Source organism: Pinus tabuliformis, chromosome 6, assembly GCF_031772625.1.
Source record: "Pinus tabuliformis cultivar Carrire ecotype Pingquan chromosome 6, CPIR1, whole genome shotgun sequence".
In the NCBI taxonomy this organism is placed as follows: domain Eukaryota; kingdom Viridiplantae; phylum Streptophyta; class Pinopsida; order Pinales; family Pinaceae; genus Pinus; species Pinus tabuliformis.
The window spans coordinates 2,046,127,012-2,046,271,190 of NC_142292.1; positions in this window are offsets into that span (position 1 = coordinate 2,046,127,012).

The window sequence follows — 144,179 nt, forward strand, 5'->3', positions numbered from 1 at the left end:
AGCAAACTTAAAGGCAGAGCATAGCAATCATGAATTCTACCTTAACACTTCATTTGCCTAATTTGCAGAAGGAAAAGTAAGAAGATGATTCACATAACAAACTTACAAGTATAAAGAGAAACACACCATCAATACATGTAACCACAGGAATCCCAAAAAGGACTGCAAAACCCTGGTCTTCCTTTGCCAAAAATTGCAGAGATACAATGAGTAATACAATAGAAGCTTTCTCCCTCAAGAGTCCAACCATGAAAATGACCAAGAAAGTACATAATATAGGAAATCTAACATCTTTCCTTGCCTCTAGGGGTCGAGCTCACTATCCTAGGAACTGTTTCAACCAATTCCAAACTGAGCACTAAAATCTAGGCAGTCAAAACAACTTGCCTCTATAAGCTAGGAAACCAATTCATTCATTAAATTTTTGCCTATTTCATGAATGAATCTTCTATAAGAGATAAATAAGTGTCAAAGTATCATAAAATTACATCATTTACATCAAGGAGGATCAAAACCCACTCCAAAAAGTCAAACCTAGTCAAAACTGCGTTTTGCTGAGCTGTAGGTGCATTTCTGGAAAAATAGCCTGATGCGTAGCGCCCTGATTCTCAACGCATAGCGCGCCTTTGGGCCTACGTTTGAGGCACTTCCCGGAGTCCAAATGAGGTAAAAGTGGGCTTGTTGGAAAGGTCGGGAGGTCTACATTCCAACCCAAGTCGATTTTCTGAATTTGGGGACCATTTGCCCCTCCAAAATTGCAACCTCCCAAGATTGCTTCCTGTGTGTCAAAAAAGTGGCAGAAAGTCATTTTTTGCTTGTTTTTTGACCTTCTGGAGGCTCAAAACTTGATGGAATCTCTTGGAAATTTCTGAGAAAGTGTATTTTTGCATGAAAAATCCAAAAATTCTGAGTTTTAATGAAAAGGAGTTGCCCATCTTCAGGGTAGCGCGCGGCGCGCTACGCGTTACGGAAGAAAGCCTGTTTTTTTGCCCAAAAAATTCACAAATGACCACAAATGCTCAAATTTTTTTGAAAATTGTGCAGAAGGTAAGTCATTTAGCACCATGCTCCTTCAAGGAAGCCTCAGCCAAGATGTGGAGGGGATCGGGCCTTTTTCTTCGTTTTAGTGCCTTGGCCAACCGTCCTTTGAGCACCTTCATTTTTGCCATACATACGTGCATCCGAGGCCAATAATGGTTTTTCATGTTACAGAGAATGTCCTTATCTTTGTTAGCCTTGGACAGCAACCTCTCCAAATTAGCATTGACCCGGAGAAGCATAGCCTCTCGCTCAATGGGTACCAAATCACCGGGTCTCTTACGAGCCAAGTTGCAGTCTTCATGGATCCTCCGCAACTCATTGAGAGTGTGCTCATCCTCTAATTGATTGTTGCGCTGCTCTAAATATGTGATTTTCCATTGTGCCATCTCTAATTTTTCTTGCAACAAGCGATTTTCATCCTCGCGTTGCTGAATGATCGCCTTAAGCTCTGAGCTAGGAAAACGGGTGTCAAGATCAATGATGTCAATATTTGGTTCACCTGACAATCCCTCCTCAATCATCGGCTGCTTGCCCCTCTCTGATACCTGTGTTGCTGTCAGAAACGAGGCCCCTTCCACCTGGTGTGGAGATAACACTCGCGGTGCTTATGAAGAAAGCGAGACCCCTTCCACCTGATGTGGAGAAAATACTCGCCGAGCTGATGCAAATAAGGCCCTGTGGCCTCTCTGATATGTGACCAATGGAGGGGAGCTGACATGTCTGGGCTTAGGGATGTTATACTGCTATGAAGGTCCTCCCTCCTCATGAACAACCTCAGGGGGTGGTGGCGCTGTGAAGAAATCTCGAGAGATGAAATCCTCCCATGGAATACCCTGCTGGGCAAATTGATGCATGACCACAATCTTGATCAAAGCATAATGGTAGATGCTCCTGTGTTGCTGTGCTGGGCTCTTTCTCTGCACTAAGGGCACTATCCTCTCAATATTCCGGCACATGAAAAATGGTATGTTCATCATCCGTACCCGTGTGAAATGCATCAACAAGCGGATATGGTACGAATACAAACGTGAAAATCTGCCCTCACAGGTGAAATAGCGAATGATGAGCCTCATCAAGGGTGCATACTCATCCCTCAAGAATCTGAAAGGAAATACACCAGTTAGGTGCCTCATATATACAGGTTTAATGTAGGGCTCATACTGGAATCTGTCCAACAGCTGGCGCTTGTTCCACTCTTCTCCAACATTGCGTATCCCTGTTGCTTGAGCAACAACCTCAGGTGACAATGTAAAATCCACCCCTGCAATATTCACATGCCCGTTGTGCAAATGAAAAACAAACAAGCGGACCAATTCCCTGTGGTGTTGAATTTGGGAAATTCTCTCGCAATATCCATAGCATGATTGATGACGGAAACATGTGATTGCAAGTGGACAAGCTTGCAAGTAGGCCAAAGAGGTGGGCTCCTCTCTCACATATTGACCACCCTTACCACCCCTATGAGGCCTCCTTGGCACCTCAACCTCCGGTGTTGACTCACGGTCATCACTTTGCTCATAATCTGTTTCGGTTTCTGACATGGTTTCAAGAGCAAAATGGCTGAAATGTACTGCTGCTTCTGCACAAATGACCTGTTGTTTTGACTGTTTGAATGCTGCTCCAAGGGGACAAAAAACACAAGGGAGATGTTAGGGAGGGGGAATTTTGAGGGTATTTAGAGAAAATATATAAAAAAGGGAATTTCGGGAAGGAATTACGACACATACATCATCACATAATCATAATTTGTAGGGGTTTGATAGGAGGTAGGATTTAGGGAGATTTTATTGAATTTTAGGGATAGGGGTAGGGTTTTAGGGCTTTTGATATCTATATCTATATATATATATATATATATATATATATATATATATATATATATATATATATATATATATATATATATATATATATTTGTTAGGGAGATTAGGTGAAAATGACAAGGGAGGGGATAATGGGATTGTGGGGAAATGAGGGAGTGAAAAAGGATGACCTTGGGTAGCAAATGTAAAACCCTAGCTCACATGCATTCGAATATTTTTTTTAAAACATAATACATATGAATTTTACATTTCAACTTGATGGCATTTGACACATTTTCACGCTCATGTTATCTTTACAAAGCAAGAACTTCAATGATTTGAGGCCTACCTGAAGAAATTGAGGAGGAAGAAGTCGATTTGTGGCTCACTGGCAAATTTCTGAAGGTGGAAACCCAACGCGTAGCGCGCGGGCTCTGGAGCGTAGCGCGCACCCAACACATAGCGCCCGACCAATTTTTGCACTGCAGAGACTGCCCTAACGCGTAGCGCACGCCCAACGCGTAGCGCGCAGGCCCTAATGCGTAGTGCGCAGGTGCAGTCACCAAATTCGCCCAGTTTCACACTAAATCACCTTTCACACTTGCTCTTGGAGTCTTGGAGGCAAAAGAATTACAAAATGAGGAGGGAGGGGCTTTTATAAGCTTTATTTAAATTTATTTCCCCTCAAACCCACTTTATAATGTTTATGCAATGACACTTTTTAAAACTAATTGCTGCTGACTTGTGGTTTCCTTTTGTCATGAAATTGGTTGAAATGATGTTTTTTTCTTGAAAATTTTTGCAGGAATAGCTTCTGAGGAGTCTTGGAAAAGGAGACCAAGGCCGCATGCTGACTTCTGAAGAATTTGAATTTCTTACAAATTTTTACAAAAATGAGAAAATGACCTTGCCTTCAAAAACAGGGTTTTTGAACTGAAGGTAAAAATTAGCTATACAATATGAAATTCTTTGAAATGATGCTTTGATGAACATCCCTCTGGCCTGCTGGGCATTTATTGACCTCAAAAGACATGACCTCAAAAGACAAAATTGGACTAAACCCTAGACCTAGGACCTTGATTTCAAGACAAGACCAATGACCCTGTAAGGAATTTATTGACTGAAATAAACTTGATCCAGTAATGCCAAGAGGGGAATAAATGACACAAGCTCCTCCATCAGGGTTATGGCATGCCTAATGGAATGCAATAAGATGATACTGATGAGACACCTACTTATGAAAATGCAAAGAGCTTTGATCGCTGATGGAGGGCTACTAGACCGACTCTAACAGGTTCGCCCACCTAATATAGGGTCCAAATATTTTTTCCCACTACTGGGGCTAGTCGTGGAAAGAGTATAACACAACCCAACATTCTCCCACATGTTGTTTTTTTTTCCACAGGGGGCCACATGAGAGCTTAGTTGATTATCCAGCTCTGCAATGCCCATTTTTTCTCTACAACAAGAGAACTTCTCAGAGTTCACAAATATTGTCAATGCATCTACAGTATTCTTCAAAGTGTCCACCTTTCCCAACAACACCTTTTTGTCTTCTATCATATCCCTCACAAAGTGATACTGAACATCAATGTGATTTTTCTTTGAAAGGTATGAAGGGTTCTTTGCCAAGAAAATTGCACTTTGGCTGGCACAGTCTATCCTTATATCTCCCTCTACTAACCCCATACTTGAACACAAACTCTGCAACCAAATTGCTTCCTTGCTTGCATGAGTGGCTGCCATGTATTCTGCCTCTGTAGTTGATAGTGCCACTAAACATTGTTTCTTACTCATCTAACTGACTGCACCTCCAAATAGGTTAAACACATACCCATTTGTAGATCTTCTCTTATCCAGATCTCCATCTTAGTTTGCATTAAAAAAGCCACGGATGTCCAAAAATCTGTTTAATATTGGTCTTCCTTGGTAGCACAAACCATAATAACTAGTGCCATGAAAATACCTGAAAACCCACTTCACTACCGTCCAATGCTCCTTCCCTGGTTTTGACATAAACCTACTCAATACTCCCACTGCATGTGGAATGTCTAGTCTAGTACAACCCATCACATACATCAGGCTACCAATTTCACTTGCATATGGAACACAGGACATGCCGTCTTCCTCTTCTTGTATTTTGGGACATTGTTCAGTAGATAACTTTACACCTACAGGAATAGGAACCTTCACCGGTTTACTATCCTGCATATTAAACCTCTACAATATTGTCTCGACATATTTTCTCTAGTTTAACCAGAGCTTCCTCTTTTACCTGATATCTTTAATTTCCATGCCCAAAATATAGTTTGCAGCACCAAGATCTTTTATGTTGAATTTGGAGGACAATTAGGTCTTCAAATCCTAGATAATTTCTTTGTCATTTCTAACCAGAAACATATCATCCACATACAAGACCAGATAAATAACACTGTCACCAATTAATTTAAAATACACACAACGATCTTCTTTGCTTTTGGTGAAGCCAATTCCCCATATAAACATATCAAATTTCTGATACCACATCCTTGGTGATTGTTTTAACCCATACATATACTTTTTTAACTTGCATACTAGTTCTTTCTTACCCTTCACCGTAAAGCCTTTAGGTTGCTTCAGTAGATCTCCTCTTCCAGATCCCCATGAAGAAATGTTATCTTCACATCCATCTGTTCTACCTCAAAATCAAAAGCAACAAAAACAGATAAAAGTAATCTAATAGAAGCTACCTTGGAAAAAAGAGAAAAAATATCACCAAAATCAATTCCCGGCACCTGGGAATAGCCTTTTGCTACCAACCGAGCTTTATATTTCTCCACCTTTCCTTCTGCATTCATCTTATTCTTGAGCACCCATTTGCTGCCAATGGGTTTCCTTCCAGTTGACAACTCCACCAGATCCCAAGCCTCAATTTTGTGCAAAGATGCCATTTTATCAACCATGGCCTCCTTCAAGAGTTTTCCATCCTCTGAATCTACTACTTCCTTCACAGTTCTGGGATCATAATCAATAATAGATAAAGAAAAATTTGAACAGAAATTAGATGGACTATACCTTTCTGGCTGCCTTCTTTCTCGAACTGATCTTCTCACAACCGGAGTTTGTGGCTCTTCATCTTCTGATTTCTCTTCTACTCTAGAGTTTGATTCTTCCTCCTTAAGATCAAAATCCATCTTCTCAGGTTCCTTTGGTTGGACTTCATGTTTAATAACATCTTTCACCTCTCTGAATACTACATCTCGACTATACACAACCTTGTTACTCGGTTCGAATGCTTGTAATCGTTTAAACCATCCTTATACCCAATAAATATGCACTTTTCAGATTTACTATCCAACTTTTTTCTTTTCTCCTTTGGAAAATGTACATATGCATCACATCCAAATACTCTCAGATGTGAAAGAGAAGGTTTCTTACTAGTCCATACTATGGTGAAGTAAAATTATAAGTGCAGACACAAACAAATTCTTGTAGCCCGATAATGGGTCTAGCCACAGCTGATACATTCTATGGAATATTTCCTTAAGTTAGAACCAATTAAGAGGGCCTACCTTTTAGTACACTTATATTGCTTGATGATGTCCTTGCTTGCTTGCTCTAGCTATCTCTCGCTTCCTTCTTCAAACACCTAAAACAAGTAAACAACAAAAAACAACAATCGTGATAATAGACAAATTGTAATTCAACCTACTTAACAAGTCAAGAAACATTAAGCCATGAATATGTAAGATGAAAAATCATGTAGGAAATCAATCAATAGTTGCATATATATTGAATCAAGAAGAGATTACAACCATTGTGTTGACATTTTCGTTTTCCTCTGACAGGATCAGGTTCCCACACACTTCTGCTAGCATTCCATGATGGTCTCAACAACAATAGTCTTAAGGCTCTTCCCTTTAGGCTTCACTCCAAACCAAATCACACTTCTCCCTCACACAACTAGAGAGATATAACTATGAATAGCTTGTTGTTTACTCCAAACATAATTAGCACTAGCACACCAATATTAATGCTTCAACACTAACCCTAGCTTGTGCTTGGGAAAAAAGAGAGGTTTATATAGGATAAATGGATGGGAGATTGATCCTCTTCTCATGCGAGAAGGTATTATCCCTTGACGTAGTTCCATCATTATAGGGTAAAGGATCCCAAACTTACATCCTCGACCCCATCCAACCAAACCATTACCAGACTTCCATTACGAAGCTCCTAGAGCTGGAAACTTCGGCTCTTTATTTAAAAAACTTTCCATAAGAGGACTGATGCAAATGGAACAAAGCTCAGTCACTCCGGTCGGTGCTAGGGATAATGCTAATCCCTACATATCAACACGAGGAAGACAAGGGCCATTACTGCTGGTCTTGTAAATTAGGCAAAACAAAATTTTCAGGGGAAATGGTGCAAAAGGGAATTGATCTGCTCATGAAGAGGGACACAATGGGGGTTTATTCATGAAGGGAAAGCATGTAGGGTTCACTGTAGAGGTCCTCCAGGATCAAGGAATGGGGATTATAGGGATAGTGACAAAGTGTTGTGTAACATATGCCCCCTAAAGCGTGAAGGCCGAACTAGAGTGAGGGATGAAACACTTTATAAATCAGTGCAGGGAACCATACTCTGCCGTCGAAAAACTTGCAATCAAGTACATATACATATACATAACTGAGAACTCTATCAAATGATACATGAATCATGCCATGGACACAACCATCCAAAGAATGATCATGTAAATGGATCCAGGTATGGGTGTAGCCATTCGCCAAAGAGAATCATAATGAAACCAAGGTATGGTCGCAACCATCAAAAAATGAGAAAGATCACATATGATAACTCATGGTATGGTTGCAACCATCCATCTGAAAGAGACATGTAGATCAAAATAACCATGTCACATCACTTTGCAACTTGAAATTTGGTGATCTGAGCCCAGGGTCTTGCGCTCCAACAAGACCTGATCAAAGTACAAATCCTAACATGTGAATAGATGTGTTGACGTTTGTTATCACTTAGGAATTCTAATGCCAAAATTTCTCATACTAGCTTGATGACAAAGGTTAGTGTTAGTCTAAGTTTGATTTCGTTTTTCCTTAGAGTCTGAGTCTTAGGAGGTCTTGAGTCAAGTATGCATTCTCATCCATCATCGGTCACCCTCATTCATCACCAATCTCATAGCCATGTGTCAGTTTGATTTAAAAAAAAATCATTATGTACCACACAGCCTTTTTTAGGTGATTGCGTAGCGCATGTAACCATTTTGAAGTATTTTCGCAGCGCATAAATCCTTTTAGCAGTTTCGAAGCACAAAGGTCCATTAGGTGATTACGCAGCGTGATAGGTTTTAGGTGATTTTGCAACGCATTATTCAAAATTTACACTGACCGCGCTGCGAAATCAGAGATCCATGCATTCCACAGCGAATCTTTCCCCAACTGTCAAATCTGTCAAATTAACCTATGACTATGTCATTCATTATCTGTTTATGCACTCCATACATCATCTCCAACTGCTTATCACCATCATTGCAACCACTAGGTACGTTGGTACATATGGAATACAAGTTCCAAGGAAAGCCAGATATGCACAGTTGTAATGATGATTGTAAGCCTTGCGTGAGAAACAAATCTGCAAGATTTCAATTTGAAAAAACATTGTCATCAAGCGAGGCAGCTATTAGGTGAGGCAAAAATTCAAGCAAGTATAGGAGATACCACCAAGGGCAGAAGAAACAGGTTGAAGACTTAAAGATACAATTGAACCAGCAAAAAAGGATCTCCATAAAGAAATCTCACTTCAAGTAAGGATATATTTCAAAGTTTTGGTAGTTTTGCTTGGTATAATATTTTCAAACATTCCCATTCAGTTTTGGAAGGTCTTGAAATAGTTGAAAGAATGTTTTAATAGCAAAGTGCTCAAATAGCAAAGTTTTGGGTTGAAACTGTGATTTTTGAAACAACTCAGCAGTTTCGTAGTGCGCTACGAAAGTGCTGAAGGTGACAGTTTTGTTTTTTGAGGATCTACCTTGAAAGAAAAAGAAGATTATTTTGAAAGGGATGTTGCTGCAGAGGTTTAATAAGATCACTTGAGAAGTTTTGAGCCCTAATCAAAAGGAAAATTCAAGAAATGAAGATACATACACATGCTAAACCTTGCACTACGAAATCACTGAAGCAACCTTTTTCAGGAGAAAAACTGTTTTAGGTAGTCAACTACCAAGAGGTCTCTAGAGCAACTGAAAGCATAGTTTTAGAAATTGAAAGAGGTTTTTATTCCTAACATACTGAAATAGAAAAACCGCTTTCAGTTTCTTCAAATTAATTATGAGCTTGGAGAAATTGGTGACTAAACTTGCACTACGAAAATGCTGTAGGTGCAAGTTTTTCACAGGCATATTTCTCTGTTAGACACCTCTTTTTCAAAGACATATTTTGGGAGGTAGGAAAGGTGTTTCAAAAAAAAAAGAGAGGTTTCTGTTAAGAATGGATTGGTTCACAAAAGCCTCCTTCAGGTTTTACAAATACATTTTTTATGAGAAGTTATGAGCTCTGTCCCAAGACCTATTTTTCAGCCAGAACAGAGCAAGGGACAGCTTCCTAGTTTCTAGGAACAACAAAAGGATGAGTCATCAAGGGCCAGCTGGAAGGTTATGGGCTTCATCAAATTGGACTTCACAGATTTTTATGTGTCAAAAGGAGTGTTTAATTCCTAGATAAGGTTGTTTTGATCATAATAAGGAGTTACGCTCCTAATTGTTTTAGGTCTCTAGGACTCCTAGTTAGCTATCTTTTGTATTAAATAATTAGTTTAAGTGTCAATAGGTATCAAATAAGAAGAAATTCGAATTCCCCTCATGCTTGAGGAGGAATCTCAGTTAGGAAGAAGAACTCTATATATAGGAGAAAGGGAAATGTAATATGGGTTGGAAGTTTATGTAAAAAAGCCTGTTGTGAAGCTTATGTAAAGACTCTGTTCTTTTGGTAATACAGTAATGGTTTTTGCTGCTCAAGAATCATAGTGACTTCAGTATATGCATTCCTCTTGTTGTCTTCCATGTTATTTATAGTTTTATGAGTACTTGATTACTTAGAAATCACATGTTTTGTTCTAATTTCCTTCATGTACTCATATGCTGCCTCTGTTTTGTCTGTTATACCTTATATATATTGAAGTCTAAATGCCTTGATTTCATTGCAAAACCAATTCACTGTTGATGCTAAATGATATATGACTCCATGAGCCCAATGGATGCTTGCTAATTTAGATTTTACCAGCCTCATTTCTATTTGTTTTATAAAAGAGTTAGCCATCTCAATCACAATCACAAATCTTAAACCCTTTGATAGAGCCCTCTCAGGCTAAGGAGGCTAAGCCTTAGCTAAAAGATTGGTCTGAAACAGTTACTTGAAGTCTTCCTGGTCTGCAGCCTTCCAGGGCCTGATTTTGAGATAACAACGTCGAACATGCTAGAAAGTCGCTTGATTACCAGTCAATGATGTAAATTTTTAACAAGCACAAGAGAAACCACCAAAAATGACAATGGTCTTCAAGGTACTATCAGTACAATCCATAGAATGTGAATAGAGGAACTGAAGTCGAACACCTATGAAATCACTCAATCAAAATCCAATGATGTAGACTTGTTGAGTGCAAAGAACTTTCCATTAGGGCATGAAATCTCTAAGGTATTGGAAGGGAGTCTCTCGGTCAACTTCCTGAATAATGAGTTGAAGTCGATGGAAAGTGACCGTGTCGAAGGAGGGCCATAATGTTTCCCACATCATCGACACGAGACGAAAGGATGAAAAATGATTTTGGATGATATATAGAATCAGAGGTCAGTGTAATTGCAGAAGGACAAATCTTGAACATATCAGCGACATAACTGGAAGTTTGGCAGCTTTTGGATCCATAAGATCAGTGTTCATGATGATGTGGTAGATATCACATGGAAGGCAAAAATGAACGGCCCAACCTAGGAAGGTCAACGATACAAAGGAGGATATCCCAACCTGACAAAAGGTAGAAAGTGTCATGTTCAAGATTTAGCTGCCGACACAACTGATCAGATTTCCAAATTTCCCCCCACCATTTCTGGCAGGTACCCCAATTATTTTTTAATCGCAAGCTTGAAGGGGATAGCATATGCTTGCACTATAAGTTCATCCTTCAGACGAATATGACCTAGTAAGTTTAGCAAGCCCTAGGAAGGAGAAGCTCATGTTTGTCATGATGACGAATTCGATGTCGTTTAAGATTTTAACGAGTCCGACAAAGGTGTAACTCGGTATGTTTTTCATGTTTAGAGAGTTTGAAAAAGACACGTAAAAAAAACTCCACATGGTCCCTTTTCGTACATTTGTGTCTCTCGAGCCCGAAAAGGGGGTAAACTTATACGGGGTGCACGATGTTTCACATCCATTAAGGAGTTCGAAACGACAAGGACTTGACCATCTTTTCTCTTTTAAAGGGTCAGAAAAGAGCTTGAAAGCGGATCCCCCATTTTAGTCTCTTTTACAAGTCAAAAGGGAAAAATACTCGGCAATATTTTCATATGAGCTTAATGAGTCGAGAAAAGAGATAAAATGTGACTCGTCATCATCATCGAACATCCATCACCTATCGCTACACAAAAAAGGTAAAGTGTATTATCCAGTTCTTGAGGCAAAATAGGTTAACATATTTACAAAAACCTAATATTTTCATGAAAAAATGAATAAAAAGGAGAAAAGTAAATATATTTTTACCATTTACCATTTTACCTTGTTGTGAATACTTTTTACTCAATTTTTCCCTAATTATTTCGGAGCAGATTGTGGGAGATCCGAGAGGTCATTTGCCAAGCTGCCAGTTACAAGTAAGAGCCAAAGCCCTGAGCTCCATTTTCATGTCTTTTATTCCTGGTTTTAACCATTTTTAGGTTTTTTGAGGGAGATTTTGTAAAAAAAAATTCGCCCTCGGTCGATGCAACTTCTGGGCATCAAATCGCGCATGTCGAGGGTGATTAACAAATCCTGTCATGTCATTAGTGCAACTGTTTTTAAAATAGGCATGCCAGTGCCATGAGTAGGAAAAACCCCTATTTCCTCACAAAATCACCGTTAAAACTTGAATTTTATGGGCCAGGCATGATTGTTGACTCAAATTAATGGCTTTTGCAGGAAAGAATCGCTGAAAATGGTGGACTCAAAAGAATGGGAACATAAGGATGTGGACACCTGGCATTGAATGACCCAAATTTCCTAGAATATTTGAGGGCTTGTGGGCTCCTCAAATTCTTTATCATGCCAAGGATGAAGGCCCAACCCGAGTTGCTTCTGTACCTAATTAGTCTTTGGGACATAAATCGGGAAATATTTGTCATTGGTGACCAGGAGCTAGAGTTGGAAGCTTCAGATATATATTTCATCACTGGACTGTCTCGAAGAGGGGAACCAAACAACTTGTACGGGTCATGATTGATTGGGGCAAGCATATCCTCAATGCTTGTTGAACACTGCCCTGAGACCTTGAAATCCAAGAGTGGGAAGATTGAGATTTCCACTGTTTAGGATCTGACACTAAGAGTGCTTCTAAACCATAAACAGAGTGGCGGGGTTCGAGGCAGAACATAAGACCAACAAGTCAAATTTCCTGTATGCTATCGACTGTACAACACCTACAATATTCAACTAGGTAGAGGCCATGAAGATAAACATAAAGTGCCAGCTGAGTAAAGCTAAGGCAAGGGAATCTGAAGCAATTTTGCTTCGGATCTGTGCTCATGACCTTCTTCTTGGAATGAGTGCCACTGTTCTAGTATCAGCTGAATGAGGTGGATCCTCCTCTACCACGTGATCCACAAATGGCCTGCTAGAGTTGTTTGATGCACATGATCACTGGGGGTTAGAACATGTCTTACAGACCTACATCCTTTTCATGGCTATGACGACAAAAAAAGTTTGTGGAGGACTGGCCATACAGTGGCACCGACTTCCGTGGAGATCCAGACATGCCCTTACCAAATGGAGAGGATTTTGATGATGAAGGTAAAAAATCAATTTTGAGATTTTTTAATTGTTTTCTGTATATATGTGCTTATAACATTTCTCTTGCTAATGCAGATGTTGGACCAGAGCGGCCTGTTGGGATGTCCCCAATTACTGGGTGAGTCCCCTGCCCAATTGATGTTGTTGCTCCTTATCAGGAGGGGAGTGAAAATAAGGAGGATATTGCAAGGAACCTTCAGGGGCTGACTCGTGGTATCCCAGAGTATGCTCGGGTAGGAGACATTCCTCACCAGTACCAAAGACACATGGTGGAAGTCTCGGATTGGATCCGCCAATTGCTGACTCGTGTTGCATGAGTTGTATCATGCTACCACGATCACCATGCTGATTAGTTCCTAGGTCCAACACTTACATTTTTTGAGGCTTACGTGCCATGGATATATGAGGCCTACGAGTCACCAATGTTATTTTGGACACACATATTATTTTTTGGGGTTTTGATCTATCAAACATTATCACCATATATATATATATGCTGTATTTCCTTGCTTACCATGGTACAAATGGTTTGTTTTATCTTTTCACATGTTTCGTAAATGTCTATCCAACACATATTTAGCTAATGCATCTGTCAATGTATTCATGCACCTAGGAATATGATGATATGTAATGTAATCAAAATGTCTTTCCCGTAGATGAATACAAAGATACATTCTCAATATATGATGGTTTCTGACAGAATATTGCTAGTTGAGTTGAAGGACGACAAGCTGTGAATATAGGTTGACAACCAACTCTCTAATGTCAAGAGCAATGGATTCTGACAATAGTTCAATGACTGCACTATATTCAGCAATGTTGTTAGTTGAATGACCTAAACATATACCTTGAAGGTCAATCAATTCATCGTTAGGGTCATAAATAACCCATGCCGCGGATGATAGGTTCTGGGTACTACGACAAGCACCATCAGTGAAACCAATGTGAGGAGTCACAGACATCTGCAAAGCAAGAAAAGCATAGTAAACAGGAAACTTGTTTGGAAACTAACATACCAAACCACACTACACAAAAATGAATGAAACACTAATCTACACAAGCAACCATGCAAGATGACCTAAGCATAGTACTTCATGAGAGAGTACATACTGGGACTCGGGTAATTGATCAACACAGAAGGACATCGGAGTTTTACCATTGACAAAATGAGTGAGCATTGACTTAGCAAAATAATGGAGTAGAACTCATATAAGGCTTTCCCCCATGTTCCCTGGGCGAGGGAGGGTTACGTGTCAGATGGAAACCCCATTGTAAGAATGGGCAATCGGTGAAAAATCGGGGAGGGTGAAAAAGCCTAAAACCATGGAGGGATAAAGGTTCCCTTGGTTGAAAGTTCATGATCATGTCAGGATAAGCTGACACATCAATATACAACGGAGAAGAGAACTCTTCGAGTTTGGTAGACATGACCGTCAGACGAGGCAGGAACGAGGAGCAATGATGAGTATCGGTCCAAGATGGTTCCTCGAGAGACATGACTTTCTTGATACCTTCATCAGCAAGGAAGGTCTTGGCTAAGGGATTAGGTGATTCCAAAGTGCCAAGCCATGGGGTTTGAGAGTACATATCGGGAGAGGTCTTTGAAACAAAAAATTAGAGGATGTACAACTTGAAGCTGAAACAATTTCCACATAATTGACTTCAGTGGGACTAAGTGGCATGACATCGCCCCATTTATCAAAAAGATTTGGTGAAGGTAGGACCTAAGGATTAGACCTAACTGAGACCATGTTGATAGAGGCAACATGAGGAGGTGGGAGCAGAAAAATTCTCATTAAGGCAGAATCATTGAAAAGACCTGCCCCCACACTCTCATAGGGAGCACCAAAGTGCTTAACATATGGAACATTGCCATCCGAGGAGGAAGAGGCAAAGAAAGAAAACTAGATAATGAAAATCTTCCCTTGATGTGGAAAATGAATCATGCAAAATAGGGAGGAGGCTACAACATGCATAGCATGGGTCCAGCTTTGGCCAAGTAGAAGATTGTAATTAAGATTGGCGTCAATAATATCTACTTCGACTTGCACTGTCTTGCCTTCCAAGGTAACGACAAGGTTAGGTAAGACACCAAAGGGTCACAAATCACACCCATCGAAAGCTTTCAAAGTGTTTGGAGATTGGTTCAAAGCAGGAGAACCAATAGCCTTCCAGCATGCAGTTGACATGATGCAGGTGGAAGAACCTTCATCGATGACAGTCTTGTGGATGGTCTTCTCATTGATGAATACCTGAATGAGAAAGGCAATCTGATGAAGGAGGCACTGAACATGGTTGTCTAAATCAAAACATATCAAATTGGAATCGATGGGATCAATACCCCCAATAGCTGACAGAAATGATTTCCGCTATGATGGGAAACTTTGGAGCACCTCGAGAGCTGACATATCTGATGGAGCCTGAGCCAAATACTCAACAATATTATAGTGCTAAGTGGCTTGAGCGTTAGGATTGTATGAGGGTTTTTGCAGCACACCTTGAGAGGGTGGCCATATAGCAGAATCAGGGTTAGGGCGCTCGATATGAAGAGTGCCAGAACTTGGGGAAGAAGAAGAAGGGGTGGCTTCTTTCTCTTTCCCAACTGCCAAAGAAGGAGTTTGATAATATTTCGATCCAGTAGCCACATTAATAAGCATACTCATCATGCAAACTTGAGATCCTGAGGAAGCAAACGATTGGGGTTGGTCTACCATTTCGGTCTACTGAAATGGAAATGGCTCTTTGAGGATAGTGGGGGCCCCCTTGAGCAAGCGACTAACTTCGGATCATCAGGGACAATCCTTAGTGTAGTGATCTTCCTTGCAAATGAGGCAGGGATACTTAGGTTTCCATTGCAAAGAATCACTAGCAGACAATTTGGGAGGACCCTGTTTTGGGGCATCGACTTTACCCTTGCCTTTGCCTTTCTTCTTACCTTTTGAGGATTTGTTCGCTGTGGTAGACTGGACAGCGTGGACCTCTGAGGTTTTACCAGGGCTAGGTGGAATCTGGGAATAACTATTAGGAACATCATTTGAGACTGACTTCTGTTTGGAAGAAGATTTAGCAGGGGTCTGGGATATTGAACCAATAACTCCATTGACAGGAGGTATAACTTGTGACTTTGATGCCATAGGATCAGATGATGGCTGCGGAGCATCGGGTAATAACTCATACAAAGTGCCAGACCAAGAGTAAACTAGATATAAGTTGCAAGAGCAATGGCTTGCTCTTCAGTAATGCATCTACCCATATCTATATCACGAGAAATTGGGGCCATGAATGATTTAGTGAACCATTCAGTGAGAAACTGATCAACAATCTCAAATTTGATTAGGTGACGTCTACATCTCCATTCATGGATGTGATCGGAGATGTGTGTCACAGTATGTTGCTTAAGCGATGTGAGAAAATAGGTTCCAGTTTCATAGCGAACTGACAACTGAAAATGTGTGAGAAAAGCCATGGCTAAAGAGTTAAAGTCATGGTAAGTACTTCGAGGAAGCTCGATGTAATACTTGGCTGCGGCGCCTCTGAGGGTTCGTTGGAAAAGATGGAGACGAATGGAATCGTCAACATACGAGTTCGACGAGCACCGGAGGTGATATGTCATCACATGGGCTTGAGGATATTCTTTTTCTTTCCCATTTAACTTTGGGCAATCACTTGGTATCTTGGACGACACTGGAGGCCAGTATGGCGAATCAAGGATTGGATCATTCGTAAGGCGAGATACATTTGGCAACTCGAGTGTGGCCAAGAATGGTAATTGGGTATTAAAAGGCATAGGGGGTTAGTAAGCGGGTCTGAATGGAGGAGCCCATCCCTGCTGGTAAATATTTTGGCCCCATAGTGGGGGATTTTGGCCATGTGGCATCTGATGCTGCCCCCATTGTGGGTTACCTTGACCATAGGGAGGATTTTGACCTTAAATGCCTTGGAACTATTCGGCCATAGGTTGCTGATAAGCAATGTATGGGTTAAAAGGCTGTTGAGCCTATTGACCTTAGACATATGGATATTGGGTCTGTTGTCCTTGAACATATGGGAGATGAACCTGTTGTCCTTGAACAAGTGGATTTTGGACCTGATGTCCTTGGGCATAAGGTTGATACACTTGTTGCCCTTGGACATAGGGATTCTGAACTCAGTGCCCTTGACCAAATGGATTTTGAACCTTTTGACATAGGGCATTAGGGTTTTGTACCTGATGCCCTTGGCCAGAAGTGTTCTGAACCTGTTGACCTAGGACATTAGGATTTTGGGCCTACTTCTGCAGGACTTGACCTTGGCCTTGCCCTTGCAAGGGTTGACCATGCTGATATGTATACAAGGGTTGTTGCTGCCCGGTTTGGTTTTGTTGTTGCAAGGGTTGACCTTGCATCAATAAAATTTGTTCCTGGGGCTGTAGAGGTTGGCCCTGCAGGGACATGGGTTGGGAGGTGTGCGAAGCATATTGCATCTACTACTACACGGTTTACTGCAACTGTTGCAAGGGGTGACCTTGCGATGGTTGCAGCTAACCTTGCTGCGAGATCATTTGCCCTTACTATTATGCAGATAGCCCTTGCTACAATAGAGGTTTCCCTTGCGGTAACAAAGGTTGCCCTTGTTGTTGTAGAGGTTGTCCTTGCTATTGCAAGGGTACTTTAACAGTGCTTGGAAAATTTCTGAACTAAATCTGGCCATAGCTACCTTGGAAGGTGGATGAGCTAGGTTGAATGTATTGCCCAGACTGAAGGGTGTAAGGTTTATTAACCATTCCTTGAGAACCATATGGAACGTAAGGAGTTTGGTATTAGACCTGAGCCTCATAGGGTTGCTGATATTGGACATTGGTCGATCTAAGCAGACCAACGAGATTCTGAACTTGTTGGTACTGGACATTGCTTGATCCAGTAGGATCAGTAGGGTTATGAATAACACCAGAAGAAGGTTGGTTCATACCAAGCATGTGAGCTTGTGATCTAATCACATTGGTGGCACCTAACATCATAAAAACATTCAGGCTTTCCCCCCGGGCAGTGACACAGCTTGGCCACTGACTAGAGGGATGGAAGAACTGACAGAGACATTCTTTGAAACTGTTGGTTGGGTTTGATGGGTGACAGGGACTAATGATCATGGTAAATTTTAGGGGCAAATTATAGCCCAAAGGCGAAATTTGAGGGTTTTTACATTTTAAGAGGGTGAATTTTTTTATTAAAAACACTTTTCATATAGTCAACCCCAATTTTATTTAAAAAATAATTAATTTTTTGATTTTAGCCCAAAATAAAAATGGGTGGATAAACTAACCAAACCTTCATTTTGCCTGATTCGCTAGTTTTGGGAAATCGTGTTCCCTTAAAATCGCTGAATTTTGATATTTTCCCATAGTTTGGGAGATTAGAATCACCATATTTCTGATTTACAGTTTGGTTTTTCTGGTTTGGGAGTGGTTTGTGAGGGTCGATTTGGTCTTGGGAGGTTAGATTTGTTTTGAAATGGAGGGCGAAGGTTAATTTGTTTTCAAATGGAGGGCGACTCCCTGTTTTCACGGATTCAACCCCCTATTTTCACGAATTCTGGATTCATCGTGTATATGGCTCCCTATTTTCATGGATTTAGGGTTTAGGGTTTAAAACATTTTTTTATATTTACTCCATAAGTCACCTTATATTTACGAACACGCAAGGATGTAAATAAATAAAAATACAAATAAAGTGGAGGTATGGTAAATAAATAAAAAAATAAATAAACTAGAAGTATGGTAAATAAAAAAAACCTCTTTTTATATTTAATCCATAACCCTCTTTTTATTTAAGAAGGGTAAAAAAAGAGGCTTTATTTAAGTGAATCCTATGGGACAAATACCATATTTATAACATATGTATGGTAAATTAATAAAAATATAAATAAATGAGATGTATGGTAAATAAATAAAACAATTTTTTATATTTACTCCATAAGTCACGTTATATTTACGAACACTCAAAAAATGCGTTATATTTAGGTGAAGCCAATGGGCCAAATACCATGGGCTAAATTATTATTAATACTATGCAAAAAACATTAATAACCCTAATATTAGTATTAATAAAAATAAATATGGCACATGGAATTGACCCATGGTATTCACGTGTAATGTAGCCTATTTAAAGGGGGGGATTAAATGAGCATAGATCCATTACTCTGTATCTGCTAAGCTCCGAGAGGGATCAAATATCATGATATGCAAACTAGTATAGAGTGAACAAATATTTGATCCCTCTCGGGGCTTGGTATATCAAGAGTAAAAATGGATCTTGTAATTTAATGTGTTTTTTTTTTATCTCGCAATCGGAGTCTATGGAATAAGAAAGAAATTTTTTAGCTTGACAAAAGTGGTAGAGAAAAGATTAATCTCTCCTACCTTGACAGAACTGGTGGTCAAGATCAACACCTACAAGAACTTTGTTGTGGAATATTATCAAAACTAATAGAAGGATACGAAAGAGTGTACATTAAGAACCTTGACAAACACTGCCACTGAAACTTGCAACATTGTTTGTAGGAAAAGAAAATTATGTTTCTTTTTTCCAAACATGTATGTTAGTATATTACAGTTTAATGAATATTTTTTCCCATTATCATATATGGTTTCATACTTTAACAAAACATTCACTAAGACTTCACAATGTTTTATTATTTTGTGAAATATTTTTCAAGATCTTAAAATATTTTATAATTCAGTGAAAGATTCGCCATGAATTTACAAGATAATATAATCTGGTGAGAGATTCGCCAAAAAAATTATATATACATATTATATTATTGATAAAATCGCCTCCCATTTTTCCTATGTATCATGGTGATTCGCCCATTTATTATACATATAAATTCAGGGTGGTTCTTAAACATTTTCCCTGCTGATGATACAAGAGTGTTCGGAACTGTGGGTTGCACTGGGACTGAGGTAACAGCCTGTTGGGAAGTCATGTTCACAATGAATAGACCTGAAGTAGGCATGGTGCTTGATGCCCAAATAAGGTTATGGTAAAGTGATGAGGCACTAGGTGGACCTGAATCCAACTGTGCTAAAGACACATAGTTAGGTGGAAAACTAGTAGGGATACCCCCTGTATAGGGGAAACCCTCAGGAGGAAAATGTTGTTCTTCCTCCTCGACAGTGTGTAGAGTAGAAACTTCTGACTCTTCCAGAGAGGTGATTGGAGCATCGCCTTCGGGTTCCATATCTGAGAACAAACGACGACGAATGACCGAAGAAGTATGAGGGGATAGTTCCAAAGGAACACCTAGCTGGTTGTACGGACTATAAAGACACTACGGTGATATCACAATAGGGTCAAACAGAGGATTTAGAGGGTAGATAACCAGTCCAAGCTAACTGTTAGTGGTCAGCGAGTTCTCAGGAGTTTGAACAAGATTGTGCGGAGATTCCGGGCCAAGATCAGCGGATGACCCAGTATCGAAAGTAGGCGGAGGACAGGATAAAAAAGGTTGAATGCTCAGAAAAATTCCAAGTTCAACACCTTGGTCCTCGAGTGACTCTGGTAACTTAGGAAATTACGGCTCAGACAATCTTTCAGACGGAGGAGAGGAAGAGGAACTGGGTGAGCCAGATGGTTTAGCCACGATGACCTGGTCTTAATCGACAGAAAAATAAATTTCAAGGCTTTAAAATGTTCTTTTAAGGGAAACTCACGATTTGGTCTTTGAAAGACTAACGGGGTGTTATTGGATCGTGGGCAATCAATTATTAAGATGCATAAAATACTGGTGCTCTTTTATTTTTTAAGAGTCGAGAAATAAACAAAGATGACTCTATCGCTTTCGATTAGAAACGAGCTCGAAAGGACAAGTGCTTGAATAATATTTTAAGTTTATTGAGTCAAAAAGATCAAATGATTGCTCTGGATGATTTAGGTAAATAGGATTACCAGGCAACCGTGAACTGCAGAATACCTCCCGGCAAACTGAGAAGTATGAGCAGGCAATCTCCCCGAGTGTTGTGTTCGGTGTACCACATTTGCAAGGCGGCCGACTTGACTTACTAAGGATAAAGGATTACAGCCTAGAGGGGTCTCCCGTTATATACTCAATGGTACGGGGAGCACAAATCTATACTAGCGTTGTCTAATGCTAAAGCTAATGACAACTGATAGGTTTAAATATGCCAGAACATGTCTCTAGCTTAGACTGTTTAGATATGGTCGTGGGCAATCAAATATTAAGATGCATAAAATACTGGTGCTCTTTCATTTTTTAAGAGTCAAGAAATAAACAAAGATGACTCTATCGCTTTCGATTGGAAACGAGCTCGAAAGGACAAGTTCTTGAATGATATTTTAAATTTATTGAGTCAAAAAGATCAAATGACTACTCTAGATGATTTAGGTAAATAGGATTACCAGGCAACTATGAACTGCAGAATACCTCCCGGCGAACTGAAAAGTATGAGCAGGAATTCTCCCTGAATGTTGTGTTCGGTGTACCATGTTTGCAAGGTGGCCAACTCGGCTTCCTTATGATAAATGATTGTAGCCTAGAGGCGTTTGTCGTTATATACTCGATGGTACGGGGAGCACAAATCCATACTAGCGCTGTCTAATGATGAAACTAACAACAACTGCTAGGTTTAAAGATGCTGGAACACGTCTCTAGCCTAGACCTTTTAGTTATGATCGTTAAATGTCAAATGTGCCTTAGGTTAATTGAATTCATTTTAAAGTTTATCTTGAGTTATGTTTCAGTTTTCAGGTCTTAGCGATGCAACTCGAAAAACCTTAAATGTAACTAAATGAGACAAGACCCTTTCAATTCAATGAATTTCCTACACTAAAGAGGGTAGAAACTACACAATCAAATGAAAACAACCAAGCAACTGAAAGCAAAATGGTATTTCACAACTTCACTTTTCAAAAAAATAAACTAATGAAAAATACATTCCAATTCCTAATTTCCTGACAAGCACATTTCTAATAGTCCTTTCCAAAGCAAAAGAGTTCTTTTTCGTTTTCAAATGCCAATGCAATCCTAGTCTTTAATGATGCAGGCTATCATAGCACAATGATGCAACAAACTAGAATTTCATACTTTTCATGAAACAATGAAATACACTTTTCGCATACAAAACTTCAATGAAAGAGTTTTCAAGACAATCAACTCTCCAAGCAAATGAAAACATAAAAAGAGAGGCTCATTCAGACTAATGAAGCACCGACTTTACCAACAACAAGACAAGCAACGTAATCCATGCCAGAAAAGAAACGTTTATACAAGCAAACGAAAACTTTTAAAACTTGTGTAATAGAGGTCAAAGTCATAAAATAACCGCAAACGAAATGTAAGGAATATGTACACCTACAACTCGACTCACTGAGTTCACAAAGAACTAAATGGATGACAATCTAGATGCTCTAGTGTCACTGACCAATCAATGACTCAAGAAATCAAGAAGAAAGATGATAACCCAACAAGTAAACAAAACCAAATGAAAAGTAGCTTTCTAGTGAGGAAGAAAATGGTATAAAAGGCTCATGGGGTCAAAACCATTAGAGAAAAACACACTGGCCAAGATTGGGGACAAACCCTAATCTTCACTTACAGGCATCGACGCGACTGCTTAACCGAAAACAAGTGCTAGAGGCTGGTCGATGTGATTGTTTCTCAGCATATCACGCTGATCAACATGACAGTCAACGGTTTAAGTGCGTTGAACGAGGAAGCCAAGAAAAGAATAATTTTTTTTTGAAATAGTGACCAGATCTGCTACTATGAATTTCAACTCAGGCCAGTAAGTAGGAGAAAAGAAACAAAACCAAAGGGAAAAAGTGGAACTAGAAAAGTTCACACGAAATCATGAAATCTAAGACAAACAAAAGGATTGGTTCCCCAATATGGTTGCCAATTTATGGCGCGAGGGGGACAAGAGCCATTAGCGCCAGTCTTATAAACTGGGCAAAACAAAAGTTTCAGGGGAAATGGTGCAAAAGGGAGTTGATATGCTCATGAAGAGGGACATAATGGGGGTTTCTTCATGAAGGGAAAGCATGTAGGGTTCACTATAGAGGTCCTCCAAGATCAAGGAACGGGGACAAAATGTTGTGTAACACAAAATGTTGTGTAACACATACCTCTTGTGGATTTTTATCCTCCATTGCTAATGAAGGTGATCTGTTGACCAGGTAACATGCAGTATCCACCGCCTCTGCCCAGAATTCCTGTCCTAACCCAATGTTGGGAACGGGATCCCCCAAGGATAGTTTTGGGGCTAAAAGCCCATGTTTTGGGTCAATTTTGTAATAAAGTTGTAAAGTCTTCGCATTTTGTGGTCACGAAGCACGAAGGTGTCAAGAGTAATAAAGGGTTGTCCACCCTTATTTTGTAAACTATAAATTCGGCTGGAAAGATCCACCCATGGTTCATGGACCATGGGATTGTATAAAAAGGAGCTAAGTAAGTAAGCTCTAAGTATTTTTTAGTCTTAAGTCTTTAATTAAGAATGAAGTGAAGAGTCTTGAAGTCTAAGTGTTTGGGTCTTAGCGTAGGTAGAGGCTCTACAGCTGAGTGCGCAGAGGCCTAGGGTGGAAGTCCACAACTAAGTGCGCAGACCCCTGTAGCTGTGTGCGCAGGGCGGATAGAGTCTGTAATAGTATGAAGATATCAATAAAGAGAAGTATTCTGCAATTCCAATGTATTTATTTCCTGTTAATGCATCTAGTGATATTGCGTTTTGGTTTTAATTTACAATGTTTATGTGATGCACACATGTATGTGATAATATTGGTTAACTGAATGCAAGTAAGAATATCAGATTACGCGGTGCTAACTATGATTGTTTAGTAAGATAAGTAAAATACTTAAGATAACTTGGGAATCTATACAATATGGTGTCATAGCAGTGCAAAATTACCTAGATCTTGGGTTAAGGCTGCGCGAAGGTCAATCGTAGACCTTCGCAGAAGTACTGAAGGTTGGAATAAAGGGGTAGACTAATAGAGCCCTAAAGCTTAGTGACCTGCACAAAAGTAGGAACATAGGGTATAAACCAACATCACAACCATCTCAGGGTGTGGAAACTTGGTTCCAACATCCACCCATACTGCTTCAGGTGAGACTTCGGTCTGCGCTCTGTGAGTTGATGCTGAAAGGGCTAGTAGTGTAGGGATTTGTTTGGCTAACCATCGCTGAACCTGGGTCAGGCCCCAAATAGCCCAAAAATGGTTCTGTTGCCAGGACCGGAATTTGCATGAGAGATTTGTGATGTCTTATCATTGGAATTTAACTAAGAAAGAGGTCAAATATTGGTTGGATAGGAAAATCCACGAGTTCGCGGGGCAGGAGAATAGAAATCCACGACTGACAAAGGAATAGTGGCTAGATAGGTACTTATATATAGAAATCCACGAGATAGTTTTCTGTTCCTTTTTAGTTGAGTTATATGAGTGGATCGCGATGCTAGCGGATAACCAAGGAAGGTGGAGACTTGACGGTCCTATTTTCTGGACCCCGAAGTTAGTATAGAGACTGGAAGCCTCTGAGGATAATATTGCCCATGTCGTTGATCATTGGCTCGATCGCATCATAGGAGGATTTGTGACTGAATTCACTATCGATACCTCAATTAGCTACAATGAGGCAGAGCGATGTTTTTTCAATGGTCCACGAGGTAAGTACTTGAAGTCTTTAAATACCTGGATTAAGATGTTATTGTGCAAAAAACAGGTTATGAAACTACCTTGATGTTCGGAGCTATGTGAAGTGGAAATAATTATAGAAATGAAGGAAGAAAGGGTCCTGAATATAGCCCACTGATTTCACCTCCATTGGGTGATGAAGAGGGAGTAGCGCAGGCTTCTCTGCGAAGTGTAGTTTAGTTAATAAAACAGGGATTCCCGCGATTGCCACCTCCACCTACACCACCTCTAACTTCACCACCATCAACTGCGACTTCATCCACACCACCTCCACCTCCACCATAGTTCAACATGGAAAATTCAGTAAAATTTCCTTTGTTTAAAGGCCTAGGAAATGAGAAGCCAGACTAGTTTTGGTTTGTTGTGAAAGCTGTATGGGAAGCTCAGGGCATCACAGATGATCACATGAAGAAGACAAATTTGGTTAGTGCTTTGAAGGATCGCGTGCTAACTTGGTACATCAATTAAGCCTAACAGGCCTAAATCCGAGGCATAGTCAATTGTGGGGTTCAAGGAAATCATGATGAAACCAGGCGAGACACCTTGGGAATTGGATCAGAGATTGAAGTGTAAAATCTGTGAAGCCAATATGAACTTAACAGATGGGCAACACTATGAGTGGTTCGTGGCTTCGCTCCTGCCTCACCTAAGGGTTTCACTGCCACAACAGAAGATTAAGACTCGAGCAGAGGCCTTGGAGATTTCAATGAGACTGCATGAAACATTGATGCAAGATCTGAATCTCGAGGTTCAACAGATCCATGTGCAGCTACAAAAACTTTTGCCTTGAAATGAAAAGTTTGAAGCAAGATAGAACAATTCGACCAAAGGTGCATGAAGAGTTATGGTGCCTAAAATGTAAAGGTCAGGGGCATGAGAAAGACCATTACCCAATATTTGTGAACTATATTGTAGGAGGAGGGCTGATGCCTTTGAGGCCAGAAACCCAAGTAGGATCGAGCATGAGGCCTGCCTTGTGGTGCACTATATGTCAGGTAGTAGGAAAACATACAACGAATGACTGCCATTTGCTGCAAAAGTTTTTACAAACACCGCAACAAATGTTATACAACTTCTATAGGTTGATAGGGCATGATGAGCACAATTGCAGAAGTTATGAATTAATGTTGGACAAAACTCTCGCCTATAGGGTTTAGGAAGAAACACACCCCCTTGACCAGAATGCTGGGATAACGCGAACATGCGTTCAAGGGCATAGACGACACTGAGGTGGAGGAGGACTTGGCAGAGGTCGGGGACAATTAATCAGCTACAACTGTGGAGGACCAGGACACTATACCCATGAATGCACTAACCCAACGTGATCGTTGTGCAAATATTGTACTCAGTTTGATCATGAGCCAGAAGACTATCCTACGCTGATAGCGAGGAAATGCGACAAAGGGCCGCTACCACCTTAGCTGACTTAGAACTTGTAGATGATGAGGTCTAAGCCTCGAGAAGAGGATCAAAATGTGAATATAGTGCTTCGAAGTGGAATTGCAATGGGCGATGATAAGGGGAAACAACATAGAGACAATGCATGGGTTCGCAAAGCTCTGGTGAAGGAGGATGAATTTGATTTGGAACGCGTAAATGAAACATTAATGGAAGAAAAGAAGAGCTTCACTGAGGCCTCTACCTCAGGAAGAAAGGATAAGCCTAATCAGGAAATGGACCCTTCCCTACTTACAACCTTTCTAGGGACCTGTATGAAGCTGTTGCGTGATAGCAAGGCTATGAAGGGGTTACATGAGCTTATAAATAGATGCATTGGAAATACTCCGGGTGAACTGTTCATGGTATGGAAGATTGGTAAGCATAAATCAAGGACATGAAATGAGATGAGACTGACCGCGCAGATAGGAGAATATGAGGATTAGGCTATTTTGGATTTGGGGTCAGACACGAACGTTTTACCAAATCAGACTTGGGATTGGATGGGGAGACCCGCGCTGCAGTGGTCTCTGATCCAATTAAGTATGGAAAATCAGCAGAATATCATCCCCATGGGATGGTTACAAAGAGTGATTGTGGATATTGAAGGCGGAGCACGTTGGTTGACTTTGAAGTAATAGAAATTGTGGATGACAAAAACCCCTACCCTACGCTCCTTGGCATTTATTGGGCTACTGACATGAACGGGGTGATCAACCTAAAGAAGTGAAAGATGATATTTGAAAAGAAGTCACTTCGTGTAATAGTACCCCTAGATCTTGCTGAAGGATCATGCTATACTGAACCAGTCCACGATTATGAGAGCGATGATGATTTGGATTGCATATATAAGATAACAACGTGAGACCAAGATTGGGTGAATCCATTAGTGGATGGAAAAATTACATGGGATTGCGAGAGTTCTTGCACCTCAAAGTCTGATGAAGAATTAAAGCATTGGAAGAATCAGCTACATGCAGTAACCACGCTAAGTTGTAACATGATGACCTAGTCACTGCGTTGTGTCTCATTAGAGGTAAGACGTCTGCCCAGTTATGATGGTTTGAATGATGTAGATGTATTTTTTGATTCATTTGAGAGGGAGGTACTAGAAAAGCAACGCTTCCAGGCTTTGGACTGGGCATTGCGCGCTACTCCCACAAGATGGTGGCGTACACACAAAGGTAGATTTGATGATTGGCGCAAATTAAGGAGGATGATGAGAACACGCTTTGGGAAGTCGAAGGTACGAATGACAGACAAGTATGACGGGAAGGACGATTCGTGCTCACACTTGGCCAAATGGGCTAAGGCTTATGGAGCGAAGCCCCAACCTGAATGGGTGCACTTGTTCTTTCATACCTTGGATGTCATCCCGATAAACTAGTACTTGGAGACAGAACTTTGCCATGGTGATGGGCCTCTAAATTAGACATAAATTAAGGCCCATGCCTCTAATTTAAAACATAAATTAAGGCCCATGACCATCCTTCAGAACATTAAACCTCTCTTTTTGCATTAGATAATTTACTTTTAACTTTAATATATTCATTAGGAAGGTTTATGAATAATTGAATATTGTGCCTAATATTATTTATTTTTTGTGGAATATTATGAGAATATTGGGCAGATTATGAAGAGTTGGAGGAGGAGATAATTTAGGGACTTGTTCCCTACTACTAGAGGATCAATAATAAATAATAAGTCAACAAGATATTATGGAATTATGGCACAAATTGTGGAACTCCAATGATTGAGAAAATCTAGGAATGTGTTCCACTAATCAAGGGAGCAGATCCACTAATCAAGGGATTTCGATGGGGAAAGCTTCCTCCATCCATGGGGAATGATTCTTAATCATTTTTTATAAGTACCAAGTCAAATTTTCCTCTAGGGAATGATTGATAAAATCTAGGAATGTGTTCCCTGCCATTTAATGCAAATTCCTAGTATTAGGGACTAGATCCACTAATCAAGGGATTTTGGTGGGGAAAGCTTCCTCCATTCATGGGGAATGATTCCTAATCATTTTTTATAAGTACCAAGTCGAATTTTCCTCTAGGGGGAGATTTTCATTAGTGTTATTGTGGAGAGAGCTTGTATTTTTGCAGCTCCATTGTATTTTCTTGCAGGGATGTAATTCTATTGATGAAAATAATGAAGATTGGTGTCATGTTCAACTTATAAATCTTGTTCTCCTCCATATGTATCTGATTTTCCTTGGGCTTGGCCATCCCAGGTGTTGTCCCTTAAGAAAACAATTTCTAGGCTGTGGAGAAATTGTGCTTAAGACACTAAATTTTGTTATGCGTGTCACTTATTTGTATAATGTATCTTCATTTGAGAGGTCTGAAGGACCTAATCTTAAACCCTTAATATTTAGCTGATATGAAAGTCTCAAGATGCCATGTGATGTTGAATATAAATGTTGTGTGAAGAATATTTTGAGAAATTAAAGACAATATGCTGTGTTTGACAAAACATATTAATGCTATTTTAAGGAAATTTAACTTTATTCACATAAGCAAAAAAAGATCTGCAGCTTCATTACCATATTTAAAGAGAGGAAGAGACATAATGACACATAATAGAGAAATTACAAAATCATACCCAACACTGTATGGAAAACTCCTGATTCTTTCATTAATCATCAATTTATCAAGTACAAAATAGTATAGTGTTCAGATTCTTCAAAATTCAGACCATTCTTCTATAATTTTCCCTCTTTTTATACATCATGAGACAATTGGTAACTACCAAAATTGTCAAACTACTTAACTACTTTCTAACTATCTAAAGTAAAAAGTCATTTCAGAACATTACATTGGAGGGTAAAAGACACCTCATTTTCCTTAGGAAATAAGATAACATAAAGTAAAAAGGAATTAAACTATGATTGGTGATTGTTGATCACTGTTCAAATCTATGGCTTGAGTAGGTGGTCCTACTGGTGTATCTTTTGTCTGCTCTATCATCTATTCTTTGCATTTTCTCCAAAATGGTACATTTGAATTTCATGCTTCTTCCAATTTGTCGAGTGCTATTCTACATGCTGTAATCCTACTATAAGTAGGCTTATCTATAAACAAAGTCTTCACCATCCACAAAAGCTTAAAATCTTTATTAAGGTAATTCACAATAGTGGCTCCCTTCAATACTATTGTCTTTTCATGAGTGTTGTCAACTTTTCTTTTTGCCTCAACTAGAAAAATCTCATATGTTTTCCATGGCAGCAAGTTTCCTTGTAGATCCCAGCAAGAGGGAAGCCTAGCTTCAACCATTTTATCAAACAAGATGTTAAACTTTGAAAATGCTCTTTTATCTCCTTTATCTTCTTCTCAGCAGTATTTCTGTAAATATTTCTGACAATCATCTTGTTAAAATCTATTGCACATAGCGTTTTGTCTGGAATGTCATGCTCCTTTAGTTCTGAAGCAGACTTAGAATTAATAAAATATATCATTCTCTTTGCAAACTTTGATCCATCTAAATATTTATTCTTACCTTACATAACCACACTTTCCATGTCTCAGACAATTGCTTTCTCATCAGAGATAATAACAAGGAACTACCAAATGCTCCTAATAATTTCATCCCATAGAATAACCCTGGCTTGAATTAAGGACATATTTCCCTTCATTTTCTCCTTTATTATTTTAATTTCCTCTTCAGCCCTTCGAAGATCTTCTCTGTACTTATTTGTGTTTTCCTTTTCCATTCTTGCTTCTTGTTCACTCATATTCAATATCTTACAGGTTGTTTCCAATTCCTTTTGTGCTTTCTTCACATCATGATCAATCATTTTTATCTCTATTCCCAACTCTAATACCTATTTTGCTGAATCCTCTGTATTGGCTGGCATTGCTATTGTACATACTTGAGTATCTACCTATTGTTGTAGCTTATCCAAATATTCTTTAAGTAAAGAAACTTCTTTAGTTTTCTGCAATACATCCTGTAACAACTTCTCCTTTTCATTTTCAACTTCAGCTATCCCTGTAGCAATGGGATGCTCACCTATAGGCAGATTCAATTTCTTCTTTAAAACCCCAATCTCTAACTTAGAAGATTGCAACAATTTTTGTATTGCAGGTTGATCATTAGGGTTGACACCTATTTTTACAATAATCTTCTTTAATTCATTTGCCTGGGCATTTAGAGCCCCGGAGTTGGCTTTCTCCAACTTTAATTTCTGAAATACTTTATTTAACATTTTCCTTGCTTTAATAACAACTGCATTTGTTTTATGTAAATCATTGACAATCAATTGCCCAATTTGCATGTGCAAATTGGGCTTGTCAAGCATTGGAAGCTTATGAGTATCAACAATCAAATTAATAGTTTTGAAATTACTAGTGGACCCAACTGACATTTCAGTAGGATGAGAGAAAGAAATTTTAAGTTGACTTTTCTCCAAATCCAGAGCAGATAAAAATTTGGTTCTCTTAGGAAAAACTTGAGACTCAGCTTGAGCATCCATATTTAACATCACTTTTTGGTGTCTCTCAGCTATTTGAGCAAACATACTTTGAATCAAAGGAAATTGATCATGAACAGGTTCTCTAGAGGATGGAGAAGCTGGTGCACACTCTCTTTCTCCCAATTGGATTACTAAACCAGATTGTGCTAAAGACATTGCATCCAAAAGTTTAGACCTTTTTGCTGCTTCTAAATCCTCTTCATCCAAATCAATAACATCTTCTCTAGCCCTCTTGACACCTTTTTCTGAAATACTAGGGGTTTTAATTTCTGTCCCCTGGGTGTTCTGTAAACCTCCATTTGGTATTTTCTCTATTTCTAGTCTACTCTCATGCACAAAGGCTGAATATCCATTCTATAACCTCCTCTTTGAAATAATTTGATGAGGCTCATAAGCCCACTCAACCACCTATAAAAGGCACATGTCATTCAATAATTTCTCAACCTCTTGAGCAGCCTGTATAGTGTTCAAAATGAAGGGTCCTACTGCTCTGGGAAATTTAAAGAAATAGACTTTCTTCATGGGAACAAAATGAACCTGATCCACATTCAAGCTCTATCTAAGAAATTCAAGAGTAAAGACCCTCATTGGCACACATTTCGGTAACCTATATGGTTTGATAGAGGCTCCATAAAGCCTGATCTATGCATGTTCTTCAAATATGAACCAGTCTCCACACCTCACATCTTTACTCAATTGAAGGAATTCTTGAGCTTTAGGAAGAAATGTTTGGGGCAAACTTCCATTCAAGATCTTGTAGGCCACTGGAAGGAATAAAGAAGTGAATTCAAACAAGCCACCATCTCTTGGATCACCCCTTATCAGGTTTGTCCAAAATACCATTGACTGCTTCTTTTTATTTATGTCAACAATATTTAGTTCCAAACCTATAAAATGTTCAACATTCTGGTATAGAAATAAATAAGTATTAACTTAAGGAAACTTAAAGGACCTAGTAAGAGGTAGAGTCATGAATTGAGTATTGATAGTGTCTACCCAAAATGTTGGAATATCTAGTACTACTTTTGGTTTCATCATTAAAGAGAAAAATCCCAGCACTACTTTATCAACCTTCCTGGAGTCTTTCTTCCCCAAAATCTTAGAAATTACTTGCAAGACTGGTCTTATATCTACTACAAAGATGTATAAAGAGAACATATTTCCATCTAGAGAGAATTTTCCAGATTTAGGAGCTAGGAATGAGGTAGCATAAGAAAAATCCTGGGATGAAAAGTTATCATAACATGAGACCAAAGACTCTTTAGTAAAGGTGGTGTAAGTTCCAGATACAGGGTAATTCAAAGCTTAGTGAATTAATTAGGAGGTTACTAAGAAAACAATCTCCCCAGACTAATTCATTACAAAACACTTCTTGGGGTACATTGCTGAGGTTAACCACTAAATGACTTTAGGGAACAAGTGAGTCTTTGGGACAAACGTTGCTAAAACACCTGACCTAACCATTGCCATGAATATAGGGGACTTTTTATGGTTCAGAGTGACTTCTTGATATAGTGAAAGGTGCTTAATTGTGCAGAGGGTATCAGAAATATCACGTTCAACGTCCATTAACGGGTATGGATGACTGAGGAAGAACTTACTTGTTTGGCCATGGTGTCTGTGGATGACAGTTGCTGACTTGGAATGTTGAACTGGAGGTGAGGCTGCTCGGTACCGAAATCAAATGACTAATGCAATGGGGTTTTTTACTTTTCTTTTATATATGGTAAGAAAAATGGAGGGAAACCTGTAATTAATGTAATGAATTAATGGAGTGGCAAATGAGGTGACGGGGTATGGTGGGTGAGGTGGACAGTAATGAGTGGGAGTGACAGATGGCATGGAGGAGGTGAGGTGGAGTGAAACGATGTGGGTGGCCCACTGTGGGGGTAGGGAGTGTACGAGATGTTCATTGGGCTTGAACCCCCACAGCGATCACAGGCTATAGATCTTGGTCAACTGTGTTGACGTAATGGTCAACTATGGGGGTTGAGCCTGAATTATAATTCGTGCTCATTGTTCCCCTACAGAGCACTTTGCTTGCCTCCTCAGCTGTCATTTGATCACACTTCATAAAACCACTTGAGTTTTAGTAGATGGGTCAGACCCACTTTATATTGCCTTGAATGCCGCTGATAGCATAAATCAAATCACTACTTTGGACTTTCAAATTCTCTTTTGATTTTTCAAAACTTTAGACATAATATTTGATTTTTATTTTTATTTTTATTTTTGTGATAATATTAAAAAATTCAAATGACAATGGATGCTACAACATCTGGCTCCACCTAGGGATAGTACTTTTACCATAGAAGCACTAAGAACCATAGATTAGTGCCTTCACCTCGGGCATGGAGTCATATATTGCTTTGCCAAATTTAATTCTATGGAAACTATACAATGAATTCACTTCGGTATCTACAATGACAAGGTATTTGTGATTCAGAATTGGAAATAATGTTTGAGGTACTGCCCATTGACAGGCAGCTGTAAAGTTTCACCATCAAGATTCTCTAGGAAGAATGTATTATTTTCCCTTACTTCTGTAATCTTGAATGGGCCATACCAGAGAGGATCAAACTTCCCATGTTTGCCCTTGTCCTCTCTCCTGGTATCCCACCTTAACACCAGGTCTCCAGATTTAAAATCAATTTCTTTAGCTTTTCTGTTAAAAATACCCTTGATTTTTTATTGATACATAATCAAAATATCTCTTACCTTATGTCTACTTTCATTCAACTCCACTACCTTATGCATCCTTCTTATTAGAGCATTGGGTTCTTCTTTTGCCTCCTGAATCATTGCAATCACAAGCTTCACAAGCTAACTAGGAAACAAAGCTTGAGTTCCATACACTAACTCGAAAGGTGATTTGCCTGTAGACCTTTTTTTAGTCACTCGGACAACCCAAAGAGCAAACTTTAATTTTGAATCCTAGTCTTTTTGATTCTCTACAATGGTTTTTTAAGAATTTTCACCAATGTTTTGTTTGTGGATTCAACCAATCGATTCCACTGAGGATGATAAGTCATTGAATGAGATAAAATGACATTATATTTATGACAAAAAGCAACAAACTTAATTGAATTGAACATTTGAGCATTATCAATTATGATTTTGACAAGGCACCCAAATCTTCTGAAAATGTTTTCCTCTAAAAAATTCATCACCATTTGGTCATTTGCCTTTTTAGTAGGTATAGCTTCTACCCACTTGGTGAAATAATCAATGGTTGTAAGAACCCATTTGTGTTGTCCACTCGAAGGTGGATTAATTTCTCCAACAAAGTCTAACCCCCATTGTCTGAATGGTTCTTCTATGAAGACTGGGATGAATGGCAATGGAGCTAACCTCTTTTTCTCAGCAAAAAGCTGACACTTCTGACAGCTCCTGAAAAACTTATATATATCATCAAGTAAGGTGAGCTAATAAAAACCTACCTGGAGAATTTTGTGTGCAGTAACCTTCCAACTGTAATGCCCACCACTGTTGTGGAGGTAAATCCCCTCTGCGGACAGAGGTGATCCCTACTAGCCCAAATGGGGTCTAGCAACAATCAAACAACGCTAACACGTAGGTTCCTAATTTCAAATCAAAGACCGATGATGAGGGCCTACCTGGATTACAACGCTAGTACTTGTAGAAGAGTCGTCACTCCCGTTCCTTTGCTCCGGCTGGTCACAATCCCCACAATCCTCACGAACGGACACCTGCACATGCAAAGAACGACACAAACACAAACATAAAATCCAATAGATGCAAATATATATCAGTCAGAAAGGATATAGCTCAATCATCATTACAAAAGACAATAAGAGTGGAGCCATAATGATAGTCGTCTATTATTGATAAACAAAGAAGAATACAACCATAGTTCTGATGTCAAATCCTCCTTTGGTTGGGTGATCAACAGCACATGCCTTGCAAAGCTTGTTGGGAATGGGGAACAAGCCTCTCTCTCCATGGTTACTTGGACAAGAATCTCCTCACTTTAGATTTAGCCTCATGGGAATGAATAAGGTTCCTTGTAGCATGAAATTGGCAATTCTCAGACTTTGGGACTTAGAATTTGGAACTTGGAGACTAACTTGTCAAAGGCAAAAGGACAAGCTTTTATAGATAGAGGAGAAGGAGTTAGGGCCATCCACAAAATTCATGGGATTGACTTTATCACTAAGAAGCTTCCATGAGAGATGGAGAACTACTTCCCTTCTATGGAGATTCAAAGCCCAACTGAACTAACTCAAGATGGAATCAGTTCATGAATAGGTTAGGAAGAACCTTCGTAAGTTTTTTTGTTAAAAAATTTACCCAACTGAGCTAGCGCGAGTGAAACTCTGAGACAGAGCGCCAGCTGGCACGCACTCTTTGGAGGATTTCCCCCATTGGCGTGAGTGATACACAGTGAAACCGCGCCAATGGAAAAAGGGCTATTTTTATGGGTATTTTGCAGAAGGTGTCTTCAGGGCTTATGAAGTACATACTCAAGGGGATAAAATGCAAGTTTTTTCAGGTTATGTCACTTCTCACAAGTCCTGGAATAAGTCCTCCAATGTCCAGGAAAAGGGGTAACAGGGACGGTGACAAATTACTGTGTAACAACCACATAACATTTCATGATAATATTTAATTTCTCTGTAGATTCATCTTCTGTCAAACATAGCAATAAAATTCCCACAGGATCTTTCCAATACAATCTTGCCTCCACAACCACATATGGTTGTGCCTTCATTTTTAATGCTCTATATCTTGTTCTATCCAATGACTGGGTGAAGGAGAATCACACAGCCATAAAACCATATGCACAACAAATTAACTCATAGAACAATAAACTGGCGGAAAAGGCAGAGAGCCATCATGTGGTCTCTCATACTCATGTAATTCACTCTTATTCAAATAATTTAATAATACATTTAAATACATGAGAAAGTGGTCTTAAGATAGTGCGTCTATCTTAGACTCACTTGGTTGAGACAATTTCTCAACTTACACACTAATTTAGGAGAGCTAGTTGGAGAGAATATCTCATCCAAACTAGAATCCTTGGTTTGAGGAGATCTCATGATTTTATTTATTTAATTTAATAATTGGATTTATTATTGATTTTTAAGAGAGTAAGGCTAACATTCCCCCCCTCAATGATAAATCCAAAATGAACAAGGAACCACATTCCAAGTTCTCAATTTGATCCTCAAAAAACATTTGCTTGAAAAAACCACCAAAGCTGGATGTTGAAAAAACTCAAATCTTAAGAGAACATGAATCAACTGCATGTCTGATTCATCTTCGAATTTTTCTTGACAACTCCATCGTGTGCCAATCCACAAAAGGATCCAACTTTCCTTTACTTGAAAACAGCATCCGGTGTCCACTGACACAATTTGATGAATGCCCACTGGCATATCTGCTGATGATGATCGCCCACTGGCTGATGACTTTGAAAAAAAACTCACTATTTCTTTTGCTGTTTTTGAAAAATTTCTCACTGCAGCTTTTGTTGTTGATGCCCACTGGTTGATTTGAAGATGCCCATTGGCTACTTTGCTGATGTTTTCGAGACTTTTAGTCTGACAACCACTTGTCAATTTCATTGACATTTACCCCCCTTCGTTAGCTAAAAGGAGAGACAATCATCTACATTTGATATCTGAACTCCCCCCCTTCAGGTGTAGGATAGTTTCACTGTTGTACTCCCCTGTTCAACTGCACGAGAGTACCATCACCATTTGACTGTTGGCTTCAATATGTGTGAGTGAATCCGATTGTAAAACTTATACAATCTTCTGGTTTTGGAAGAATATTCCCAGGGATCAATCCATGAATAATTTATCTTCAATTGGGCTAATTTCCGTTGGTTGCAACATTTCTTTGATGTATAATTGGACTTGCCACAATGGCTACAAGGATGGAGATCAAAACACTGATCTTCCAGATGACCAGTTCTTTGATAATGAGAACATTTTGGTTTGTCTGCAACTTGAATTTGCATGCATTTATGTTTGTTTACACTTTCAATTTGTGGGCATTGATGTCTGTTTTGAACTTGCGGAGGACTTGCTGAGGTGATATGTTCAAGTAATCTGACACTGACAAACTGAATGGGCTTTGAATAATTAGGGATATGTAAGTTTTCGTCATCTTCGACATATCCTAAGCTGCGTCAATTCAATTACTTTGGATTTCTTCCGATGGCTTGATGATGGGTTTGGAAGAAATTTGAACTAGAACAACTTCAACACTTGAAGCTGGCTGGATGAATGAAGTCGAATGATCAGCTGTCTCTCGATTGGTCAAAGACTTGGAAGCAAAACACTTCTCTTACAACTCATTTCTCTGCAGTTGTGACTCCAGTTAAAGAAACTCAATCATTTCATGTGCATGTTGAGTATGCACTTGAATGTCATCAAGAGTGGTTCTGTTGATTTGCACCATGTCTTCAACAGTTGAGAGGATCAAATTGTTAAGAATCTTTATCAACTGAATGCTTTTCACCATGTGAACTTGTTGGAACTCACGCTCGCTTGTTTTTAATACGTGTTGGATTTGTAGAACTTGCTCGCTTGATGTTTGATTGATTGTTGCACACTCGCTTGAACTTGTTTTAACAATTGATTGTTTGAACTCACACTTTCTTGCTTTCACACTCGCTTGATTGATTGTACTTGCTTGAAATAATTGTTGTCTTCAAGTCTTGTGTGATTACTGCACTTAGTGATGCACTGAATGTGCTAAAAAAATGATGGGTGTCAAACACTGTTGAAAATGCACCCAAATGATAATTGTTCAGGTGACAATTGACCTGACTTAATGTATGCACTGTAACAAATCAAATGAGGGTGTCGGTTACAACAGAAAATGCACCCATACAATTCAGAAAAAGTTTATCTGCAAGTGATACAAAAGGTTTTGATGATGTTGATGTCGTTAGGCTTGAAGTGCTTGATTTGTAGCGTCCTTAACTTGATGGTGTGAATTAGCTGTTGTGAAATGTTGTTGCAGAATATTACTTTTATCAAGTTGATGATGTGACAGTTTGTGCTTATGAACTTAATTGATTATGGGAGCTTTGATTTCAGGAGCTTGATCGATGACTTGTATATGTAAACTCTCTTATGTGCATGCAGTTGTTTTGTTTAAGCATAATAAAGAAATAATTTGAACACAAGTCATGCACATGCATACATTACACACGATGTACCTAAGATCCCCTTATTCAGTTTCAGGTGGATCTAGGACAAAATCACCACAACAAGATATGTTTTTATTTAAATATGAGAGTACATCAACAATCAAATTCACCCTTATAATTCCATTGTTGACACGATTTAAGTAATGATAATACAAAGCTCTATCTTCAAAGTTAACTTCATTTTCCACTCCACTTAACTTTCACGTCAACCCTCACTTTTCTCACTTGACACTGTAACTTATCAATTACAATTTTAACTTTGACTTAACTTCGAAGAAAACTTAAATTATCTCAAAGTAAAACATTACTTTGGATTAAAATAATGAATTTCAGTAAAAAAATCCACTTCTCACTCCAAATACAAAAGAATCATTTCGCCTTATTACTCCAAAATAAAAAAAAATATAGCCTTTTATGTTTGAAATAGGAGTTTCCAACATAAACAATGCATAGGAAAGCACTATGAGACAAACATGGACAGTTCAGAAGAGTGATTTTGTGGCCCTTGTGGGCAACCAATTTCACTGCACAGGAGTTGCTACTCCTAAACAACACACACAACTAGCAATCTTGGCTCTAAACAACTCACACTAACAAAAAGACTTTGCCTCTGGCTCTTATGTATCGATATGACATAGGAAATTCATTTGCAGCAGCAAGCAGGGTAGACTGCATGAATTTGACTATGTTAAATTTGAAATGGTCGCATCAGGATGAAAAATCTCACCCTACTGCTGAACATTGACCGAAAACGTTTTGCTTGAACTTGTTGAACTTTCCACCATAAATGGTTCAATCACGAATATGTGTCATTCAAAATTTCTTCCCACCTGTCGACGTTCCCTGATGGGCATCACTCTCCCACGTAATTGGCAAATAGGTCAGAATACCCTCCAAACCGTAGAACCTATAGACTACGCCATTTGTTTCCAAGTACAGGATATATGGATGTATTTTACCATGTGCATGGTTTCCCTGACTCACAATGGCTATGGTGCAATTCTCCTAGTTCATGAACCATCATCATGTTTTTTTTTCTTGTATCCCTCGCCGCCACTTACTATGCTACTTGTGGGAGATATGGAGATTCTAGCGGTGATTAAATGGTTGGTCTGAATTTAGGGTGAGGAAACAATGCACAGGCCAAGTTCAATTTTGCTCTACAGATTCAATGATAAGAGATTATACACAGTGGCTCTTTCTTGCCAAAGCAGCGGGCCTAAACAGAACAGGCAGGAGCTATGGGCTTAGGTGGATCAACTACCTCCGACCTGATCTCAAGCACAGCAATATCACTCCTCAAGAAGAACATTTGATCATTAAAATCCATCGTCATTGGGGGAATAGGTGGGCTTGTATTGCGCAAAATTTACGCAACCAATTGAACTTCCTAACCTAGCGATGGAGAATAGAACGACTGCAATATGTTGTTGCAGTTTTCTCTGAAAATCCTCACAAACAAGATCTTCAAAGGAATAAAGCATGGATGAAAGCATGGATTCCTTAAGCTTTATTACAACTAAGGAATAGAATTGTTGAAGTTTCCGGGGAACTCTGGTTGCTGAACGATGTTGTGGAATGGAAAATGAACCTTCGGCTCTCGCAGGATTGGCCAAAGCAAAACCACTGCATTCTGATCTATCGAGCAACAAATGTGTCCTGACGAGTTTAGAGGTCGATTTGGAGACGCTAAAACTACAATGCCATCAAATATTGGGTATTATCTACTTCGAGTAAGGACTGAGATGCATCTGCAAAGATTTTCCAAACCTTATGTTCCTCTGGGCAGAATCAATATGTTTTTGTGCCAGAACTGTCCAAAATATTGGACTCAAGATTAATCATATGAAGATTAATCACCATACCACATGAAGAAATCAAACAGAAGTTGGATCATGTTTTATTGAATGTTTCAATGTAGGTCCACACAATAAAATATTGCAGCAACCACACCATACTGCAACCATAACAATTACTCTCGATATATGGACCACATGACAAATATATACACACACCACTCCACGTGCTCAAAATAAAGGGTGCTACATATGCTTCATATGTAGGCCATTTACGCTTGCTCATATGTTGGTCGTTGGCTACATAGATCTCCTGCGTCGATCCTCACCTTAAAACACCAGGCAATAAGGTGACAATCTCTTCCATTCACTACCTTTCCAACATGGAGGCTCTGGTACCACATGAAGGAGAATCACACAGCCATAAAACCATATGCACAACAAATTAACTCACAGAACAATAAACTGGCGTAAAAGGAAGAGAGCCATCATGTGGTTTCCCATACTAATGTAATTCACTCTTATTCAAATAATTTAATAATACATTTAAATACATGAGAAAGTTGTCTTAAGATAGTGGGTCTATCTTAGACTCACTTGGTTGAGACAATTTCTCAACTTACACACTAATTTATGAGAGCTAGTTGGAAAGAATCTCTCATCCAAACTAGAATCCTTCGTTTGAAGAGATCTCATGATTTTATTTATTTAATTTAATAATTGGATTTATTATTGATTTTTAAGAGAGTGAGGCTAACACCAGGGAGAAGAAAGAAAACATAAATAATGAACTATGTTCTTATACCATTCTGAGCATAAAAATTTATATCGAATCTTCATACCTGGATTTGATTTTTCTTCGCCCTCTTTAATTATTTGTTCATTTATAGGTGTTAATAAGTTGATTACCAATGCCTGAACGTTTGACTCTTGTCCACATCTTCACCAATTGTTGCACAAAAATTGTCACCTTGACATTCTGCAATTTGTGTGAGTCCATTACCACTCAGTTCCTCATATCAAGCTTTGAAAATAAGAGAAAGCCCTCAAAAGTCTCTAAAACTATGGTTCTGCCCTTTCTCTTTGCATTACCTATGGTCCCAGACCTAATGGTCATGTCTCATGTGCATCTGACCTCTCTGTCTCTATGTTATGGGTGCAGACCCCTGTAAAATTTAAAAAGGTGCGAGTATATTCTAAAAACTCACTTTCAGTCATTTCTAGAAGCTTCTGGAAGGAATCTTGAGGTGGCAAGTTCAATCCCTTAAGTTTCATGCATCCCATACCTTAAAGAGCTAACCCATTGATGTGAGGAGCTTATCCCTTTGAAGGAGGATTCTATCCCTTCATAAGTGGACCTATAACCTTCTCCTCTGCACTATAAAATGAAGCATTGGGTTGGTTACTGAGAGGTTGAAAGCTGAATATTTTTGAGGTGAAATGTTGCTGGAACTTAGTCTTCTTAGTTGAGTTTTTATGAGGAGAGATTACATACCTCTAAGATCTCATTTGGAGAAGTGCAAGGCTTGTTAAAGTAAAGGAAATTCCTTTTTCGGACCCCAGGAAGAGCTTGTTCAACATCAAGGATGAAAAGGTTGTAAGGTTCTTCTACTTCAAAGTTAATACAAATAAGTTTGTTTTTCTCCATAAGTTGTTAATGTATGGTTTATTTTATGGATTCCTTGATCACCATGATAGACATGATTTATGATATTTGCTATGCAGGTGCTATTTGATGTTTGCTTGTTTGTGATTACACGTTTTCAAAAGGAAACTATTTTCAACGGTTGAAGGATGGCTGCTACAAACTAGCGTTGGACTTAAGGTAGGGTCTTAAAACCTCTATAGTTTCTATTTATGAATCACATATGTTTAGAGAAAGATAGATTTGTTTGTCTGTTTGTTGCTAGACTATCTTCTGATACTAGGGAGATGGGCCTTGTTCGCAAGATCGATTTATCTGGCCAACAAATTGGTGACTCTGCTGGGGAACTGAATTTGGTTTTTGGTTTTCCTTTGTCTTTGTCTTGAGAAACTTGTTTTGATTTCTGGTTTTTGATTGATGTATGTTGGTTTGGGTAGTTTTTAGAATCTGGATTATTTTTTGTTTTTTGTTTTTTTTTTTTTTTTAGGGGACAACACTTTCTCTTTATAGATAGTGTGGGCATCCCCGCACTCTTCCTTTAGGAAACAGAGCGGTACCACACCTGGTTCTTCTGGAAGCCTGCGGACCCTATAAATTAAAAAAAAAAAACTTAAAATGTTTTCTTCCAGTTAATTTTAGGTTTCATTTACGAATTTTAGTGTCTACCCAGATCTACACGTGTTCTCTCAAAAATCTCTTGTGAGTGAGTTCCAATGGTATTTTGGTTTTAGATGATTTTCTAGAAGTTTTGCATGCCTGGAGTGGTTTTTGCATGGTCTCTGTAGTGACTCAAAAATCAGATGCTTGAGAAACCTTAGATTACCCTGGTGTCTTTTGTTTTCTTGATTAGTCTAACTGGGTTTTGAAATCCGTCCTTTGTGAGAAATAGATTTATTTTTCTCTTTGCAAATCTTTGAACGAACTTGGTTATAAGTTTTGAATTTCATTTTTCCAAAAGAAAACATATCTGGATGTTTTTTGATTGATTTTTTTATTCTGAATGAATGAATCCTTAGTTTACTGAAAAACTAAGTAAAACATCCTAAAAAAGAATTGAAGCTTTTATTAAATTAGTTTTTTAGAAGTTTTTAGATCTCAATATTAGTTTTGTAGTTTTGAGTGTTTTCTAGAACTTGTAGATATCTTTTGAAGCAAATTGTTTTTGTAGTTTCAAGTTTTGAAAAAATAAAAGGGATTTACTGTGAGCATAATTAACAGTCTCGTTTTGAGTTCTTATTGAAAAAGACAAAAAGATTTTATTTTCATTTACATGTTTAAAGAAGAATTTGTTTCTTAAAGAATTGCATTCTCGAACTCTTTCTTTTAGCTAGAAATACATTGAAAGAAAAAACGATTTGCTTATCATTTTAGGTGCATTTTTTAGTGTTTTTGGAGTCGAGTCTTCACACCATCAAAGTTTCATTTCCATATCTATTGACTTAAAGAACAACCCATAAAAGTAGCTTAATTAAAATTGATCTATCAATCTTTTTTATTTCTAGGGCTCTTATCACCAATATAGCTTAGGCTAGTATCTTGGAGTAGGGAATAATTAACACTCCAAGATAGTTAAAACAAATAAGTAGCTATATCTTGTGGTAGGAAATAAATCCAATTGTAATTGATACATTCTGGGAATCTTCTCTTAAAGGATTCAATCACGAGACCGTGTCTGAACCTTTGAGACAATCAAGTCTGTTTCATTGGGAAAGATAGAAGATTTGCGCATATTATAAATGGTAAACCTTGGATAAACCATTGTCGAGGAGCTTGGGGTCACTTGTTGGTAAAATTTGGATTGATCATGTTGAGGAGCCTTCAAGGGGATTGAGCTTTGTTACTCTACCCTTGCACGTAGATCAGATCGTAGACTGTTCCCCCAGTTGTATTTGTTTCTGTTGGTAACCTTAGTGTACATAAACTTAAGATTATTTCCTAAGGTGATGGTGAAGGATGGGTCTCACTGTACCTGGAGCAGACGTCGACTAGACTCACTTGGACTCTCTGGGGGGTTCTCTTCAATCGTGATGGTATTGTGAAGAAACTTGTGCCAATCTATTTCATTAAGCAGGTTGTCTGGGTAACTGTTCCAACCGCCCTTTCTGTATTAATATTCTATGATGTTGGATTTCATCACCAACTAGTGTTTTTAGTACGGGAAGTTACTATTTGTGTGTGGTTTGAACTCTTAGATTTTTTAGGCGTGTGATTCAGTTGTTTGTTTCTTTAGAGATTTTAGGTGGTTTTATTGAAATTTTCTTTGTTTGCGTGTGGGTAATTAAGTATTTAATCGTGGCTGAATTACCGAGACAATATCGTAGACTTCGGGGGCAACCTCCTGAGTATACACCAAGCCAGCTTGAAGGGCTACGAGCTCTTGTATCACCTAGTGACAGTAGAGTTGGATCACCAGAAGCCGGAGAGTCATCTTTAATTGTTCATCCTGATTATCAAATACAAACATCAGAGTATATTTCTGAGCCAATTTCATTTTCCAAAGTTACTGGTAGTATTTCTCCTACCAGTGAATTAGCTGAAGAACCTAAAATTTTTTGAGCCTGAAACTGAACCTGCTACTACTCCATCTTCAAGATTTGCTTCTCCAACTTCTAGTGGTCCTGTTTCACCCAAGGTAGGAAATATCATTACCCAAAATCTTCCTTCTGGCCTCATTTTTATTGAAGAACTTGTTAGTCCAGACGAATATGTAACTCTTCCCGAAAATCAACCAACTTTAAATTTTAGGGAGCGTGAATCAATTTTCTATAGTCTTTTTAGGAGTGACGCTTGGTATGTATCATTGAATTTTTTTTTAGAAAACCTGGGTCTTAGTTTTTCACCACCTTGAATTCCTTTTCATCCAACACCCAGAGGTTATTATCCTCCATTGAATATGTTGAGATAGTCATCTATGTTTTCCTAATCACCAGAAACATTTTTATATGGCGGTCCTTCTGTTCCTTCAGGGTACCCGTCCCTCACTAGTACTTTTTCAAGAGCATCTCCTCAACCAATCGAATATGAGCTATCAATTGGTAATAATGGAACTCAAGTGTTGAGCGCAAAAGAAATCCTTATGATGTCTGGAAGTATTCCAAATCCACAACGTCAAGGTAGTCAATTATCGCCTCGGGGGGAAACCCCAACGTAGTGAGTTACCGCCTGGAGGGCAACCTCAAGGTAGTCAGTCACCGCCTGGGGGGCAGCCTCAAGGTAGTCAATTACTGCCTGGGGGGCAACCTCAAGGTAGTCAGTTACCACCTGGGGGGCAACCACAAGGACAGTACATACCATCAAGACAATACATACCTCAAGGTCAACCCCAGTCTCAGTACATACCTCAAGGTCAACCCCAGTTTCAATACATACCTCAAGGTCAACCCTAGTTTTAGTACATGCCTCAGGGTTATCAACGTCAAGGTCAGTACCTAACCCAAGGTTTCCAACCACCTTTTGGTCAACCATTTGTATAAGAAGTTGGAAATGTACTGCTTAATTATCAGCCCTACGTTCAACCTGGTTATGGTCCTCCTTATGCACAACCTTTTATGGGTCCATACCCTGTAATGAATATGGTGTGGGATCCATCTCAAACTTAATAGGCTATGCAACCTAATGTGTAGTTATCAAGTCAACTTGGACAACCTTTGGTTTCTGGTCCAACCCAACAACCTGTCCAACCTACTGTTCAAACCTCTGCATCTGGTTTAGTTCAGCAGCCTGGGCCTAGTTCACCTCGAACTTTGCCTCAAACTACTGCTGCAACTACTGCAGCTTTTGTTCAACCTACCACACCTGTTTCTGGAGTATCAATAGCTCTGGTTTCTACTGTTCCTACATTAGTGCAAACTCCTCAAGCCTCTTGTGATGCAGGAAAGTGTTCCCTTTGTGGACAGAGGCAACCCCTCTAGCCCTAGAGTGGGTCTAGTCACAAACAAGGACAGATCAAAAATAGCTTTCCTTAAACAATCATAATTGGAGGCCTACCTCAACTGGTGGTCGATGGAGTTCTGTTGCGCTGCTCCAGCTTCCACTTCCTTCTCCTAATGAGTAATCAACCTGAAACAATGCAAAGGAAATACAACAAAGCACGTAACCAGAACAACAATGATCTATTTACTCACAAAGTCAAGAAGTCATGAGCTATCAAGTAAATTACATACAAGACATAGGAAAACATCATTGATTGCATTAATTATGAAATAAGAGTAAGCTTACAACCAAAGTCTTGACGTCACAAGCCTTCTCAGAGGGATCTAGCCAACATGTTCCTCAAGCATTCACTCTTGAAGATGAATCTCCCAACACACAAGTCTCTCTCACTCACAATTTGTACACAAGATTAAGGGCACTTCACAACCATCCTCAAGCTATCAACAATCCCACACTTTTCACACTCACACCAACAATCTAGCAAACTCACAAATACTAACAGAACTATCAGCAACTATTCCAAGAACTGAGAATTCCAAACTAGCAGCACATAGCAATGGTGAGAGTTTAAATAGGAGAAGGAGTCTCCATGAAAGGTGGGAAGATGAGATTATCTCCAAGGAAGGTAGCACAAAAGATGGAATAGCCATGCTACAGAAAGGAGGGCGACATAAACTAGGCCAAAAACTAGGTCTGGAGTCATCTGGAAGGCCGACTATTGGAACAAATTTGCCCAATCTGGATCATTGCGGGCCACATAATTGGCCTTCCGTGCTGACATCCTATTTAATAACGTAGCTAGTCAGACCATCGTGGAATATTACAAGCGATAGTTGCGCTGCAAATAAAATCTGGACATTGCGGGAATCACATGTACTTCCGCAATGGCAGCGCTTCTGGACTGTTTTGGAGCGCCCATCAGCACGTTTATTTAGCCAACAGACACAACGAGGCAGAAAACCTTTGGAAAAGTGGGTCATTTGGTAGCATCAGAGAGAATTTTTTTAACATGAGCATGTACAACTTGGACAAATGACACAGTAGGGAGACTGGAGTGAAGATAGTGAAAAATTACTGTGTAACAGATGCCCCCTAAAGTGGGAAGCCCGAGAGAGAGGGAGGGGTGAAATGATTTACGAAACTGACTGAAATGGAACACCATCTGGAAGAACCTGCACACAAGTACAACTGATATCTATGATAATGAAGTACATGTAGTCTAGGCTTGGACGCAGCCATCCAAAAGACATATGAAATAGGTTCGTGGTATTGACGCAGCCATCCAGCTAATGAGACCATGATGATGATAAAGGTATGGTTGTAGCCATCCATGAAGACTCAAGTATGGTCGTAGCCATCCATCAATGAGTCATGTAATCATAAACCATTTCACGCAGCCCGAACAGGCGTGATCTGAGTTCGGGGTCTTGAACCCATCCAATCATAGTACAAATTCTAACATGTGAATAGACATGCTGAGGTCGAGCATGATAGAACATCACTTTATTACCGGTCAATGATGAAAACCGTTAACAAGCGCGAGAGAAACCACCAATAATGCAAATGGCTCTCAAGGTACTGTCTAGCACAATCCACGAAGTGTGAAAAAGGAGCTAAAGTCGAACACTCATGGAATCACCCAATCGACAGCCAATGATGAAAGTCGACCATCAGGTGCAAAGAACTTTCCATTGAGGCATGCAAGCTCTAAGGTACCAAAGGGGATCTCTAGATAAATCTCCTAGATAATGAGTTGATGTCGACAAGAGACGACCCATGACAGGAGGGCCATAATATTTCCCCCATCAACGACACGAGATAAGGAACAAGTGGCAGATGGCGAAATAGAGCATTAGAGGACAAGGCAAGGGTGTAAGCTTCAGAAGGGTTATACTCTTGACCATGTCGGCGACACGACTCCGGAGGGTGGCAACATTCAGGTACTAAGGGATTAGAGGCTCGATGGAAACAACATGAATCGAATGGAATGAGGCTAGAATGATAAGCCAAACCCGCGGAAGGCCAAATGACGATGTATGGATGTCTCAACCCGACAAGAAGCAAAAGTGTCGATGTTCAAGAGTGACTAGCTATCATAGACAATCAATGATAAACCTATTGTTGAGTCCAACCTAGTAATAGTTTAACGAGCCCTAGGAAGGAGAAGCTCGAGTCTCGTCATGGTGATGAGTCCAATGTCGTTAGGGTTTAACGAGTCCGAAATAGGTAAAACTTGGAGTCTTTTTCATATTTAGAGAGTTTGAAAAAGACACAGAAAAGAAAACTCCAGGGGGGTCCTTTTTCGTAGAGTTGTGACTCTTGAGCCCGAAAAAGTATAAAACGATGCTCAAAATAACTGCCTGACCATTACGATCGAGGAGTACATTTCGTAGGCAGTGACTTCAACCCAAAAAAGTAGAAAAGCAATCAGAAGCACGTCGTTTCACAACCAATAATGAGCCTGAAATGTCAAAAGCCCGACAATCTTTTTGTGTTTTAAACGGTTAGAAAAAGAGCTTAAAGGCGACTGCCTCTCATTTTTTTTTAACGAGCCAAGAGGAAAAATCAGCTATCTTTTCATTTTTCAAGTTGGAAAAGAGCTTAAAGATGACTGTTCGGGATCAAGTTCTCATAAAACTGTTATAATTCCACTGCCTGAAGCTCTACACAAAAACACGTCACACGTAAACCCGTTCGAGATAATATGAACAATACACATAAAAACATAGGTAAAAACCATATTTTGACTATCCATATGGCAAAACAATGAGAAAAACCCACATTTATAAAATGTAATTTTTTAATTTGCAAAAATCACTATAAAAAAGGATTAACCCATTCATTTTTACCATAGCACTGTTCAATTTACCATGGAGCAACTTGGAGCACTGAAGTTGGCGAGCGAAATTCAGCCCCGTCCGTGCATCATTCGTCCCAAAACTTGTTCCAGGTAGACACACGTTGCCCTGCACTTCAATTTAATACTTTTTTCATGTGTTTTGAACATTCCATGTGTTAGTTTAGGCAGATTTTCAAACCGGGCTCCGCCGCTCGGTCATCGCGGGTTTACCCTATCGGGTCCGCGATGGCCGATTTTTTTTTACACAAGGTGTGCCCCAATCATCGCAGAAAAGTGGTGCACTTCCACGATGATCGCGAAAAATCTGAACTAGCGACCTCACGCCATTGCTTCTGTTTTTAAAACAAACGCGATGACGCCACAAACTTATGTTTTAATGCAAATTCCGTGTTGAAATTTCCAAATGAAGTGCTAATCCAACTTTTCTCGTCCTGCAGGCTATAATGGCATTCGTTTGGCAAGAACGTACACATGATAACAACGATATAGAAGCTTTTGCCGATGTGGGGTGCTGAAATGCACTACGGGCATGTGGATTGCTCAAATTCTTCCTAACTCCACACCTACGGTCACAACCTGACTTGCTGGAGCTACTGATTAGGGTCTGGAATCCCACAGATCGAAAATTCATCATCTGAGGCCGGGATATCCAGATTGACTCTACAAAAATATATTTTTTGACCAGGCTATCCCGTCGAGGTGAGAGGCCCATTCTGGAGGGGTAGTGACCTGGGGGTGATTCCTTAGATATGCTGATAGCTCAAGTGTGCCCACAGGCACGCAAGAAAAGGAGTGGGAAGGTGGCAATCCCAACAGTGGACGATGTAGTCCTTCGTGCTATGCTTTTCATGGTGACATGGGCAGCGGGCTCCTAAGCCCAACATGAGGCTTTGAAGACCCAGCTCTGGCTGGCTCTCGAGTGTCTCAATCCCACCATGTTTAACTGGGCAGAGATGGTGACGACGAACATAAAGAGGCAACTCACCAACTACCGTCGAGGAGAGACGAAGTAGTTTGGTTATGGATCCATCTTAGTCCCACTCATGCTGGAGCAGGTGCTGGCACTGCAGTTACAGGACATGGATTTGGACTTACCCAGGCCACGTGAGACGAGGGCCATGTGATGGGCTCACATCATGCCATGAGGAGGCGACGGACGACCAGTGGCATGGGGGACATTTTTCTGAGAGTGGCTGGAGCGCCAGACGATCTTCGTGGAGGATTGGCCATATGCCGGCATGGACTTCCGCGGAGATCCTGACATGCAGCTGCCCACTGGAGAGCAGTGGGATGACAGTGGTAAGACACTTCATCACATTTTTTGCATTTTATTTTCATGATGTTTTTATTTTTTATTTTTTCATGTACATGTCCTAATGATGAATGCTATGGTATGCATATGTAGGACCAGTGAGACCCATCGGGCTGGCTCCAGAGGCGCAGAGGGATGCGCAGGGTATTGCAGCACTAGCCCTGGCTCCTCCAGAAGATGATACGATGGAGACAATGATCCAGAACCTTGAGGGCCTTCTAGCGGTGATTCCAGATTACATGGGGATGGAGGAGGTCCCTAGAGCGTCCCAGATCCACACAGTAGGAGTGGAACCCAGGATGCACTTCCTGTTGAGGCAGGTGGCATGAGCGATGGTGTAATATAGGGTGCACAACCCACCGCAGTAGACACCTAGGTTTTTATTTCCTGCTGGTGATTTTGAGAGACATGTGTCTCAGATGTACGGAGAACACAGACTCTAGTTGGACATGTACACCTATTTTTTGAGTGCCTTGGTGTACCACACGATATATATATATATATATATATATATACATATTCCTATGGTATACTATTGTGCTTTACATGCTTTCTTGTATGATGTTTTGATTACATGTTACGCAAATGTTTGTCCAATACATGATTGGACAATGCACCAGATAATGTGTTTAGTCATCGTGGAATATGCTAATATGTAATGAAATCAAAATTCCTCTCTAACAATTTGACATGTAAATACAACCTTAAAATCCATTGGTCTCTGACAGAATATCGCCCACTGAGCTGGTGGACGAAAAGCTGAGAGTCCAGGTTCTCAACCAATGCATGGATACCAAGATTAATCACCTCGACTAGTAACTCAATCACAACACTATATTCAGTGACATTGTTTGTGGTACAACCTAAACACACACCTTGAAGGTCTATCAACTCACCATGAGGATTGTAGATCACCCACGCCGCAGAGGACAAGTTGCGGGTACTCCGGCAGGGATCATTGGTGAAACCAACATAAGGTGCACCAGACACCTGCACAAGAAGCAAAAGACATAATAAGCGGCAATCACGCCTTCATACCAAGCCAAAAACATGAAAACACACACCTGCTAAAAACACACGTATGTACAAACCAAAGTGCATGGAATTCACGCATAGTACTTTTTCAAGTAAAACCCATTTCGGGGCTTATCCCGTTGTGCCACTGTGAGATCGTCCTAGATAATGTAGGCCTCGTCTTGGCCCATTTTGTAAAATAATCAATAACACCGATGATAAACCCATGCCCCCTGGCCGAGAGAGGGTTACAAGTTGTATAATCAATGCCCCATTTAGCAAAAGGGCCGACTGTATCAACAGGGTGCAATGGGGAACCAAAAGCAAAGCGCTCAAGACAAGGAAGAATTTCCCAGTGGGTAGAGAGAAACGAGGAACGATGGTGATGATTAGACCAAGGGGGTTCCTCAAGAGACATGGTATCGATAATGGCTTCATCATAAGGAAATGCTTCCTGTAAAGGATCCGAAGAAGTGTCATCTCCAAGCCTAGGGGAATGAGCGTACGAGTCGAGAGCCCTGCTCGAAGGAGCAGATTCAGAAGATGGAGATGATGCAGAAACAATTTCGACATAGTTGAGCTCAGCGGGACTCAACGGCATCTCATCGCCCCAAGATTCTACCTGATCAGTGGGGGGAAAAACCCACGGATCAGAGCGAATAGAAATCATATTGATAGGAGCGGAATTAGGAGGTGGGAGTGAAAAAACACCCATCAGGGCAGGATCTTTAAAAAGTCTAGCTCCCACACTCTCATATGGGATGGAGGTATGCTCCAAAAAAGGCACATTGCCTTCGGAAGAGGAAGTGAAGAAGGACAGCTGGTCTACGGTGACGATCTTCCCCTGATGAGGGAAACGAATGACACGAAATAGAGATGAAGCCACAGCTCGCATGGCGTATGTCCAGCTACATCCCAGAAGGAGGTTGTAGGTAAGATTAGCATCAACAACTTCAACTTCCACTTCGACCATCTTCCCTTCCAAAGTAATGGGAAAACGTTGGAGTATACCATAAGGGTGAGACTCTCTCCCATCAAAGGCTTCCAAGGTCGTAGGAGACTGGCTCAGAGTCGGAGAACCAATAGCCTTCCAACTGGCAATAGACATGATGCAACTTGAAGTGCCTTCATCAATGATTGTACGATGAATCGTTTTGGGATTGATGATGACCTGTATGAGGAAGGCAATTTGGTGAGGCAGTCTTAGTATATGGCTTTCTAGGTCAAAAGTAATCAGATCCGAGTCAGCCGGGTCTATGCTACCGATGGCTGATAGCAAGGACTTCCTCTGAGAAGGGAAGCTCTGGAGTACTTCTAAGGCAGACATAGCCGACGGAGCCTGGGCTAAGTCCTCAACGATGCTGTAGTGCTGGGCAACACGAGCATTAGGATTGTAAGAAGATTTTCAGAGTACACCTTTCGGAGGGGGTCAGACGAGCGTCTCAGTGCTAGGTCTCTCGATATGGAGCGGACTAGAACTGGACGGAGGAGTGCTAGAGGGGACCTCAGGCTCTTTCCCGGTAGGCAGCGGATACTCTTTTTCACGAGTAATGATGTGGACGGGAATCGTCCCAGCCATAAATACTTGAGAACCAAAGGGAGAAGAGGATTGAGATGGATCAGCCACCATTTGTGTCTGCTGTGAGGGAAAAGGCTCTTTGAGCACAACTAGAGCCCCAGGAGCACCTTTCAACAAAAGATTAACTTCGAACTACCTTGGGCAGTCTTTGGTATAGTGATCCTCGTCATTAATAAGACAAGGGTACTTGGACTTGCGTTTGGCGCCTTCCTCGAGTGGAGTTTTAGGGGAATCCTGCTTAGGTTGATCCGCTTTATTCTTTCCCTTTCCCTTCTTCTTTCCTTTTGAGGCTTTCTCTGCCATGGTGGACTAGACGACGTTAACCTCGGAAGTACTACCAGAATTGGATACAGCCTGAGAAGTATTTTCATTCGGAGCATTCGAATTTTGCTTCCCATGGTTTGTGGAAGTTTTCTTTGAGGGCGGATTAACAGAACCAATGATACCATCAACAGATGGCGTTGGCGGGGCTTTCGAAGTTCCGGGTCTTGGGGCATCAGGCAAATAATCATATAGCGTACTATACTGGGAGTAAACCAAGTCAAGGTACTGAGTGCATGCAATAGCCTTCTCTTCAGTTACACATGCTCCCATAGCAATGTCCCGTGCTATCGGACCGACGAATGAGGTCGTGAACCAGTCAGTAAGACACTGATCGGGAATCCAAAACTTAATCAAATGATGACGCCGTCTCCATTCATGGATATGATCAGAGATATGCGTAGCCGTTGTCTGTTTTAAGGATGTCAGGAGGTGTGTACCCATTTCATATCGAATCAGTAATTGAAAATGAGTTAAAAGTGCCATAGCCAACGAGTTAAAATCCTGAAAAGATCCGTGAGATAACTCAATATACCATTTAGCAGCAGAGCCAGTGAGAGTCCTTTGAAAAAGGCGGAGTCAGATTGAATCATCAAGCCACGAACTCGATGAACACCATAGATGATAAGTCATGATGTGAGATTGGGGATCTTCTTCTGCTTTACCATCGAATTTGGGACAATCACCGGGAATCTTAGTTGGAACCGGGGGCCAATACGAATTATGAAGAATAGGATCATTTGTAAGTTTTGACACATCCGGTAATTCCAACATTGCTAAAAAGGGTAATTGAGGGTTAAAGGACATCTAAGGCTGCGGGTAGGAAGTAGTACCAGAGTTCTAGCCAGCTGCCAGTTGCCCCCATTGATTTTGCCCATACGGATTTGGCCCCGGAGGGTTTTGTCCATAGGGATTTTGTCCATAGGAGTTATAGGATGGCTGACCCTAGATTTGCGCCCCAGAATTCCATTGATTACCAACTTGACCTACAGGAGCAACATAAGGTTGCTGGTAATTCTGATAAGGACTCACTTGCAGTTGTTGATAATTTTCATAGGGAGAAAATTGAATTTGCCCTTGGGATTGCTGGAAACCATAAGGTGGCTGGACTCCAAACTGAGCCTAAAAGGCAGGTTGCATTTGATAGGCTGGTTGGGATCGAGATCCAACCTGCATTTGAAGACCGGATTGGGACTGGAGCCCAGCCTGGGGCTGAAAACTTGGTTGAGCTTGAGAAGCAACAATCATTTGAGTGCTTGGTTGAGCAGGCCCAGAAGGTTGAGCTTGCTGGGTGTTGGGCTATCCTTGCACAACTGAGGGTTGTCCTGATAGACTGGATGGCTGAGCGGACTAGACAGTTGGTTGACTTGATTGGATTTGTGGCTGACCAACTTGTCCAGATGTTTGACCATACTGGACAGTGGTTTGGCCCTGTTGACCATAAGGTTGACTGACTTGCCCAGAAGGGTAGCCTTGCTGGACACCAGGTTGGCCTTGTTGCATATAGGGTTGTCTCGGATTACCAGAAGGTTGCATAAAATAGGTAAAAGATGGACCACCAGAGGCCGAAGGTTGTCCCTGGAAGGGTTGTCCTTGTGGGCCTACGGGTTGCCCTGGATAAGATTGCCTGTAATACTGCTTCCCATAAGAGGTTTGCATGTAATATGGTTGGCCTTGATGAGGTGGTCCTTGAAGATGTGCAGGCGATACTTGGCCATCGCCACAACCAGTGGTGATCCAAGCAATGGATAATGGGACCGTGACTTCAACCACAGGCTGAGGTGATAGAGGTCCGTTGCAATACATGTGAGCCCCTCTAGAATCATAATTATAAAATGGATTTTGAGGATCCGCATTTTCAAGAGCATGCAAATATTGATCGTATGCCCCCCTACTGGAATGGTACTAGAAGAATGCGGGGCACCTAGTGCAGGGTCAACAACTCTGGGTACGGATGCCGATGGGCCACTATTAGCTGACCGTGAAGAAGGTCCAGTAGTAGCGGTCGCAATTGAGGATGCAGTAACGACACCGACAATGGGGGTTGAAGAAGCCAGATAGACAGTTGGAATAGTCAGGACGGAAGTGACAGGCACATTGTGAATTTGAGGAATAAAAGATTCCGAGGTCAGAGTGAAGGTGTGTGACCACATAGAACTAGTAGGGGGAGTCCTAGAAGACATAACATCTCTCAATGCCTTGTGGCATAAAGGTAACGTAACACCAAGAGGGGTGATACGAAAAGGTGGAGTTTCCATTGAGGTGGGAATTTCACCACTCGTTGCAACGGATTCTTCACTTGTGATAGGGTATGTGTCCTCCATATCAGACGAAGACATTGGGATCGAAACACTCGAGGAGTATCGGGAATATCTTCTTCGGAAGGTTCTCAAACAGGGTTCCAGTGAATCTCGTAAGTCTCGTCCTCTGGAGCGTGAGAGTTAATCGGTTGGATACTCGGAATAACAGGGAGAGTATCACTCACAACTGATACTTCAGGGGTAGCAGAAGAAGGAGACCCTTAGTCAATCGGAACGAGAGACAGGATCAGTGATTCCACCAGGATGATGGCTTCAAAATATCCTAGGAAAACTAACGAGAAAGGACCCTACTCAAGCTAACGCAAACAAGATCTAACAAGGTAAATGTGAATCGTGGCCGAATAAATTTTAAGTCACAGGAACAAAACTTGACCTTTTCATCTTTAAAGATTTAAGAAAAGGACAAAAGATGACTCTAGTCACCTTCGAATATTTAATGAGCCTGAAGTGACAAGTGCTCAGATGGACCTTTTCTTTTAAGGAATCCAAAAAGGAACGAAAGTGACTACTTTGGATAACTAGGAAAAATGTTTACCAGACAAATCCGTAAAACTGCATATACACCTTGGCAGTCATATGAAAATGAAGGACTTTCCGTACGACAGTCAATCTTCTCGAATGCTATGTTCGGTGTGTTACGGCTTGTAAGGCGGCAGACACGACTTCCTATGGATAAAGGATGATAACCTAGTGGGGTCTCCCAGCATATACTCGACGGTACATGAGAGCACAAATTCGTGCTAGACCACTATTGAGTCACCGAAGGAGGAATCACCCAAACTTGAGTGAAAACAAAAGTGACTAGGTTTAACGACGTCGGAGCACGTCTCTAGCCTAGACCTCTAAATATGTGTGTTATGTTCCAATGCGTTGTTAGATTTATTCAGTTTATTTTAAATTTGATCTTGGATTATGTTTCAGTTTTTAGGCCTTACCGTATGTATATAATAGAACCTAGAATGCAGCTAGAATGAATGAAATATCCTTTTTTTTCGATGAACACCTACCTATGGGAGGGTAGAGAGATCATTCCCAAACCAAGAAAACCAAGGCAACACAACAGTCACTTAATGCAAATAGACACCAATTCCTAAAGTGCACGGATACTACCAATGAGAGATATAACCATTCGATTTTCAATATGCAACTTGAAATGCAAATTCACTTTCACTTTCGCATACTAAATGAAATGCAATCTTTTTGATTTTGATGTCTCTAATCTAAAAGAAACCAATAAGAAAAAAACAAATGTGGAAAAACGTTTGATCCAAACAATTGTAATCTATGTCCGGGTAGTGAAGAGAAATTGAATCAATGCCGAGATTGGTCCAATAACAATCACTAAACAATCAACCAAAAGTAAGCAAATGGGAAGGCTCAATCAAACCAAGAACAAGCAGCAAACGAATCTTGCAAACATGCAACCAAGCGAAATTGATCCAAAAGACTTGAAACAATGAAACTAGGTCACAAAGCAAGAAAAATAAGATTCATTTAACAAAGCTCACAAGAGAGTGCCTAAACCTCTAAAAAATGAAAAACAAGTCATCAAACAAGTGAGAACAGCAAAGGACTAGCAAGACTGACAGATTCAGGAGGCAGAATTGAAAAATTCAATTCTACAGCAATCAGCGCGGGTGATACACAAGCAACAAGCACTGATAGGAAGCACACTGCAGCAACAAAGCGATGTCAGCGGGCAAGATTACAAGCGACAGTTGCGTTGGCACATAAAATCCAGACATCATGGGAATCACGTGTACTTCCGCGATGGAAGCACTTCTGGACTGTTTCAGAGTGCCCATCAACGCATTTGTTTAGCCAATAGATGTGATGAGGCAGAAAACCTTTGGAAAAGTGGGTCATTTGGCAGCATCAGAGAGCATTTGTCTAACATGAGCATGTACAACTTGGTCACATGACACAGTAGGGAGACTGGAATGAATACAGTGACAAATTATTGTGTAACACCTCTTTACCACAGTCAGGACCTACAGTTCAGACTTCGGTCCAGATGCCTGTAGGACAAGCTGGTCCAAGTATAGTTGTCACAAGTCAACCGCAATTCACTTATTAACCATACCAGGGACAGTATCAATTCGGTCCTACTGTACAAAACCCAGTTTATCAGTATCAACCATACCCTGGCTATACTTATCAACAGCCTCAACAACCACAGTTTGGTCTGGTTAATCCTGGTTTTGCGGGAGGTTATAACATTCCTAATGCAAATCCAATTCCAGGTTATCCTGGATATCCTCCTCCTGGAGCTATTCTTGTTACCCAAGGTTTTCGCAACCGTAACCGTCAGTTACCATTTATTGAAACTTTGGAGTTACTTGATTTGTCGCACCTTATGAATGATCCGATTTACTATCTTCCGTATTGGCCGCCAATGCCTAATAAGTTTCCCAATGATATCCCAAAGTTTGAGGGTAAGTTAGGAAAGGATCCGTCAAATCATGTGATGACTTATCACCTCTGGCATGCATATAATTCCATCATTGATGATTCATTTCGATTACGTCTTTTCCAACGAACTCTGATTGGTCTTGCTACCGAATGGTACATTGAGTTACCACGAGGCTCTTTTTATAATTTCAGTTAGTTAGCCACTTCTTAACTCATTTTCAGTTGCCTATCAGATACGACAATGGAACATAATTGTTAACTTCACTAAAACAATCCACGTCCACATATATTTCTGATCATATTCATGAATGGCGACGTAGACGACGTTTGGTGAAAGTTTTCATTCTGGATCAAATTTTAGCAGAATGGTTCGTTAAATCATTGTTACCTAAAATAAATGAAGATGTAGCTAATGTAGGAGTTGTTACTGAAGAGAAAGTCATTGCTCAGGCTCAGTACCTTGACCTTGTCTATATGTAGTCAAGTACTTTACATGAAAAATCCCCGATCTTCCAAAACACGGTCAAATAACTGCAGCTCCTTCAGGGTATCATGCCACTAATGGTATGATTGGTCCAGTTAGTACTAAAAGCAAGAAGAAATCTTCAAATAATTCTTCTCCTATTATAACTTTACCAAATTCCCCGACAGGAGACTCTTCCGCTGAAATTCCTGCCGATATCCATGTCGTAGAATCATCTACGGCCAAATCAAAATCCAGTGGTAAAAATAAGGGGAAGAAGAAAAACAAACAAAACTCAAAAGAGAAAACAGATAAAAATGAATCTATTGATGAAAAACGTAAACCTCGCTATCCTTGTTTCATTTGTGACAAGGATCATTTTACCAAAGACTGCCCACATCGAGCAAAGGTTTTGAAAATCGTCAAAGGTTCTCAAATGCCTGCTATCTTGAAGGATTCTTTTCCTAATCAGGATAATAAGATGATCGGTTCTTCCTCGAATGCCTCAGAAGAACCCATTATGACGATGTCTCATGTCAGGATTGTGACGTGATCGAAAGATTATGGTAGTAAAAATCCTATTGGTGGTAAAGAAGCAGAATCTTCTAATTCAAACCCATCAACTATAGCTCCTCCTGGTTCTAATCCGCTATAGATCGAGAAACCTAACCCTGACTTAGTAATAAAACTGCCTGCTAAAGGTATACTTCGAAATCAGCTTTCAATCCACATGCGAGAGCTGCTCAGAATTATAACATTGTTGAAGACTTAGCTATTTCCCCTTCAGCAATGTCAGCTTTGGAAGTGCTGCAATCATGCCCAACACAGCGTAAATTACTATTGTCTGCTATAGGAGCTGTTGATATTCAGGATTCGAACCTAATAATCTTCAATTTAGAGAATAGTACACCCCGCCTACCTCATCAAATGGCTTTCCAGATTCCAGTGTTAGTCAAAAAAATGCCTTGCTTTCGGACTGTGATTGATGAGGGAGCTTCTACATGTACTATGTCAATCTAGTGTTGGAGATCGCTTGGTTCTCCCAGACTCAATCAGTCTCTGACAATTGTAAAGGATTTTGATGGCCAAGGGTTCCATCCTTTTGGTATTTTGCAGGATTTACCTATAGGGGTTGAAGGCAAAACCGAAAATCTAGATGTGGAAGTGGTGGATGCCCCTCTAGATTACAACCTTCTCTTGGGTCACAGTTGGTCTTACGCTATGACTGCTATTGTTTCATCGGTCTTTCGGCTTATCAAGTTTCTTTATAACGGAAATATTTTTACGATAGACTAGATGTCTTATTTCTCATCCGAACCAGCCTCTTCAGATAGTGTTCAGCATGTTGGTAAAACAACTATCCCTTACAAGAATGTTGGTGTAGGTTTGATTAAAGATTATGGTTTACTAGGAATTTTTTCCTTCCCTCCTCCTAATGTATCACCTTCTATTGCAACCATTCATATGATTTCATCAAGCACTATTGTTTTTGATGATCCTTGGATCATACCTTCCGATTCTAAGGTGGATTCATTTGGTGGCGCAATGCCTTTGAGTCCCTTTAAAATTGCATATTAGGAACTACAATGGTTTTTTACTCTTGTTCAACCGAAACTGATCCAATGAATGTGGTTTATGGGGAATCACTTTCGATATCAACCTCAACTTCAACAACATTTTCTGATCCTATTCATACTGATGAGCAGATTCGTGAAATTTTGTCTGTTGATGATTTACCATGGGAAGATCTTCATCATCGATCTTCGTTTTTACCTGAGCTTGATCATTTTGAAAATGATTTTTCATCTATTTTTACCACTGACTATGTCAAAGAACCACATAATCCATTGCAACATCCTGATTCTGAGTTAAATTTGGGAAATATCTCTCGAAGGGTTCCTATTGACATTTCAGTTAAGCCCAGAATTATTGAAAACATTCATATAGGTGCTTCATGTACGGACAATGAAATCCAAACTTATAAAGCCTATTTCAAGAATTTTGTGATGTGTTTGCCTGGTCATATGAAGAAATGCCAGGAATCAATCCATCAATTGTTGTCCATGAAATTAAAACTTACCCAAATGCTAAACCTGTTCGACAACATTTGCGTCAGATACATCCGAGAAAAGTCGCTGCTATTAAAGCCGAAGTTGAGAAATTACTTCGAGTAGGTTTCATTTATCCAATACCTTTAACAGATTGGGTATAGAATATTGTTCTTGTTAACAAAAAGTAAGGAATGATAAGAATATGTATCAATTGTAGGGATATTAATCGAGCTTGTCCTAAAGACAATTATCCAACCCCCTATATTGATCAAATTATTGATGATTGTGTCGGCAGTGAAATGTTCTCCTTTATGGATGGCTTTTCCGGTTACAATCAAACCAACATACTCCCTACTGATCAACCTAAAACAAATTTCATTCGTCCATGGGGGACATTTTCTTATTTCAAATTACCTTTTGGATTGAATAACGCTGGAGCAACTTTTCAAAGGGCTATGTCTAACACATTTCATGACATCAAGCACATTGTGCAGCCTTATCTCGATGATTTACCTGCCCATTCATTACGTAGAGCTGATCATCTCACTCATTTACAACCTATCTTTATGAGATGTAGGCATTACCGAATTAGGATAAATCCACACAAAGGTGTATTCTGTGTAGAAATAGGTCATTTACTGGGATTTTTCGTTTCAAAAGTTGGCATTCTTGTTGATCCCTCGAAGGTTAAAGCTATCATCAAATTACCTCCACCTTCGACTCTTCGCCAACTCCAAAATTTGCAAGGGAAAGCAAAATTTTTACATCATTTCATTCCTAACTACGCCAAGATAACGAAAAGTTTTACTAGGTTGTTGAAATAGAATACTCCATTCTTTTGAGATGAGATAGCTTACAAATCTTTTAATGCACTTAACACGCGTTGACCCATGCACTGTTACTGCATCCTCCCAATTACAACCAGGATTACTTTTTGTACCTCTCTACTTCTCATTCCACCATTGGGATGGTTTTAGTTCAGGAAGATAAATTCAAAAATGAACATTTGATTTACTATCTTAGTCGAACTCTGCATCTGATTGAGATTAAATATTCACATGTGGAGAAATTGGCATAGGCAGCTGTTCAAGCTGTCCAAAGATTTTGTCACTACATCTTATTATGCCAAACCACGGTAATTTTTGACTGTAACCCTATGATATATATCTTGACCAAACAATTGCTAGGGGGCAAGAATTCCAAATGGATAGTTATCCTACAGGAATTTGACTTGGAATTTGAAAAATCCAAGGCAAAGAAATCTTTTGTTTTTGCAGAACTGATGTGTGATTTCCTGCGTATTAATACTGAAACTGTGGCGGAAGAGCCCATTGCGGATGAATCCTTGTTTCTTATCAGTACTCTTGATCCATGTTATGGAGATATTATTGTTTATCTCCAAACCCAATATTTTCGGCCTGAAATATCATGATCTCAGCGACAGAAAATATGTTTCCAATCCCAATACAATATTATTCGTGATACACTCTATCGTCGTGGGGAAAATTCTATTTTCTGACGATGTCTAACTCATGAAGAAGCTGAAGAGGTTCTCAATGACTGTCACTTTGGAGCATGTGGCAGTCATATGTCTGGGTATGCCATAGCTCAAAAGATATTGCGTGCTGGTTATTTTTGGCCATCCTTATTCAAAGATTGTATTTATGCAGTTCAGAAATGCCACAATTGTCAAATTTTTGATCATAATATGTGTGCTCCACCCGCTCCTCTCCACCCTATAATTGTTGTTGATCCTTTTTCAAAGTGGGGTATTGAATTTATTACATGTAACCCTCACTCAGCCAGGGGGCATGCATATATCATCCTAGCGGTAGATTATTTTACTAAGTGGGTCGAGGCGATGCCTACATTTTTGGCAGACGACAAAGCTGTTGCAACTTTCGTATTCAATCATATAATTGCTAGATTTGGTGTTCCCCAAGCTATTATTACTGATCATGGAAGTCACTTTCGAAACATCATGATGAATAAACTGATAGATCAACTTGGCCCGCATCACGATAGTTCTACTCCATATTACCTACATGCTAATGGTCTGGTTGAAGCTATCAATAAAGTTTTAGTCACTATGATCCAACAAATCATTGGTATTCATAAGTCGAATTGGCATAACATGTTATTTTCAACAATTTGGCCATATCGAACCTCAGTGAAAACATCGAGTAGTTTCACTCCTTTTCAACTCATTTATGGTTTGGAAGCAGTGTTACCTATTGAATGCGAAATTCTGCCATTACAATTAGCCATAGAACTACTCCCAGCCACTTCTGAAGAGGAGAAACGTTTTTTGTACTTAGCTCAACTAGATGAGAATTGGCGCACTATTGTAATAGCAATCGAGACTCATGCGAAACGAATAAAAGCTCAGTACGACTAAAATGTTACACCTCATGATTTTTCGGAAGGAGACCTAGTTTTACTATATGATCAAGTAAACGATAAGCTAGGGGCTGGAATATTTGTACTTATGTGTCATGATCCTTATATTGTTGAGTGAAAGTTGGCAAAAGGGGCCTATGAATTGGTAGATTTTGATGGTGTCTCTTTAGGTAAACCCAGAAATGGGCTTTATCTAAAGAGATATTATGCTTAAATTTTAGTGTGGAGATTTTTGTTAGATTATTTTCTTTATAGTTGGTGTGTTTTAGATTAGAAAAGTGTGCATAGTTTAGAGAGTGCTTTTATCATTATTCTTGCTTATCTTGATTCTACTCTTGATATTGTAGATGTCGACATCTCTTCAAACATACATTGGCTTTTCTAATGGTGCTTGTCGTAATACATGGAACATTTCTTCTGCAACATGGGTTATCTATTCACCCTCTGATGAGTTAGTATCTATGCATGGGGTAAGCATCGTTCAAACAACAAATAACATTGCAGAGTATAGTGCAGTGATTGAGTTATTATCTGAATCCATCTCATTTGGGATTCAGAGTTTGATTGTTAGGTTAGATTTTGAACTCGTTGTATTACAGCTTAACAAGGTTTATGCCATTAGAAATCCAGTGTTATTAAGATTATTTTTGAGAGTTCGTCTCTTGGAACGTGAATTTGATTACATTGAATATCAACATATTCCAAGACATTTAAATACATTAGCAGATGCAGTTGCTTCTCATATGATAAATAGACATTTTCAATAATCAAAACAATAAATTTAAAAACATTCAATAACATGTTACACAAGATAGCCGGTAATAATGATATATCATAGCATAGAAGAAGTGTGTCAAAATATACATCGTCTTCGATCATAGGTTGAAAAACACCTTATGATCGGTAAAAATGATAGTACAAAAGACAAAATGTTGTGTGAGTCTACAAAAGTGATCATCATATCCCTGGTGATGATCATGATAAGAAACCACTGCTTGGGCCACCCTACAAAGGAACCTCCTAAAAGGTCCTAGGACCCCAATCGCATATCATTGTAGCCTAAGTGGAATATCATCTATGACAGTCTCTGGAATATTTGTTGTCAAACGCTCTAGATGATTCTCCAAATCCGTCAGGATCTCTGTAGATTGGTGCTGTGGGGCTGGTACTGTTGTAGTTGGGTGTCTCCTCTCGTAAGGTTGGAGAGCGGTTGGTCAACGTGGATCCACATCTGCATTTAAAAAAATTTTATTGTCAGCTTTGGACGATTTAAGAAACAAAAAAAAATAGTTGAAACTTAGAAAGTGTTGAAAATGATTTTACCTGAATCATCCCACTGCTCTCCTGGTGGAAGAATCATGTCTGGGTTACCACGATAATCCATCCCGGCATATGGAAAATCCTGAATCACAAAAAGTTGGTTGCTCAACCAATGAAAATACTCAGGTGGAAATTGAACAACCTCTGAACCCTCCTCAGGGTGACGGGCCATCAAAGCAACCCAACACATTATCCTAGGCTCTCGAGGAAGACCAGCCTCAACAGAAAGCTGCTGTGGGACTAGCATAGGGACCCTCTCTAGACCAAAGCTCACAACGATGAAACCGTATCCAAAGTTTTTCAGTTGTCCGTTCTTTGCTCTGGTTAGTTGGCCTTTTACATTTTCCAACACATCCTTGCACTAGTTGAATATGGTACCTCGATAATAGTCTACAACCATCTGCATTTGGGATCCAGTAGCCACATGTAATGCTACACTCCCGCATAACCTGGTGACAGTGAATTCAATAACCTTAAGTTCAGGACGGTTGATAGTTTTAATATCGATTCATTTGTCCTTTCTTTGATCATTTCAAAACTCCAATCGGAGACTAGTGACAGACTGGCCACTTGGCCTAGTCCCAAAAAGAGATAATCGTTCACCTCTCTTGGGAAAACCAGTCAAAAATATATTTCCTCTATCTCAATTTCGAGCCGGTGGCCACCAATCATGAAACAATGGTCTTGTATGTTCCACCTGTCTACCAGCCATTGCAAGAAGTCTACTTGGGCCCTCATGCCTGGTATGGCCCAGAAATTAAACAGTCCGCATACTCATAATGCTTGCAATGTAGACAAATGATTTATTGTGGCAAGGTCCACATCCTCATGCTCGTGTGCTCACTAAATAAGCATTCTGAGTGTCCTGTCATGCAAAAAGACATATTAGAACAATTTAGTTCAAAAATTTTTAGGAGAGATTGGAGAAATTTAGGTTTTTCAAATCCATTTTGCGGGGTCTGCACCTACTGCTTACAGACAGTGCGTAGGTCCACACGCGTGGCAAGTAGCAGGTGCGGAACCACGACTTTTTTCTTTGTAGGAAAAAGTTGGGGTCTGCAAGGGCCGCGTGTTGCACCTGCGGACCCCCGCGAGCGATTTTCTAAACTAATTTCTCCCCCAAAAATCAAAATGAAAGCCTAAAAATAAAATGTAAACGATTGAAATGCAAGATAAAGAGGATGTGGATTACCTGGAGCTGACAGTTTTCGATTCCAACAGACAGATTTTCTAGAATCTTCACAGGAAGTTTTTAACCCAAAAGCTCTCACTTCTTACTCTGAAATCAAATGGTAAAAATGAACCTTGAAAAGCCCTTTTTATAAGATTTTTTGAATAAATGAATTTTTAATTTATTTATTTTTCACTTTAAGAAGGTAACTTTTTAAATACATTTTTAGTTATCTTAAATAGATATGAGTAATGTTTTGAGTTTTTGTGCAGAATATTGAATTTTTCAGGGAAACTTTATCATTTTTCAACAAAGAGTACTTTTATCACTATTTCAGACTCTTTCAAAAATTTATGAAAAAGAAAAACATTGGAGTCCTCTTTAAGCTCTTTTCTGACTCGTAAAATATGAAAAGATTGCCGAGTTTTCCCCTTTTTAACTCGTTAAACGAAATTAAAAGGGCGGTCCACTTACATCTCTTTTCTGACTATATAAACATGAAAAGATTGCTAGACTTTTGTCATTTCAAGTTCGATATTGGTTATAAAACGATGTGTCTTTGATCGCTTTTTTACTTTTTCGGATCGGAGCCACTAATTATGAAAATTACTCCTTGATCGTAATGGTCAAGCAGTTCTCCAAAGTATTATTTTATACTTTTTCGGGCTTGAGGGACACAAATTTACGAAAAAGGACCCCCATGGAGTTTTCTTAAGTTTTTCTTTTGACTCCCTAAAATTGAAAAAAACTGCGTTTTTCCTATACTGGACTCGTTAAAATTTAATAGTAAAGGACCTGTTCATTTTAAATAGGAGTGAACCACTCCTTATTAGGGTTAAAATTTTAAACTAAGTTGGACTCATCCGAAGGATGAGCTTATAAACAAGCAAATGTTATCTTCCTCAAGCTTGTCAAAAATAAAGAGGTACTTTCCAGAAATGGTGGGGGAAAAGAGAGAAAAATGAACTTGTTTGTTACACTTTGTGTTTTAAAAAAGCAGTTAACCACTCTTGAACACGACACTTTTGGTTCACCTGGGTTGGGAAATCCTTTGCCTAACAATTAATCAAACCATATTGAAATTCTTCAGTCGGTTTCTGGGTATTAGCTTTGGGTCAATTGTCACCAAACCATCTGCAGTGTCGTTATGTGTTCAAGAGGTCAGTTCAAACAAACCATTCATCTGGAAGATATCTGTCATCGATTTTGACCATCCCTGAGTTAGTCCTTGACAATATATTTCTTCAAAACTTGATCTATAATTTCATGTTGTGGGCTTGCCTATGACGGATCACTTTCTATCGACTTCAGCTCATTATCTAGGAAGTTGATCTAGAAATCGTCAGTACCTTGAAATCTGCATGCCCTAATGGCAGGTTTCTCGCCTTCGATGATAGGTTGCATCATTGACCTTCGATCAAAGGATTCTATGACATGTTCAACATCGGCTCATTTATTCACATATCATGGATTGTACTAAGTAACAGTTCACATTATTGACTAGTAATCAAGTGGTTTCTACCATGTTCGACTTTGACACATTCATTCACATGGACAGAATCGTACTAGTTTGGGAAGCAAAAATCAAGACCCTGGATCTAGTTTCTACCATCCAGGCTGCAAGGAATTTTTTTATTAATTATACAGTGGATTATTCATAAACATATGGCTATATCCATACTGTGTCTACACATGTCTATACTCTTGATGTATTACAAAATAATTCTTGTATTAGAACAGTTTAGTCAGTGTTCTAGTCAGTTTTGATCTGAGTATGGGAATGCCTACCTTAGCGATGATATGTCTACATATATATATATTTTGCATTGAATGTTTTTACAAGTTTCGACTGAAGTGTCCACAGGATGATCCTTGAAATGATAAAGTACTTCACTCTTCATATATGACAAACTCTATCTTCATCTATTACAGACTTCGCACTTTAGGGGGAAATCTGTTGCACAAAAAACTGTCACCTTGACATTCTACAATTTGTGTGATTCCATTACCACTCATACTTTCCTCCTTTGCAAGTCTTAAGCCTCAATTCCTCATATCAAGCCTTGAAAATAAGAGAAAGCCCTCAACAGTCTCTAAAACTCTGGTTCTGCCCTTTCTCTTTTCATTACCTACGGTCCCGCACCTAGTGGTCATGTCTCCTACGCACCTGATTGCTCTGTCTCTGTGTTATGGGTGCGGACCCATGTAAAAGTTAAAAAGGCATGAGTATGTTCTAAAAACTCACTTTCAGTCATTTCTAGAAGCTTCTGGAAGGAATCTTGAGGTGGCAAGTTCATTCCCTTAAGGTTTATGCATCCCATACCTTAAGGAGCCAACCCCTTGATGTGAGGAGCTTATCCCTTTGAAGGAGGACTCTATCCCTTCATAGGTGGACCTGTAACGTCCTCCTCTGCGCTAGAAAATGAAGCATTGGGTTGGTTACTGAGAGGTTGAAAGCTGAATATTTTTGAGGTGAAATGTTTCTGGAACTTAGTCTTCTTAGTTGATTTTTTATGAGGAGAGATTACATACCTCTAATATCTCATTTGGAGAAGTGCAAGGCTTGTCAAAGTAAAGGAAATTCCTGTTTCGGACCATAGGAAAAGCTTGTTCAACATCAAGGCTGAAAAGGTTGTAAGGTTATTCTACTTCAAAGTCAATACAAATAAGTTTGTTTTTCTCAATAAGCTATTGATGTATGGTTTATTTTATGGATTCCTTGATCACCATGATAGACATGATTTATGATATTTGCTATGCAGGTGCTATTTGATGTTTGCTTGTTTATGATTGCAGGTTCTCAAAAGGAAACTCTTTCAAACGGTTGAAGGATGGATGCTACAAACTAGTGTTGGACTTAAGGTAGGGTCTTAACACCTCTATAGTTTTTATTTATAAATCGCATATGTTTAGAGAAAGATAGATTTGTTTTTCTGTTTGTTGCTAGACTATCTTCTGATACTAGGGAGGTCGGCCTTGTCCGCAAGATCAATTTATCTGGCCAACACCAATCCTTGCCCTTTCACTAGTTTGGTTGGCTTTATGTCTAGGTCATATTCTTGGATCTTAGCTAACCATTTTCCTCTTTTACCTTCCACATCACCCTGGACTAAGACATCCTTCACTGCAACATTTGGCACATAAGTAATGATCTGTGATTGTAACACATACGTCCTGAATGCTTTTAGGGTCTTTACCAAGGAATATACGTGCTTTTCAAGAATATTGTATTTGAGTTCAACATCTCTAAGAACCTTAATAAAGAAATAAATTGGCTTCTCGTAATTTTTTTTTTAACAAAACAACAACTATTGAACTTGGTGATGCAAATGAAAATATTTGAAAGGGCTTTTGATAATCAGGACTAATCAAAACTGGAGCTGCTTGTAATGGTTCTTTGGTCTTGGAAAATGACTCCCTGGCCTCCTTGGTCCAATGTACTTCATTTTCCTTCTTCAACATATTAGTAATTTCTTTCACAATTTCAGCATAATTGGACACAAATCTCCTTAAAAAAATTATTTTTCCCAGAAATTTTTGAATGTCTTTCTTACTTCTAGGTAGGGGTATGTTTTGTACAGATTGCACCCTTGCTAGATCTATATTTTCTCCATCTCTTGAACAATGTGCCCCAACAGTTTGCCTTCTTCTAGAGAAAAAATATACTTCTTAGGATTCAAAGAAAGCCCATATTTTCTGCACTTCTCGAAAGTCTTTTTAAGATGTTCCAAATGCTCCTCATCTGACTTAGAGAAAACAATGATATCATCCAAGTATATTACTACAAACTTATCACCCACAAATGTAATGTCCATAGCCCTTTGGAATGTTGCACCTGCATTCATTAGCCCAAAGGGCATTCGAGCATACATGAAGGTTCCCCAAGGAGTTGTGAATGCAGTCTTCTTTTGATCTTCTTTATCAACAACCACCTGATTATATCCGGAGAACCCATCAAGCATTGACATTCTGAATGATCCAGTTACCTTCTACAACACATGATCCATTTTAGGTAATGGATAGTTATCTTTTAAGGAGGCTCTGTTCAAATTTCTAAAATCCACACATAACCTTATTTCTCCATTTTTCTTCCTTACAGGTACTAAATTGGCCACCCAATTAGAGTATCAGAGTGGAACTATTATCTTGGCATCAAGAAGCTTCTTAACTTCTTTTTCAATTGATGGCAAAAGCAAAGGGTTCATCTGCCTGAGTTTCTGCTTAAATTGTTTAATCCCGTATTTCAAGGGAATCTTGTACTAAATGGTGTTCACACCATATGTCTTGAGATCCTCATAGGACCAAGCAAAAACATCAATGTACTTCTCGAAAAGCTCAATATACCTTTTTTTATAATTAAATGGAACTCCCTTAAACAATTTGGCTAACTTGGGCTCCTTCTGGGTTCCAATGTTGTAATCTTGGATCTATTCATCTTGTGAAAATTTCTCTGAACTAACAACTACATCATTAGAATTAAAAAGTATTTCAAGAGGGACAAGTCCTCTTGGCAGAATATTATCTTTCAATTGAATGATTTTCTGATTAGCTATAGAATTTTTAAAATCACTTACTTCTGCACCTTCTGTTACTTCATCCCCATCTTGATCAATTTCGGTGCCTTGAAAGTCTTCAATCATTGTCAAGAATTCCTTAATTTGCTAATCATACTCAAAACCCTACCAGTGCTTTATGTTATCTGGAATAGATGGTCTGTGCTTCATTTCAACCTCATATCTCAGTCTTGGATTTATAGGAGGCTTAAAGGTACTGGCTTCCACAGCCAAGGAGTCTGCTAACCTGTTCCCATCTCTTGGAATGAACTGTATGTTGAAAGCCTCAAAGAAATTCTCGACTAAATCCCAAACTTCATTTCTATATGCCCTAAGCCTAGGGTGTTTTGTTTGACAATGATTTTTATCTGCTTTATAATCAATTATGAATCTCCAAAAACAGAAATAGACTGAAACCCCCATTTGTTTTATTGTTTGAAGAGAAATGTTTAAGGATTCATATTCTACCACATTGTTAGTTGCTTCAAACTCTAATTTAAAAGAAAATGGGCATGTTACCTCCAGGTGGAATTAATAGAGAACTAGCACTTGTTCCTTCCTTAGAGTAGGCACCATCAAAGAAGCACTTCTATACCCCTTCTATTTTCAGCTCTATATTTACGCATGCTGAAGTGAGCTGCCTCTGATTATCTTTAACCAATTCTACATTTTCATGCAGCATGAAACAACAAAAGTCATCTTTTTCTTGGCTGTACACAGGTGAATTATTTACTTCGTTCTTTGTAATTGTTTTAACAAACCTTGTTTCTCTGTACAACCTTCTCTCCTCTCCACCAAAAATTGGTATGATAGCATAAGTAAAATCCAACTTCAGGACACCCACCATGACCTATATAGCAACATTCTGAACCTAGCAGGGATATCTACTACTACTACATCCATTACTAAGCTTCTGGCTAGGATCTGGGCTAATGACACCGCCATATCCTTAATGACACCGGGACACTTGACTTTATTTGAATCAAAAGAATACAGGTCTCTGTAAGGCTTAGTAACTTGTAGATTCAACTATTTCATTACTGATAGTGGCATAAGGTTGTGTGAAGCTCCAGAATCAAGCATACAATTATGCAAGATGAAGTCATGAATCAATAAAGAAATGTAGAAAGGGGGTGTTAAAGAATCTACCTCCTCCACATGTGGGCCAAAAACAACTACTGGTTTATCTTCTTGTAGATTCACAATGTCATTTACATTCACATTCTGGGACAAGTTGATAAAATCAACAATCTCCCTTTTATAAACTGGTGTCTTGACCAACTCTGTGAGAGGTACTTGAATTTTATTTTTTCCAATTCTTTAGCAAGACTAAATGCATGGACCTTTTTGGTATTTTTTCTATTTCTTCTTCTCTTTTCCTCATAACTGGAATTTCTTTTGGAATGGAAACAATTTTTTCTAAAGGAATTTTATCAGTTTTATCTTGGGAAGACTCACCTTGATGCATCTGAGTTTTGCTATTTGTACTCTACTGTTGCTTTCCTTTATTCAACTGTTTTGCAGGTTGTGCTTCCTATGGAGTCGCCTTTTGTAAGGGAGCAAGAACTTGCTGGTCACCTTCATTTTCTTGAACTCTAGATCTTTTTCTTGATCTCAAGTCATATTTCTTATGCAATTTTGCCTGCATAAAATCAGTAAATTGCTTCTAGTACTCATCAATTTCATTTTCATCATAAGTGGCATCTATTTCAGTATATTCTTCTCCTTCAACACCTAGTTCATCTTCATCTCCTGCATACAATGTGGAAATATGATCATCATGATCTTTAGAATACTCTTTTGATACTTCACCAGGATCTGCCTCTAAGTAAAGTGGTGCTTGAACTTGATCTTGGTCTTTTCTTTCCTTCTACAAAATCTGCAAAGGTTGTCTTCTATATTGGGGATTAAAGTTTCTATTTTGTTGTACTTTCCTTTGAGAATTTTTACTCTCCAACTCCAATTTATTCAATTTGCTAGACAAATTTTTAATCACCTTGTTCATATCGTCTAATGTTTGAATTTGAGAGGGTTCCTCTTTGGCCTTTCCCTTATCTTGGGTAGGCTGTGCCTTTGTTGCTTTCCTTGCAGCCACAAGATTTGCTTCTATTTCTAGAACATCAGTTTGAATATGGTCAAGGGCTGTGGATATTCTCTCCCTTAATGTAAATCCAGATTTGATTCAAATGCCCCTGCAAAAGTCACTTATGCACCAGTAGGAGGGGGCTTGATCTCCATTGGAAAACTGTTGTAAAGCTTATTAAACCTTCCAATGAACTCAACAATGCTTTCATCGGATTTTCTTTTAATAGAATTGATTTCTGTAAGTGAGTACCCATGATCTCGCTTCTCTCCCCATCTCTGGGTGAAATGGCACTCCATATCTTCCCATGTAGGGATAGAGTTATTAGCAAGCCCTTTAAACCACTTTCTTGATTCACCATCTAAGGATTGCACAAAAAGTCTTAAAACAACATCCAGGTGTTCAACATTGAGATTTTCTACAAAATTACAGAACATTGCTATATGCTTCTCTGTTGTTTGTTCATCTTCCCCTGAGAAACGAGGGAGAATTTTTAGGTATTCTTGAGGCATTGGATTTAATTGTTGAGGCAAATGAATAGGTGCATACCTATTCAACAAGAATGTAGGTGCTGCCATGTTTGCATTTGAACTTATTGAACCTTGAGTACCAACAGATGTAGAACCTATCTGAGGGGTAAATGGAGTATGAAAAGGGGGTAATGTAGATATAGGTTTAGGTTGAACAACTATAGCAGATATATTTTTAGATATTGAAAAAGAGACAGACTCTAAAGACTATTCTTGGCAGTTGGGTTCTTGAAATAAAGTGGATGTAAAAGGTAATTCTTGATCAATAAAAGGTGAATGTTTGGATGAAAGATGTGCAGAACTGCTGCCAGGTGCAAACAGTGTAGGGCTTGAAATAAATGGAGTTTTTTGCTTTCCAGCCATCTTAGAAACTAATCTCTCAGGGTCTGAAAGGACTTGAGCTTTCTGCTGCGAGGTATCTGACCTCGTATGAGGCCTTTTTGAAGCTAGAGTTGTTATTCTTGTTCAATACAGCCAAATATTTCCTCCTCACTGATCAACCAGAGGAAAATATTAAAAACCCAGGGAAAAAACTTTCTTGCCTTCGTTCCCCGGAAACGATGCTAATTAATGTTGTCCCTTAAGAAACTAATTTCTAGGCTGTGGAGAAATTGTGCTTAAGACATTAAATTTTGTTATGCATGTCACTTATTTGTATAATGTATCTTCATTTGAGAGGTCTGAAGGACCTGATCTTAAACCCTTAATATTTAGCTGATATGAAAGTCTCAAGATGCCATGTGATGCTGAATATAAATGTTGTGTGAAGAATATTTTGAGAAATTAAAGACAATATGCTATGTTTGACAGAAACTATTATCTGTAACTTAGAAGAAATATAGGGAAAGGAGTTTTAAATATGGGAGTGCCATTTTAAGGAAATTTAACTTTATTCACATAAGAAAACAAAGACTTGTAGCTTCATTACCATATTTAAAGAGAGGAAGAGACATAATTGTAGTAATTTACAGGGTAAGTTCCTCAGAAAGAATACCAAAAGGACACCGCTCACAACCAGATCTCAAATCAATACACCAGTATTTTTGACGTGGTTAAAACCCTCAGAGTGCAAGGAGGGAAACAGTCCACGGCCTGTCCCAACGTGGGTACAGACAATTTATTAATCAAAGAATGAAAATTTACATAAGCTTCTCTCATGCACGGATTACCCGAACAATGACCCTCCATGCGCTTTAAATAGAACTCATGGACCAATCGGGTGTCAAGCCACGGATCAAGTGTCGATAATACCGAGGTGAGAGTGAACCGTCAGATCACTACATATCGTGACCGTCGGATTGTAAGTTACAATATGTACAACGGTAAAGAAAGACACTTTACCTAACTCTATACCTAACTCTAAACTAGACCAAGTTGATCTTAACTATATCCTATGTGTCGGAATATCCTAACATCCCCCCTTAAGAACAACTTGGGATAGGATTGAAGGATTTACAAATATGACACAATAGGAGAAGGAAGGAGGCACTAGAGCCTATCCCCCCTTAGTGACAACTTCCTGAACTCTAAGCATATATCGAAGTTTAGTGAACTTCGCCTCTGTGAGAGCCTTTGTGAAGATGTCTGCAATCTGATCATCTGTTGGACAATATTGTACTTCAAGAGCATGGTCATGAATGAGTTTTCTGATGAAGTGCATGTGTAGTTCGATGTGTTTGCTGCGCTGATGCTGGACTGGATCTTTGCATAGCTGAATGGCACTTTGATTATCACACCAAAGGGAGGTTGGATGCTGCTGCTCAAAGCCAAACTCTGATAGGATCTGACGAAGCCATAAGGCTTCCTTACTAGCTTCCACGGCACCACGATACTCTGCTTCTGCTGACGAAAGAGAAATGGCAGCCTGTTTCTTACAAGCCCATGTAATAGGTCCTGAACCAAGAGTGAAGACATAACCGGCAGTAGACTTCCGATCATCAGGGTCACCAGCCCAATCAGAATCAGTGAAACCAACTAACAGAGGAGCTGCTTTGGCACTGTAATGAATCCCAAACTGTACTGTACCTCGAACATAACGAAGTATTCTTTTGGCTGCTTTCCAGTGACTTTCACGGGGGTTTTGCATAAAACGAGCAACAAGGCCAACAGCAAAGGAAAGATCAGGACGAGTATGGGTTAAGTACAAGAGTTTTCCTACAAGTTGACGGTATAAGGTAGCATCAACTTCAGGAGAAGAACAAGAGACTGAAAGTTTGACTCCAGACTGAAAGGGAGAAGGGGCTGGCTTACAGTCTTCCATGTGAAAATGACGAAGAATATCACAAGCATACTTGGACTGGGAAAGGGAAATACCCTCCTTGGATTGCAAGACTTGAAGACCGAGAAAATAGTGTAAGTGTCCTAAGTCTGTCATTTCAAATTTCTTTTTAAGGATAGACTTCACATGGTTTATAAGGTTGGGATCACTACCAGTAAGGATAAGATCATCAACATAAAGAACAAGGATGATAAGAGAGTCACCCACTTTCTTGGTGTAGACAGTATTGTCAGAATGACACCTAGAAAAGCCAGATTCTAAAAGAAAGCTATCCATTTTGGCATACCAAGCCCGAGGAGCCTGCTTGAGACCATAAAGGGATTTCTTAAGTCGACACACAAGGCTTGAGTCTGTTTGTATGAAGCCAATGGGTTGTTCCATATAGATTTCTTCCTGCAAGTCCCCATGCAAGAAGGCAGATTTAACATCCATTTGATGGACTTCCCATTTTAAAGAGGCAGCAAGGGAAAGAACAAGGCGGATAGAGTTCATTTTGGCAACAGGGGCGAAGGTTTCAGTGTAGTCAATTCCTTCAACCTGTGAAAAGCCCTTAGCAACAAGACGAGCTTTATGTTTATCAATTTTGCCATCTGGTCCATACTTGGTTCTGTAAACCCATTTACATCTTACAAGTTTTCGTCCCGTTGGTAGAGGAACAAGATCCCATGTATCATTTGTCATCAATGAATGATATTCTTCATTCATAGCTGCTTCCCAATGTGGATGGCCTGAAGCTTCTGCAAAAGTGTCAGGATCATGATTTACTGGAGCTTGAGCCAGTAAAGAAGAGGCTCTTTCAAACTGAGAACGTGTACGTCGCTGATCTGTAGGATCACCGGCAAGATCACCTGCTGCATCTCGAGTAGCACGGACCCATCTTGGAAGTTGAGGATCCTGAGAAGGTGGGGGAGGATTGTCATCCTCACTTTCATCATCTGAAGAAGAAATGTTTTCAAAAGTAGAAGAGATAGGAAGAGGTGGCACATCCGCCGGACTAGGCTCGCAGGCCGATTTATTTTCATCAAATTTTACATCTCTTCTAATGATAACATTTTTGGACTTAAATGGAATAAGTCTATAACCTTTTACATCTTCAGAATATCCAACAAAAGTACATTTCTCACTCTTAGGTTCTAAAGCTTTATGCTTTTCATCTGGAATATGGGCCCATGCTTCACTTCCAAACACACGAAAGTGACTTACATCTGGTTTAATGGAACTCCAAGCTTCTTCTGGAGTGATATTCTCTAGAACCTTAGTAGGAGTGCGATTGATTATATAATTTGCACAATTAATTGCTTCGGCCCAAAAACTAAGACTGAGTCCTTTAGATTGCAGCATACAATTAGCCATTTCCTTTAAGGTGCGATTTTTCCTTTCAGCTACACCATTTTGTTGTGGAGTGTATGGAACAGTATGTTGCATTTGAATTCCATTTTCAGTGCAAAAGTTGATGAATGTGTTTTTAACATATTCTCCACCATTATCAGTTCTTAGCTTAAGAATTTGATGTCCAGATTGTTTTTCAACAAAGGCTTTGAAGGCCAAAAAAGTGTTAAATACTTCGCTCTTGAGTTTTAAGAAGTATACCCAAGTGCGTCTGGAGAAATCATCAATGAAAGTTAAGAAGTACTTGCAACCAGAGAATGAAGCAACAGGAAGAGGACCACATAAATCACTGTGCACAAGCTGTAAAGGGGCTGAGGCGTGCCAAGAGGCACGTTTGTCAAAACTGTCCCGATGATGTTTTCCGAGTACACATCCGGAACAAACACCATCTCTGCAAGATACCATAGGAAGACCTGTCACCATATTTTCTTTACATAGATGCTGAAGGGAGCGATAGTTTAAGTGACCAAATCGCTCATGCCAAAGTTTGCTCACTTCATCATTATGAGCAACAAATACTGAGGGAAGATTTGATGACCCAAAGTTGTGAAACTTATACAACCTTGTGGAATCATCAGCAAGACCAGTAGCTAGAATCTGTTTAGGATCTTTTAGATCCTTGATTACAACATCATGAGGTGAAAATTCAACAATTTTACCTTCACCTGAATGAGTTATCTGATAGACAGATAGAAGGTTGCAGGATAAGGTTGGAACACATAATACATCATTAAACTGACCATTGTCTAGATGAACAGTTCCAGTCCCTACAACATTAAGAGATCTATCATCACCAACATATATATATTTGGTGTTACAATCATTTAAAGAAGAAAACATGGCTTGGTTTTTGGCCATGTGATAAGAGGCTCCAGAATCAATGAGCCACTCATGAGAATGAGAAGAAGAAGAAGATACATTTAATGCATAACCAGACTGAGATGATTGACAACGACATGCAGAAAGTGCCATTCCGAAAGTTGAAGTTGAAGTAGGCTCCACATGGATGTTATGTTTCTTCATTGCGGCTTCCAAGGCTTCCATCTTCTTAAAGCATTTAGATTCTAAGTGGCCATCTCGATTACAAAAGTTACAATGTCTGTCAGTCCTCTTCCATTTGTTTTTATTGGTCTTGTCATTTTGCTGAAATGATCTTTCATCTTGAGGCTGAGTTGGTTTAGGACCATTCCTTTGAGGATAAGACTTCTTAGGATTCTTTGAATTTGGTTGCTGCTGGGCGGCTAACGCTTTCGAGGAAGAGTTTCCAAGATTAAGAAGACCAAGGTGTAAGAGTTTTTCTTGTTCTCTTATTAAGGAATCACAAAAGGAGTCAAAGGAAGGGGGTTTGTAGTCTTTGCCTTGACAAATGAAAGCTTCCCTTGTAGAATGGAAAGTGGAAACAAATACAGAGTAGGCTGGTCCCAACTTAGTAAGGATGGAATAAATAAGGTTACCATCTTCTTTCTTAACTTTAACACCTTCCAAGAGATATCTAAGGGTCTTGAATTTGGACAAGAAATCTTCAATGCAAGAAAAATTATTAGGATCCAAAGTAAGCAACTCATTCTCAAGTTGATGGGCTCTAATTTCATTTTTAATCCCAAAAACTTTAGCAAGTTTTTCTAATGCTTCATGAGGAGTTTCAATTTCTGCAATGTGGAATCTAAGATCAGGAGAAACAGACATTCCTATCAAACCACGTGCTTGATCTTGTCTATTTTCCCATTTTTCGGCCTTGTCTTCATCTTTGGGTTTCTTCTCTTGGTCTGTGGCTATTCTGAAGAGACCTTTACTTCTAAGTAAATCTCCCATGTAGGCTACCCATTGGAAGTAGTTAGTGCTGTCAAGAATGACTTGGCATGGACTTTCCATTTTTTGAAAAAAACCTGAAGCTGAAGATGCTGAAAGTAAGTGGTCCAATGGATAGATCTCGAAAAAATAGGCGGTTTTAAAAAAAACGGCTCTGAAAAAGGCTTCCGGATGAAGAAGTTATGGCTTTTTGAAAAAAAAATTGTTGACGTTGCCGGCAAAGTGCGCGAATGTGCGGGAATGAAAAAATCCGCCCCCACAAAATGGAGACTTGAACCCAAGACCTCTACTCTCTTAAAAAGTCTTTGAACCAATTGATCTATACAAAATATTTGAGAGAGAGAGAGAGAGAGAGAGAGAGAGAGAGAGAGAGAGGGGGGGGGGGGGGGGTGGCCTCGATTTGCGTGCTTGCCTTGGGAAGGCTCTTTTCCCCTACAAAACACAAAACACAAAACCCAACACGAATATGCAAAGAAAAACGAACCTTACGGCTCAAAGTTAGCTTTAGCCAAAAAACTAGAATTTTAAAAAAAATCTCAAAGTTAGCTTTTCACCGAAAAACTAAATATTTTTCTCAATGTTTCTGATTTTCCAAGATCACACTAAGGTGCAGGGAAAAGAGCATACGCATGAGAAAAATCCTTTCTTTCTGTTTCTGATTTGCCCAGATCGCACAGAGTCGCAGGGCAAAGAGCATACGCAGAAATGAAAGGTATAGATCCGGGAAAAAAAAGGCTAAATAAACCGAAACCGAAATAAGCAGAGAGAAAATGACAGTAAACTGCAAAAAAAAACACTGTATACCTCCCGATCTGAAAAATGACGCAGCTAGGGCTACCGGAAACCTTTTCGCGTGAAACGAAAGGGGTTCCTCACTGAAACAGATGCTCTGAACGCAACAGAGCAGTCCTCTCGGCCCGAAAGCAGTCAGAAACAGCAGATCTAGGAAACGACAGCCGCATGCAGTTCTATCGGCTTCAGATTTGGATCACCAACGGACGCGGCCCTCAAATAGCTCTGATACCATGTAGGAATTTACAGGGTAAGTTCCTCAGAAAGAATACCAAAAGGACACCGCTCACAACCAGATCTCAAATCAATACACCAGTATTTTTGACGTGGTTAAAACCCTCAGAGTGCAAGGAGGGAAACAGTCCACGGCCTGTCCCAACGTGGGTACAGACAATTTATTAATCAAAGAATGAAAATTTACATAAGCTTCTCTCATGCACGGATTACCCGAACAATGACCCTCCATGCGCTTTAAATAGAACTCATGGACCAATCGGGTGTCAAGCCACGGATCAAGTGTCGATAATACCGAGGTGAGAGTGAACCGTCGGATCACTACATATCGTGACCGTCGGATTGTAAGTTACAATATGTACAACGGTAAAGAAAGACACTTTACCTAACTCTATACCTAACTCTAAACTAGACCAAGTTGATCTTAACTATATCCTATGTGTCGGAATATCCTAACAATAATGACACATAATAGAGAAATTACAAAATCATACCCAACACTGTATGGAAAACTCCTCATTCTTTCATTAATCATCAGTTTATCAAGTACAAAATAGTATAGTCTTCAGATTCTTCAAAATTTGGACCTTTCTTCTATAATTTTCCCTCTTTTTATACATCATGAGACAATTGGTAACTACCAAAACTGTCAAACTACTTAACTACTTTCTAACTGTCTAAAGTAAAAAGTCATTTCAGAACATTACATTGGAGGGTAAAAGACACCTCATTTTCCTCAGGAAATAAGATAACATAAAGTAAAAAGGAATTAAACTATGATTGGTGATTGCTGATCACTGTTTGAATCTGTGGCTTGAGTAGGTGGTCCTGCTGGTGTATCTTTTGTCTGCTCTATCATCCATTCTTTGCATTTTCTCCACAATGGTACATTTGACTTTGGTGCTTCTTCCAATTTGTCGAGTGCTATTTTGCATGTTGTAATCCTACTATAAGTAGGCTTATCTGTAAACAAAGTCTTCACCATCCACAAAAGCTTAAAATATTTATTAAGGTAATTCACAATAGTGCAACCCTTCAATACTGCTGTCTTTTCATGAGTGTTGTCAACTTTTCTTTTTGCCTCAACTAGCAAAATCTCATATGTTTTCCATGGAAGCAAGTTTCCTTGTAGATCCCAGCAAGAGGGAAGCCCAACTCTAACCCTTTTATCAAACAAGATGTTAAACTTGGAAATTGCTTCCTTTATCTCCTTTATCTTCTTCTCAGCAGTATTTTTGTAAATATTTCTGACAATCATCTTGTTAAAATCTATTGCACATAGCGTTCTGTCTGGAATGTCATGCTCCTTTAGTTCTGAAGCAGACTTAGAATTAATAAAATCTATCATTCTCTTTGCAAACTTTGATCTGTCTAAATCTTTCTGCTTACCTTGCATAACCACACTTTCCATGTCTTAGACAATTGCTTTCTCATCAGACATAATAACAAGGAACTCCCAGATGCTCCTGATAATTTCAATGATTTCATCCCATAGAATCTCCCTGGCTTGAATTAAGGACATATTTCCCTTCATTTTCTCCTTCAATATTTTAATTTCCTCTTTAGCCCTTAGAATATCTTCTCTGTACTTCTTTGCATTTTCCTTTTCCATTCTTGCTTCTTCTTCACTCATATTCAATAGCTTATAGGCTGTTTCCAATTCCTTTTGTGCTTTCTTCACATTATGCTCAACCATTTTTAACTCCGTTCCCAACTGTAATACTTGTGTTGCTGGATCCTTTGTATTGGCTGGCATTACTATTGTACATACATGAGTATCTACCTATTGTTGCAACTTATCCAAAGATTCTTTAAGTAAAGAAACTTCTTTTGTTTTCTGCAATACATCCTGTAACAATTTCTCCTTTTCATTTTTAACTTCAGATATCTTTGCAGCAATGGGATGCTCACATGTAGGCAGATTCAATTTCTTCTTTAAAACCCCAATTTCTTCTTTAAAACAATTTTTGTATTGCAGGTTGATCATCAGGGTTGACACCTATTTTTACAATAATCTTCTTTAATTCATCTACCTGGGCATTCAGAGCCCTGGAGTTGGCTTTCTCCAACTTTAATTGCTGAATTACTTTATTTAACATTTTCTCTGCTTTAATAGCAGTTGCATTTGTTTTATGTAAATCATTGACAATCAATTTCCCAGTTTGCATGTGCAAATTGATCTTGTCAAGCATTGGAAGCTTATGAGTATCAACAGTCAAATTAACAATTTTGAAATTATTGGTGGACCCAACTGACATTTCAGTAGGATGAGAGAAAGCAATGTTAAGTTAACATTTCTCCAAATCCATAGCAGATAACAATATGGTTTGCTTAGGAACAACTTGAGACTCAGCTTGAGCCTCCATATTTAACTTCACTTTCTGGTTTCTCTCAGCTATTTGAGCAAACATACTTTGAATCAAAGGAACCTGATCATGAACAGGTTCTCTGGATGATGGAGAAGTTGGTGCACCCTTTGTTTCTCCCAATTGGATTACTAAACCAGGTTGTGCTGAAGACATTGCATCCAGAATTTTAGCTCTTTTTACTGCTTCTGATTCATCTTCATCAAAATAATTAACATCTTCTCTAACCCTCTTGACACCCTTTTCTAAAATACTAGGGTTTTCAATCTCTGTCCCCTAGGTGTTCTGTAAACCTCCATTTTCCATTTTCTCTGTTTCTGGTCTACTCTCATGCACAAAGGCTGAATATCCATTCTCTAACCTCCTCTTTGAAATAATTTGATGAGGGTCATAAGCCCACTCAACCACCTGTAAAAGACACATGTCATTCAATAATTTCTCGACCTCTTGAGTAGCCTGTCTAGTGTTCACAATGAAGGGTCCTACTGCTCTGGGAAATTTAAAGAAATAGCCTTTCTTCATGGGAACAAAATGAACCTGATCCACATTCAAGCTCTATCTGATAAATTCAAGAGCAAAGAGCCTCATTGGCACAAATTTCGGTAACCTATATGGTTTGATAGAGGCTCCATAAAGCCTGATCTCTGCATGTTCTTCAAATATGAACCAGTCTCCACACCTCACATCTTTACTCAATTGAAGGAATTCTTGAGCTTTAGGAAGAAATGTTGGGGGAAAGGTTCCATTCAAGATCTTGTAGGCCACTGGAAGGAATAAAGAAGTGAATTCAAACAAGCCACCATCTCCTAGATCACCCCTTATCAGGTCTGTCTAGAATACCACTAACTACTTCTTTTTATTTATGTCAACAATATTTAGTTCCAAACCTATAAAATGTTCAGCATTCTGGTACATAAATAAATAAGTAATAATTGAAGGAAACTTAAAGGACCCAGTAAGAGGCAGAGTCATGAATTGATTATTGATAGTTTCTACCCAAAATGTTTGAATATCTAGTACTACTTCTGATTTCATCATTAAAGAGAAAAATCGCAGCATTGCCTTATCAACCTGCCTAGAGTCGTCCTTCCCTAGAATCTTAGAAATTACTTGCAAGACTGGTCTTATATCTACTGCAAAGATTTCTAAAGAGAACATATTTCCATCTAGAGAGAATTGCCTAGATTTAGAACCTAGGAATGAGGTATCATAAGAAAACTCCTGGGATGATAGGTTATTATAATATGAGACCAAAGACTATTCGGTAAAGGTGGTGTACGTTCCAGATACAAGGTAATTCAAATCTTGGTGAATCAATTGAGAGGTTACTTGGAAAACACTCTCCCCAGATTGATTCATTACAAAACACTTCCTGGGGTATGTTGCTATGGCTAACCATTGAATGAATTCAGGGAACAAGTGAGTCTTTGGGACAAATACTACTAAAACACCTGACCTAACCATTGCCATGAATATAGGAGATTTTTTATGGTTCAGAGTGACTTCTTGATATAGTGAAAGGTGCTTAATTGTACAGAGGGTATCAGAAATATCACGTTCAACATCCTTTAACGGGGTATGGATGACTGAGGAAGAACTTACTTGTTTGGCCATGGCATCTGTGGATGACAGTTGTTGACTCAGAATAATGAACTGGAGGTGAGGCTGCTTGATACCAAAAGCAAGTAACTAATGCAATGAGGTTTCTTACTTTTGTTTTATATATGGTAAGCAAAACGGGGGGAAACCTGCAATTAATGTAATGAATTAATGGAGTGGCAGATGAGGTGACGGGGTATGGTGGGTGAGGTGGACGGTAATGAATGGGAGTGACAGATGGCATGGAGAAGGTGAGGTGGAGTGAAATGGTGTGGGTGGCCCACTATGGGGGTATGGAGTGTATGGGAGGTTCATCAGGCTTGAACCCCCACAGTGATCATAGATCGTAGATCTTGTTCAACTGTGTTGAAGTCATGGTCAACTGCGGGGGTTGAGCCTAAATTATAATTCGGGCTCATTGTTCCCTTGCAGAGTGCTTTGCTTGCCTCCTAAGCTATCATTTGATCACACTTCATAGAACCTCTCAAGTTTTAGTATATGGGTCGGGCGCACTTTATATTGCCTTGAATGTCGCCAATAGCATAAATCAAATCACTACTTCGGACTTTCAAATTCTCTTTTGATTTTTCAAAACTTGAGACATAATATTTGATTTTATTTTTTATTTTTGTGATAACATTAAAAAATTCAAATGAAAATATATGCTAGAACCCTAGGAACCTCAGAGCCCTTTTGTATCATTTTTTTCCCTCTTTTCATTGCTTATTCACATGCATCTCTTGTTTTTATTTCTTTATATTTCTGCATTTAGAATTAATGATTTCTTGTTGTAGGATTGAGTTAAATGGTTGATATAAGTTCTTTTGCAGGATCACAAGCATTATTTCATTCTTGTAAAAGCTTTGGAAGTTCATTGGAATCAATGAGTAGCTTGGATTAGTCTTCTTGTTCCCAAATCTAGATTGCTGGACCTCCTTTTTAGCAAAGAACAATAAATTTCTGCTAATTTTTAGAGCATGCTAACGAGCTTCAATCGAATTAATTCCACTTGCATTAGATCACAAAAACATTCTAGTTCATAAAAAAAAATCACGCCATTGCATTTGCACTTGAATTGGTTAGGAATTCTTTAGATTTACTAGCTCACTAGTTCTCAAATTTCTAGATTTTCGACCAGTAATGTTTTTTTTTTTTGCATGGGTTAACAGAGGTCTTTTTGAGTGATTCCACTTGGAATAGGGACCTAAGAAATCTTAGTTAATAAAAAAAAATTGTCCCATACAATTTTGATTTGATTCTCTTGGTCATTAAACCCTCACCAAGTTCATCATTTCACAAGGAAACTTCTCCATGCTTTTTGAGCAAATCCATCCATCTCCCAACTTTGGTTTTGAGTTCTGAGTGATCCTAGGAATCTTCTCACTCCATTCCACCCATATTCCACCTTCCCTAATCCTTACATAACCTACATCACTTCACATCTTTCTCTCGGTTGTATCCTGTAGGTTCAGTCTAATTCCTATAGGATCATTCTGTAGGTTTCTAGTACATCCTGTAGGTTTTCCTGAAATGGCCTGTTTTGGCCAAATTGATGGAAAACCTATATGAAGTCACCAAAAGCCTCCCAAGGGTCTCCAAACCATCCAATCATCTCATAACCCTTCCATCCAACCTCCAAAATCCTTAATTCACCCGCCACATCACCAAAGGAAATTAGTTTGCATACTTGATTTTGCATGAAAAGACAAAAAGACAAAAACAAATTTATTTCAGTCCCTTTACTTGCACATTAGTGATGTTTGATGCTTCTTACTTCCATGCTTAGACAATAAAATTTGGTTCATGGTAATTTAGCATTATTGCAAAGCATATTTTCTTGGAAGTTAATTAGGAAATGGTGTGATTTAGCATTGAATTTCCATCTCTTTCCTTGTACTTTATTTCTTGCAATAGGTTAAGGTTCCATTTCGAACATTTCATTTTCTGCAATTAGTTTAGGATTTGAATTTAGTACATTCACTTCAATACATACTGACAACAAAGGAAGGACACATTGTATGCCACACATATAGTGTCGACACCTCTTAATTTTGTACAAACCCCGGTTGATAATTAAAGATGGTAGCCTTGGGAGTTGCATCGTTCTTGTTGCAATACTGAGGCTTGTCACATGGTACAGGTGAATGGGATATTCTGCATGAAGGATTCATAATGACATTCAACTTCAAATAGGGGTTTGAATGTATTGATGAAGCACTATAAGAAGTTAAAGCAACAATATTTAGGATATCACAGGATCCTTTGGATCTAATCCAACCCGATTGGACTACTCAACTGAGCCACGCACTGGAATTATATAACGTGATTACTGAAGAGGAAGATGAGGATCCACGAAAGATGAATATCCCTGAAATAGAGGGTCACCGTGAGGTTGAGTGAGCAAAATTGAGAACCCTGATATAAACACGGTGCTGAAAATGAAACAGGTAAATATTGGTACGGAGGTAAAGCCCAAATTTGTCAATATTGGAGATTATTGGGATGACACGATGGTAGATAAGGTCACTGAATTGCTCCACGAATACCAGGATTTGTTCCCTACTAAGTTTACGGAGCTAAAGGGGATAATAGGAGACGTAGGCGTTATGAAGATCACGTTAAAACCCGATGCAAAGCCGGTCAAGCAAAGACCTTACCGTCTCAATCCGAAGTATAAGGAGAAGGTCTACTTTGAGCTAGACAAGATGCTTGCGGAAGGCATCATTGTGCCGGTAGAAGAATCTGATTGGGTAAGCCCAATGGTGGTATAGGAAAATAAGCAAAAGGATGAAATAAGGATATGTGTAGATCTCAGGAAATTGAATGACGCTTCCGTACATGATCCTTTCCCGACTCCGTTAATGGATGAGGTATTGGATAACGTAGCTGGCGAGGAAGCGTACTCCTTCACTGATGGGTTCACTAGATACCATCAGATCAAAATCGCGCTGAAGGATAGAAGAATGATGAACTTTGCGACTGAATGGGGATGTTTTTAGTTGACAATAATGCCTTTCAGATTGAAGAATGCGGCTGTGATTTTTTCGCGCGTAGTCATTGCTGCATTCAAGCAATTCATTCATAAGTTTATGGAGGTGTACTTTGATGACTGGACTGTGTTTGGGTTGGAAAAATGCCATGTGGAAAGTCTACGCCTGATGCTATATACTTGTCAAAGGTACTAGATTGTGCTCAATTTGAAGAAACGCATGTTTTGTGTTCCTTTTGGGACTCTGTTGGGTCATGTGGTTTGTAGATAGGGACTGATGGTAGATCCCGCAAGGATTGTAGTGATACTTAACTTGGAGGCGTCATGGAGTGTGAAACAGTTGCACACAACCTTAGGACATACTGGGTATTACAGGAATTTTATTAAGGGCTATGCGCAGATCACTAGGCCTATGGAAAAGTTGTTGAAAAAGGATGTCATGTTCTATTGGAACGGGGACTGTAAGAAAATATTGGATGTATTGAAAGAGAAAATGGTCACCTCACTGATTTTAGTCTTCCCAGATTGGAAGAAGGAGTTTCATGTACATGTAGATGCATCATGTATAGCACTTGGAGTAGTAATAACATAGGTTGGCGGAGGAGAATTGTACCATCCTATAGCATTCACAAGTAGGAGGTTGTCCAAGGTTGAGAAGAACTATTCCACCACTGAGTGCGAAGGGTTAGCCATGGTATACACGCTCTAGAAGTTTAGACGCTATTTGTTGGGTGGACATTTTAAAATGTATATAGATCATTCCGCATTGAAATACCTGGTCAATAAGCCTATGTTGGGGGGGATAATCTGTAGGTGGTTGTTATTGTTCCACGAGTATGATTTTGAAGTTATTATGAAGCCTGGATGACTGAACACGGGACCAGACCATCTGTCGCGCATCGAAATAGGGGAAGAGCCCACTAATTTGGAGGAGGGATTTCCTGACGCGCAACTATTTGCAGTGCGCGTCGCGGATGGTCACTTTGAAGACATCATACACTTCCTAATGACAGGAACCACCTTGGAAGGCTACATTGTCTAGCAGAAGGAGTTAGTGGTGTTCGACAGATTTTTGTATCTTTGTCGAGCATTTGTACAAAATGGGGTCTGACAAAGTATTACGACGATATGTACCAGAATTTGAAAGGAGTAGTATTCTCGCAGATGCTAATGGGGCCACGGTGAGAGGCTATTATGTAGTTAGAGCGATGCGCAAAAGAGTCTATGTGCAGGGTTGTGGTGGCTAACCATCCATCAACATTCAAAATCTTACTGCAAAGCATGTGATGTGTGCCAAAGGACTGGTAGACCATCACGAAGGGATGAGTTGCCTCTAAATCCACAGATAACGTTACAACCTTTTGAGAAATGGGCGTGTTACACAAAAATATCGTCATCATGATTATTTGCAGTCAGTATGGGTCTATCATTACTTGTACTGTCCTCCTAAGCAAGTCTCAGACCTCAGCTCTTCAAATCAAGCTTTGGAAATGAGAGAAAGACATTAAAAATCAATGTAACTCTGGTTCCGCACTTTCTCTCATGGTCACCTGCGGTCCCGCACCTTCTGTGTACAAAAACTGTGGACCTGACCGCTCTGTCCCTAACAGTGTAGGTGCGGACCCCTGTGAAAGTCAAAAGGCGCAAGTTTTATCTTAAAAAACTCACTTTGGGTTAATTCTAGAGGTTTCTATAAGGAATTTTGATGTGGATTGTTCGCTCTGAGGTGGTTCATGCATCCCAAAAGAGAAGGAGCTAATCCCTTGATGAGAGGAGCTATCCCTTTGAAGGAGGGCTTTATCCCTTTGAAGGAGGACCTAGTAACTTCCCTCCATTGCACTATAAATACAAGCATTGGGCTGGTTGCTGGGGACGTTAGAAGCTGAACATTTTTGAGGGTAAATGCTGGTGAAATCAAGACTTCCTTATTAGCCTAAAGAGGAGAGATCACATACCTTTTTGGTTTCATTGGAGAGTGAGTGAAACTTGTCAAAGTAGAGGAGACTTCTTGTTGGACCTTGGGAGGAGCTTGTACAGCGTCAAGGCAAAGGTTGTAAGGTTCTTTTTCTTTTGAATTAATACAATCAAACTCATTTTTCTCAACAAGTATCTTATGTTATTTGTTTCATGGACTCCTTGACTTTCATGTTAAATATGTTTTATGCAATTGGCTTTTCAGGTACTATTTAATTTGTTTGCCTTGTTTATGTTTGCAGATCCGCGAAAAGGAGCTCATTTGGATTGAAGGAGCGAGGGCATCCACAAGCTAGTGTTGGACCTAAGGTAGGCCCTAAAAACACTTGTTTGCTATTGTTTATTAAAGCATATTTAGAGAAATATAGTGTCTGGTTGGTTTGCTTGTCATTAGGTCTTCTTTAGATTCTAGGAAGGTCTATCTTGTCCACAAGATCGACTTATTCCGTGTGACAAAATGGCGACCCCGCTGGGGACTTGATTGTTTTCCTTGTTTATACTTTGACCTGAGAAACTGTATTTTTTGTTTCTGTTTTTGACTTGATGATTGTGGGATTGGGTGTTTTTAGTTAATCTTGAGTTAGTTTTTATCTTTCATAATTTTGGGATAAGTATGCACCCTCTGAGTTAAGCACAGTGCGTACTTGTACACGCTTTTGCTTTGTGCACAGAGCGTGAACGCACCTGTGTAAACAGGCTGCCTACGTACCCTGTCAAAATTTTGAGAAATTTTAAATTTTTCTCTTTTTTATCAGTTTAGAATTTGTTTATAGGTTTTAGCCATTGCCCAGACCTGCATGTACTCTGTCAAAAACTTTCCTTGGATTGATTTCGTTAGTGTTAGGGTTTTAGGTGAATTTCCTAGGAGTTTTGCTTGTTGGGTTTGTTTTTCATTTTGGTTGTGTAGTGGCTCTGAGCTTAGAGGCTGTAGGGACTTCAGATCACCTTAGTGTCTACCAGCTTTCTTATGAGTCTGACCATGTATGAAATCTCCCCTTGTTGAGGAATCCGCTTTGTATTTTCTCATTTCAAAACTTCGAAAAGCTTGTGTTTGAGAGTTTGGATTTTCATTTTCAAAAAGAAAACAAAATTGGTTGTTCTTGACTGATTTGTGATTCTGCATAAATTAGTCCTTAGCTTGCATCTAGCTGAGTAAAACATCCTTAAAAAAGACTTTTAGTAGGCTTTGACTTCAAATAGGTTTTTATAGTTTATAGCTCTCAAAGTTAGTCATTTCCATTAGTTTTGAGTGTTTTATTTACAAAATATAAAAAATCTCTTTTAAAAAAAAAGTTTGTTTTTTGTAGTGATTGAATGCTTTGAAACGAAAAGGGAAATTTTTGTGAAATAACTAGTTGTCTCGTTTTGAGTGATTTGAAAAGAAAAGCTCTTCTTTTAATTTGTTTAAGTGAGAAAGATTTGTGTTACAAAGTATTTGCATTCTCAAACTCTTTCTTAGTTTTAGAAGTTCATCGAAGAGAAGAAGATTGTTTAGATCATCTTAGGTGAATTTTTAGTGATTTTGAGTCGAGTCTTCATACCACGAGTTTCATCTTCGCACCTTTGGACTTAAACAAAAAAACACTAAAATTAACGCTTAAAGTAAAATTCACCTAGTAACATTTTTATTTCTAGGGCTCTGATACACCAACTTAGCTTAGGCTAGTGTCTTGGAGTAGGAGAGTAATTAACTCTCCAAGATAGTAAAAACAAACAAGTAGCTGTATCTTGTGGTAGGGAAGAAATCCAATTGTTGCATTTATGCTTTGGGAAAGCTCCTCTTAAAGGAGAAGCACGAGATCGTGTCCGAACTAGTGTGGGAATCAATCCTTCCTCATTTGGAACGACGCCAGATATTCACGTATTAAAAAAGGTAAACCTCGGATTAACCATTGTCGAGGAGCCTGGGGTCACTTGTTGGTAAACCTTGGATTATGTCAAGGAGCCTTCAAGGGGATTGAGCTTGCTACTCTACCCTTGCGTGCATATCGGATCGTAGACTGTTCCCCTAGGTGTATTTGTCTCAGTTGGTAACCTTAGTGGCCATATTCTTTAGGACTCTTCCTGAGGTGATAGTGGTGGGAAGATCCCACTGTACCTAGAGCAGACGTCGTCTAGACTCACTTGGATTTTCTGGGGGGTTCACAGCACTCGAGATGGTTAAGTGGAGGAACTTGTGCCAGTCTATTCATTAAGCAGGTTGCCGGGGTAACTGTTGCAACTGCCATTTCTGTACTGAACTCTGCGACGTTGGATTTCATCACCAACTAGTGTTTTCGGTCCGGAAAGTTACTGTTTGTGTGTGTTTGATCTCATAGATTATTTAGGCATGTGATTCAAATTTGTTTGGTTCTTTAGAGACCTTAGGTGCTTTTCAATGAGATTTTACTTTGTTTGCGTGTGAAGTAGTTAAAAGTCTTTAACTGTGGCTGAATTACCAAGACAGTCCCGTAGACTTCGGGGCCAGTCTCTTGAGATTATAAACGTGGCTGAGTTACTGAGGAAGTCCCGTAGACTTCAGGGCCAACCTCCTGAGGAAGTACCAAGCCAACTTGAAGGATTAAAAGTCCTCGTAACTCCTAGAGACAGTAGAGTTGGGTCACTGGAAGGAGAATCTTCTTTGATAGTACATCCTGATTTTCAAACGCCAGTAGCAGAATATAATCCATAGTCAGTGTCTATCTCCGAAATCGCTGGTAGTTTTTCATCTACTAGTGATATAGGTGAAGAACCCGAAATATCCGATCCTGAAAGTGAATTTGCTGCTACTCCGGCATCGGGGTTTGTTTCTCCAACTTTTAGTGGTCCTGGTTCACCTAGGGTAGAAAGAGTCATCACTCAAGATCTTCCTTTTGGGCTTATTTCTATTGAAGAACTTGCTCCGGAAGAAGAAGAAGTAGGCATCCTTATCCTTGAAAATCAACCTGTCATTGAACTAAGGGAGCGTGAATCAATTTTTTACAATCCACCTAGGAGTAATTCTTGGTATCTTTCTTTGACTAATTATTTAGAAAACTCAGGGTTAAGGTTTTCACCACCTCATGCTCCTTATCACTCAACACCTAGAGGTTTTTATACTCCCGTAAATATGTCAGGACAGTCGTCCATGTTTACTCAATCGCCCAAATCCTTTTTGTACGGCGGTCCATCTGTTCCCTCTGGGTATCAGTCTCTTTCTGGTACTTTTTTGGGAGCATCTCCTCAACCCATTGAGCAAGGGTTATTAACTGGAAGCAATGGTAATAAACCGTTGAGCGTAGAAGACATTCTTATGATGTCAGGTTCTATTCCCAATCCTCAATCTCAAGGTGGCCAGTTACCACGTGGGGGGCAGCCTCAATTAACGCATGGGGGCAACCTCAAGGTACAAAATTTGCATCTAGGGGGCAACCTCAAGGACAGTACATACCTACGGGACAATACGTTCCTCAAGGTCAACCCCAGACGCAATATGTACCCCAAGGTCAACCCCAGTATCAATTTATACCTCAATGTCAACCCCAGTATCAGTATGTGCCTCAAGGGTATCAACCCCAAGGTCAGTACTCGAACCAAGGTTTCCAACCACCCCAAGGTCAAACATTTGTTCAAGGAACGAGAAATGTACCTTTCAATTATCAATCCTACCCTCAACCCGGTTATGGTCCTCAATATTCTCAACCAGTTATGGGTCAGTACCCCGGAATGAATATAGTGTGGGATCCATCGCAAACCCAACAGGTGTTGCAGCCAAGTGTACAGTTGTCATCTCGAACTGTACAACCCTTAGTTTCTGGTACATCCCAGCAACCGGTCCAGTCTAACATTCAAACTTCTGTACCTTCGGTAGTTTCTCAGCCTGGGCCTAGTACACCTCGTACTCCGCCTCAAACGACCGCTACAATTGCTGCTACATATGTTCAATCTACCCCACCTACTTCTGGAGTATCAACAGCTCCGGTTTCTACTGTTCCTGTATCTACTCCTCAGACATCTTTACCACCGTCTGGATCTACGATTCAAACTTTGGTTCAGATGCCTGTACGACAACCTGGTTTAAGTATGGTTGTCACAAGTCAACCACAATTCACCTATCGACCGTACCTGGGATAGTACCAATTCGGTCCTGCTATCCAGCAGCCAGTTTATCAGTATCAATCGTATCCTGGGTACACTTATCAACAACCTCAACAACCCCAGTACGGTCCGGTTAATCCTGGTTTTCCGGGAGGATACAATATCCCGAACGCGATTCCTATTCCTAGTTATCCTGGATATCCTCCTCCTGGGGCTGGTCTCATGACCCAGAGTTTTAGGGATCCTAATCGGCAGTTACCGTTTATCGCAACTTTGGACTTACCTGACTTGCCGCGCCTAACGAATGATCCCATTAATTATCTTCCGTTTTGGCTGCCAATGCCAAATAAGTTGCCCAGTGACATTCCCAAGTTCGAAGGTAAATCAGGAGAGGACCCGTCGAACCATGTGATGACTTACCACCTCTAGTATGAGTCTAACTCCATCATAGATGATTTGATCCGTCTTAGAATTTCCAGCGCACTCTAATTGGTCTCGCGGCCAAGTGGTACATTGAGTTACCGCGAGGCACTTTTTATAATTTTAGTCAGTTAGCTACCTCGTTTTTAACTCATTTCCAGTTGCCAGTCTGATATGAAAATGGCACGGAATTATTAACTTTGCTAAAACAATCGACATCCACGTACATTTCAGATCATATTCATGAGTGGAGATGTCGACGTCGTTTAGTGAAGGTATTTATTCCGGATCAGATCTTGGCTGAGTGGTTTGTAAAATCTTTGTTGCCAAAGATCGTTGAAGATGTTGCTAAAGCTGGAGTGGTTACTAAGGAGAAAGTCATTGCTCAAGCACAGTACCTTGACTTGGTCTATACTCAGTCAGGTACGTTACACGAAAAAATCCCCGATCTTCCCAAGTCAAATTAAATCGCTGCAGCTCCTTCGGGATCTCATGCCATTGATGGTATGATTGGTACGGTTAACACTAAAAGTAAGAAGAAGTATTCCAAGAATTTTTCTCCTATAATAACCTTGCCTGATTCCCCAACGGGAGATTCTTCTGCAGAGATTTCTGCCAATATTCACGTTGTAGAGTCATCTACAGCCAAATCAAAATCCGGTGGGAAGAAGAAAGGAAAGAAGAAGAATAAAACGGACAAAAGTTCAAAGGAGAAACCTGAAAAGGTGGAATCCAATGACGAAAAATGCAAACCGCGTTATCCTTTTCTCATTTGTGACGATGAACATTTTACAAGAGACTGCCCTCATCGCGCAGAGGTTGCGAAGATTGTCAAGGGTTCCCAAACTCCTGCTGTTTTGAAGGATCCTTTTCCGGCTCAAGACAATAATATGATAGGTTCATCCTCGAGTGCCAATGAAGAACCCATACTGATGATGTCCCATGTTAGGATTGCGACTCGATCGCAAGATTATGGTAATAAGAGTCCTGTTGATGGTAAAGAAGCAAAATCTTCTCATTCTAATCTATCAACCTCAGCTCTCGGTTCCGATCCACTACAGATCGAGAAACCTAATCCAGACTTGGTAATCAAACCGCCCGCCAAGGGTATACTTCGAAAGTCAGCGTTCAATCCACATGCAAGAGTGGCTCAGAATTATAACATTGTTGAGGATTTAGCTGTTTCACCCTCAGCAATGTCGGCTTTGGAAGTGCTGCAATCATGCCCAGCACAACGTAAATTACTTTTGTCCGCTATAGGAGTTGTTGATGTTTAGGACCCGAACCTAATAATTTTCGATCTAGAAAATAGTACACGACGTTTGCCTCATCAAATGGCTTTCCAGATTCCAGTGATAGTAAAAAATAGGCCTATTCATCAGACTGTAATTGATGAGGGAGCCTCAACGTGTATTATGTCGATATAGTGTTGGAGATCCCTTGGTTCTTCTTCACTAAATCAATCCCTGACAATTCTAAAGGCCTTTGATGGCCGTGGGTTTCATCCTTTTGGCATTCTACAGGATTTGCCTATAGGGGTTGAAGGAAAAACCGTTAGTTTAGATGTGGAGGTGGTTGATGCCCCTCTAGACTACAACCTTCTCTTAGGTCGAAGTTGGTCTTACGCTATGACAACGGTCGTTTCATCGGTCTTTCGAGTAATAAAGTTTCCACATAAAGGAAAGATCGTAACAATAGACCAGCTGGCTTACTTTTCATCCGACCCAGCCTCTTCGGAGAGTATTCAACATGTTGGTAAAATGACTATCCCATATAAGGATGTTGGAGTAGGATTAATTAAAGATGCCGGTTTACTGGGAACTTTTCCTTTTCCTCCAATCAACACATCATCTTCATTTGCAACCATTCATATGATTACATCAGACACCATTATTTATGATGATCCTTGGATCGTCCCTTCTGGATCTGAGATAGACCCAATTGGTAATTCCATGCCTTTGAGTCCATATGAAATTTCCTATGAAGCTGTGCAGTCGTTTGCTCACTCGTTTTCAACCAAAAATGACTTAATGAATGTGGTCCATGAGGAATCACTTTTCACATCAACCTTGGATTTAACTACGTTTTCTGAACTTGTTCACTCTGATGAGAAAATTCGTGAAATCCTGTGTGTAGATGATTTACCATGGGAAGATCTCCATCACAAATCTTCGTTTTTACTTGAGGATGATCGTTTTGAAAATGATTTCTCATCAATTTTTACAACTAAATATGTCAAGGAACCTCAGAATCCAATGAAACATCTTGATTCAGAGTCAAATTTGGGAAACATCTCTCAAACTATTCCTATTGACATTTCGGTTAAGCCCGGAATTGTTGAGAACATTCATATAGGTGCCTCGTGTTCAGATAACGAAATTCAATTATATAAGGCCCTATTTCAAGAATTCCGCGACGTGTTTGCTTGGTCTTATGAGGAAATGCCAGGAATTGATCCCGCGATTGTTGTTCATGAGATCAAGACTTACCCGAACGCTAAACCCGTCCGGCAACGTTTGCATCAGATTCACCCACGAAAAGTTGCTGCAATTAAAGCAGAAGTTGAAAAACTGTTGAAAGCAAGTTTCATTTATCCGATCCCGTTAGTGGATTGGGTATCGAATATTGTTCCAGTTAACAAAAAGAAGGGAACAATAAGAATATGCATCGAATATAGGGACATTAATCGAGCCTGTCCAAAGGAAAATTACCCAACCCCCTATATCGATCAAATCATTGATGATTGTGCCGATAGCGAAATATTTTCCTTTATGGACGGTTTTTCTGGATACAATCAAATCAACATTCTACCTGCCAATCAACAAAAAACGGCTTTCATTTGTCCATGGGGGACATTTTCTTATTTCAAATTACCTTTTGGGCTTAAGAATGCCGGAGAAACTTTTCAAAGGGCGATGTCTTATGCGTTTCATGACATCAAGCACATTGTGCAACCGTATCTCGATGATTTGCCTGCTCATTCATTACATCGAGCTGATCACCTCGTCCATTTACGAGCAATATTTATGAGGTGTAGGCATTATCGTATTCAGTTGAACCCACACAAATGTGTCTTCTGTATAGAAACGGGTCGATTGCTGGGATTTGTAGTTTCGAAATTCGGCATTCGAGTTGATCCCTCGAAGGTCGAAGCTATCATCAAATTGCCTCCTCCTTCGAGTCTTCGCCAACTCCAAATTTTGCAGGGGAAAGAAAACTTTTATGACGATTCATTCCTAACTACGCCGAGGTTACAAAGGGTTTTACTTGGTTGTTGAAGCAAAACACTCAATTCTATTGGGATGAGATAGCTCAAAAATCTTTTGATGCACTCAAACACGCGTTGACCCATGCACCGTTGTTGCATCCTCCCAACTACAACCGGGATTACTTCTTGTATCTCGCCGCTTCTCATTCCACCATTGGAATGGTCTTAGTTCAGGAAGATGAATTCAGAATGGAACATGTGATATATTACCTTAGTCGAACGTTAAATCCAACTAAGCTAAAATACTCACATGTGGAGAAATTGGCATTGGCAGCCGTCCAAGCTATCCAACGTTTTCGTCACTACATTCTACTACGTAAAACTACGGTCATTTCCGATTGAAACCCTATGATCTACATTTTGACCAAGCAATTGCTAGGGGGCAATTAATCTAAATGGATCGTTATCCTGCAAGAGTTCGACTTGGAATTTGAGAAATCTAAGTCTAAGAAATCTTTAGTTTTTGTGGAGTTAATGTGTGACTTCCCGCGTGCTGACACAGAAACTGTGGCGGAGGAGCCCATTACGGACGAATCCTTGTTTCTAATCATCACTTTAGATCCGTGGTATGGGGATATCATCGTTTATCTCTAGACCCAATCCTTTCGGCCGGAAATTTCAAGGTCAGAACATCGGAAAATTCGATTCCAGTCCCAACAATTCAAAATTATTGGAGATACTCTTTATCACCGTGGGGCGGACTCTATTTTTCGACATTGCTTAACTCACGAGGAAGCTGAAAGGATTCTCAATGACTATCACTCTGGAGCGTGTGGCGGTCATATGTCTGGGTATGCCACAGCCCAAACAATATTGCGCGCTGGCTACTTCTCGCTGTCCTTATTTAAAGATTGTATTACGACGGTCTGAAAATGCCACAACTGCCAGATTTTTGATCGTAAGATGCGCGCTCCACCTGCTCCTCTCCACCCTATAATTGACGTTGGTCCTTTTTCCAAATGGGGTATCGATTTTATTACATGTAACCCTCACTCGGCCGGGGGGCATGCGTATATCATATTTGCGGTAGATTATTTTACTAAGTGGGCTGAGGCGATGCCTACATTCGAGGCAGACGGCAAAACAGCTGCAATTTTCATGTTCAATCATATAATTGCTAGGTTTGGTGTCCTGCAAGTGATAATCACTGATCATGGGCGTCATTTTCGAAACGTTATGATGACCGAACTTACAGGCCAGCTTGGTTTACATCACGATAGTTCAACCCCTTATTATCCGCAAGTGAATGGTCTGGTTGAGTCCATCAACAAAGTTTTAATTATCATGATTCGATGAATCATTGGGATTCATCGATCAAATTGGCACAACATGCTATTTTCAGCACTTTGGGCATACCAAACTTCAGTAAAAACATCAACAGGGTTCACTCCTTTCCAACTAGTCTATGGTTTGGAAGCCGTGATACCCATTGAATGCGAAATCCCGTCACTGCAAATGGCCATCGAGTTACTTCCAGCCACTTCCAAAGAGGAAAATCATTTGTTATACTTGGCTCAATTAGATGAGAATCGACGTGATGCTGCATTGGCGATTGAGACTCACGCAAAACGATAAAAGCTCAGTATGATCGAAATGTGACTCCTCAAAATTTTTCGGAAGGAGATCTAGTCTTAGTTTATGATCAAGCTAATGATAAATTAGGCGATGGAAAATTCGTTCCTATGTGGCATGGTCCCTATGTTGTCAAGCGAAAGCTAGCCAAAGGGGCTTATGAATTGATAGACTTTGATGGGGACTCTTTGGGTAAACCCAGAAATGGCCTTTACTTGAAGAGGTATTATGCTTAAAAGAATGGGTATGGAGATTTTTTTTAGTTAGGATAGTTTTTTCTTTCTAGCTGGTGTGTTTTAGTTTAAACAGTGTGCTTAGCTTAGAGAGTGTTTTTCGTCATTATTCCTGCTTATCTTGGTTTTACTCTTGATATTGCAGATGTTGATGCCTCTCCAAACATACATTGGTTTCGCTGATGGCGCTTGTCGTAATACACGGAACATCTCTTCCGCAGCTTGGGTTATCTATTCGCCCTCTGACGAGTTAGTATCTATGCATGGGGTAAGCCTCGGTCAAACAACAAACAACATTGCCAAGTACAGTGTAGTGATTGAGTTATTGTCTGAATCTATTTCATTTGGGATTCGGAGTTTGATAGTGAGGTTAGATTCTGAACTCGTTGTATTACAACTTAATAGAGTGTATACCATTAGAAATCCAGTGTTATTAAGATTATTTTTTAGAGTGCGTCTCTTGGAACGTGAGTTTGATTACATTGAATATCAACATATTCCAAGGTTTTTAAATACATTAGCAGATGCAATTGCTTCTCGAATGTTAAATAGACATTTGCAATAATCATACATGTGAATTTAAAATCATTCCATAACATGATTTACAAGATAAGCCGGTAATAGTGATATATATATATATATATATATATATATATATATATATATATATATATATATATATATATATATATATATATATATATATATATATATATATATATATATATATATAGGAGTGTGTCAAAAAATACATCATCCTCGATCATAGGTTGAAAAACACCTTATGATCGGCAAAAATGATAAGTACAAAAAACAAAAATTCCACATGTGCCCACAATAGGCGATCATCCTATCACTGGTGATGATCTCTATAAGAAACCACTGCACGGGCCACCTTGCAAAGGAACCTCCTAAAAGGTCCCGGGACTCCAATCACATAGCACTGAAGTCGACGAGGAATGTCGTCTATAGTGGTCTCAGGAATATCTCCTGTCAAGCGCTCGAGATGACCCTCCAACTCGGCCAAAACCTCTGCTGATTCGTCCTGTGGGGCTAGCGCGGGTGCAACTGGTTGCCCCCTCTTGAAAGGCCGGAGAGCGGCTGGTCGCTGTGGACCCACATCTGCATTTTAAAATTTTTACTATCAGTTTTGAGACGATGGAAAAATTAAAAAAAATAAAATAGGAAAAATGTTGGAAAGGATTTTACCTGACTCGTCCCACTGCTCTCCTGGTGGAAGAACCATGTTTGGGTCACCACGAAAATCTATCCCAGCGTAAGGGAAGTCCTTAATGGAAAAGGCCTAGTTTTCCAGCCATTGGAAATACTCAGGTTTGAATCGAGCAACCTCTTTCCTCTTGTTCGGGTGACGGGCTATGACTACGACCCATCGCATCAGTTTGGGCTCTCGAGGAAGCCCAGCTCCAACAGTAAGGTGTTGTGGGATCAGCATAGGAACCCTCTCTAGGCTAAAACTCATGACCAAAGCCCCATAACCAAAGGTCTTTAGTCGTCCGTTCTTTGCCCTGGTCAGTTGTTGGCCTTTCACATTGGCCAACACGGCATCACACAAGTTGAAGATGCTGCCTCGAAAGCAATCAACTGCCATACGCATCTGGGATCCGGTGGCAATATGTAATGCGGCAGCTCCGCAAAGTCTGGTGATAGTAAACACAATCACCATGAGTTCAGGACGGGATATGGTCTTTATGTCTATCCCTTTGTCTCTAGCCTGGTTGTTGCAGTACTCTAGCCGGAGGCTATCGACAGACTGGCCACCTAGCCTAGTCCCGTGCAGAATTAAGTCTTCGCCTCTCTTAGGCAAACCAGTCAAGAAATATATGTCCGCCTGCTCAATTTCGAGTTGGTGGCCGCCGATGAAGAAGCACTGGTCCTGTATGCTCCATCTGTCAACCAGCCACTGTAAGAAATCCACCTAAGCCCTCATGCCAGGAATGGCCCAGAATTTGTACAGTCCACATGCCCTCAAAGCATCAAGTGAAGGCTGATGATTCCATGCGGCAGCATCCACATCCTCATGCTCTCGTTCACGCCAATCTAGCATGATGTACTCTCTGCATCAAGTATAAAGATTAATTAAATTGCTAGAAAATATTTTGATTGGTCCATTTTTGAGAATTTTTTGGTTCAAAACCCTTGCGGCGGGGTACGTACCCTCCAGGTTAGACACAGTGCATGGGACCGCACTTTATCTACACAGAAGGTGCGGACCCCGAACTTTTTCCTAATGGAGAAAAAGTCGGGGTCCGCGGGTCCGCAATGCTAAACCTGGGGGCCCCCGCGTGCGGGTTTTGCGCCTAAAAACCCTCCAAAAAATGAATTAAAGGACTAAAACAAAAAATTAAATGGTTAAAAATGAAGAGTAGGATGATGTGGATTACCTGGAGAAGACGACGCTCAATTATGATGGTTGGATTTTCCGCAATCTTCATGGGAAGTTTTCTAAGCAAAAGCACTATTTTCTCACCCAAACTCAAACGGTAAAAATGATTTGACAAAGGCCCTTTTTAAAAGTTTTTTGAGTAAATAAATCGAAAATTTGTTTATGTTTCACTTTGAAAAGGTATTTTGTGACGTTTTTATTCATTTCAAACAGGTATGAGTAATGTTTGTGTTTTTGTGCAGAATAAAGGATTATTCAGGCGAAATCTACCATTTTCGACAGAAAAACATGTAGAGTCATTTTTAAGCTCTTTTCTAACTCCTAAAACATGAAAATATTTCCGAGTGTTTCTTTTAAACTCTTTAAAATGGAATTAAAAGGCGGTCCACTTACAGTTCTTTTCCGACGGTAAAAACATGAAAATATTGCCGGATTTTTCTCGTTTCAAATTTAATACTGGTTATAAAACGACGTGTCATTGATTGCTTTTTTACCTTTTCAGGTCATGGGCACTAATGACGAAAAGTACTCCTTGGTTGTAAAAGATTAAGCGGTTCTCTCAAGTATTATTTTATACTTTTTCGGGCTTGAGAGACACAAATTTACGAAAAAGGTCAACCCTAGAGTCTTCTTAAATTTTTTCAGACTCTCTAAAATTGAAAAACGCCAAGTTTCTCCTATATTAGACTCATTAAAATTTCACAGTAAAGGACCTGTTCAATTACAAACAGGAACGAACCACTCCTTCTTAGGGTTCAAATTTAAACTAAGTTGGACTAATCCGAAGGATGAGCTTATAATCAAGCAAATGTTATCCTCCTTAAGCTTGTCAAAAATAAAGAGGTACTTTCCAGAAATGGTGGGGGAAAAGAGAGAAAAATGAGCCTGTTTGTCATACTTTGTAACCACTCTTGAACACGACACTTTTATTCACTTGGGTTGGGAAATCCTTTGCCTAACAGTTGATCAACCCACATTGAAGGTCTTCAGCCGGTTTCTGGGTATTAACTTTGGGTCAATTGTCACCAAACCATCTATCGTGTCGTTATGTGTGCAAGAGGTCATTGCCAATAAGCCATTCATCTGCAAAATATCTGTCATCCATCTTGACCATCCCTGAGTCAGTTCTTGCAACTAAATTTCTTCAACTTGATCTATGATTTCGTGTTGTGGGCTTGCCTACGACGGATCGCTTTCTATCGACATCAACTCATTATCTAGAAAGTTGATCTAGGAATCGTTAGTACCTTGAGATCTGCATGCATCAATGGCAGGTTTCTCGCCTTTTACGACAGTTTATATCATTGACTTTTGATCAAAAGATTCCGTGACATGCTCGACATCAACACATTTATTCGCATCTCATGGATTGTACTGGGTACTTTGAGAGCCATTGACATCACTGGTGGTTTCTCTCACACTTGTTAACAATTTACATCATTGACTGGTAATCAAGTGGTTTCTACCATGTTCGACATCAACACATTCATTCGCATGGATAGAATCGTACTGTTTCGGGAAGTAGAAATGAAGACCCTGGATCTAGTTTCCACAATCTAGGCTGCGAGGAATTTTGTATTCATTATATAATGGACTATTCATAAACAGATGGCTGCGTCCATACTGTGTCCACATGAGTCTATACTTGTGATGTTTTACAAGATCATTCCTGTATCAGAGCAGTAGTTAGTTTTGATATGAGCATGGGAATGCCTACCTCAACGATGATATGATCTCATATATATATTTTGCATTGAATGTTTTTACAGGTTCCAACTGGGTTCTCCACAAGATGATCCTCGAAATTATAAAGTACTTCACTCTTCCTAAATGATAATAAATCCTCATCTACTACAGACTTCTCACTTTAGGGGGCAATCTGTTACACAAAAATATCGTCATCATGATTATTTGTAGTCAGTATGGGTCTATCTTTACTTGTACTGTCCTCCTAAGCAAGTCTCAGACCTCAGCTCTTCAAATCAAGCTTTGGAAATGAGAGAAAGACATTAAAAATCAATGTAACTCTGGTTCCGCACTTTCTCTCATGGTCACATGTGGTCCCGCATCTTCTGTGTACAAAAACTGCGGACCTGACCGCCCTGTCCCTAACGGTGTAGGTGCGGACCCCTGTGAAAGTCAAAAGGTGCAAGTTTTATCTTAAAAAACTCACTTTGGGTTAATTCTAGAGGTTTCTAGAAGGAATTTTGGCGTGGATTGTTCGCTCTGAGGTGGTTCATGCATCCCAAAAGTGAAGGAGCTAATCTCTTGATGAGAGGAGATATCCCTCTGAAGGAGGGCTTTATCCCTTTGAAGGAGGACCTAGTAACTTCCCTCCATTGCACTATAAATACAGGCATTGGGCTAGTTGCTGGGGAGGTTAGAAGCTGAACATTTTTGAGGGTAAATGCTGGTGAAATCAAGACTTCCTAGTTAAGCCTAAAGAGGAGAGATCACATACCTTTTTGGTTTCATTGGGGAGTGAGTGAAATTTTTCAAAGTAGAGGAGACTTCTTGCTAGACCCTGGGAGGAGCTTGTACAGCGTCAAGGCAAAGGTTGTAAGGTTCTTCTTCTTTTGAATTAATACAATCAAACTCATTTTTCTCAACAAGTATCTTATGTTATTTGTTTCATGGACTCCTTGACTTTCATGTTAAATATGTTTTATGAAATTGGCTTTTCAGGTGCTATTTAATTTGTTTGCCTTGTTTGTGTTTGCAGATCCGCGAAAAGGAGCTCATTTGGATCAAAGGAGCGAGGGCATCCACAAGCTAGCGTTGGACCTAAGGTAGGCCCTAAAAACACTTGTTTGCTATTGTTTATTAAAGCATATTTAGAGAAATATATTGTCTGGTTGGTTTGCTTGTCATTAGGTCTTCTTTAGATTCTAGGAAGGTCTATCTTGTCTGCAAGATCGACTTATTCCGTGTGACAGGGCGATAGATTTTGTGGGAACCATTCGACCTCAAGGGAAGAAAATGGGGAGCATGGTACATTATCACCGCGATTGAGTGTTTGATCTGATGGGTGGAGGCACAGCCTGTGAAGGATTGCACAAGTGCAACTGTTGCAAAGTTCCTCTTTGAGTATGTGCTGATGCGATTTGGGTGTCCAAAGGTTTTGATGAGCGATCGCGGTACGCACTTTCTGAACGAAACAATTAGTTATCTGATGGAGGAATTTTAGTTATATCACCAGAAAAGCATGCCTTATCACCCATGGGAAAATGGGATGGTGGAAGCATTCAATAAGGTGTTGGAGAATGCGCTGACCAAGGTTTACAATGCTCAGCAAAGTGATTGGGACCTATGCATACCTATAGTACTATGGGCCTATCAGACGACATGAAAAAAGTCGACTGGACAGAGACCCTTTAGGCTTGTATATGGTGTTGAAGCAGTGATGCCCATGGAATACATTGTGCCTAGTCTGCGCATAGTGGCACTAATGGGTATGACGGATCGCGAAGCCCTAGAAGAGAGGCTCATGCATCTAGCTAAGCTTGAGGAAGAGTGATTGCTAGCTGGATTTCACCAATAGGTCCAAAAGCAACGTGAAAAAGCATGGCATGATCGACACATTAAGTTCCACACCTTTAAGGTAAATTACTTGGTTTTGTTATATGATAGCAAGTTTGATAAATTTCTAAGGAAATTACCGATGGTGGAGTAGTTTAGATGGTTAAATTTTATGGAGATCCCTTCCCAGGAAAGGTGAATGGCAGCCAATTGAAGCCATACACGGGTGATCCAGCTAGGTGACTATATGAGGGTAGCATAGTCTTAGTGCTCTAGGTAGCTGAAAGGAGGCACATGACTTTAGAATACACTACCCAAGTTTGGGAACTAGGCAATTGGAGGATTGTGCAGAGTAAGGAAATGTCACAGGGTTCGTGACAGTGTGAAGGGAACTGTGTTACCCAGGGAGAAATTGCATAGGTCAGCTAGAAAGTGACCGTTAAAGTCACTGTTCATGATTTGATGGTAGAAATGCGGCCAAATGGAGTGGGAGGCCATAATTTAAGATGAAATTTATGGGTAAGATCCTTGGAAATATGCCATCAATCCAGCATTAGTAAACTAAATGTGGGGGGAATGGTCGGATTTGAATTCAAAATGCCCTATAAATTATAGGTGGCTGCCTAGAGAAAAACACTTGACATTTTGAGAATTGAGTTGTTGAGCTCTCAGGTGCACATGAACCACAAGAAATTCGAAGCTTTGCTAACCAGTTCAGTATTTGAGACATTACTAAAGAAGACACAAGAATTATTGCATAGCATCATGTTGACACCTATAGAAGCTATGGACACCGAAGCAGTGACAGCCGCAGGGGCTATGACAGAGGTTGTTAGCGAGGTAGATGGAACTGCTCTAGAGGTGGTCAAGGTATTAGCTGAAGTTCCCAAATCACCACGGACACCTATACCGAAGATGACCCCAACCAAGGAGAGTGCGAAGGACAAAAAGGGAAAGCAGGCTTCGATACTGGTGCGTGCATCGCCGCAAAGAAATCCATTGAAGGACAAGCTCACTGCATAGGAAAAGGGCAAAGCCATTAACCTAGAGCCGGAGGAGGAAGAAAAGGAAGACATACCGATGGATGATGAGGACTTGGGGGTAGAAGTGGAGGAATTTGAAGTCCAGGGTGCTGATCCTATCACTAGGTTGCCCGAGTACGTCCCACCGCACAAGGGCAAGACCAACGTACCAAAGGACATTGACGAGAGTAAGGTCTTGTTGTGCTATACAACAACCCCCACATTTCAAATTTTTAATCCTAGTCTAAAGATGCTAAACAAGAAATAGGTCCCCTTTAGGATATAAAAAGCAATAAAACTTTTTGAGTAAAAATAGATTTTCCATACTTTTCATATAAAAGTTTCTTTATGAGTGTTTGGAACCGCTCATCGCAAATCAAAATTTCTTAAGACCAATGAACATCCATTTGAAAAGTTGTGATGCGATCAAAGTCATCTCAAAGTTTTAAATTGAAATGATCCATTTATAAACATGCGATGTGATATAAATATCGCATTTCACATATTGTTAATCCTAAGGAATAAGTTATGGAATTTCATTGAATCCTTGCGATGCGATAAGGCTATCACATATCGCATATCGCCGATCCATAGGAAAACATTGAAACTACTCTGTTGAAACTTTGCGATGCGATAAGGCTATCGCGATCACATATCATCGATCCATAGGAAAACATGCCGCCTACCTTACCTCACGGAAAAATATGTGCTTTCATATTCGATTCTCTGTTCTTTGCTGAGCACTAATCCCATATACATCCCAGAAGCTCGGTCACTTCATAAAATATTTTCCAAAATCCCTTTTCACTTACTAGCTTAAGGTAAATATTGCATTGTAAGTCATCTCAGACTGTTTTGCCTATCCATTCGCTGAGTGTGACTCGGAGATAGCCCTCTCCTGCTCTGGTAGGGCTAGCTACCAGATTGAGCGTGGTTTGTGGTTACCCTAAATTTTTCCTTCCTTCAACCTAAGGTAGATTTAGGTGCTACATAGTGGCGACTCTACTGGGGAAAAGTTGAAAATCAAATTCCCTTGTTTCATAAGAATTCTAGGCTTCCAAATGATGAGCTTAGGATTGGAAAGGTTGAGTAAGTTGGTTGTGTCCCGTAATTTATCCCAATAGCACGCTGGCTTAAAGACGATATACCAGAGCAAATCCAGACTTGGACCCTCCTCATATTTACAAAAATCCCAATTTGATCCCAAGACTCCTTCGTCAAGAAAGCACCATAACTCCCGTGTTCAAATCCCATTCATGTCCCGACATTTTTGAGTATCTTGAAGAGCTTGAGTTTGACGAACGATTTGAGATATCTTTGTTTGAGTCTAAATCCGAAAGGGCAGTTGATTACACCATCCCCAATCCGCAATTTGTTGTAGACCTTGAGACAGAAAGAACTAATAGATTAATTGATAACTACATTGCCACACAACGCCAAACTCCAAGTGCAAGCCCCTTGCAAACTGTGCACACTCCTCCAACACCTCCAAGGCCAAATCCACCGAGAATGATGGCTGCCCGTTTCGCACCCCTTGTTCTACCCCAAGTCCTAGATGACATGCCAAATGACTATCAAAGTAAAATCCCATTTTTGATGGCACTCCTAACAGTATTACAGCTCAACAACATGTGGATAAAATGGCAGAATTCTATGAACATCATGAGATCGATGCTAAGAACGTGGCAATGAGGCTCTTTGTACAAACATTTGCAGGTGATGTGAGGAAATGGTTCAGAGGTTTGACCGTTGTAAGTATCACTACCTTGGCAGAACTACAAAGACATTTCTTGAAACAGTGGGAAGTGAAAAAGAATCCCCTTCAAATTTTGGCCGAGTATGAACAAATCAAGCGGAATGCCGGTGAGTCAGTCCAAGATTATTGTGTTAGATTTAATGCAGTCTACAATGAAATCCTAGACCATATAAAGCCACCTGTGGGACTAGCAATGATGAATTTTTTGGATGGTTTTTGATGCTGACATGGTGTACCAATTAAGAGAGAGAGAACCGGCTACAATGGAAGACATGCAGAAAATTGCGGTCAACGTTGAGGCAAATCTGCTGTCCAAAAGAGCAAGAGCGAAAGCAGAGAAGAAAACCACTGTGAAAGAAGAATCTTCTTCAATGGATCAGCTGCTCAAAAAGGTAGAACAGATGCTTGAGAGAGTAAAACTTGACAAGCCAGAGCCACAAGTTAGGAATCCTAACTTTCGTGGCCAACAACAGCCACAATATAGGATAAGACAAAGAGATCAGCGAACTCAAGAGCAAACAACACAACAGCCGGTACAAACACCTTTGCAGCAAAATTTTGTGCATGGACTAGAGTCAGATGAGGATGGGAATGTAATAGGCGAGGAAAACCATCTCTTTACTCCAGATGAGCTGCCTACTTACATCATTGAAGAAGAAGAATGTGTCGTGAATTCAGCTACACACCAAGACACTGATTTTATTCTAGCTAATGAAATCGTGTTGGAAGAGGAATCAGAAGAATATCAAAGGGGGTATATGAATGCTTTGTCCACACAACAGTAGCGATATTCCCTTAGAAACAGAGATGTACCAGCCAAACCAATTCAGAAAAAGAAGGAGGGTGAAATGACAAAGAATGATCCATCAGCTTCACAAAGAAAGGGAAAGGAGGTCGTTGGTCCTGAGAGCAACAAAAAAAAAATCAACAGAACAATCATAGCAACCAGCCACATCAAAATAAAAGGAAAGGAAAGAGATCCCAGTCAAAGAGGTAGAACAACTCTCGCTTTCAGCCTAGAGAATGAGATTTCTAAGCTAAAGGTATCCATCCCTTTGACTGAAATCATGAAGAACAATAGTTATAGAGGACAGATTTCTAAAATGTTGAACTTGGACCCAATGTCTGACATCGTAAACGTAGAAGATGATCAGCCTGAAATGATTTTTGGGCCAGCAATGAATGGTGAGTCTCGTGATAGCGATGTGCCACCCTTCTATATCAGTTTACGATTGCATGACTTTGTGCTACACAATGCCATGTTAGACTCCGGAGCTTCTCACAATCTCATGCCTAAGGCTATCATGGATAAGCTTGGTCTGGACATCACCCAGCAATATCATGATCTCTATTCATTCGATTCCAGCAGAGTAAGGTGCATAGGGCTCATCAAAGACTTAGTTGTAAGTTTGGATCAGCTCCCTATGAAAAATGTTCTGATGGATGTAGTGGTAGCAGATATTCCTCCAAGGTTTGGCATGCTTCTTTCAAGGTCTTGGGTAGTGAAATTGAAGGGGACACTACAGTTGGATTTCTCCTATGCAACAATCTTGGTGTTTGGACAAATGAGGAGATTATATCAGGAACAAAAGATGAAATATATGATCACAAGCAAGGAGAAACCGATAAATCATCCTATTAACTATGTACATACAGATTTAGAGTCTTTTGTTTTGTTTTCAGATAGTTTAAATGAGATAGATAGTCAGATAGTAGAAGCAGATGACATTCTAGAGATATCAGAAAATTTTAGAGAAATCTTGAAGAAAGAAGGACAAGAAAAGTAGCAAAAGATTGGGCAATCAGCTGAAAATGATGGACAACAAACAGATTTTCAGCACTTGCAAGAAGACGAAGAAGGCTTGTGGACGATGGATTTTGATGGAGTAGTAGGGAATGATGGCACTGGTATTGGTATTTGGGTACACAGTCCTTTCTCCACCCCAAACAAAGTGCCTAGCAGCGTGAGAGTTTGCTCTTACAAGCTGGCCTTTGAATGTTCAAATAATGAAGCTGCATATGAAGCTATGATTGCCGGCATGAATGTTCTTAGAAAGTTGAATGCAAAGAGGATTTCAGTATATGGCGACTCTGAGTTGGGTGATAAAACAGGTCAGAGGTGAGTATCAAGCAAAACATCCTAGGATGTGGGCCTATCGTAATGCAGTTTTGGACATCTTGAATCTATTTTCCGAATACACCTTGACATGTGTGCCACGAATACAAAATAGTATTGTTGATGCTCTTGCCAAGGCAGCGAGCAGCTTGAAGATTCTCATGAACTCCAACAATAAATTTGAAATCCATGTCAAGCATCGTCCAACCATTCTGGACAATCAGCGACATTAGCAAGTGTTCCAAGATGATGAGGATATTAAGGATTTTCTGCTCAACAAAGGCAAGTTCAAAGAAACTGCAATCGATGTGGAAAATGATGAGGGCAAAGGGAATGGAACAGAAGAAGTGCATATTAATCAAATGGACGTATTGCAGCTGAAGAATAACATCATTCCTAAAGGCTTGATACCCCTAGAGGAACTTTTTGAGCAGGATGATGTAGCCCGCAAGCCAACATTGAAGCCGACAGAGAAGGGTGTGGAAGAGGTCAACATCAGTACAGCTGCCAATCCAAAGTTTGGTGAAATTTTCCAAAGCATTACCATCAAAAATCAAAGACAAATATATCAATTTGATGGCTTCATTTGCAGATGTATTTTCTTGGGATTATTCTAATTTAAAGACCTATGATACGAATATCATTCAGCACACAATACCTATCAAGCCAAATCAGAAACCATTTAGACAAAAGCTGAAAAGGATTAATCCAGAGTTGCTACCATCTATCGAAAAGGAGGTAAATAGGTTGTACAAGTCAGGTATCATTGTGCCTATCAGATTTTCAGATTGGATATCTAACTTAGTACCTGTATGTAAGAAGACCGGTGAGATCCATCTATGCATCGATTTCAGAAATCTAAACAAGGTCTCATTGAAGGACAATTATCCGCTGCCCAAGATGGACCATATACTTCAGCGAGTAGTGGAGGCATCCCGTATGTCGCTACTTGATGGTTATTCCAGATATAACCAAATTTTTGTCCATGAAGATGATAGAGATAAGACAACATTCACAACTCCATGTGGAACCTTTCATTATGCCAAAATGCCATTCGTTTTAAAGAATGCAAGTGCCACATTTCACCGTGCAATGGACTTGGCATTTGCGAATGAGAAGGATGTTTTTTTGGTGGTGTACTTGGATGATTTGACGATGTTTTCAAAAATTTGATGAAGAACACATGCATCACCTAAAAATTGTCTTTCAAAAATGTAGGAAATATGGTTTATTGCTGAATCCAAAGAAGAGCTAATTCGCAATGGAGGAAGGCAAATTACTTGGGCACATCATTTCAAAAGATGGCATCCACATAGACCCAGCACGTGTGCAAGCAATTCAGCAAATCGATCTGTCGAGGATGATTAGGTGCATGTCCTAAGTGTCGTAAAAATGCTCAAAATTCAAAGTGCTCAGAACTAGTTCAAAGCTGAACGAATGTAAAGTGCTCGTCCTCCCGATTCCAGCGCCGCAAACGGTTCGAAAAACGGTTTCCGTATGAGGAAGATATGGCCAAAACAATATTTTGCCCAAAACATTAGAAAATTTGAATTTTTTAAAAAAAATAAAAAAAAAAATATTCCGCAGAATATTCCTTGGAATATTCCAAGAAATATTCCTTTTCGGCAACCAATCACAGGCCGCCACGTGGCCCAGATGACGTCAGCAAGGCTCGTTGGGCGCATGTTAAAAAGTATTGGGCATGGGCGGGGTTTGAACCCACAACCTTTGCCCTACAACTCCAAGGTTTTACCAATGCACCACTGAGGGCGAACTTGATCAAAGGGCAGAGAAATATTGTTTTAAAGTTTAAAATTTGCTGAGCGGGAAAAAGAAGGGGGCCAGCCCTGCCCTCCATGTGACCTCGGCCCGGGAACCAGGGGCTTAAGCCCAACCGCCAGCCTCAAACGGTCAGCACGAAATCCGAGGCAAACAATTAATGTGACTGCAGTTTTGGCGGAAAATCTGGCAGGAGCGCCAAAATTGGCGGGCCTGCCATATTTGGCGGGCCTAACTGGACCTTCACTAAAGTTAGCTGGAGTTCTTTTAGGGTAAACTGGCAGTCAAGAGTAAATGGCCATAACTTTGGCCCAGAAAGTCGGTTTTGGACGAATTTTTTTTTATATTTTGGATAATTTCGACCTTCTGAAGCCATTGGTGCAGGTCTTACAGCCATCAGAGGTCATTTGAATACGTTTTGTAGCCGTGAAAGTTCTAGGAGCCACCAGGGGCCAGTATTGGGAAGACTGTACAGGGTTGCAGGTATCCATTGGAGGTGATCCAATAGTCAATACTGAAGGATTCAAGTGTTCTGAATTCATTTCTACCATCTATTTCTCCTGTAGATGCTTCTATTCAGCTGTATTTTAAATTTGAGCATTTAATAAAAACAAGGACAAGCCCATTTGGAGGCTTTGGACCCAGCAGACGTAGCCCTGGAGGGGGTGAACTGCTTTATCAACTTCTTTTGCATATGTGGTTGATTTATTTTGCAGAACAAATTCGTTTTTATGTGTTAAACAGTAAAAGGAAATAATTTTTCTATGCTTAGATGGGTCATAAACAGCTGAAAAGTTCATGTGTTTCCTTTCTGCAAGACATGGAAGTCTTTTAAACATGTTTATTTCTGAATTGAATACCTTGCAAACAAATTTCAAGTAGTTTCAAATTCAGATCAAGTTGGTATCAGAGCTCAGGGTTTTTGTGCAAAGATCTTCTAACTGTCTTGCAAGTATTGATGCTTACCAGGTTGAAACTTAAAAGAGGGGAAGGACAGTTGACTAGAGAACGAGAGAATCCTCAGTCAAGGAAGGCCAGAGAGCCATCACCTCCACCTTCAATTTCACCCTCAAGAGTCTCAGCAGAAGCTTCAAGGATGTCTGAACATGAAGGAGAAATTCCTATAGAGACAGATCCAAGAGAAGAAGAAAGAGTCTTCAGAAAGGCTTTCTTAGATCTCACTGAAATGGTGAGGATATTGTACCAAGAAAGAAATGAGAAATTGGCTGGAGAAGGGTCCAAACATCCACATGAAGGAGAGGGCTCTTCAGGAGGTAAGAAGGATGATGATCATTCCAAGAAAGGACATGGAGGAAATGGTGATCCACCACCCCCATCTTCACCTTCTTCCTCTTCATCTTCGTCTTCTTCTGTTCATAAGCATAGATCCTCTGGAAAAAGTCCTTTTTTGAAACTTGATGTAAAATTTGAATTACCTATGTGTAATGGTGAAGTGAATGCAGAAAAGCTTGACAACTGGATTAGGCAGTTGGAAGTTTACTTGAGGATCCAAAATATGCATGATGATGCCACAAAGATTCAATTGGCTTCCTTGAGAATGGATGGAGCAGCCTTGGTCTGGTGGGAGGCCAAGACTAAAGAGGAGATCAAGAAATTTGGTAAGGTTACCTTAACATGGCCTGAATTTCTGTTAGCCATTAAAAAATAGTTTTATCCTCTAGCTCACATGCAGAAAGCCATTATGAACTGGCAAAATTTCAGACAACTTAAGGGTCAGAGTGTCCAAGACTACACCCAAGAATTCAGGAGAAGAGCTCTCTTGTTAGGGGTAGATTTACAGACCCAAGACACCTTGCTGAAATACATTGGTGGCTTGCATAGCTGCCTTAGGCACACCATCTTGATGTTTAACCCTACTAGCCTGGACGAGGTTTGTGTCCAAGCTACCCATTTAGAGGCAAGGGGAAAAAACACATTTGAAGAGGGTAGAAACAAGCCCCCCAAGGGGAAAAGCAAAGAGAAAACCTCTAATGGAAAGGGCAAAAAGAATGCATCTGTCAAGCAGGAGAGTGAGAAAGTGATATGTAAACACTGTTCTAAACCAGGCCATGAGGAGAAAAACTGTTGGAAATTACATCCTGAAAAAAGACCTCAATCTAACAAATCCAAAGGGAAACAGAAAACTGCTGCTGCTACATCTACACCACAAGATTTAGGGGAAGATTCAGGTGATGAAACCAAAATTACAGCCATGGGTTTGAAAAACTTGAAGGGAAAAGAAGTTGAAACTCAAGCCAGCACTAGTACCTCAAACTGCCATGTACAAGCTCCTAATGAGGAAGAAAGAATTGAACTGTTTCATGTGAGGGTGATTTCAAAACATACTAAGATTGACACACTTTTTGATAGTGGGTCACAAGCAAACCTTATATCAGAGGACTTGGTCAAGCAGCTTAAACTTGAGACCGTTCCACATCCGAAGCCATATCCACTTGGATGGATTTGCAAGGATGCAAATTTACAAGTTTCAAGAAAGTGCACATTGCGCTTTGCAATTACTGCACATTTTATTGACACAGTTGAACTTGATGTGGTACCTTTTGATATAGCAGGAATTGTTTTGGGAAGTCCTTACTTGTATGACAGGAAAGATATCTTTCATCGCCATGAAAACTAATATCATCTGTTCAAAGATGGAAAGGAGTTCATTGTTAGAGCTCATCGCAAGAAGACAAATATAGCGATGGTGAATGCAGGACAGGTAAAAAGGCTGGTCAATTCAAGTAAGAATTTTGTTCTTCTTATGATTAAGCCCAAGGTTGATGTGAATCATGAGTCATTTGACAATTGTGATCCAAAACTTAAATCAGATATGTATGATGTAGTTGATGCATATCATGAGATGTTTCAGGAGCCAACAGGTTTGCCTCCTACGAGGGAGATTCAGCATGAAATCCATTTGCATCCAGATTGTCCTCTTCCAAACATAGGCATGTACCGCATGTCTATTATGGAGAATGCTGAAATAAAGAAGCAAATCAAGGACTTGTTGGACAAGGGTTTCATAAGGCCAAGTACTTCGCCATGTGGGTCACTGATTGTATTGATTCCAAAGAAAGATGGCACTTGGCGTATGTGTGTTGATTTCAGGGCCTTGAACAAGATAACGGTGAAGAATCGTTACCCACTCCCAAGGATAGATGATTTGCTAGACCAGCTGAAAGATGCTCGATATTTCACTAAGTTAGACTTGCGTAGTGGATATCATCAAGTAAGAATTGAAGAAATTGACATTTGGAAGACAACCTTTAAAACCAAACAAGGACTCTTTGAGTGGCTTGTGATACCATTTGGTTTGTGCAATGCACCTGCAACTTTCATGCGGGTAATGGATGATGTCTTGCGTCCTTTTCTTGATGATTTCGTTATTGTCTACTTAGATGACATCTTAATTTTCAGCAAGTCTAGAGAAGATCATGTCATGCATGTTAGAAAAGTACTTGATGTTTTGAAGAAGAATCAGTTATTTCTTAAAATGTCAAAGTGTGAATTTGGAAAGACTTCTTTGGTTTATTTGGGACACATAGTAGGAGGAGGTGCTTTGAGAATTGATCCTGCTAAGATTGAGGCTATTGTGAAGTGGCCTACTCCCAAATCCATAACATAGGTAAGAAGATTTTTGGGTGCAGCTCAATATTGGAGGAAGTTTATCTCTAACTTCTCTTCTATAGCAGCTCCTATGCATGCAGTGACAAGTGTGAAGCATGCTTTCCAATGGGGAGGCAAGCAGCAAAAAGCTTTCGAATCTTTGAAAGAGAAGATTAGTTCAGCTCCAGTCCTTGCATTACCGGATTTGAGACAGCCATTTGAGATACAAACTGATGCTAGTGATTATGCTATGGGTGCAGTTCTTCTACAGCATGGTAAGCCTATTGCTTTTCATTCTGAAACTTTTAATGGTGTTGTTGTAAATTATCCTACATATGATAAGGAGTTGTATGCGTTGGTACAAAGCGTCAAAAAGTGGAAACACTATTTGATGGGCAAAGAAACTGTTATACATACCGACCATCAGCCCTTACAGTACTTGCAATCACAAAGCAAGTTACAACAGTCACGACACTTCAGATGGATGGGCTTCTTGCAACAGTTCCATTTGGTAATAAGGTATAAGAAAGGTACTTTGAATAAGGTTGCTGATATGCTTTCAAGGCCTATTATTGGTGCTGTTACTTTACTTAAGAATGATTCCATTGTACATGATAGTTACATAGAACAATATGCATTTGATGATGACTTTAAAGATGTATATGCTAACTTGAGTAAAGGGAATCATGTAGAGGAAAATGATTATCACATGCATAAAAATTTGTTGTTTCATTTGGGCAAGTTGTGTATACCACAGGGGGAGAGGATAAATGTCATAAGAGAAGCTCATTCTTCTCTTATTGATGGCCACTTTGGTGTGAGCAAAACAGTTGCACATTTACAGAGGTATTGCTATTGGCCCCGCATGGTAGATTCTGTTTCAAGGTTCATAAGAGGTTGTTCATTATGTGCTACAAGCAAGCCTAGCAATAGGAAGCTTGGTTTGTATACTCCTTTGCCGGTACCTTCTAAACCATGGGAGAGCATCTCTATGGATTTTGTAGGAGGTTTGCCAAAATCTAGAAAGCAACATGATTATTTATATGTAGTAGTTGATCGTTTCAGCAAAATGTGTATACTTATGCCTTGTAAGAAAACTATAACTGCTGAAGAAACTGCTGAATTATTTTTTCATCATGTATGGATTCACTTTGGTTTGCCTACTTCCATTATTAGTGATAGGGATTCCAGATTTGTGGGGAATTTTTGGTCCAACCTATGGGAGATGATGGACACAAAGTTGAAGAAAAGCACTGCTTTCCATCCGCAAACAGATGGACAAACCGAAGTTGTGAACAGAACCATTGTGCACCTCTTGAGAGGTTATTGCAGCAAGCATCCCAAGCTTTGGGATGAACATTTGCACTACATACAGCATGCTTACAACCGTGCCAAGCACTCTTCCACAAACACCTCACAGTTTGAAGCTTGTTTTGGTTACTTGCCAAAATCACCTCTTGATTTCATTCTTGAGAAAGATGTTGCCATTGAGGGACATAGTGATATTGACAAAGCTCGTTCATTCATTGAAAGAATTCAGCAAATACATCAGCAAATTCAAGAACAACTTGAAAAGAGTCAAAGCAAGTACAAGGAAAGACACGACAAGCATAGAGTCGATCACAAGTTTCAAGAAGGGGATGAGGTATGGCTGTACATTAGTAAGGAAAGGATGCAAGGAGAAGGTAAAAAGTTGAAGCCTATTCGTTATGGCCCATTCAAAATCCTCAAGAAGGTTGGAAATAATGCTTTTCAATTAGATTTGCCTTCCTACATGAAAATGTATTCTGTTGTCAATGTTGAGAACTTACGTTTGTATGAACCTCCTTTGATTGTTGATCATGAAAGTGCTGTTCAGTTGCCATCTATAGAAGATTTCTCGCCAGAATTCTTAGATGAGCTGAAAGAAGATACAATCTTTGACAGAAGGACACGCACTTCAAGGAGGGGCAGTGTAGATTATGTTCGGGTTGGTTTCAAAGGCAACAAACCGAACAAGGCAAAGTGGATGGAGGTGGACAGAGTGAGGGAGCTGTAACCTCACCTCTTTAACAGGTAGTTGAATGAATGATGCTCTGATACCAACTTGATCTGAATTTGAAACTACTTGAAATTTGTTTGCAAGGTATTCAATTCAGAATTAAACATGTTTAAAAGACTTCCATGTCTTGCAGAAAGGAAACACATGAAATTTTCAGCTGTTTATGACCCATCTAAGCATAGCAGAATTATTTCCTTTTACTGTTTAACACATAAAAATGAATTTGTTCTGCAAAATAAATCAACCACATATGCAAAAGAAGTTGATAAAGTAGTTCACCCCCTCCAGGGCTACGTCTGCTAGGTCCAAAGCCTCCAAATGGGCTTGTCCTTGTTTTTATTAAATGCTCAAATTGAAAATACAGCTGAATAGAAGCATCTATTGAAGACATCATCCATTACCCGCATGAAAGTTGCAGGTGCATTGCACAAACCAAATGGCATCACAAGCCACTCAAAGAGTCCTTGTTTGGTTTTAAAGGCTGTCTTCCAAATGTCACTTTCTTCAATTCTTACTTGATGATATCCACTACACAAGTCTAACTTAGTGAAATATCGAGCATCTTTCAGCTGGTCTAGCAAATCATCTATCCTTGGGAGTGGGTAACGATTCTTTACCGTTATCTTGTTCAAGGCACTGAAATCAAAACACATAAGCCAAGTGCCATCTTTCTTTGGAATCAATACAATCGGTGACCCACATGGCGAAGTACTTGGCCTTATGAAACCTTTGTCCAACAAGTCCTTGATTTGCTTCTTGATTTCAGCATTCTCCATAATAGACATGCGGTACATGCCTATGTTTGGAAGAGGACAATCTGGATGCAAATGGATTTCATGCTGAATCTCCCTCTTAGGAGGCAAACCTGTTGGCTCCTGAAACATCTCATGATTTGCATCAACTACATCATACAGATCTGATTTAAGTTTTGGATCACAATTTTCAAATGACTCATGATTCACATCAACCTTGGGCTTAATCATAAGAAGAACAAAATTTTTAATTGAATTGACCAGCCTTTTTACCTGTCCTGCATTCACCATCGCTATATTTGTCTTCTTGCGATGAGCTCTAACAATGAACTCCTTGCTATCTTTGAATAGATGATATTTGTTTTCATGGCGATGAAAGATAGCTTTCCTGTCAAACAAGTAAGGACTTCCCAAAACAATTCCTGCTATATCAAAAGGTACCACATCAAGTTCAACTGTGTCAATAAAATGTGCAGTAATTGCAAAGCGCAATGTGCACTTTCTTGAAACTTGTAAATTTGCATCCTTGCAAATCCATCCAAGTGGATATGGCTTCGGATGTGGAACGGTCTCAAGTTTAAGCTGCTTGACCAAGTCCTCTGATATAAGGTTTGTTTGTGACCCACTATCAAAAAGTGTGTCAATCTTAGTATGTTTTGAAATCACCCTCACATGAAACAGTTCAATTCTTTCTTCCTCATTAGGAGTTTGTACATGGCAGTTTGAGGTACTAGTGCTGGCTTGAGTTTCAACTTATTTTCCCTTCAAGTTTTTCAAACCCATGGCTGTAATTTTGGTTTCATCACCTGAATCTTCCCCTAAATATTGTGGTGTAGATGTAGTAGCAACAGTTTTCTGTTTCCCTTTGGATTTGTTAGATTGAGGTCTTTTTTCAGGATGTAATTTCCAACAGTTTTTCTCCTCATGGCCTTGTTTAGAACAATGTTTACATATCACTTTCTCACTCTCCTGCTTGACAGATGCATTCTTTTTGCCCTTTCCCTTGGAGGTTTTCTCTTTTCTTTTCCCCTTGGGGGGCTTGTTTCTACCCTCTTCAAATGTGTTTTTTCCCCTTGCCTCTAAATGGGTAGCTTGGACACAAACCTCTGTTAGAAAATTATATATTACGGAGCAATGGAACACATAAAATATTGCAGAAATATAAACACAGAAAACGCACAAAACAAGAGAGACACAGATATACGTGGTTCACCCAGTTTGGGCTACGTCCACCCCGAACAGCCAGTCCTTCCTTTCTATTATCCAGCAAAATGAAGAGATACAACCTACAGCAAAACCGCTGTAATATCCTCTGTTTTCTCTCACAGTCTCACCTCTATGTTTCTCACTCACCGAATACACATATATCACAACCTCAAATACAATGCCCTCATATAAAGAGAGGGGTTGCCTTCTAGGGCAAAAAACCCTAAACTAAACATAAGTTCTACCGTCAGATCATCTGCCTAATGAACGGCCCAGATTGACTAGAAATTACTATACTTTTACAAGGCAATTTTACAGCTGTTTTTAGGGGGGGGGGGGGGGCGGCAACGATCATTTTACGGGCGGTGTTGCCACCCCATTTTGAACTGGGGTCCAAAATGCCGGTACTATAGAAGATAATCAGGCTCCACACCCAACAATCTCCCACTTGGAGACTGATTATAGCAACTCCACCGCTGCTCCATTTGCTGGACAATGACTCCTCTTTGGACCTGGCTGTTCCTCATCTTCATCGTCATCCTTGAAGACCAACTGAAACTGAGCATATTCTCAGTTTCTCCCTGGTTACAACTTTTGTTAGAATATCTGCAGGGTTCTAGCTAGTGTGTATCTTTTCCAGCTTCAACTCTCCATCTTCCAACACTGATCGTATGAAATGGTACTTGAGCTGTATGTGTTTTGTCCTGGAATGAAATGTTGAGTTCTTTGCAAGATGAATGGCACTTTGACTATCACTGTATAACGTGCCCATATCATGCTCCTTACCCAATTCACCCATAAACCTTTGTAACCAAATCATTTCTTTACTAGCCTCTGTAGCAGCAACATACTCTGCTTCTGTTGTTGAGAGTGCAACAACACTTTGGATTTTTGAAACCCAACTGACAGTTGTTCCTCCGACAGTAAATACATATCCTGTAGTGCTCCTCCTATTATCTCTGTCACCTTCCATATCTGCATCAACATATCCTTGTAGGGATATGTTTGAACCACCAAAGCATAATGCCTGATTTGTGGTACCTCTCAAATATCTGAGAATCCATTTCACTGCCATCCAATGTTCCTTTCCTGGATTGTTCATGTACCTGCTTACAACTCCCACTGCATGTGCAATATCAGGCCTTGTGCAGACCATTACATACATTAAACTTCCAACTGCTGATGCATATGGAACTTTAGACATATAATCCATGTCTTCTTGGGTCTTTGGGCACATTTCTTTGCTAAGTTTGAAATGGCTAGCAAAAGGTGTACTAACTGGTTTTGCATTTTGCATGTTAAATCTTTTCAACACCTTTTGTATGTACTCATTCTGAGACAATGTTAATTTTCTATTTTTCCTGTCTCTAGTTATTCTCATACCAAGGATTTGTTTTGCAGCACCCAAATCCTTCATTGCAAATGAATTTGCCAATTTTCTTTTGAGCACATTTATTTCCTGCATGTTAGATCCTGCAACAAGCATGTCATCTACATACAATAACAATATAATATAGCTGCCATCATTTTGCTTTTTCAGATAAACACAATGATCAGAGTGACATCTAGTATAACCTTGTTCAGACATAAACTTGTCAAATTTTAGATACCACTGCCTTGGAGCCTGTTTTAAACCATACAAGCTCTTCTTCAACCCGCACACAAGTTTATCCTTCCCTTTCACCTCATATCCTTGTGGCTGCTGCATATATATCTCTTCCTCCAAATCCCCATGGAGAAAGGCTGTCTTTACATCTAACTGCTCAAGATGCAAATCTTCAGTTGCTACAAGACTTAAAATAGTTCTGATTGAAGTCATTTTAACAATAGGAGAAAATATTTCATCAAAATCAATACCTTTCTTCTGTGCAAACCCCTTCACCACAAGTCTAGCTTTGTACCTTTGCTTTCCTCCATCTTCTTCCTTCAGCCTGTAAACTCATTTATTATTCAATGTAGTTTTTCCTGCAGGCAACCTGACTAAATCCCAAGTCTGGTTATGCATTAAGGAGTCCATCTATTCTTCCATGGTTACCTCCCACTTCTTCTTGTTTTCAACCTGCATTGCTTCTTCATAACATTCAAGTTCACCGGAATCAGTCAACAATAAATAATATAATGAAGGAGAGTATCGTTCAGAAGGTCTACCTATCCTGGTAGATCTTCTAACACCACTTTCAGGTGTTTGGGGTGCCTGTTGCTGTTGTGGTGGTTGCTGTTGTTGTGGTTGTTGATTATTATTATTTTCAGGCACCTTTACTTTTTCAGTGATTTCATCAAGGACTACGTATTCCTTGTTTTCCTTTTCCTGTTTCTTTTCCTGCTTCTTTTCCTGCAACTGATTCTTATACAAGACCTTTTCATTGAATATTACATCTCTGCTCCTAATGATTTTGTGATTTTCATAATCATATAAGCGATAACCAGAATCATTAACACCATATCCAATAAAGGTACATTTCTTTGACTTTGCCTCAAGCTTTGTTCTATTTTCTTTATCAATATGGACAAAGGCCTCACAACCAAAAGGATTTAAAATAGAGTAGTTTACCTTTTTACCTGTCCATGCTTCCTCTGGAACACCACCATCCAAGGAACTTGAAGGTCCTCTGTTTATTAGATAAACAGCAATATCTACAGCATCTGCCCAAAACTGTAAAGGCAATCCTGCATGCAATCTCATGCACCTTGCACGCTCCATGATTGTTCTGTTCATCCTTTCTGACACACCATTTTCTTGTGGTGTTCTTGGAACTGTCTTCTCTCTGCGAATTCCATGCTCTGAAGAGTACCTATCAAACTCTGCTACAATATTCACCTCCATTGTCTGATCTAAGACACTTCAATTTCTTTCCTGTCTCAATCTCAACCAAAGCTTTCCATTTCTTGAAAGTATCAAATACATCAGATTTATTCTTAATACAATAAATCCAAGTTTTTCTAGTTGCATCATCAATAAAGGTAACATAATAACGAGAGCCACCGAGAGATGATACCTGAGCAGGTACCCATACGTCTGTATGCACAAGCTCTAATTTTTCGTTCTTCTTTTCTTTCCCAACTCTGAGAAATCTGACTCTCTTCTGTTTTCCATAAATGCAGTTCTCACAGAAATCCAAATCAACATTCTTCAAACCTGGCAACAAATTCCTTGAGTGAATAATCTTCATCCCTTTTTCACTCATGTGTCCGAGCCTATGATGCCATAATGCTGCATCTGCTCCTTTGGAAGTCAAAGCATTAACAGAGTTAGAAATACCATTGCATAAATACAATGTACCAACTTTTTCACCTTTTGCTATTACCAGGGCTCCTTTTGTGACCTTCCAATCTTTATCTGTGAAAGTTGTCACACAACCTTCACTGCCTAACTGCCCTGTTGAAATCAGATTTTTCTTTAGATCTGGAACATGCCTTACCTCCTTTAGTAGCCATTGGTTTCCATTCTGCTGTTTTACAAGAACCTTACCCATTCCAACAATTTTACAGGGTTTGTCATCACCCAGACGAACTTGTCCAAAATCTCCTTGAACATAGTCATAAAAGTATTTCTTTTCAGGTGTGGCATGGAATGACGCCCCTGAATCTACCACCCAGGAATCAGTAATATTTTCGAAAGAAAGAATCAAAGCATCTTGTAACACCTCACGTGTCACATTTGCTTCATGATTGTTTTCTTCCTGTGCATCTCCTTCTTTTCCCTTCCAAGATCTACAGTCTTTCTTTAGGTGTCCTTTCTTTCCACATTTCCAGCACACTATCCCCGATCTGGACTTGGATCTGCCTTTCCTTGATTTACTGCGATATCCTGAGCTCTTTCCTCTTTCCATTTTTCTTCCTCTAGACTCTGCACTCAAAGCATTTCCCGATGTCTCACTGGAGCTTTTCCGTCGCATTTCCTCGCTAAGGATAGCACCGACAACATAATCAAACTTTAAAGTACTAGAACCAGAAACGGAGTTACTAATGGCCATTACCAAACCATTCCAACTTTCTGGTAATGAGCACAAGAATAACAGAGCTCTAACTTCATCATAAAAGTTTACCCCTACAGAAATTAACTGGCTTGTAACTGTATTAAAATCATTTAAATGGTTTGCAACAGATCCACCTTCCGACATATTCATATTAAATAACCGTTTCATAAGAAATACCTTGTTTGAGGTCGAGGGTTTTTCATATAGTTTCGACAACGTCTGCATCAAACCCTTTGTTGTGGTTTCCTTCGAAATGTTGAAGGCGACTGACGCAGCAAGGCACAACCGTATTGTTCCGAGTGCCTTTCTATCGAGAAGGTTCCATTCTTCGTCTTTCATACCCGTCGGCATATTTGTTTTTCCGCCCAATGGTAGGTACACATCTTTCTGATACAGATAATCTTCCATCTGCATCTTCCACAGCGAGAAGTTTTGGCCGTTAAATTTCTCGACCCTAAACTTACCATCTTCCGCCATTGCTCCCACTCGAACCAGGAACCCTTCTTTCCTGCGAATTTATCAGCCAAATAGACCTTCGGCTCTGATACCAGTTGTTAGAAAATTATATATTACGGAGCAATGGAACACATAAAATATTGCAGAAATATAAACACAGAAAACGCACAAAACAAGAGAGACACAGATATACGTGGTTCACCCAGTTTGGGCTACGTCCACCCCGAACAGCCAGTTCTTCCTTTCTATTATCCAGCAAAATGAAGAGATACAACCTACAGCAAAACCGCTGTAATATCCTCTGTTTTCTCTCACAGTCTCACCTCTATGTTTCTCGCTCACCGAATACACATATATCACAGCCTCAAATACAATGCCCTCATATAAAGAGAGGGGTTGCCTTCTAGGGAAAAAAACCCTAAACTAAACATAAGTTTTACCGTCAGATCATCCGCCTAATGAACGGCCCAGATTGACTAGAAATTACTATACTTTTACAAGGCAATTTTACAGCTGTTTTTAGCTTCGGGGGCGCTGCCCCCGAAACCCCCCGCCAGGGGGGGGGGGGGGCGGCAACGATCATTTTACGGGCGGCGTTGCCGCCCCATTTTGAACTGGGGTCCAAAATGCCGGTACTATAGAAGATAATCAGGCTCCACACCCAACAACCTCGTCCAGGCTAGTAGGGTTAAACATCAAGATGGTGTGTCTAAGGTAGCTATGCAAGCCACCAATGTATTTCAGCAAGGTGTCTTGGGTCTGTAAATCTACCCCTAACAAGAGAGCTCTTCTCCTGAATTCTTGGGTGTAATCTTGGACACTCTGACCCTTAAGTTTTCTGAAATTTTGCCAGTTCATAATGGCTTTCTGCATGTGAGCAAGAGGATAAAACTGTTTTTTAATGACTAACAGAAATTCAGGCCATGTTAAGGTAACCTTACCAAATTTCTTAATCTCCTCTTTAGTCTTGGCCTCCCACCAGACCAAGGCTGCTCCATCCATTCTCAAAGAAGCCAACTGAATCTTTGTGGCATCATCATGCATATTTTGGATCCTCAAGTAAACTTCCAATTGCCTAATCCAGTTGTCAAGCTTTTCTGCATTCACTTCACCATTACACATAGGTAATTCAAATTTTACATCAAGCTTCAAAAAAGGACTTTTTCCAGAGGATCTATGCTTATGAACAGAAGAAGACGAAGATGAAGAGGAAGAAGGTGAAGATGGGGGTGGTGGATCACCATTTCCTCCATGTCCTTTCTTGGAATGATCATCATCCTTCTTACCTCCTGAAGAGCCCTCTCCTTCATGTGGATGTTTGGACCCTTCTCCAGCCAATTTCTCATTTCTTTCTTGGTACAATATCCTCACCATTTCAGTGAGATCTAAGAAAGCCTTTCTGAAGACTCTTTCTTCTTCTCTTGGATCTGTCTCTATAGGAATTTTTCCTTCATGTTCAGACATCCTTGAAGCTTCTGCTGAGACTCTTGAGGGTGAAATTGAAGGTGGAGGTGATGGCTCTCTGGCTTTCCTTGACTGAGGATTCTCTCGTTCTCTAGTCAACTGTCCTTCCCCTCTTTTAAGTTTCAACACATGATACAGTCATTCAATGGTAAGATGAATTTTCTGTGTCGCTTTGTGCCTAATCTTGCGGAACACTTGAAAGAAATGACCAATATGCTTAAGAAGGACAGCCAGGTGAAATGGACGGATGAGACGGTAAAATATTTCAACTTGGTAAAATAGGCCCTTTCTTCAACTCCAGTTCTAGTCATCCCGGACTACACTCAAGATTTCATATTTTTTTTCATTTGCTTCTAAGCACACTATGGCAGCGATATTATTGCAGAAGAGGGATGATCATGAAAGGCCCATTGCATTCTTTAGCAGGGCTATAAGGGATGCATCTTTGAAGTACAACATCATTGAGAAGCAAGCCCTGGCATTGGTGAAGGCATTGAAGGATTTCTGGGTATATATCCTACATTCTCACATTCTGGCCTATGTTCCTAATACTTCTGTAAAAGATGTTTTAGTGCAGACCAATCCGGAAGGGAGAAGAGGAAAATGGATCACAGCCTTGCCAGAATACGATGTGGAGATAAAGCCTACAAAGCTGGTCAAAGGACAGGGGTTGGCGAAGCTAATGGTTGAATCAAACTTGCATGCATTGGACATAAATATGATCGCTGCCATGTCTGAGGAGAATGAGGAAGGAACTTCAATTCAGGTATCCGAAATGTTTGCTTTGTCCCCATGGTATTTTGATATAATATATGTGCTGAAATATCTATCACCACCGCCCGGCATGGATAGAAACAAAGCGAGAACACTCAAATTGAAGGCTGCCAAGTTTTGTATCTTGAGTTCTGCACTGTATTGGAAAGATCCCAGAGGCATTTTGTTAAATTTTCTGGTGGAAGAGGAGGCAAAGAAAGTCATGGAGGATTTCCATGGAGTAGAGTGTGGTGGACATCTTTTTTGGAAATCAACAACGAACAAAATTTTGAGAGGAGGGTACTATTGGCCTACTTTGTTTGCTTATGTGCATAAGATGGTAAAACGCTGTCATAAGTGTCAAATTTTCGAAGGAAAACAGAAATTACAACCTTTGCCACTTAAGCCTATCAAAGTGAGCACTCCATTCCAGCAGTGGGGGTTGGATTTCATTGGGGAAATTCATCCCGCCTCTTCCAGACAACATAGGTGGATCCTTACAACGACGGACTACTTCACAAAATGGATTGAGGTAGCCCCTACCAGACAAGCGACGGACACAGTAGTCATTTCATTTCTCGAAAATAAAATCTTGTCTCGCTTTGGTTGCCCAAACAAATTAATCACTGATAATGCAACAGCTTTCAAATTGAAAAGGATGGTAGAATTTTTTCATAAATATCATATAATTTTGGGTCATTCAACTGCCTATCATCTGCAAGGCAATGGATTGGCAGAATCTTCGAATAAATCTTTGGTCAACATCGTCAAGGAGCTGCTGGAAATAAATAAGAAGAGCTGGAACAAGAGGTTGGTCCACGCGCTTTGGGCAGACCGGTTCAGTCAGAAAAAGTCTATTGGTATGTCACCGTTTGAGCTGGTTTATGGAGTGGACATAGTATTTCCTGCTTCCCTTGCTGCCCCAGTGGTCAAACTTCTTCAGGAGGCCGACAGTGAGGAAGATCCCATGCAGAGAAGGTTGAATCAAATGATCCACTTGCAGCAAACAAGAGAGGAAGTTTTCAAGAACACATCCAAGTTGTAGGAGAAGATAAAGAAAATCTATGACAAAAAAGCATAAGCGGATAAATTTTAGTTGGATGCTGTGGTGCTGAAGTGGGATGCAAGGAATGAAGAGAAAGGCAAGCACGGAAAGTTCGAAAATCCATGGAAAGGTCCTTTCAAGATTGCAACATATAGGGGCAAAATGCCCTTCTTCTGAAGGAGATGATTGGGGAAGACTGTAATGGAGGGCCGATCAATCGTTAGCTACTCAAGCGGTATCACTGTTGATCTATCAACGTTGCTTCCACTGTCATTGTAAATACCATTTTTATTTCAGTTTAGTTTCAGTCTGTAAAGTTAGTTTTTTGAGTTATTTCAAGGTCACGTTTGAGTCCATTTCTTGGTTATTCCAGTTGTATAAATAAGTCAGAGTCCTATGCCGTTTATTAAAATGATGACTCCATAGCCAAATGGAGAAAAGGCATTGTCTAGCTCCTCTAGAGGTCTGCTGTTCTTGGCACCTCCAAAGAGTTACCATCCCCCATTGGAGCCAATGTTAGAGTCGGTCTGGTCAGCCCTCTGTCAGAGATCAAAGCTTTTTGTGCATTTCAATTTTAGGTGTCCCACTCAATCCACTCAGCTGCATTTCACTAGGGACATGCCATGATTTGAGGCAGATAGTCATGCTAGTCATTTTCCCTCATGTCTGGCCCCTGCTAGTTCAGGTCTTTGTCCATAATCACTGAAAATTCATGATAGTCAAGGTCTGGTCATATTACAGGACAAAGTCATTTTTATTGTTGGGTCTAGGAAATCATCAATGTGGTCTTTGAAAAACATGTCTAGAACAAGCCATGCAGGCCAGAGGGAGACCTTATATAGCTATGGTTCCGAAAGCTTCATCATCACCTGAAAGGACATCGACACTTCTTCAAAACTCTGTTTTGAAGAAAAGTCAAACAAGGTCAACTATGACAAAATTTTCCAAAAATCCGCCAGTTGACGTTTTCAGATGTAGTCATGGTTTTCATGGCCAAGTGCCCAGTCACACAGTCCTCGCAAAGAAATGACGAAAATCCCATCCTGAGAGCCAAAATTTCAAAGAAAAAATGAAAAGCAGGGTGTTTTAAAGTCAATGAAAAAAGTGCAAAACACAAACATTAGAAAGTGGGGGTTTAAAGAAGAAAAAATCAAACCCATCTCTCCCAAGCCTATATATACTTGTTTTTACCAAAAAAAAAAACCATTTGTGCTTTGGAAAGCTTGGAGAGAAATTACAAAGGTAAGAGAGTAAATTCATGAGGGTTTGAGTGAAGGAGAGCCAGTTTCCAAAGGGCGCGACGCACACACTATGGAGCGCGGTGCACACAGAGGGCGCGACGCATTGGCAGCCAACCCACAGTGCAAAATCAACAAGGGCGCGTGGCGCACTGGGCTTGGCGCGTGATGCACACATCCAAGGAGCTCAAAACACTTGCAAATTTGTTTTATATCCTGGTTGAAGGCTAGCAAGCAAGAGGTAGGCTCAAATGAAACCTCTTCTCTGTCAATTTGGTCAATGGTTTGGTGTTTCTAAGATGTTGAATGATCTCCAAAGCACATTTTCCATCCATGCAAATAATCATCAAAGCAAAAATGATAAACGGGGTTGCAAATTTGTGAAGTCGCCACCAAGGTTTTGCTCCCATCCCCTTGTCCCCTCACTCCTCATCATTCTCACCTCCATTCCACCTTGTCTCCTAAGGAAACCCCCTAGAAATCTCCACTAAAACCCTACCGCTGGTGTTCCAAGCAAATTAGTGTCATTTGACAGTGCGTGGTGCACACACAAGGTGGCGCGACACACTCAGGGCGCACGACGCACTAGGAGCCCGACCACAGTGTTAATATTGCACTGGCACAACGCATACCCGGCGCGCGGCGCACTATGCAAAGTGCGCGGCGCACAGACCTGTTGTTATCGGGAAAAGTGTCTATTTAGAACTGCTCTATCCCACTAAGGTGTGACAGCTACCTTAGAAACAAACAGAGAAAACTACTTTTGTATTCTTCTTTATGAACTATAAACAAAGAGGAATAGGATGAACCAACCTGTGTCTTGCGCTAGTCCTTTGATCCAATCTCTCTCCTCTTTGACAGCTTCCAGCTACCTATTCCCTTACTTGCCCAGCTTCACCAAGTACCTGTAAGATCACAGAAGAAGGAAACTATACAAAGACATGGGTTTATACTCATAAATAACTTAGGATCAGATTTAAGTTAACCGTACAAATGTAACAGGCATCAATGAAACACAAGCATGGAGAAGAAACTCAAATAGTTTTATTGATATACAAGAAGATCCAGGAGGAGTTACAACCGATGATTCCTGACCCAGCATCAACCTCCCAGCAAAGAAGTCCCTTCTTCAACCCCAACAAAGCATAGATCACCCAATTCTCTGATATGTATCTCAAAACCAACAGCAATTCCTTACGATGTGCAACATTCCAGCCTCTGGATCTCTGGGATGAGGGATCCATATATAGATGTATGCAAGGAGGATGAGTCAGCTCATGATTTGATTAGTGGCTTCTCTCTATCAGTTCTTGCTTCCACTTGGAGACTGAAAGCCTCTTACTCATCCTTGGTTGAATTCAGTGAGGCAAGTGTCATTGGAGAAGATTCTGGAAGCTTCCATTGTTTCTCCACCTCGTGGAATGACACTGCCACTTGTCATTTTCCGCTCAACGCACTCTGGTAGTGCATTTAGGTGCGTTGCAACACACCTAGCTAGTGGACTTAAGTGCTATGCAACGCACTTGGCTAGTGGAGCAGCTGAAATGATCTTGATTTGACTTATTCTGAGCAGTTTCTGGTGGTGAACTTCTGGGAGAAGCTGTAATTTGTTGACCTTGTTCCTTTAGGAGTTAGAACAACACTTTTAGGGACTTAGGAGCGCTTGGTTTATGGACATTTCATGCTTAGAGCTGTAAGGCACAAAAATGTCTATAACAGTTGCCCCCTAAAGTATGAGGCCGTTTATCGGGTGAAATGCTTTATTAGGAGGATCCGAAGTTCTTTCAATGCTGGGAGGAGACCTGCAACAAGATACAATACAATACATTATCTTCATACTATTTTCATGATCTAGCTGAGGCGGGCATTCCCATGCTCAGCTTCATAAATTCATTTTCATGTACATAGGACAGACAATCGTCTGATGGTAGACTGATGATTCGGATAGAGCCATCATCCATTTGGTAGGATGATTATCTGTGCTGCAATGCTGTACATTTCAATGTCTTTATTTTCCTGAATATATATCGTAGCCCGGATGGATGAAACTAGATCCGGGGTCTTCAATCCCATTCGATCTTCACTCGAAGTACAAGTCGATCCATGTGAGAAATGTTTTGAAGTCGAACATGGAAAGACATCACTTGATTACCAGTCAATGATGTAAACTGTTAACAAGCACGAGAGGAATCACCGATAATGATAATGACCCTCAAGGTACTGCAGTACAATTCACGTGGTGTGAATAAAGGACTTGGCATCGAACACCACGCAAAATATTTCGGTCGAAGGTCATTGATGTAAACCTGTCGCCGGAAGTGAGAAACTTGCCATTGAGGCATGCAAGCTTCAAAGTACTGAATGGGGTGTTCCTAGATCAACTTCTTGGATAATGAGCTGATGTCGACAAGGAGTGATCCGTCATAGGAGGGCCTTAATGAATCCCACATCAATGACATGTGTTGGAGAGGCAAATCCCCTCTACGGATAGAGGCGATCCCTACTAGCCCAGAGTGGGTCTAGCAACAATCAGTCAATGCTACTATGCAAGTTCCTAATTGCAATTAAAAGGTAGGAAAAGGACACCTACTTGGATTCCAGCCCTGTTGTTTGATGAAGAGATGCCACCCTCACTCCTTCGCTCTGGCTGGTCACGATCCTCCGCGATCTTCGCCAATAGATACCTGCACACACGAAGAGGAAACAAACACAAGCGTGAAATCTAATAAAAACAACTATAAATCAGTCAGAAAGGATGTAATTCACATTAACCATTGCATAGACAAATGAGAATGGAACAATAATAGTAGTCATCTATTATTAATCAAGCAGAGAAGAGTACAACCAAATGTTCTGACGTCGGTATCCTTCTCAGGAGGGGCCAGTCAGCAAGTCTCTTAAGCATTAACCTTTGGAAATGATTCTCCCAAGACAAGAAACTCCCTCTCTCACACAAACAACACAACACAACCTTCCCTAAGCAATCAAACACTTCCACACTTATCACACCAACTACCTATAGTAGCAGCAATCTGAGCACTATGAGCTCCACACAATCCAAGCTATTCCAAACTAGCTGCTCATGGCAATGGTAGAGGTTTATATAGGAGAAGGAGTCTCCTTGAATGGTGGAAGGATGAGCTTATCTTCAAGGGAAGTAGTTGCAAAGGGTCGAATAGACATGCCATAGAAGGGAGGCGATACTCACAAGGCCAACAACCAGGTCTGGAGTTATCTGGAAGGCTGGCTGTTGGAACAAATTCGCCCAAACTGGATCAGCGTGGGTGCATAACTGGTTTGGCGCGCTGACGTCGCAAAGACATAATGGAAAGGGCCATGTCAGCGCGGTTAAATACAAATAGAGGCTACGCTGGTCATGAAATTCGATCAGCGCGGGAAAGTCGTGTGCTTCCACACTGGCAGCGCATGCGGTCTGTTATGAAGCGCCAGTCATCGCGGGTATTTTAGAAACAGACGCGCTGATGAGGAAAACTTTAGGAAAGTGGGTTTTTGGCCAGTTCAGAAGGCATGAACTTGATTATTGTGAACTCCTGACACAGTAGGGTGACTGACAGGGAGACAGTGACAAATTACTGTGTAACAGATGCCCCCTAAAGCATGAAGACCGAGAGAGTGGGAGGGGTGAAATGCTTTACAAAACTCGCCGAACTGGAACACCACCAGGAAGGACCGAATATCTCTGATAATCAAGTACATGCAGTCTAGGCATGGGCGCAGCCATCCGAAAGACATGCGAAAAGGTCTGTGGAATGGACGCAGCCACCCAGCTAAAGAGACCAGAATAATGATAAGGTATGGTCGCAGCCATCCATGAAGACTCAAGTATGGGCGCAGCCATCCATCAATGAGTCATGTAATGATCATCCACAAAATCGCAACCTGGACTATAACAGATAGAGATCCAGGGTCTTGCGCTCCATCCTGACCCGAACAAAGTACAAGTCCAAGCATGTGAATACATGAGCTGAAGTCGAACATGCATGGACATCGTCTGATTACCAGTCAATGATGAGAACTGTTAACAGACGCGAGAGGTACCACCAATAATGACAATGGTCCTCAAGGTACTATAGGCACAATCTACAACGTGTGAATCAATGAGCTGGTGTCGAACACCCGCAGAATCATTCGATCAGAGGCCAATGATGAAAACCTCCCGTCGAACACGAAGAACCTGCCATTGAGGCATGCAGGCTCTAAGGCACCTGAAGGGAGTCTCTAAGTCACCTTCCTGGATAATGAGCTGAAGTCGACAGGAAGTGACCTTGATCGAAGGTGGGCCATAATTTTTCCCACATCATCGACATGAGACAGAGGTAAAATGATTTGTGTGAGATAGCAGATGAGGCTGTATTATTGCAGAGGTCAACTTCTCTTGAACATATCGGTGGCATGACAGTGGATTTGGCAGTATTTGACATCAAATGAGCAGAGGGTATGATGACGACGACAATGAGCAAATGAGAGGTCAAATAGGATAAACCGTACCCACGGAGGTCAGTTGTGAAACAAAATGAGAAATTCCCACCTGAAACGAATGCAGACCAGTGCCATGTTCAAGAGCGACATACTGCCGACACGACAATTTCAGTTCCATTTTCCCCACCATTTCTGGCAGGTACCCCGGTTATTTTTGGATGACAAGCTTGACGGGGATAGCATATGCTTGAAGAATGTCGTTTCAATGAAGCCCGATGTCATCAAGTGTTTAACGAGCCTAACAAAGGAAAAACTCGGCGCCTTTTCTTATTTAGAGAGTCTGAAAAGACAACGGAAGAGGAAACTCCAGGGGGGTCCTTTTTCGTAAAGTTGTGTCTCTCGAGCCCGAAAAAGTATAAAACAATGCTCGACAGAACCACCCGACCATTACGATCGAGGAGTACTTTTCGTAAATAGTGCCTTCAACCCGAAAAAGTAAAAAAGCGGTCGGAAACACGTCGTTTTAGAGCCAATAACGAGTGCGAAACGACAAACACCCGACAATCTTTTTAAGTTACACGGTCAGAAAAAGAGCTTAAAATGACCGCCTCTCATTCCCTTTAACGAGCCGAAAGGAAGCTCGACAATCTTTTCTCGATTTATGTCAGAAAAGAGCTCAAAGAAGACGTTTTTTGGGAACAAGTATACGAAAGACTGCTTACGACCACGCCGGTTACCTGAACCTGCACAAGAACACCACCCACATAAATCCGTTCGATATGCATAAAAACATAGTAAAACATGCATTTAGGCATAATTAAGCGACATTAGAGCCAAATCCATGATAAAAACACGACCAAAACCCACATTGATAAGAAATTATAGCAAATCATGAATTTTTTACCATAAATAGGGGGGTAAAAGTCATTTTTACCATTGTTACCATTTTGGATTGTGAAGAACGTTGAGGAGCTGCAAAGTTGACGGAGCGATTTCCAGCCTGTGCGGACACCATTCATCCGGTAGCTTCTTCCAGGTAGGTTCTCCTCTCCCTGCGTTTCATTTTGAGCATTTTTTTAAGCAATTCCATGGTGGAATGTGGCCATTTGGGCAAGTTCTTTGAGCGTTAGTGTGCTCTCGGTCAGCGCGGGTTTCCCGCGCGGGTTTCCCGCGCGGGACCACGTTGATTGACTTATTTTTACACGTACCACCTTTTGGGTCAGTGCGGAAAACACGTGTGCTTTCGCGCTGACCCAAGGAAAAAACAAAGGGGCGCCATTTTCAGCGCGACTGTTTTAAAAACAGTCACGCTAGCGCGGAAAATTTTGATTTTTAATAAAATGAACGTTCAAATTTCCACAATTAGCACTTTAATGTTTTTTCATGGTCTTGCAGGGAAAAATGTCTTTTGTGTGGCAAGAGAGATCCCATGATGACGAGGATATAGCGGTTTATGCACTTCCCGAATGCCGAAATGCAATGCAGGCATGCGGTTTCCTGAAATTCTTCCTGACTCCGCGCCTGAGGGCGCAACCTGATTTACTGGAGTTCCTAATCAGAGCTTGGAACCCCGTAGATGGGAAATTCAGAATCCGTGGTGAGGATATCGAGTTTGACTCCACGGACATTTACTTTTTGATTGGATTGTCACGCCGGGGTTAGATGCCCATTCTGGAGGGGCAGTGACCCAGCGGTGAGACATTGGACCAGCTGATGGCTCGAGTATGCCCAAGAGCCGCGAAAACACGGAGCGGGAAGGTTGGTATCCCGATAGTGCGAGACATGCCTCTTCACACTATACTCTTCCTAGTGACACGAGCAGCTGGTCCTTTGGCCAATCATGAGGCCTCGAAGAACCAGCTACTGCTAGCTTTGGAGTGCCTACAACCCACCATTTTCAACTGGGCGACAGCTGTGACTAACAGCATGAAGAGGCAACTAAACAACTGCCGTCGCGGAGAGACGAAGCAGTTTGCATACGGGTCGCTTCTTCTTCCGCTCATGCTGGAGCGGGTGCCAGCTTTACAGTTACAGACCATGGCCGTGGATCCACCTAGAGGTCCGCGGGAGACGAGGGCCAGCCGATGGGCCCGTGTCATGCCACGTGGAGGTGGAGGCCGCCCAGTATCTTGGGGAGTGTATTTCAGAGAGTGGCTGGACCGCCAGGTTGTCATTGTGGAGGACTGGCCATATGCTGGCATGGACTTCCGCAACGATCCTGACATGCCACTGCCTGCAGGAGAGCATTGGGACGACGGAGGTATGATACTTGATCTCTTTTCAATATTTTTTAATATTTTTTGATTTTTCATGTACATGTCTTAATAAATGTCACTGTATGCAGATGTGGGACCTGTGAGACCCATTGGCCTAGCCCCAACGACATGGAGAGAGGGGCAAGGAGCTGGAGCCCTGGCCTTGGTTCCTCCAGGAGTGGATACGTCGGAGACTGTGGCTCGCAACCTTGAGGGTTTGCTGGAGGGAGTGCCGGATTACCAGGGGGTCGAGGAGGTCCCTATAGAGCATCAGATCCACACAGTGGGGGTGGCACCCAGGATGCACCGCCTTTTGAGGCGGGTGGCACGAGCAGCTGTATGCTACAGAGAGCATAACCTAGCACAGTAGTCGCCTAGGTTTACTTCCACTGATGTTTTGAGAGACATATGTCTCGGATGTATTGAGGACAGTGACTCTATTTTTGACATATACACTTATTTTTTAGCACCTTAGTGTGCCACACGATATATATATATATATATATACATACCGATTTTTGGATGGATCTTGTTACATACGAAGATGTTTTGTTTATGCTATGCAAATGTTCAGTACAAATGTAATCTTATGTATGATTTGCACAACACATGACCCATGTATTTTAACGTTTTAAATGCAAGCTTAAAAGCACACATGGTGCGCATGCAAACTATGCTTGGGAAACATTTTATTTACATATTCTTTACTCTATTATGCTTTCTATGTTTTCTTGTATGATATTTATCTATTTCGCAAATGTCTGTCTAACACATGATTTGCCAATGCATCAGTCAACGTGTTTAATCGTCTTGGAATATGTTGATATGTGATATATTCAAAATTCCTTTCTAACAATCTGACATGTAGATACAACCTTAGGATACGTTGGTCTCTGACGGAATATCGCCCGTTGAGTTGATGGACGAAAAGCTGGGAGTCCAGGTTTACCATCATTGCACGAATGTCGAGATCAACTGCTTCGGCTAGTAGCTCAATTACGGCACTGTATTCGGCAACATTATTAGTGGTACGACTGAGGCAGACTCCTTGAAGATCTAGCAACTCTCCGTGAGGATCATAGATTTTCCACGCCGCAGAGGACAAATTGCAAGTACTACGACAGGCGCCATCAGCGAAACCAACATAAGGTGCACTAGACATCTGCACAAGAAGGAGAAAACACAATAAGAGGCAAACACGCCTTCACACCAAAGAAAAACATGAAATCATGCACACAAAACACACTAAACACGCGTATGTACAAACTGAGTGCACGAAGTCATGCATAATATTTCTTCAAATAAAGCCCATTGCGGGGCTTGTCAAGAGGATTTCCTTCGTAATCAATCAACTCATATGCACCCTTTTGTAAAACTCTCTTCACGATATAGGGACCTAGCCACATGGATTCGAGTTTTCCTGCCCCCAGTGTATCTTTAGCTTGATCATAGAGCAGTACTAGATCTCCCTCAACGAAGGAACGAGGATGAATGTTCTGGTCAAAGTGAGCTTTGACTCTCTTCTTTTGCGCTTCGATAGCCAGAGAAGCTAAACGACGAGTCTCGTCCAACCGCTCTAGGTAAAGAAGTCGTTCCTCCACCGAAGTGGTGTTGGGAAGCAACTCGACAGCTAATTTCAACGAAGGAATATCACACTCGACGGGAAGGGTGGCCTCCAGTCCGTAAACCAACTGAAACGGAGCATCCTTCACAGAAGTCTGGTAGGCCCACAAGGCTGGGAACAGCATCAGATGCCAATTAGACTTGTGCGTATTGACGGTGCGTTGAAGCATAGTGATCAAAACTTTGTTCACGGCCTCGACTTGACCGTTGGATTGTGGATAGTACGGTGTCGAACTATCTTGACGCAAGCCTAGTTGGGTCGTTAGTTCCGTCATCATGTGATTACGGAAATGCTTTCCGTGATCCGTGACAATAGCCTGAGGGACTCCAAAATGAGTAATGACATGATTAAATAAAAACTGCGCCGCTGTGTAACCGTCTTCGTTCAATGTAGGCATCGCTTTGGCCCACTTGGTGAAATAATCCACGACAACGATGATATACCCATGCCCCCCGACCGAACGAGGGTTACAGGATGTATAATCGATGCCCCATTTGGAAAATGGACCTACGGTGACAACAGGGTGCAGTGGTGCAGGAGGAGCACGCATTTTCCGGTGGTATACTTGGCATTCATGGCATGCGCGAACGACAAGAATGCAATCTTTGAAAATAGAAGGCCAGAAGTAACCAGCACGGAGAATTTTCTGGGTGGTAGCATATCCGGACATGTGACCGCCACAAGCACCAGAGTGGCAGTCATTCAACACCCGCTCAGCCTCCTCGAGAGTCAAACATCGGTAGAGAATAGAATCAACGCCGAGGCGGTACAGGGTATCGCCCAAAATGCGATAGGGTTGAGATTGGTGACGAATTCGCCGTCGAGCATCTTTCGATACATTTGGACGGAAGGAAGATGTCTGCAAATATACGATAATGTCCCCGTACCACGGGTCGAGGGTGCTGATGAGAAACAATGTTTCATCCGGGATATGCTCCTCCGGACGAGATGGTGCAGAATGAGATGGTAAGGAACAGAGCAGTTCAGCAAAGACCAGAGATTTCTTAGACTTGGCAGCAGTGAATTCCAAGTCGAACTCTTGGAGGATTACAATCCACTTCGAGTATTTGCCCCCTAGTAATTGACGCGACAAAATGTAGGTCATGGGGTTGCAGTCAGAGATCACGGTCGTTGTGCGCAACAGGATATAATGCTGGAATCGTTGGACGGCACAGACAGCTGCCAATGCCAACTTCTCGACATATGCGTAGCGAGTTTCCGTATCCAGAAGGTTGCGACTAAGATAATAGATAATGTGCTCGGTGCCGGCATCATCATCTTGCACTAGAACCATGCCAATGGTGGTGTCAGCGGCAGCTAGATAGAGAGTGTAATCACGGTGGTAGTTCAGAGGTCTTAAGAGCGGAGCTGAGACAAGAAGGTCTTTAAGGCACTCGAAAGATTCCTGGGCGATAGCATCCCAACGAAAGGGTGTGTCTCGCTTTAATAACCGTGTGAAACCCTTAGCCACCTCGGCATAATTCGGAATGAATCGTCTGAGAAAATTAGCTTTACCCTGCAAGCTCTGCAATTGCTGCAAAGAGGCAGGGGGAGGAAGATTCAAAATGGCCTCGACTTTGAGGGGATCCAGACGGATGCCTTCTCGGGAGACGATGAACCCGAGTAGTCGGCTAGATTCTACGCAGAAGACACACTTATGCGGATTGAGTCGAATACGGTAGTGTCGACAGCGGAGAAAAATTTCGCGTAGATGAGATGGATGGTCCTGACGCTTAGCTGAATGAGCTGGGAGGTCATCCAGGTAAGGCTGTACGATGTGTCGAATATCATGAAAAGCATATGACATCGCACGCTGGAAAGTGGCACCGGCATTTTTGAGACCGAAAGGAAGCTTCTTATAGGCGAAGGTGCCCCAAGGACAAATGAAAGCTGTCTTATGCTGGTCTGCGGGGGCTATGTTGATCTGGTTATAACCAGAGAAGTCGTCCATAAACGAATAAATCTCACTTCCTGCGCAGTCATCAATAAGCTGATCAATGAAAGGCGTAGGAAAGTTATCTTTTGGACAGGCACGATTGATATCGCGGTAGTCAACACAGACCCAGATAGTGCCCTGCTTTTTATTCACAGGGACTATATTGGATACCCACTCCGTGAGGGGAATGGCATAGATGAAACCAGCTCGAAGAAGCTTTTCGACTTCGGCCTTGATGGCTGCAGCCTTTCGAGGGTGCACTGGGCGTAAGCGCTGACGAACAGGCTTAGCATCTGGATAAGTAGGTATTTCGTGCACCACAATACTAGGGTCAATGCCGGGCATTTCCTCGTAAGACCATGCGAAGACATCACGGAATTCACGAAATAAAGCAGTATAGAGTTGAACTTCCTCAGGAGTGCATGTGACTCCAATGAAAATATTCTCGACAATCCCTGGTTTGACAGAGATGTCGATAGGCTGGGTTTGCGTGATGTTACCCATGTTGCCCTCCGAAGACACTTGATATAGCTGAACAGGTGTTTGGAGGGGCGGAGATGGGACACATGAAGCAAACCGCTCGAGACATGTGACCATTTCCGAATGTGGAGGGAGAAACGAAGAACGATGGTGGTGATCTAACCAAGGGAGCTCTTCGAGAGACATAGTCTCTATGATGGCCTCATCGGAGGGAAATGTTTCCTTCAGGGGATCCGAAGTGGCCTCATCTCCCAGCCAAGGGAAATGATCATATGAATCGGGAACACTGCTTAGAAAAGCAGGTTCAGGGGGGGAAGATGATGCAGCGACAATCTCGATGTAGTTGAGCTCGGCAGGACTCAACGGCATCATATCACCCCAAGAGTCTTCCTGATTCAAGGGAGGAAGAACCCATGGATCAGAACGTACTGAAATCATGTTAACAAGGGCGAGATTCGGAGGTGGGAGGGGAAAGACTCCCATTAAGGAGGGATCTTTGAACAGTCCGACACCCACACTCACTAATGACTTGGAGGTATGCTCCACGAACGGCACATTACCTTCAGAAGAAGAAGCAAAAAAGGACAGCTGGTCCACCGTGACGATTCTCCCTTGATGAGGGAAGCGAACGACACGGAACAAGGAGGAAGCCACGGCTTGCATGGCGTATGTCCAGCTTCGTCCAAGGAGGAGGTTGTAAGTGAGATTAGCATCGACAACTTCAACCTCTACCTCTACGGTTTTCCTTTCTAAAGAGATAGGCAATCGTGGGAGGATACCATATGGACGAGATTCTCTTCCATCGAAAGCTTCCAGGGTCGTAGGAGACTGGCTCAGAGCAGGAGAACCAATAGCCTTCCAGCAAGCAACAGACATGATGCAGGTTGAGGCACCCTCATCAATGACTGTACGATGAATCGTTTTGCCATTGATGAGGACCTGTATAAGGAAAGCCACTTGGTGAGGCAGTCTCTGTGTGAAACCCTCGAGATCAAAAGAAATTAAATCTGAATCTGCCGGGTCAATGCCACCAATGGCTGATAGCAAGGACTTCCTCTGGGAGGGGCAGCTCTGGAGGACTTCTAACGCGGACATAGCAGACGGAGCCTGAGCTAAGTCCTCGACAATGCTATAGTGCTGGGCAGCACGAGCATTGGGGTTATAAGATGACTTCCTGAGTACACCTTTAGGAGGGGGTCGGGGGATCGTCTCAGTGCTGGGCCGTTCGATGTGAAGGGGACCAGAACTGGATGGAGGAGCGCTGGAGGGAACCTCCGGCTCTTTCCCGGCTTGAGATGGATAATCTTTCGCTCGAGTTGAAACATGGATGGGGATCGTTCCAGCCATGAACACTTGAGAACCGAACGAGGAAGAGGATTGAGACGGATCTGCCACCATTTGGGTCTGCTGGGAAGGGAAAGGCTCTTTTAGCACAGCAGGAGGCCCCGGAGCACCTTTCAAAAGTTGACTAACTTCGGACCACCTTGGGCAATCCTTGGTATAGTGATCCTCATCGCAGATGAGACAAGGATACTTAGGTTTTTTCTTAGCTCCTTCCTCGGAGGGAAGCTTAGGGGGATCCTGCTTGGGCTGTCCAGATTTATCTTTAGCTTTCCCTTTCTTTTTCCCTTTTGAGGATTTGTCTGCCGCGGTGGACTGAACGGCGTTTACCTCAGAGGTACTCCCAGAAATTGATTGGCCCTGAGAAGCATTTTCATTAGAGGCGTTCTGTTTCTGCTTCCCAGGGTTTGCGGCCGATTTCTTTGATGACGAATTCACAGAACCAATGACTCCATCAACAGAAGGCTTTGGTGGAGCCTTGGGCTGTCCAGGCCTCGGGGCATCTGGCAAATACTCATACAAAGTACCCGACTGAGAGTACACTAAGTCGAGGTACTGAGCTCGCGCGATTGCTTGCTCTTTAGTTACACACGCTCCCATTGCGATGTCTTTTGCAATCTTAGGGACAAAGGAAGTCGTGAACCAATCGGTCAGGAGTTGATCAGGAATCCAAAATTTGATCAAGCGACGACACCTTCTCCATTCATGTATATGATCAGAGATGTGCGTAGCTGTATCCTGTTTGAGAGACGTGAGGAGATGTGTCCCAGTCTCGTACCGAATATGTAACTGAAAATGAGTCAAGAAGGCCATAGCCAACGAGTTGAAATCTTGAAACATGCCGCGATTCAGCTCGATGTACCACTTAGCGGCTGAACCAGTGAGAGTTCTCTGAAAGAGGCGGAGCCGGATAGAATCATCAAGCCATGAGTTCGATGAACACCAAAGGTGATAAGTCATTACATGGGCCTGAGGGTCTTCACCAGCTTTGCCATCAAACTTTGGACAATCACCTGGTATTTTGGTTGGAACCGGTGGCCAATATGGATTATGCAAAATAGGATCATTTGTTAACTTGGACACATCAGGCAGTTCCAACATCGCTAAGAACGGTAACTGAGGGTTAAAGGACATTTGTGGCTGCGGATTCGAGGCAACATTAGGGTTCCAACCAGGTGGTGGTTGCCCCCATGGGCTCTGTCCAGATGGACCCGGCCCGAAAGGGCCTGGTGCATAGGGACCTTGCCCATAGGAGTTCTGTCCATACGGATTCTGGCCATATGCGGACAGTTGTCCCTGTGTCTGCCCCCCAGCTCCCCATGTATTAGCAACTTGCCCTACAGGTGCGGCATACTGATAATTTTGGTAAGGAGTGACCTGTGGCTGTTGATAATTTTGATAAGGAGCAAACTGAGTTTGCCCCTGGGGTTGCTGGTAGCCATATGACTGCTGGGCCCCATACTGAGCCTGATAGGGAGGCTGCATCTGGTAAGAAGGTTGAGGCTGTGGCCCACCTTGCATTTGATAACCCATTTGAGTTTGAGGCCCAGAATAATGTCCTTGAACGGGTTGGGCTTGGATCATCTGGCCCGAAGGTTGACTTGGTTGGATTTGGGATGGACCTGGCTGGCCAGCAGGATGAACTTGCTGGGTGCCAGGTTGTCCGTGGACCACCAAGGGTTGTCCTTGCGGAACAGATGATTGAGCCGGCTGAACAGCTGGTTGACCCTGAGGTTGGCCAGCTTGTCCAGATGGATGATTAGGGCGGACAACGGGTTGACCTTGCTGCATAGAAGGTTGGCCCGTCTGCCCCCCAGGGTGCACAGACTGAGCAGAGGGCTGGCTTTGCTGTATAGCAGGCTGCCCCCCTTGGTGCATAGGCTGAGCAGTGGGTTGGCCTTGCTGTATAACAGGCTGCCCCCGCTTTCCAGAAGGATGCATGGATTGAGCAGTGGGTTGACCCTGTTGAACGTAGGGTTGCCCACCCTGCCCAGAAAGATGACCAGAATGGGCAGTAGGTTGGCCCTGCTGTAATTAGGGTTGCCCCCCTACCCAAGAGGATATCCCTGCTGGGCTGCTGGTTGACTTTGAGGAGTATAAACTTGCCCAGCTTGTCCAGATGGGTACCCTTGCTGGAAACCGGGTTGGCCTTGTTGAATGTAAGGCTTCCCTGGTTGTCCAGTTGGGTAACCTTGCTGGGTACCAGGTTGCCCTGGATATCCAGAATGTTGACTCTGATATGAAAACGACGGACCCCCAACAGTCGAGGGTTGTCCTGGGTAGGGTTGTCCCTGCGGGTCCCCAGATTGTCCTGGGTAAGGCGAGCCATAAAGTGGTTGCCCTTGAGGGGTTTGCACATAAGGCGGCTGGCCTTGATTTGGCGTTCCTTGGGGCTGTCCGGGAGGATTCTGGCGCGCTCGGAAAGTATGAGTAACAGGATCATACGTAACGTCCAACGGTGCCGAGTTCTCAATGAAAGGTTGACGAGGCAGGGATGAAACGTTCTCGAGGTACTGACCATTAGCATCATAATAAAAGAGTGGACCTTGGTAATCTGGGTCCACAATGGGCTGCCCATGGGCATCATACGGCCCTGCTCCTGGAACACCACCAGAAGAGGGCTGAGCACTTTGTGCAGGATCGATGACTCCAGACGAAACCCCTGGCTGGCCCTGACTGTAAGAGGGACCAGCCCCAGGGTTTGTAGATGAGGATGCTGTCACAGCACTGACGACCGGAGTCGAGTGCGCTACACAAACGGTCGGATTTGTGGGAACTGAGGTAACAGGCGTATTAAGACCTGAAGTAACAGGCGTATTAAGAGGTCGCGAAATAAAGGGCCCCGTGGTGGCAATAAGACTGGGATCCCATATAGTCGTAGAAGTGGTTCTAGCAGCTATCCTATCCCTCACTAACTGATATCGTGGAGGGAGTGGAGAGGTAGCTAGGATCGGAGTTTCAATGTCTGTCACCACGGGTGTTTCACCTGTGCTGGAAGATGTCTCATCCATGGGGGAAGTAGACATCGGAGACGACATACCGAGAGGAGTACGAGGGGTATAGTCACTGTCAGGCTCCCAGATAGGATTCCAATCTTCTATGTAATCTTCGTTGCCCGGGGCACATACGTTGATAGGCTGGATACTCAGAACAATGGGAAGAGTATCGCTTACAACTGGTACCTCTAGAGCAACAGAAGATGGAGAACCTTGATCACTCGGACCGGGAGTTGACGGGTCAGCCAGGATGACAAGACCCCTTAGAAAACCTAAATAAAACTAACGATAAAGACCCTACTCAAGCTAACGCACACAAGATCTAACCAGGTGATGTTATCGTGGCCGAATAAATTTTAAGACACAAGAACCAAACTTGACCTTTTCATGTTTCAAGAGTCGAGAAAAGGACGAAAAGATGACTCCAGTCTCCTTCGAATGTTTAATGAGCACGAAGTGACAAGACGCTCACAGGCACCTTTTCATTTAGGGAGTCCGAAAAGGATCAAAAGTGACTGCTCTGGAGACTCTAGGTAAAGGGTTTACCAAGCGACCCGTAAAACTGCTTATACACCTTAGCAATCGTATGAGAGCCAAGGACTTTCCGTACTGCAGTCAATCTTCCCGAATGCTGTGTTCGGTGCGTTACGGTTCGCAAGGCGGCAGACTCGGCTTCCTATGGATAAAGGATAAAAGCCTAGTGGGGTCTCCCTATATACGCGACGGTACATGGGAGCACAATCCATGTTAGACCACTATCGAGTCACAGAAGGAGGAATCACCCAACCGTAATGTGAAACAATAGTGACTATGTTTAAAGACGCCGGAACACGTCTCTAACCTAGACCTCTAGATGTTTGCGTTTAGTTCCAATGCGTTTTTAGGTTAATTCAGTTCATTTTATGGTTGATCTTGAAATTAAGTTTCGATTTCAGGCCCTATCGTATGGTCTCTCACAATTTCCTAGATGCAAGCTATATGCCAAAGAACATCATTTCGTTCGATGAATTCTAACTATGAGAAGGTTAAGAGCTTTCGACCAAACAAAACGAAAACAGTCAATCAAACAATCTAATGCAGCTAATGACAAAGAAATGAGACTTTTCTTTTGATAATGCAAATCAACAAAAATGCTCTTTCTTTCGATTAACTATTGAATGCAAAAGATTTTAGTTCGATTCTCTTTTCAATGACATAATGCACTTACAATGAATTTTGAGAGACAGCAACACCGAGCAAAGAAAACAAAAATCACTCAATGGAACACACAACAAGCGTGAAAAGAGCTGGTTGAACCCAAGCAATTGTAATCTATGTCTGGGTGGCGAAGAGTAGCCGAAACAAACGAAGGGCTGGCTCGAGGACAATCACCTAAACAACCAAGCAAAGAAAGCGAAAAGGAAGGTTTACGCAGTAGCAAAGGAAAGCAGCAACGAACTTTTGCGAACAAGTGAACAAGCGAACAAAACAAAGTTGGTCCAGTGAAAACTGGATGATGGCACTAGGTCACGGGGCGCAAAAATGAGATTCGTTCGACAAGGCTTTGCAAGCAAGTGTGCAACAGTTCAAACAATGAATATCAAGTCACAAACCAAGTGGAAAGAGCTGGAGATGGCCAAACCAACAGGTTCAGGAGGTAAAACTGAGACAATTTCAATTTTACAGGATCAGCGCGGGTAGCCTTCAGCAACTGTGCGCTGAAACTAGGTCACGCGTAGCAACTTGGCGCTGTCAGCGCAGAAGGACAAAGATTAAGCGCGCTGGTTCGATTTCAGAACCGTCGCGACTATTTTACGTACAAGCGCGATGACAACAGGTTTAAAGAAATAGCTAAGCGTTGTCAGCGCAACTGTTTTGATATAAACCGTGCTGAGTTTAAAAAAGAGGCAAAAACAAGCCAAGAACTCCCAAACCAAGGCCAAAACTCTTTAAACAATTCATACACCTCCCAGATTGACCCAGGAAGCCTAAAAACAGAGAACTAATCCCCAAACTCGAAAAGAGAGAACAATCAAATTCAAACACAAGAATGGACACAAGAGACAAAAGGCTGAACTCCCCAGCGGAGTCGCCAAATTGTTGGAGAGGCAAATCCCCTCTACGGATAGAGGCGATCCCTACTAGCCCAGAGTGGGTCTAGCAACAATCAGTCAATGCTACTATGCAAGTTCCTAATTGCAATTAAAAGGTAGGCAAAGGACACCTACTTGGATTCCAACGCTGTTGTTTGATGAAGAGATGCCACCCTCACTCCTTCGCTCTGGCTGGTCACGATCCTCCGCGATCTCCACGAATAGATACCTGCACACATGAAGAGGAAACAAACACAAGCGTGAAATCTAATAAAAGCAACTATACATCAGTCAGAAAGGATGTAATTCACATTAACCATTGCATAGACAAATGAGAATGGAACAATAATAGTAGTCATCTATTATTAATCAAGCAGAGAAGAGTACAACCAAATGTTCTGACGTCGGTATCCTTCTCAGGAGGGGCCAGTCAGCAAGTCTCTTAAGCATTCACCTTTGGAAATGATTCTCCCAAGACAAGAAACTCTCTTTCTCACACAAACAACACAACACAACCTTCCCTAAGCAATCAAACACTTCCACACTTATCACACCAACTACCTATTGTAGTAGCAATCTGAGCACTATGAGCTCCACACAATCCAAGCTATTCCAAACTAGCTGCTCATGGCAATGGTAGAGGTTTATATAGGAGAAGGAGTCTCCTTGAATGGTGGAAGGATGAGCTTATCTTCAAGGGAAGTAGTTGCAAAGGGTCGAACAAACATGCCATAGAAGGGAGGCGATACTCACAAGGCCAACAACCAGGTCTGGAGTTATCTGGAAGGCTGGCTGTTGGAACAAATTCGCCCAAATTGGATCAGCGCGGGTGCATAACTAGTTTGGCGCGCTAACATCGCAAAGACATAATGGAAAGGGCCATGTCAGCGTGGGTAAATACAAACAGAGGCTGCGCTGGTCATGAAATTCGATCAGCGCGGGAAAGTCGTGTGTTTCCGCGCTGGCAGCGCACGTGGTCTGTTATGAAGCGCCAGTCATCGCGGGTATTTTAGAAACAGACGCGCTGATGAGGAAAAATTTAGGAAAGTGGGTTTTTGGCCAGTTCAGAAGGCATGAACTTGATTATTGTGAACTCCTGACACAGTAGGGTGACTGACAGGGAGACAGTGACAAATTACTAAGTAACAACATGGAATGGAGAAAATGATTTTGATGGAGGTGAAAACGATCTGATGATATATGGTTCAGGGTGGCGGTCATGAAAGAGTGGATTATAATGTATGGTAGTGGGCGAGACACAGGTGGCCTTTTTGGATGACTTCTCTTGAACATGTCGGCGACACTTATGTGATGGATTGGTAGCATTAACCCCAAATGTGGATGGTATGGCGAGACCATGGCGATGTGACCGGTGAATGAAACAACCCAACCCGACTCGGGCACGGAGTGGAAGTTTCATGTTCAAGAGCGACTTGCTACCAATAAAGATTCTTTGAGTTTCCTTCCCAATTTTTCCCCAGTCATTGCTGACCAGTACCT